Source organism: Passer domesticus, chromosome 1 (assembly GCF_036417665.1).
Source record: "Passer domesticus isolate bPasDom1 chromosome 1, bPasDom1.hap1, whole genome shotgun sequence".
NCBI lineage: Eukaryota > Metazoa > Chordata > Aves > Passeriformes > Passeridae > Passer > Passer domesticus.
The window spans coordinates 117,728,892-117,857,270 of record NC_087474.1 but is presented as its reverse complement, the minus strand read 5'-3'; the positions used below and the strand labels follow the sequence as shown (position 1 = coordinate 117,857,270).

The window sequence follows — 128,379 nt, the reverse complement described above, 5'->3', positions numbered from 1 at the left end:
ATGGATTTGTTCCTCATTTTTTTTAGCACCTCATAAGCTGGTTGTACTTTGACATGAAACAAAAAATGTTTCTTAGGTAGTAAACACATCCAGTGTTTAAATCAGTTTCCTACTGGCTTTTTGTGAATGGTAAATATAAATTCAGTTCAGACAAGTGAATACGAAGAGAAATTTAAACACCAGGAGGTATGGTTTTATTCCCATGCGATAATAGAAAACTGGATTTGACATTTTTCTGCAGTTCATCTTCAGTTTTTCCTAATAGTCACATGGTGAAAGGATAATGCCAATTTTTAGAGCAATGTGTACTAACCTTTTCCTACACAGGGAGGCAAGAGCTGTTGTGTGACAGCAGGAAATGTGAGCAGCTGTGTCCAAACAGTGGCACACTTGGGCAGGTTTTCTCAGAGCTCCAAACCAGATGATAGAGAGTCAACTGAAAGAGTGTAACCACCATCAGAGGGTTTCAAAGATTTTCAGTACCACATGTAGGGTGTGCATGGCACCTGAACCTCAGACAGGTTCAGGGTGCTTCAAGGATGTTCTACAAACAGTATTTTTCCTTTAGATTAGGGAGTTGCAAATTATTTATTCTGAGAGAGAAACCAGAATGAATGGAAACACTCAACAAAGTTAGCAGAAGTGGCTACAGTCATCAGTTGAGGAGACAAAACTCAAGGTTAAGCTATTCCCTTCTTTGCCTCACCATCCTCCTCTTCCCCCAAAACTGAGGAAGTGATTCTTCAGGGAATGGGTACCAGGGAATCACAGAATATTCTGAGATGGAAGGGATCCACAAGGATCATCAAAGTGCAGCTCCTAGCCCCGTACAGGACATCCCCAAGAATCACACCATGTGCCTGAAAGCACATGTGGGAATTCCTGGGAGTAGATAATATCCAGGTGGCATTAATTTTGCTGCAAATGTATTACATGGCTTCATGTAGGTCTGTGCCAGGTTTCTTTAGCAATGTTTCTGCACCTGCACATTTGTGGCACCATATCTAGAATCACTGAAGTTTCAAAAGCCCCAGAACTCCAGAAACTCTCACTTATGAGAAAAACCTTGAAGCAACTTTCCAAGCATCCTGCAAGACCTCAGGGCTTACAGAAATATCATATGAGACATAAGAAATGGTCCTTTAAGTCACAGGGAATTAGACTCCTACAGAAAGGATTCTTCAGGCAGTGGATGACCAAGCCTGATGCCATGAAGATGATCTGGGGCTCTGTCACAACTGTCCTGGTGGAGGTCATAGAAGGAGAGTTCTTTATAATTTTTTCCTGTGACATGATGGAAGTTCTATAATATCAGGATACTACAGCCAATAAAAGTGTTTACAAAGGAATACAAGGAGAAAAGTTAAAAAGACATGTAATCTTCAAACTTGGCTTTAAAGAACAAAAGGGGGACAATTGGAAAAAAATAGCAAAATAAATTTGGTGTGCAAGAAGGTAGAATAAGGGACAGCTAAGAGAAACAGACAGGGACAATGACAAATGCAGAAATGATACAGTTACATGAAAGTATTGTACCTGTCCTTTTGAGAAGCTGGACAAAGTAATCTTGGAATTCTTAAGTAAAGGGCTTGAGGTAGAGAACAGAATGTCTTAAGTATTTGGTATAAAGTCAAGTCATTTGAAGGGCTGATGGACTTTATGTGAGAGCAGTTGTTACTCAGCTACAGGTGGGAGTTCCACCATGTACTGGTATTACCCGTGGCCGTAGCCTGTGCATCCCCAAAACTATGTAGCAGGATGAGAAAAGGCACAGTGAATATCAAAGGTCTAGAAAAGAATTCCTGCAAGAAGAAGGAATTTGCTCCTAGCTGCATTCCACTATTTTATGCCTACCATTACTTTTTGTAGGCAAAATGCCAAAAAAATGAAGCTTCTAAAGAGAATCATCCTTTATGATCTGCTGGTTTGAGGTTGTGGACCACTGAGCTGGGCCAGTGAGTTAATTGCTCTTTTAAAACAAACCAAACCAAGTCCAAAACCCAAGCACTTGCTGTTCAGGGAAAAGGGGCTTGTTTGGTGGAGCCATAGGCATCTGTTCAGTCTCTTCCCTGAGCTCTGTGTAGTGTTTGTCTGTCAGCAGAGTAACTGCTGGGAGGGATGGCAATGTGATCAGGGCATGAGGCACTAACATTTATAACCCACTGTGTTTCTAATGATCTCTGTTCAACACAGGGGAAAAAACTTGCGATGCAAGAATGGAAAATCTATAAAACTACCCATTTCCAAAGCCGCCAGTGACTGCAAAGCATTCCAGATTTTATAAACAGAATAAAAAAGCAAGCAGAATTTAGTTCAAATTTATGCTTGGTTAAGGAGCCACAGATATGTGCCTATGGGTTGTGGAGGTCATGGCAACATCTTTGAGGCTGTAAACTGGAGGATGAAGTGTGGCATGCAGAAAAACAATGGATTGGGACCCTAAAGAAAATACTGCCTAAAAGAAAGCATGAAAAATACTGGAAAAGGAGTTTAGCTCAGAGGAGGAAGAAGTGGGAGGGGAATATAACAGCATTTTAACTATTATTCAAGGCTGTTGCAAAGAGGAAGGGCATTAATTTATTTTGGGTAGCCATCCCGGATAGATCAGGAAGAATTAGGACAAAATTTCTAACAGTAACATATTTCTGAGCCTTGTAGAACACTAACAGTGCCATAAGGGGACCATACCATGTCCCTCATGAGACATTCTTAAAAATGCTCCACAGAAGTATCTGTCAGGAAGAGCAGACTAGAACTGGCCACATTGTGTCATCCTGTGGGTGAGATCCACACTGAACAACCAGAAATTAAGACACTTTCTACAAAAAACAGGCAATGCCAAACTTAAAGGTTTTGTGTGTGGAATGGGGTGGGTGGTGACCTTCCAAATAAAATAAGTGTATTGCACATGGGTTTTAGTTGAGCATGCAGAAACATCTTAGTTGCCTGAGCGCATGCTGGTCTCGTATCATACTTTTCTATTTATCTGTTTTCTGTAAGGTGAAAGATCTTTACCCTTTGTTTTTGATCAGTGTCAATACTTCAAGGAGTGCTCTTGGCCCTGAAGGAGGGCTCAAAGCCCTTCTGGCTCTTTTGAAAGACTTTCTTACATAGAAGTGAGGAAAGAGCAGGATGGGTGATTAAAAATGGCTATCAGAGAAAGACATCCTCCCTGGGAGATATATGTATATGATATTTGTATATAAGTGTGTCTATATAGATAAAAACACCTGGTAAAGCTGTATTCTCTGTTATGAAAGAATAGCTTTATTTTAGCTTTACTTTAGAAGACTTTAAAAATAAATTAAGAAAGGAAGTGGGAAATTAGTGTGAGTTTCTTTCAGTCCTTGGGAACCTCCCCTGATCATCATGCCATTTCAGAAATAGAGTGTGACCTCTTGGTATCATCTGCCAGCTCACTTGGTGCTCACTTGGTGCTCACTTGGCACTCACAGTTGTGTCAGATCAGAGGCCACAGGCTTGTGATTGTTCAGTTTGTGTAAATGTTCCTTAACCTGGTCCTGCTCCATGGAGGGCAAGTTTCCCTGTATTCCAATTCTTCCAGCAGGACAGGGCCTCAGAGAAGGAATCACTTGCAGGCTGATGGCCTGCTGCATCCAAGCTGAAAGATAATTTGGGCCAATGAGTTTGGCTCCTTACGTCAGCTCTTTGAAAGAAACATGGGATGTGCTGGATCACCTCTCCTCTGGACATGGATAAACAGAGACAGCCCATCTGCCCTGGCAACTGGGCAGACTGGTACATGATCTGCCTCTAATCAGACATTGAAGAACAGCAAGTGAGACCTGAGAATCTCAAATATCAACACTTTTGGAAAGGACTGGGCTGTGGAAGCAAACTTTGGGTTTTCCTCTCTCTTGTATCTCAACTACCAAGTTATTGATCAGGGGTTATTGATCTCAACATCAAGTTATTAATGTTTGGAGACATGAAGTCTCAGGTGCAGCACACCACTGGAGCACATCTTCCCTTGCAGAGAAACCAAGGGGCTGTGAATGTGTGAGATCCTAAGAAGGGGTGTAAGAGGCTGGGGGAGCAGGCACTGGACAGAATGAATTTCATGCCAAGAGCTTTTGTCGTTTTGCTCCAGATGCTGTTTCTCTAGCTGAGAAGTACTTCTGGTTGCATAAGAAGAATTGCTGTCAGAGCTGACCAAAGAAGGTTCTTTTTTAATTAAACAAGAAACACTTTAAACAGAAAAAAATATCTTTTTTTTTCCATTAAGAGATATTGTTCTGACTAATTATTATGCAAACAGGGGTTTCTGTGTCAGAATGAATTGAAGCTTAAACGAGAGTATGATGTGACTGGACTTGTAAATCTTCTGGGCTGCATGCAGGGACTATTATGACATTGGGAATGTTTGGTCAGATATAAGTACATATCTTCCCAAACTGAAAAGTGTTGCTGTTTACAGAGAAATGCTGGAATGAATGGGGGGATCATCAACACACCTCATGATATTGTAGATCTGCCATCTCTTGGAAATGAGTAAGAACTGGAACAATTTGTGTTTTGGATGATTTCTCATAGCTGAATGATGCTGGCATTTTCTTGTTGCATACAACTAGAGATATTATAAAAAAAGACCTTATAAAATATAGTTTAGGCCCTGCTACTCTAGCTGAGCTAGCAGTCAGCTTGTACTTCCCGTGTGAAAAATCATAAGAATAAAAGCAATTAGCACAACAAACTATTCTGGTAAGAGAACTGTTTGCACCTGTAATAAACAAAAAATTTATCCCATAAGAATCAGTGAACAAAATATGTTGGCCATTTACTGAGCAATAAACTGTGTGAATGTATTATTAGCCAATTAAGTCTAACACAGTGCCTTCTGATTTTTCCTATAAATTTGAGCATTGTGAATAAAGAATTAGCTTTCCTGCATGAAGAAACTGAGTCCTGTCTGTTTACTGCAACGTTTTCTAATGTTGAAGGGTGAGGTTTTTGCATTTTGCCTATCAGATTTAAATGCAGGAATGCTGTATTAGGCCTGTCAGGAAGAGTTCTTGTTGGTAGCAATCAGGATTCATGCATGGCACATATGTTTTCTGACATCTTTCAAACCCCAACAGCAAATTCTTGCTGATAGTCAAGATATTTCATGACTGAAATACACTATTTTTCTTCAAAAATCCAGTCTTCTGTCAGACATAGAACCATTATAAAACTGGGATTTTCTAAGCAGCTACAGGTTGTGATCCTGACTGCTATAGGAAGAAAAACCACTCTGTGCTGTTTTCCCTTGGCCACATGGGAGGTAGAGGCTCTGGACTTGATGATGTCGGTGTCCCGTGGCAGTGGGACCAAGACTTTTTGCCTACATGTTCAGCCTGGAAGATGCTTCTGAGATTTGAACACTGCTTCTGAGCAAGAGGATTCCCTGGTAAAACAGATGCTTGATGCTGATCTTGTGGGTCTTTTACTTTCTCATTTCTTGGTCCCAGGAAAGGATAGTGTTGTGGAGGGGAATAAGTATTACATTGCCCAGTCTTCTGAATCATGGCGGGGGGGCTGAAGGTTTTTTCTTTCTCATTCTTTTCCATTTGAACTTCTCAGGATTGAAGAAATCTACTTCTTATCCTCTGCCAAGCCTGGGGGAAGCCACAGTCCAGGCAATTCTAAGTTACAATGTGTTTTCTCTTGCTTCCAAAAAGGAGTGATACAACTCCTTAGTTGGCATTGTAGTTGAGCTGGAAGATCATGCCCAGTCCCTAAGGAGAAGGCAATTTTAGTTCTCTTTCATAAAAACAATATCAGAGTTATGGTCTCATCCTTCAGGAATGAGGAATCCATTTCACTTGAAGACCTCCCTCTGCACATTGCTGGGTATTCTCTTTTTCAAGTTAATGATTGTTTATTACCCTTTTCTGTTTGGTTTCTTTCCCCAAGGAGTCATTCTAAACACTAGCAAGAATTTGGAGCCATAAAAAACTCCTAGAAAATACTCTGGCTTTTCTCCTTTATTGTGTGGCAAAATCCAACAACAATGCAAACTTTTTGAACAGAACTGTGGTATTGAAATAATCTTAGAATGCCTTTGGCATGAGTCAAAAAATCATGTCTAGTCTCACTATGTCACTCTGCAATTCTTGATATCTACTTTCTGTTTGTGCACTGAAGAATGTATTTTTCATGATTCATATTCCTAGAAAAACTTTCCCCTTTCCTTCAAGCTTGACCAGTAGGTTAGTTTGGAACAGTAATATTTCCTGAAGGTTGTACATAAAAATTGACTTTAAACTCTTCCTCTGACCCAGACTCAGGATCCCAGGCTGAGACACATGCAGCTTTTCCTAGCTGCTAGAAAAATTCTGTCATGATTTCTAATGTAAGATGCTTCCAAAGTGTTTATAGATATGTAAGTCTTACTCCTGCCAACTTAGAAAAATGGCACCTACAAGATTCCTCTTTAATTTTTCAAGGAAGAAGTTGAAACAATAGTGAGGACATATTTCCCATTCATTATCCATTGTCAGTTTATCACTGGAAGCTGGGATGGTTGTGAAAATAAGCAGCACTTCTGAAGAAATAGTTTGGATCCATTCTGAGCTAATTCTAATCTGAAAGGACTAAAATCCTTCCATATGTCTGTCAAAAGTTCATCTATGTCAGATGAGCAGGGAATGAGGAGCGGTGTCTGTCTGTAAAGCAGCAGCCAGCACGTGACTGCTTGACCTTTGTGGTGTCAGTGTCAAAGCACTTGCTTACAGAAAGGGTCTTTTTGGATCAGAGCTGGCAAGCAGAGCTTGTTCTGGAGCCCATCATTCCAGGATCACATTTTCTCTTTGTTAGTGTGTTTTTCTCCTTCAGTCACGTCCCCTTCTCCTTACTCCTCTTCTAGCTGGTCTGGTGTATTTGACCACATCGCTTTGGCAACCTAGGATGTAAATTTGAAGTGATGCAACTTCTTTCTCACAAGACAGGGACTGGCAGCATGACATCAGAGAGGAGATTCCCTCATCTGTTTCAGATCTTAATCTCTAAGGAATGTTTTTCCACCTCCTGTGAGGATGTACATGGCCATGTGCATATGAGTGAGGTGTAGCTGGGCATTGTAAGCTGTGAAATACAAGAGATATGACATTTTCATGAAAAAAAGCAATGCTTGTGTTATTAACTGGTGGCTTGGAGGACATTTGCAGGCTAGGTATCTTTTTTCATTTGGCAATTAACTTCCTATACCAGCTGTATATGCATGGAAATTTTAGTTGAGAATGTTCCATTAGTAAGAGACCCACAGGTCTCTCAAAGTGCCATCCGTGATCCTTAGAGGGTGCTGTGGCAGTAGCAGAATAACTTTAGAAGAGCCTGCAGCACAGAGAGAAAATGAGAAATGCCTGGTGTATTTATCCTACTTACAATAAAAAAGGAAATTGAAGTAATAGGTTCCTGCAGGGACAACAAGGCATCATATTTCCACCTCTTTCTTATTGTGACCTCTAGAGTTTAGTCCTTTTCTCAGAACTGACTTCCTCTCACTGAACTTCCTGGCCTCAAGGAGGTTCCTATGGCAGCAGCTGATCCTGACACTGAACTTCATTACTAAATTCTTATTGAGGGGGTAACTGTCTTCTGAGAGGTTTTCCTGCAGGCCACAAACTCCACTGCTACTTTGATGTAGAGTTCCATTAAATCTACACTGTGGAAATAAATTGTATTTCAAATCATTCATTATCTGGTTTTGTTTTGGCAAGGATTCTCAAAACCAAATCAGGACTCTTAAATAGTACTTTAAAAAAATCAAAATGAGGACAATAACTGCTTCCCATAGGCATTATAGCAAACAACTAAATGGAAAGTAGAAATTTTGAGTGTCCTTTTCCACCTTATAAATGAGACGGGAAATAGAGTACTTGAGAACATTCAGAGACATATAAAATATGGAGTCTCATTACTGTTTGAGTTATTGAAACAAGTAGAACAAAATTACAAATACTCTAGCAATTGCACTGGATAAATTGGAAGCCTTGGTAAGAATATTCAGTTAACTAAAGAAACCAGAACGGTGTGATGGAAATGTTTTCTCATTTGCTGGAAGATTCCTTTCCCATCTCCTCCTGGCCAAAACTACAGTATGAATCCAGGGAATAAGACCAGCAGTGACAACAGCCAAGATAGGAACTTTGGCTGTTCTGGGGACTATCTGTCACGTTCCCTTGCTGTGCTCAGCTCTGCCCCTTTGGGCTCACATTAGTCTCTGTTCTTGCATTCTGCTTTTATTTTCAGAATTCCTGAGAGAATTGCTATTGAAAATGAAGGTGATGTGATGTGCTGTAGAAATACGGGCAATAAAGCCGAAGAATGCCTTTTTGAGGAGATGGAAGTTAAGGGCAGTGCTGGGATAAGATGTTCTCAAGGTACCCAATTCCCCTTCCAGTACTTCACTTGCCTTGCCATCAGCACTGCTGGCAGAGTGAGTGTGGTACCCTCTTAGAGTTTCTTAAACCACAAAGTTCAAAATGTAATTCAGCATATTTTTCAGAACCTTTCCACATTTTATACCTTTTTAAAAGCAGATATAGAATTCTTATGTGACAAGAACTTTTTCATTCATTTTTCTTTGTTTGTTTTTAAACCTTTTTTATGTAATCCATTCAGAGAGATTGACTTCTAATGTGCAAAATTAATCACTGTACTTAGCTCTAAAACTATTACAAATATCTGCAAAACGGGAGGTTCTTGGAAACTGCTTAGGTGGCAGGTTTCTGGAAATGTAGCAGCTTGGGAATTAAAGATTACAATGGCTTTACTGGTCCTAAGAAAGTGGAATTTTCGATAAAAATTTGCTGCAAAAGAATAAGGAGAAATATTTACAGTGCTCAGAAGAATGCAGATTTCTAAACACTGCAAATAAGAACAATTGGAAATGACTGCTCAGGTGATTCTCAAAATGTTGCTTAATGGACATTTTCTGAGTTTATTTTTATCAACGAGGATGTGGTCTTATTTACTTCATCTTTAAGATTCCTATATCTGTTTTTATTTTCTTATTTTGATATCACACAGAAGGCTGACACAGTTATCCTTACAATTTTTGCACAATATCTGATGCTGGAAATATGACAGAGGGAGCTGAGTAGACTAGTAGGAATAGAGTCTCCATAATAGAAAGAATTAAATAAGATACAAAACCTTGAAGTCTTTATGTAGAACCAAGTGATGGGCTACAGTGAGAATAAGCAGCTTATAGGAAGATGTAGGGAAGATGGCAAGTTGAATTTAGATACCTTCTCTTATTACACTGAAGGAAAGAAATGCAGCTACAAGGTCACTATTTGGTGTTGGTACCCAGCAGTGAGTTCAAATGCAGTGGATTTAGGTGCTTTAGCACTTAAGTGTGAGCTTTAACTGTTTGCTGAGATGTCTTAAATTCTCCAGGTGCCTTTTTTTTTTTTTCACATATCCCACATTTCCCTCAAGTCAAACATGTAAAGCTGAGCTGCCATTTCATTGTGAGCTGCTGTCAGTGGAGCAAGAGCCAGCTGCAGGTCACAGTGATCAAGCAGGAAACAAGAGATTTTCCTTTGCAAAAAAAACCCTCAATGGAATTAAAGAGAAAGTGAGATATGACCAACAATGGAAATGTATTATCTCAAACAAGGGCCTGAGAATATACCTGGAGGATTTTCCTGAGCTTTCATCATCATATTTTTGTGGTAACTTCCATTTGACAAGAACAGCTTCAGATGATCTCTCTAATACTGGTTAAGACAATAAACCTGTGAGAGGAGAAAAAACAAAATAAATAAAAGGACTTGCCTTTTCTAGACTTTTTCCTTTTTTTTCAGACTGTGGTAGAAGAAAGTTGCATCTGAGGTCGTTGCCCTTAAATTGTGTGATGTGTCAAACCCTGTATGTGGGAGATTTTACATATCTGCTGTAGCAGCTGTATTGACACTTTTTTTCATGTCAGTGTCCTCATTTTGCTCCTGGTCTCACATGCATGGCAGTGAGGTCTCAGGGGATTGTCATGGTCTGGCCCCATAGCAGGAAAGCAAGTGATAACACTGACATTTTTTGGAGTTGTGCCACCGTGTATTTCAGACCAACATGAAGACAGCTGACAGAGGCTCTTTTTCATTACTTTAACTCCACTCACAACAGATTTTTCTAGGAAAACTGAGCAATATCCATCTTACTTGATTTTATAGTAGCACCGTAGTTATGTTCAAAGCTGACACATAGGATGCCTGAAATACAGACTGTCCTAAATTTAATAACCCTTTTCCTGAAATTTGAGAGTGTTCAATCTTTTGCAGTTTAAGGGGATATTAAGTAATGTCCAATCTTTATATTCTTAACTAAAGTCAGAAAATGACCTGAGCACTTAAAATGAGACTTTTACAATTCTGATTAAGCCCAGAAATATGACTGTGGAAGCTCTTGCTTGGAGGCTGTCTGTGCTTGGAGGCTCCATGGAAATATCTGTGTAAGCATAAAGGTTTACCATCTTCCTGCAGTTTTCTTTAATCTGCCTTGCCCTGTGCATTAAGTGGCCATCCCTTTCCTAAAACATATTAACATAACTACACCACCATAGCATTCAATTTAAGCCCACTTTAATCTATTTGTTTAGTAGCACCTGAATATATTTACAAAAAAAAAAAAAAGAACAATAAAGCACAGGTAACATTATGATTAATCTGCTTCCTATGTTAAAATGTCTGTCTGCAGTGTTTTTTTCTGTGCTGTTTTAGATTGACATTTGCAAGACCTTTAAAAATTGTAATGGGACCTGTGCAGTGCTGTTGGTGCTTGTGAATTTGCAAGGTTGGATAACTGGTATTGCTTTTATTATTATACAGTTCCATAAAAATCAATTATAATACATACAGAGGACATGATTGTTCTCATGTGACCTCTTCACTGATGCACGGGTTTGACAACTTCTGGAGAAAACATGCTCTGAGCATAATAGATAATGCAGATAAATATTATGAATGTGAGCAGAGATGTAGAAAATTGCCTCTTCCCCAGGAGTTCCTTGGGATTAAGCTGTTACAGAAACCGAGCTTAGTTCTCCCTAGACATTTCAAGATATCTCATCATTTGTCCAAGTACCATCTCTGAATTGTCTGCAGTACATTCAATTTAAATCATGAAGGCTTTAGTCTGGGGGATTGTGCTCAGTTTTTGTTCCAATTCCGACTTTGACTGAGACCTTGGACAAAACTCCTGGCATTCAACTTGTATTTCTTTGTGTATGTAATCTGAGATACCTCTGAAGTATCTGACTTAAAACACTGATTAATCATTTGACTGAAAAGGAAAAGGTTGAATATTTCACATCTCTTTCCTATAATTGTTCATTGGAGAAACTGATTTTGTTAAATTTTGGAATGCAATTCCAGAGAAAAATTTCCGGAGAAAAATTCCTGACCTGCACACCATGGAGGTTAATTTGTCTTAAATTGTTTTTTTACAATGCATTAACATAGTGATTGTGACTTTTCAATCGTCGATATATATATTTTTTAAATTACTAGGAATTTTACCACAAGCATTAATGGAAGGTGTTACACTACTCTAAAACTCAAAGTATTATACATGCACTGGTACAGGCAGTCTTGAAATCTGTGGCAAATTACAGGTGGGAAAAATCTATGAGCATAGAAGGAAATATAATGTAAATCAAATTGGATAAAGGTTATTCTTCACAGAAGACCCTCAACTGTAGGATACAAGATGCTAAATCTCAGTAATTCATTACAATGTGTAAATCTACTCTTGATGTGAAAAAAGAATTACACCCATTTAATACATCTTTTTTTTTTATTTTGTCCACTTTAAACAGATGTTTTATTTATAAAGCTAAGCAATGCTGTGGTTTGCTGCAGGCATTTCAAAGCTCTTTGGGGATTAGTGGTCAGTGTGCTGTTTCTAACTGCACATGAATGGCAAGAATGTACATGAAGACACAAATAATCTTAATGCCAAACTTGCACTATTGACTTAATTATATTAATTGATTAGAGGTGGAGTCAGTAAGGTTTTTGGCAAGGGATTGAGAGGACTGATAAAGGACATGTTGGCTGTGTGTTACTGTCAAGGCTTGTTAAGGAAGAAAACATGTTTCATATGGGCAGAATATGAAATTGAGTTTCCCTTATTTTAACACAGGCGATCAAATTTATGATTGACTTTTATTTTTGAGTAGCAGAAATATTTATAACTGTGACTCTTGAAAGAAGTGCTTTCAGATCCCTATTTGAGCATTGTTCAGACGAAAAAACCTCTTTCATTATGCTTCAGACCTTTCAGGAAAGCTGCCTTCATTTTTACATGTTCTCATTTGACTAGCTCATTTATAGTGATCACTGCTGCATGTATAAAAACCCAAGGCTTTCCAGGTGTTCAGGTCCTACAAAGCTGCCAGGCATCTTGGGAAGAAGTACACTTTAAGTTTTTTTTAAAATCTGGAAAAGGATTACAGAGGTAAAGGCGGACAGGTCAAGAGTGTGAGACAGCCTCTAGTCATCCCAAGTTCATTGGACTTCTGTTACAGCCTGATGAATACCATTTTCATCCCTTTCATCCCAGGGCAGGAATAATACTATCAGTTGTTCTTATCTGTTGTTTTTCAGACTTTGCCATAATTTCCTTGGAATATTTTACATGAAAAAATTGCAATATGCCTTAGCTTTACAGGCCAGCAAACTACAGTTCTGTGGAATGTTAACTGGCTAGTTTCATGATTTCTGTGCACAATGCAACTCTTCAGTATGGGAAATCATGGCAAATATCTCCCTTACTGATGAAAACTTGAGCAACATCAAACAACCCAGCCCAAACCATCAGTGCAGTCATAATCAAATTTGGAAATATTGCTTTGCCTGGTGCTTAGCCTGTTGGCTTCTCCTTCTTATGTGTTTCTGTCCCCAGGCTTTGGGGGTCATGGTGAGGTGATTCTCAGCAAAGTTTGCACAGAGAGAGCCAACACTTTTCTGGTAGAGGCTATGGGATAGTGCCATGCTTATGTTCTCCTACTTTCGTCTGTGATCTGGATCAGTGGGAAGGCTTTGTTCTTGGCTTTCATAATTGCACTGGGTGCTCCTTTATTTCTGAAAGTGGAAAGACCGGAAAAAACAGCTTTGGAGACACTCCATAGGTGTATAACCCCATGAGGAAATTTGTCCCTAAAACTACCACTTGAATTCCTCTCCTGAGGGAATTTAGATCTTCTTCACACATGTAGGTGGCCCTAGGGAAGGAAGGACAAGTGGAGTTGAAATATTTAATCCATTGGGATGTATATAATGATCCCAGCCAAGGCAGTCTGTGATGCAGGAAGGATGGATTACTCTGAAGATATACAGCTGACAAAAATTTTCAGTGAAAGGCTCCTGCTGCACTAGAGCATTGTTTCTACTCAGATCTACAGGCAGCATGTGCTGGTTCCTGACTACATTAGAAGGCACGCCCATTTATATGTACTTTGTGTAAGATATATATTGTCATAGCACTCACTTAAAAAGCAATAGACAGCTACCAAAATATTTGGGGCAGTAACAATTAGATAGCATTAAAATATTTTGCCAGATTTTAGCAAGACAGTTGAAGAGGAATTGTCTTCACCTTGTACAAGTCAGTACCACTAAACTGAGCTCATACAGTGACCTCTATGTACACGAGAATAAACAAACAAATAATGCCACGTTGTTTAAAAAAAGTGCTGTGCTGCCAAAGGTCTGTTCTAAGGTTTTAAGGGGGGAGAAATGATTGGAAAGTGGCTCGTTGAATTGCTTTGGAGTAGATACCAACATGAATTATGGGTTTTCTTTTTCTGAACCATAGTATTGTAATGGTATTTTACTGCTTTCACTCTTTTTACTATATTGTGCTTTCTTGAATAAAGGGAGGGGTAAAATCCATTACATGAATTCTCAAAGCTTAGCCTGTGATTTTCTAATTTATTTCACTTCTTCCTCTATTTTAGCAATGCATTGACTCACTGGCTTGTTATTTTGCAGAAGAAAACAAAGTAGAGGCTGCAATAGTCCCTTGAGGCATAAAAAAAATCAGTGGAATTAATTTGCTGCTTATAAGCATTCATTTGGACTAGTCTTACAGAATTTGAAAATAGATACACTTAGCCTGTCAGAAACAATTTGTAGGAAAAACTTTCTATTCTCAGCAGAAAAATCTCACCCATAGCAATTCCTTTTGAAATGAAAGACAAAAATATAGTTTTATTTGCTTTGTCATACGCTTGTCTAATTACTTTCTGAGAGCATATTTCCACTTCTATGTAGCCTCCAGTAACTCAGAATCTTTTAAGTCTCTGTTGCAGTAAGCATATCACATAAGTGAACTGAGAATAGTTAAGCACCCCCTGCAAATATTCTTTCTGTTTTACAGACAAGAATTAATTTGGCTGCCGAAATGAGCAAAAGGTTCTACAGAAGAGAGAAATTATGAACAATATATGATTCACAGGAAGGACAGCACTCAATCCTCTTGATTCACATTACACAATCTCAGGAAGGCATGATTCTTCTTACTCATTTATGCTTGAGGCTTCTTATTCAATAGCTCTTAGTGATTTATTTCTTAAGAAGCAAAATTTACTTTTAACTTTCTATCATAAACTTTCTTGATTATTATAGTGAATGATCCTTTACTGACTCTTTTTTCTTTTACTACAAGCATCTGCATGATAGCAAGGTTCTCTGTTGTATGTTGAGATACTCTGAGCCAAGGCATGAAAAATCCTAAGTTTTACTTCCCTGCCTATTCCTGGTGCTGGTCTCAGGTGTGTGGGATGGGCTGTCTCTGACATCATGCATGTTTACCTACAGGCTCCAATCATTCGGAATTTCCTAAAAGAGCAGTAGGAGCACAGGGTTTTACAACTCCATGACCTAATTTTAAAGTGTCTTTCTTGAACTTGACCAAAACCTCTCCTTTCATTGTTTTCTGTGCATTGCTCATTCTACTAATATTCCTGATAATTCTGCCAATCTTAAGCAATAAAGTCAGAGTCTCCATAAAGGTATAGAACAATCAGTTGAGAGTGAAGATTTTTAAAGGTTTATGATTTAGATGATTCACTTATCTTCTTTAATAGAGTGAATACACTGATACACCAAACAGTTATCCAAGTCCTAAGAGAGTTCATTAATGGTGGAGTGTAGTGTAAATATACAACTCTTACAATATATTCTCAAAATTTGTGCACATTTTTGGACAATATAATTCTTCTGCAAATGAAATTTTTAAACATAGAAGTTGGCTATTCTCTTGAAGCTGCTACATTTGGAGACCTAATGTTCTTCAGGCTGATTGAAGATCTGCAGCTTGTACTAATTTAGTGGAATTTGCAGCTAATTGACATACATGTAGCTGTCAAGTCTGAAATCGTAGGCAGGTGTTAAAAGAGTGACATATGTGCTGAGATGTAGGTACCAAGGACAGAGTGATCTCAAGCATCTACATGGTTTCCATTAAAACTTGCTGAAATTAAATGCTACATGACAGATACATAGATAATTCAGTGTTTATAGATCTAATAATTAAAAAGCAAGCCTGATATGTAATTATTGTACTGGTAACTAAATATGACATCTAATAGAATATTTCAGTTAGAGCTCCATGCTGGGCTGTGACAAGGTAAGAAAGTAACTTGCAATATTTCAATATTCATGATTTGTACCTATATTGAATCTCCATTTGTTATTTGATATACTGGTGATATAAACCAGTCTTGAATCCTTGGGGCAGCCTAGCATCACAGGTATAAAATACACACCTGTTTCCTTGCATTTTAAAGTAAATGAAACATATTTTGTTGAGGAAATAAATGTCACTAGAATGCAAAGGAGCTTGTGCTCTTAATTGCTTTAGGGGTACAGACACTGAAAACTGGGAATGCAAATGTCTAGGAAGCTAATGGCAGCAGATGAAAGAGGATAAATCTGAGGATCTGTAGCTGGAAATGATGGTGATTTCTGCTCCAGCCCCTTTTCATTAGAAAAAGCCACTCCATGGCTGGAGTGCTGGGAGGGTTCTGAAGGTTAATTTTCATTTGTCAGCTGTTCCTGGCTAGCATGCAGGAGAAAGCTTTATGTCTTCATAATTTACGCAGGAAAATGAGTGGTAACACCAGAGTTTTTCTAGGGAGAGAACTGCCAGTGCCAGGCAGCCTAGTTATCTTTTCCCACCTCTATCATGACAGTGCCCTGTACTGTCTCCAGGCCTGCAGTGCTCTTCTGCTCTGGACTGGTACTAAAATCAAAGCGATTAAACTGACTTTGCACATGCTTTTGTACTATACTTAACAGAATCTTTAAAGCCTTAATTACTCTGCTCAGTTTCTGAGATGCCAAATCTGTTTGCTTTAATAAGGACAATATTTTGCCCAGTCAGATCTCTGGCTTCTGATTAAATCTGGAGTGGTGGGCTTCAGTTTGGGCTGAAATTATTATTTTGAAAGGTCCTACGATTTGCTTAGGAGACATCCTGGGCTGTATCACAAGCAGTGTGGCCAACAAGTGAAAAGTTCCCTTTTCCCCAACAAGTTCCCCCTCTACTCAACTCTCTTGAGGCCCTACCTTGAGTACTGCATCCAACAGTTCTGGATTTCCTGTTCTGTAATGCAAACAGTTTATCCTGCTGAGGTAATTCCTGAGGATACCAAAATGCACGAGGCTGGGGGTGACACTCACTGAAGTCACTTTTGCACTAAGCATGTTTTGCATCTGTTTATAATGCTGGACCCAGGCTGTGGGGTCTGTTCTGAGAAAAATTAGGATACACTGACCATTTCATAGTAGGATTCCCTAGAAGGCTTTAAAAAACCCTTCAGCCAAAATGAGTGGCTAGAACCTGTCTGGAACACAACTTTGAAATAATGCTTTGCACCAGTTATTAAATGTGTAGACAAATACATTTGTCTCGTCTTGCATGTGTTCTCTTTCTTCATGTAATTTCTCTTAATTATAATGAGTAATGGTTTCCCATGGATAGTTTAATGCAAATTACCTTACTGAGTGTATTAAGGGAAAGATGGGAGCTAAAAATAAGAAGAATGGCTGTTCTCATGTGCTGATTCCTGTACAGTAAAAGTGAGAATCTGGAAATCTGTTTGTAGGTGTTGATAGTTCTCCTTCGGACAGGAGATTTTGTTATTTGGAAACAGACTGGATGCAAAGAATACTTTATCTGATGGGTCATGGAAAAACATAGGTAGTTTCAGAATTTGAATTGTTGAATGTATCAAGCATGGTTGATGTGGTGTATTTCTAGTTCTAATTTTTATAAGCTTGATGGACAGATAGAAAAATCTGGACTGGACAAGCAAAAATAAACATATGCATGATGAAAGATGTGTGAAAAAAAGGCTTATTTTTTTTTATTTTCTTTTTTTAACTTAAGTAAGTTCAGATACTTTTAGAAGCCCAGAAGATAAAGTGCTAATGTGTTTGTCTCAAACACCTATAGCTGGATGGTCATGAAGCCAACCAAAGTTTGTTGGTAAGAACATGCTGTGAAAAAAGCCAGGATGGTGCTGGAACTAGGACTGGTAATTCATTCATTCATTGTCTCTCTCTCAAATAACATTTTTAAGTTTTTGCAAACCCTCTGACTTCTGTTGTTCCTTTTCAATGATGGGCACCTATGGATCTTGGGGGTTCTTTTCCTCTTAGAGATAGGATGTCACAATACTCAGAGGATGTTGCATGTACAATTACAGGATTTATATGGATAGTTTGAGAATACATGTACACAATAGCATATATGCATTTTTTTAATGGGGAAATGACTAATTTTCTGTTGGAAACACGTGAAACTCTACAAGTCAGACATTTAAAAGTTAGAAATAGAATTCAGACAATGATATTCCTGCTGTAATAATTTTTAAAATAAGCAATGTAATTATCAAGTGTTTAATGTTTTTCAATTTGTTTTCAAAATGTATAATTTGATAAAATCTGTCTTCCACTAGAAGTCAGTATCTTTTCCAGTCATGATGCATTCTTACTAAAGAAACAAACTGTAATCCTAAGAGGGAAGCCATGAAAGATTTTAATGTGCACATGGTTTCCACTTTTTTAATGGAAACAAGCAACTTGACTTTGTTTCTGGTAGGCTTGACAGCAGGGTGCTGCTGCCTCTTTGTGCCTGGGTGACCAGCTGAATGTCACTGCACCAGGGATGTTCTTACCAGTGGTTCTGTCCTGTTAAGCACCATTTACTCAAATGTGACAACAGGCTGAATTTACCCTGTCTTATTCAATACATACTCCAATAAATGTCTGTTTTGAAGCAGCTGAATCAGCCTGTGCCAACAGCCAGGGTTTTTTCCAGTCTGCATGAGTGAGTTGACATTCACCAGCTGAAGATCTAACTACAAAGATGACTTAATGCTGCAAGTATAGGACATGTATGTTCTTTTTCTATGTACCCATAATGTAAAAATATACTCTGTAAGTTGTATTTTTTGTTGTGAAGCTTTCCTTATAAACCACAAGGTTTTCCCCAAATTCCAGCTCAATTATAGTTCCCCAAGAGAGATTTTTGCCTGTAAATTTCTGAGTGGCGTCATCTGCCATTATATTTGGTATGTGGACTATATCTTGTGCTTGTTTTACAGACACAAAGAATTTTTTTCACTTGTAATTGTGTTGCTTCCCCGTGAGATATTGTGAAGAAGGTTTTTGTATAGATTTGTCTTCATGAGAAGGATACATTTAAAAGATTTTTGGAAATTCCTCTCAGCCAAACCATACTGTTCACAAGCTGTGATCCAGGACTGCCCAGGCTAAAGGCAGGAGGGCAAGGGTGACTCCTTGCCTTACTTTAGGAAATTGTTATATGGCTATATGCCTACACTTTGATGAATTTTAAGATTTTATGTAATGATTTATACTTGGAAAACTCTGTAAATTATGTCAGACTTCCTGATCCAAACAGTTACTGGGTGCATAGGGGATGCAATGTGTATTGTGATAGCATTTTTTCTTTTATCCCCATATGACAAACAGGACCACAGGGACTCTTCTGATCAGTGAGATCTGTGAGTGGAAATACAAATAACTAAAATGAAAATCTGTCTGGCTTGCAAGATATTGGAAGAAAGCATTGCTTTTTTATTCATACTGCAGAGCAACAGCAGGATGCTTGATGACCCCTTTGTTAAGAAAGGATGTTAGAAATTTCCATGATTGTGTCTAATTATGAGTAGATAACTCAGAGTTGAAGCTGTTTCTCTCTATTTTTATGATAAATATATAACAGAGTCCATTATAGTTTATTTAAATCATCTTCTTACTAACACTAAGGGATTTTAGATTCTAAACCCTTTTTTTTGTACCTGCTACAAACTGTAATTAGTTAGTTAGCTTTTTCTAACAGTTTCCATAACAACTAAATTTTTAATGCATTTATGTAAGTCTTACACATATTTTTCTAAGTCACATCATCACATTGTCCCTTAACCAGCCACCCAATCTTATGACAGATTTCTTTGTATCCTGTAAAGTCTCAGATCATTGTTTCTGAAGTCTTAACACCTGCGTATTATTGGCTGACCCTAAAATTAGGCAAGATGTTTCTTCTTTGCTTCAATGAGAGGCTAAGTCTAGGCAAAATGAGGAGAACACTTGGATGTAATCCAGCATGCCTGCTGTCCTCCCTGTGTCTAGTTGTGTAGTGATGCACAGGGAACTGCTGCCTCAGGTGGTATCACCTCCACAGAAGAAAATCAAAGGCTAGAACCTGTCAAGTGTAGAATAGATTTTGCACCACGTTTTACGTGGAGAGATAGTGATAGGAAAATGCTTATAAACAAAAAGAGGAGAGATTTAGATAAGATGTTAGGAAGAAATAATTCACTCAGAAGGTAGTAAGACACTAAAGAGGTTGCCCAGAGAAGCTGTGGATGCCCTGTCCCTGGAAGTGCTCAAGACCAGGTTGGTTGGGGCTCTAGTTAGCCTGATCTAGTGGATGCCAACGTGGGAGGTTTAACATATATGATCTTTAGGGTCCATTTCAGCCTCAGTCATTCTCTGATTCAATGATTCTGTGCTAATTGAACCAATCACACACTGATGTAAAGAAATGGGGTAGTAGACCTATCTCACAGTGTGAAAGTCACATTCACCTATGAACAGTTCCCCTTGGTGTGCATAGTTGATATGTGGCTTTTGTGAGCTAATATAATGAAATAAAAAGACAAATGCACAGATCAGCTATTCTCAACAATAGTTTTTGTGGTAAAATGAACTCATAACTGGAAACAACCTACCTGAGACAGAAGTAGATTTCCTGGTATATTCATAGAATTCTAGCTGGTTATTGGAGCTTGAATTACAGAATTTTTGAATAGTTCAAATTATGCAAGATGAATCCTCTCCTTGCTCTAGAAACTGCATTGATGCAGTTCAAGAAATTGACTGAGAGCTCCTTGAAAATATGTGGGCCAAGTGTCTTTTCATGAGAAGAATTAAAGGCTATGTCAATCCCAAAGACAAATTGCAAGTCAGCTCCCTACTCAGATAATGTCCAGAGGAGGTCAGCAAAGCTGGTGAAATAAGCTTTCTGTGAAAAACAACAATTTATTCTAATGTGCATTTTTTCTAATTTCTAATTCTAAAGGGCCACAGACTGGTTTAAATTTCACTCTTGAATACTGGCCACAGACATTTGAGGAAAAAGTCTGGAGATGTAGAGGAGATGCCTCTCTGCTGAGCAGTTGCTCTGCCCCCATGGCAGCCTCGAGGAGAAGCAGGCAGCTGCACCAGCCAGCAAAGTGGAAGAGCCAGCTGGTGATCCAGACTTCTCCCTACCCATGGTCCCAGTGCAAGTGATGAATTTTGTTACAGGTGTAAAATATCTGGGCCCAATCCCATTGTTCTTGCACTGAGGTGATTGTATCATTATTGCCAATTACACTCTGCAGTTACTCATGGATTTTCATCTCATTGTTTTATGAACTGCAACTAATTAATCCTCTCATTCCTCTCAGCTCAACAGACGCTATTGAGAATAAGCTGCATTTTCGTTTCAGATGAAGAACCACAGCAGAGATTTCAGGAGGCTTGTCAGTGTAATTAAAGGAGTCAAGGTGGTGGAAATTGGTCTCCCATCACTTGGAATCTGGGCTCAGCTCTGGATATGCATCTGTTATTTGGAGGAGTCACACCGTAAAATTAATAGCTGTGAGATGAAATGAGGATGAGTCTTGTTGTCTTTTGTTTAATGTGTCTCAATTTCTGAAGAGGGTCAGGGCCAACCTATTCCATTGACAGAGAGACACTGGCAGACACTGTCTGCCAGTCAGTTGTTGAGGTTTAGTTCAGAGAGACTGGCAGAAGTCACCCTGAGTGCTGAAACATTTTCCTTTTCAATTATCTTACTTCTCTGCTTCCTATCAGGCTTCATGCTGACACAAGGCTGTTGCTGATTACCTGCTGCTCCAGGAAAAGATTTTTTTTTTCTTCAGGCATTATTTTCAGTTCTATATGCATAAACACAGACAGCTTCTCCATGGACTGTGGTCACAGTCAGTGTATTCCCTGATGTACAGAGATGTACAACAGAAATGGTTACATTGTTTTAAAATACTATCCAAGTCCACAGCTTGAAAATACTTTGCTTTTCATTCACTGTCCAACCCATGTTCCCCCATTGCAAATAATCACATTTGTCTTTTAAACATCTTTCTGTGTCTGGCCAGCCCTAAACAGTCCTAAACAGCCCTAAACCCAGTTTGACCAGCCCAATGAAACCAACTTACTAAACAAACCTTAAGGCAGAGTGATTTCTCAGAAGGTACACTATTAGGCTCTTTCTATTTTTCACTCTTGACCCTGACCAGTCCAGCTGAAAGGGAGCTGATTTTGTTTTGCTTGTCTCAACTATCAGCTCCCTACTTAGATCATGACCAGAGAAAGTCAGCAAAGCTGGTGAAAGGTCTGGAGCACAGGTCTTACAAGGAGCAGCTGGGAGAGCTAGGGTTGTCTAGCCTGGAGAAAAGGAGGCTTAGGGGAAACCTTATTGATCTCTACAAATACCTGAGAGGAGGCAGTAGTGAAGTGGGGATCTATTCTCTCAGATAATAAGTTACAGGATGAGACAAAATGGTCTCAAGTTGCACAGGAGAGGATTAGATTGGGTATTAGGAAAAGTTTTTTCACGGAAAGGGTGATCAAGCACTGGAACAGGCTACCCAAAGAAGCAGTGAAGCCACCATCACTGAAGGCATTTAAAAGATGTGCAGATGTGGCTTTTGGGGACATGGTATAGTGGTGGACTTGGCAGTGCAGAGTTAATGGTCGGGCTCAGTGATCTTAAAGTTCTTTTCTAACCTAACTGATTCCATGATTCTCTCTATCATGCTCTTGCAGCACATGTTTGCACTGGCAGATTGGTCCAAATGCACTCATTGGTGCCAGCTTTCTGGTATCAGTATTCATTGGATTCAGCTGAAAAAGTTAAAACCAGGACTGAAATAAAGACAAGATGTTCTTACTGTACAGACTGTACTGCCTGACACAGGACAGACTCATTATGGCGCACGTTATGAAACTGCAGTTTCCTTTTGTTGTAACATTGTGTATCTTTTAAATGTTTCCATAGTGAACAAAATTACCACCTCATTTTAAAAAGCTGTGTAGGCTACTATGTATGAGGGTGGTGGCAGCTGTTTAGAAAGGTGATGCAAAATGTAGAGCAGCTGAGTGCAGCTAAAAACTTCAACAAGAGTGAAAGAAAGAAAACCATGTTAGTTGTGTACTCACAATTTACCTAGTCTTAAAAACATGCTTTCTGCCAGGGAATCCTTTTGGAAATACAACTCACTATTCAGGGCTTGTTAGAGATGTGAAGACAATGGTTTTTTTTTTCAGCATAGATAGAGGATTTAAAACCTCCATTCTGTTAGGTGGGCTGATATGTAAAAAGAAGGAATACATGAGATTTGCAAGGAGATCAAGAGGAATTTTTTCTTGGTAAGGACAGCACACTTTGCCCTAGCTGAGGACAAAACCCCTCTGCCCTCATGATCTACTGTAAAAGCTAGATTCAACCCTTCTGTTTGTTGCTTGACCATTTCCCTTTCCTTGTCCTCCTAAAGGAAGAGAGAAGAAAGACTAACAGTGGGAAAAGGGCAAAAGACATTTGTAATCAAGTCCCTAAGTATTTTTTGAAAAGACAATTTCATAAAAAGCGGTGTCCTTATCATTGCCAAAAGAAGAAATCTTAAATTTTAAAATTTTAAAGTTTTTCAGAACTTAGAAAATTTTTTCCTGTGACAATTTTTGCAGTTTTACAAACAAATCTTGCATAAATGAACTCAGGAGATATTTTCTTCTGTGTTCAACAAGCACAACCCATGAGCCTGATGCCAGAGAGGAGCTATGGTAACTCCATACACTGTATAGCCTACATGATGGAGGGCTGAAAATTCTCCAGTTATTTCTGCAGCATGGGCGTGCATTTACACCAAGTGGGCTCTTATTCTAAGTGGGGCAGCTGCAACCCAGCTGATCTGAAAAGCCATTTTTTACATACATCAGTCTTTGGGAAAGCTGCTGAACTCCCTCTGCCACTTCAATAAGTACTTCAGGATGCCCAGGGACTTATTAAAAAGCAAAGAACAGGTAAGAGGTGAAGAAAAGATTGTTAAAGGATTCAATTCTTTGCTTCAGTCTTCACAAAAATTTAAGACAATAGGATAATTTTAATGAAGTAGTTACAGAAGGGAGAGAAGTTCACGAGAGGCTAAAGAGCAGACTCAAGTGTGTTTAGCTAATGGAGATGTGCTGCAATTCCTTGGCAAAGCAATTTAAAAAGCATTTTATAAGGGAATTTAAAGAAACAGCCAATGTAGTCTATAAAACACTAGCACTTAGATCCACTTATGGAGATTTAATGGAGGACAGGGAAGGTCTTGGAAGACTGGAAAAGAATCAAAAGAATCAACATTATGCATTTTTAAAAGGCAGATGGTCCATAACATTCAATTTTCTTTTTTTTTCCTGAACTTTGATAACAGCAAGGATTGTACTCACGTTATTAATTTTGATTTGCAAGATTATAAAATGGGTTACTAAGAACAGAGCATAAATAGTCTAATTTCCTGACAAGCTGTCCAGCCTGGTGAATTAGAAAAATGTGACTGATGAACTGTGACCTCAGTTAGTAGAAACTTTGGCAGTGTCTCCCAGGATATTCTTAAAAGATGCATTCTTAAAAGCAGACAACACATATAAAAAATGTGACCACCAAAACTTACAACTGCTGCATGAAAGAATACAGCTTTCAAAGAGAAATGGTGACTTTTTAGTCAATCTGGGATGGTATTTCAAATGTGGAAAGATCTGTCAGAATATTTTGACCTTTTGAGTATATCCAGGTTGTACAAGCATCACAGGAAACAAGGTGTTGGGAAAGCTATTGGCCCTACACTGAATTTGTGACTACACTGAACTCTGAAAAAAAAAGCAAATTCATATCATGCTGTCAGCGGGAGATGTTCTTTCTCACTTAAATTGTCTTATTATCTTTATAAAATATGTGCATTACAGTTTTAAAATACCACAGTTGAATCCAGAGACCACTGATTAATTTCTGTGGTAAAACCTGTACTCCCCCTCATCCTGCCCAAGAAAGAAACACAGATTCTTTCATATCCTCTAAAAATTAATGCATCCAAGGGTCAGTGGCCATGAATATAATTTCCAGTCCAGGACATTTGCATAACAATCAGTCTGAACTGAGTTTTGAACTAATTGCTTTTGGCTAATTATGCTTTTTCCTTATGGTTAATGATCCCTTATAGCATGGTTTTAATGGGCTGCTCATCAAATGAAGATCTTTTTTTCTTATGGGTTTTCTGTTGTGCTTTTTTAAAAATCCAATTGCTTTTAAATATATTTTTAGCATCATGAAAACAGCCTTTCTACCTCATCAGCATTCTGTTGGGTAGTTGGAAACAGCTCATAGCTTGATCCTTAGTATTAAAATGTAAGAGGATGTGGCGAGTTAGCCCTGGTTGGATGCCAGGTGCCCACCAAAGCCTTCTATCACTCCCCTCCTCAGCTGGACAAGGGAGAGAAAATATAATGGAAGGCTCATGGGAAGAGATAAGGATAGGGAGTAATAACTCAGCAGTTACTGACACAGGACACAGACTTATCTTGGGGAAATTGACTTAATTTAGTATCAATCAAATCAGACTATGATAATGAGAAATAAAACCAAATCTTAAAACACCTTCCCATGATCTGTCCCTCCTTCCCAGGCTTAACTTCCCTCTTGATTTTTTACCTCTCCTTCAGCAGCACAAGGCGAACAGGGAATGGGGGCTATAGTCAGTTCATCACCCTCTGTCTCTGCCACTCTCCCTCCTCAGGGGGGAGGACTCCTCACACTCTTCTGCTCCAGCTTGGGATTCCTCCCATGGGGCACAGTTCTCTGTGAACATCTACAGTGTGAGTTGTTCCCACTGCAGTCCTTCAACTGCTGCACTGTGGGTCCTTTCACAGGGTGCACTCTTTCAGGAACAGACTGCTCCGTGAGTGGATCCCCCATGGGGTCACAAGTCCTGCCAGCAATCCTGCTCCAGCCTGGCCTCTTCTCTCCGTGGATCCACAGGTCCTGCCAAGAGCCTGCTCCAGCATGGGTTTCCCATGGGATCACAGTCTCCTCAGAGCATCCATCTTTTATGGGCTGCAGGTGGATCTCTGCATCCCTGTGGTCCTCCATGGGCTGCAGGGGCACAGCTGCCTCACTATGGTCTGCACCACGGGCTGCAGGGGAATCTCTCTCTGGTGCCTGGAGCATCTTCTCCCCATTCTTCTGCACTGACCTCAGTGTCTGTAGAGTTGTTGCTCTCACATATTCTCACTCTTTTCTCTAGCTGAAATTGCACAGTTTTATTCCTCCTCTTCTTAATTCTCCTGTTTCCTAGGAGACACCATCTACCTGCTACCACCACTGCTGGTCGGCTCAGTCTTTTCCAGCAGCAGGTTGGTTTTGGAGCCAATTGGCGCTGGCAACGCTGGAAAAGGGAAAAGATTCTAGCTGTGTCTCACAGAATCCACTCCCTCACTCCCAAAACCTGGCCATGCAAACCCAATGCACAGGTCTGCAGATGGCTTATTGAAGAACAGGAATTCATACTGGAGATGAAAATGAGACGTGGCGCAAGTGGGATGTTCATCACCCTTCATGTCGGTTTCCCAGAATGCATTCCCTATAACTGTAATTCTCAGTGAAATAAAATTGCTCATATTTTCTGGAGCTGGGAACTAGAAAATTATGATAGCTTTAGGTCCAAGGCAGTTTATTGGTTGGTTTACCTGGAAATAAAAGATCAGAAAGCTTCCAACTTCAGCAGTTCATTACTCTGCCAAGTACATTGGCAGGAAAGAAGGTTAAGTACGATGTCTGGAAAACACTTTTTTGCTGGTAACCTGCCCGACTTTTAACCTTGAAGTTAATCAAAGTTGATAGCATTCCATAAGGTACTTTGATTTAAGAAATATATAACTGTAGAATATCTAATTGGAATTCCTCAAAACAGTGGCAACTGCCAAAGAACATAGAAAATATTTTCATCTCCATTTGATTTGTTGCACTATGCCCTTGTCTGAGACTTCTGAGACTGATACAGAGAAGCTGAAGTGAATATTCAGGTAATCTTAACGCTCCATCACACTTTTGGATGAGTGAGAAATTCTAGGAGTCAGACTCTACTGGAAGCATAGTAAGCAGATACAGTACACAGATACTTCTAAAATTCTAAAAATCAGGTGTAAAAGAAAGCCTTTCATGGGTAAGAGAGTTATCAAGCTAAATATGGGTGCATTCTTTTCCTTTACCATGTCCCATATAAATTTTAGAGAATTTTTAAAAGATGGGTGGCTGGGTCCTGCTTCCATACCAGAACTTTTAATGTGAGAAGAGCAGCATGGTCTACCACAGTACCACAGTGCCTGGTGTAAGGAAAGAGGAGAGAGTAAATTCTATGGGGCAAGGCAGACTTTTTATTATATGTGCTGCCCAGGGATTAACAAAGCCAAAACACCCTGAGTGCTGGAGAGGAAAGGAGTTGTCCAGGTTGATTCAGAGCTGTTTATTTAATGAGAAAAGAAATTTTACTAAGGTGTCCTGAAACTCTCCTGCAATGAGGTTGAGTGACTTAGCAGAAACACATTTGAGGAAAAAGAGGCAACTCATTGCCTGAAACTTTCCCAGAGAGTGCTTGCAAGTGACCTGGAAGATTCCAGCAAGAGCTGGGAGCTTGGCTATAAGGGATTTTATTTTATTTATAGCAAGCTGAAAAAGACAAGAAAAGTGCAACCAGCTCTCTTCTCCCTGCCCCACTTTCACCTCAGATTTTTTTTATGAGGCTGAAGAGTCAGAGCAAGGCCAGTTTGGCACAGTAAAATTTTCCAAACTTCATTTTTTTCTGGTTTAGGTAATAGATTAAAAAGGATGGTGGTGTTTTGTGTAAAAGCTTATTTTCCCCCTGTTTTTTCCTTTGTCTTTTTTTTTTCCCATCAGCTTCCCTAAGAGATCAAAAAAACCCCACTAAACCACCCCTCCAGATCTATTCTGCATAACAGACTCTGCATGTTAGCTCAGGTATAAAACAAAACCTTGAGTACACATGTGGAGTATTTGTCAAGCTGCACAAACTCACATTTGCTTTAATGAATGGCACTTTCCAGTTTTAATGTGTGATTATTCTGTTATGGGACTAAACTTTGCAGGACCAGAGGCTCACAATTATTTCAGTCTTCACAATTTCCTCACAAATTTTCTTCCCTTTTCATATTAAATTTAAGGTAGCAACTTCCCAGACTGTCTTTCCTATGATTCTTTGATTAGTAAGCTGCTATTTGTTGTCCTAGAATAAATATATTACTAATCTAAAACAGACTCCTTTCCTTAATGTCAGCAAGTGTCTATTTGTAAATCAGGTCAAATTACTTCTATCAGCTGTATCTGTACAGCTCTTTCACTTCTCAGTATTTCACCATAAAGAGTCTACCAAAATTGCCTCAATTTAAACATTCTTTAGTGGATATTGGTAACATAATAGTTGGACTACAATCTCAATCCAAAGATATCAAAGCTAATTCATTATTAACCTGAAAATCTACCTAGACACAAGGAAAAACCTGCAGGAAGTCATACATTCACAGGCAAGTCTTGTGATCGAGTACATGTGCCTGGGAGCAAGGGACGTACTCTGATATTACTGCCATAGCATTTGTCATGCTGTGTATCATACAGAAGGGCACTGAGTTCTTGGAGTTACAGCAAAATACTTCTCTCCCTTCATCACTTGCCACTGTTGTCTGCCATTTACACTGAAGACAAAATAAGCCTTCTTAAAATTCTCTTTAAAACTTGAAATTACTCAAAAATATTAAAGATAATATTTAGGACAGAGCCTGATGGCGAATTGCCTGGGAGACATCAGTCTCTAATCAAGTACAGGCTTCACAGAGGCTCTGGAATATGATTCCATAGTAATATAAAAGAAACTGTCCATATTAGCAAAATGTAGTACTTAGGACTGAATTCTGCAGTAGTCTATAAACACAGTAACACATTTGAGCACATTAACAAATTAATAAAGATTTAAGTCTGAGGTTTGCTTCTGGAGGCAGGGACAACAACTAATATAACACCAATCTCTCTAGGGTCTTGGGGGCTTCTCTAGGCTGTAGGAAATGAGAAGAAAGAGAGGAAGGGTTGCTGGCATGTAAATGAGGTGTTGGTATCTAAAACAGGGTGGGGGTGTCCTTTCACCAAACAGGAATCCAACATCTCAGTAGTCTTTTGGATATTCAATGCATAAAAAAGTGGGGCAATAAGGTACTTCCCTTGTAGTACTAGTGGTAGAGCCTGTAGGTTCTGATGCAGTGAGTGCTGTCAGGTTTCACTGTGCTGCTCTGAGATGCTGCTCTTCCTATCTGGAAGAAATTCGGTAAAAGTGTGGGGAAGGTTCGCTGAAATCTGTTCCAGGAGGAAAGAAGTCAGTGGTTATGGTGAACCTCTGTCTCTGCAGAGGAAATATATAATATCCTTTTGTCTTAAGTATTTGGCTGTATCTCTTAGTAATTACTATAAATTTGACCCAGTCTGGCTACCTTGCCTGTGGTATATTTAGGCTACTGTAGTTGTATTCATATCCCAATTGTTTCTTTCCTTCTAGTTTTACATTCAAATGATGCTACTTTTGCAGACAAAGTATCCTGACAAATTGTCAGGAAGAGGAGAAAACCATTTAAGAATGTCACTCTTGTTTAGTATTTGGGGGCAGTGAACCTGAGAAAATTGCATCTCTGCAGGTGTGGTTCATCTGCCTGAAGCTTGAGGTGTGAGCAGTCAGCAGTAATCTCCAGCCGACTACTGCATGCACTGTTCTGCTAAGGATGGAAGGAGGATGGAAACCTGCATGCCAACTTTACAAAGTGCTGTTTTCTCAAAGAAATCTGGGCAGTGAAACCCTGAGCCCAGCCTAGGTGTAATAGTGTAGTAATAGCAGAATAAATAGGAAAATAATATAGAAACCCTAGAGCTGGGAAAGATAAGATTTTTTGTGTGTATGCATAGATATCTTTCTAAGAAATAAAATGTATGTGGGTGTTCAGATATCTGAAAGCATGGTGGAAATGCTTTTCTGTCTCTTGGACATGTATTCACTATTGGCTCTATGTGTTTACATTTGAAATATCAAGTCAGAAGATTTTAATTCCAGAATTTTTAAAGTGAAATTAATTTACTGATTCAGACCATCAGGGAGGAGAAGGGAAAGGATGAGTGAGAGAAGGTTCACAGGATGGAAGCGTTGTTTGGTCCACATCTTCATGTGAAATACCTTTCATGTGCTGCTGATTTTGATGCTCTGCAGTTAAAGAGTGGATGAAGTATTTGAGTCTTTGTAACTATTATATAGTCACACTATGTGTGACACCGCTGCTTCATGGTTTTGTCACATGGAATTGTACTAGGAAGTGAATTCTTAAGATGTGTTGGTGTTAATAATCATTCCTGCTGGAATTAACACACTGTGACTAAGCCTCCAACCAAACTCCTAGAGCAAGCACCCATGCATGTAATGACTTCCTACGCTGTCACTCACCCTGAAATAGAGTCTATCTCACCATCAATCAAGTGGAAGCTGGCAGAGATGATAGGCTGAGATGCTTGCTTTAAACTTGTAGAGACAAAACTGCAGTCTTTGTTTCAGCTAAAGCTGACAGAATGACCTAATAGTGCTTTGCTGCCAACTAAAAGTGTTCATATGTGCACAACACACTTCAGGCAGATCAAGTTAGTCCTGTCAGAATGTCCCAGTGTTGCTGCTGTAGTTACACAGAGCTTCTCCTGCCCTACACTTGACCAATAGAAAATCTTGTAAGATTTTCCTCTGAGAGGTGCTGTGCTATCTTAGGCAGCAAACTGCCTGGCACATTCATCAAATATATACGTAATGACTGATTCAGAAAGAGGGCAGGTGAAGAAACTGTGCTGACTTACTTTGTTTTACTACACGAAATTCAGATCAGAAAAAAAATAGTGAGGTTTTTTCCACACCAGTATGTGCTCTCTTCCACAGTTTCATGGAAAATATTAGCTGCAAAAGCCAACAATCTAATACAGCTTCTCTCCATTCCTCAGAATTTATTCCACCTTGAATACTACAAAAGTTTTAGAAAACTAGCAAGTCTCAAGTTCCCAAAACTTTATCAAGAATACCAGAGCACAGTGGGGAAGTATTTCCACTGAGCAAAGTACTTGGACATAAAATGTGTGATTGGAAACATACTTAACACCTCTAATACCAAGAAAATCCTCCAGCAGAGAGATGATTAAAGATGTGACAGAAAAATCAAGAGACGCAATTTGTTGCTACTGAAGTTTTAAGATTAGATGGAATCTAATTAGTCTGTCATTAAATAAAAGGTGATGAATGACATATCCTGCCTAATTGTTGTTGGGAGGGATGTTTTCAGCTTTGTCCTGCAGCAGTGATAACCTTTTTTGTTAGCAATAACAATACCTAACTAATCTCTTTGGTAACCATAACTTGTTTCATAATGTTGTCAAGGTACTCTTGGCACATCTGTTTCAATATTTTATAATGTGTTGACCTCTCTCTTCAAGGAATTTGAATCTTATTTTTTGTTGTCAGTTACAGCAATATCTTTCGGAATATACAGTATTTGCAAGGTGTTTGACAAGGGATGAGCCTTTTGTTCTGTGCTTGCTTGGTCTTCACCTAAGATGGGGGGATCCAACTGCTACAGGAATACAGATCCATAATAATAATGGAATTTTTGTTCTCTCCAGTGTCACTAAGATTCATGGCAGATCCTTTTAAACTGAAGCTGTGTTACTGGAGTTGAGTGTCTGGGCTCAGTTCCAGCAGCTTAGACTAACTCTCTGCTAATGCTGCTCAGCAGATAAAGCTGGTTATTACTGTGCTCTGTTCTAGTGACTGCCAGCAGATTAAATACTCAGGAGAAACTCAGTAGCATCCTTACAGCTTTGCCTGAGACCTGAGAGGCTGCAGGCTGCTGTAAACCTGTTCTGCCTGCAGACAGCACCACGAGCAGCTCACCACAGCTGTAATGCCACTGCTTGTGACACCCTGGTGCTGAGCCTGAGCTGCTAACTCCAGGCAAGGTTTATAATCTCAAGCTGTGCTGTCCCATGCTATCACCACAGGGTTGTTCATCCTAGAAAAAAGAAGGTTAAGGAGGGCAGCCATCACTGATCTAGGGAGGGATTATAGGGAAGACAAGCTCCTCTTGAAAATATACACTGAAAGGACAAAGATCAGTGAGCACACATTGCAGCAAGGAACAAGAGTAATTCCTGGTGGACATAAGGAAGAAAATTACTCTGAAAGAGGCTCAGTGCTGAAAGAGGTTGAGCAGAAGGTCCCTGGAATCTCTGCCCTTGTAAACACTCAGTGCTGGACTGGGTGAGGTGTGAGCTCACAACCTGCTCACAACTTAGAAATTGGTCCTGTTTGAAAGAAGATTGGCCCTAGGACCTCAGAGGTGCCTTCCAGTCTCAAGAGTTCAATGGAAAGAGGGCAAATCCTACACAACTCTTCTTTTTTCTCCTCTGGCAAACTGATATCTATGTAAAAATACATTTTCCAGCACAGCAGGATTTAATTTAGAGATTGTTTAGTAATGGTAACTTCTTGTCAGTTGTTATAGTATGAATGCAAAATACCACCTCAGGAAAACAAATTTGTGAGGAAAAATGTTGTTGACCCTCCTGTTATGCCACAGAATTTTACACTTCTGCCATCATCTCAAGTCTTGTCTGATGGGGCACCCCCACTCTCCCCCTCCCCTTTTCAGACTGCACTGGAATCTAGAATTAACTAGAGAAAAAGATAAAAACTAGAGATCTTAATTGAGTCAAAAAGCACTGGAACTGCAGGGATTTGCTCTACTCCCTTGCCAAAGGGTATGAGTTTTTCAATGCAACTCAGATGCAACTATTGACCTAAGTACTATGGTATTGACAGTGTTCAGGAGAAGATATTTTGAAAAAAAAACATGGCAAGGCATATCTCCTATCTATCTATCTATCTATCTATCTATCTATCTATCTATCTATCTATCTATCTATCCACACACACTTCTGCTTTTCCAGTCTGTTTCCATTTCTCTGCCTCCAAGGCACTTCATAAGACAGAGGATTATATCATAGATTTATATCAAACTTTCACAGCTCTTGAAGGACTTTTCTTCCATGAATTTGTCCAGTCCCTCTGGGACACTGCATCAGCAGAAGCAATACGTTGTAGTAGGGAGTCTTATAGGAAAAAACAATTTCCTTTAGTTTTTAAAAAATCTGTTACCAAATAAAATCAGCCTCTGTGATAAATTCATGTTTCAAAGAATTGACTTGTTTGCAAGCCAGCTTCTGTTTTCCATGCAGGGGGAGGTTTTGGTTTTCCTAAATGAATTACTGGACTTATTTAGCAAGAACAGCCCTAAGCTCCTTATTAAAATGACAAAAACACTAAATATTTTTAGGACTCTCAGCAGTTCAATGGTAGAGTTTTATGCAATGCATTTTCTTAACATGCTGAGAGTTTCACTGTTTCTCGTTAGTCCACAGTGGTTTCTGGGATGAGTAGAACAATTATGCCAGTCCCAAAACACTTATACACATGAGAAATACTTGAATCCAGCAGTATTTGACTGATAGTCTTAATTGAATTTCCGCTGACAGAAGGTGGTATAAATTCTTTACACTTTCTTTCAACATAAGAGGCATCAAAACGGAGGATGTTCTTTTCATTTTGATTCTGTCTAGCTCAAGAATTACTGTCTTCTAGGAAAAGTGCCAGAGAAATAATTCCATTTTTTTTTCAACTTTCATGTCACAGTAGGGAAAAATGAATGGGGAAAAGATCCTTGTACATATCGTCTTATCCAAGAAGTGCAGTTCTTGGTTCTCCAGAGCTGAATGCCTACTCTAACAGACTGAAATTACTACCATAACTCTTTAAAAACTCCACTGAGCTTTTCAGGACATGGGATCATGAAACAAATCCTTGTTTTCTTGTCTCTGGGCTGCAATTCATTCATGACTCAAGTATCAATATGGATTTACTTCCTTGCCAAAGAGTAAGTTCTTCAATGCAACTCAGTTGCAACTCCTGACCTAAATGCCACGATATTGACAGTGAATGTGGAGACAACTTATGGCTGGCTATTATGAGAACAATGCTTGTACACACTGTTTTCCTCCTGACTTTCAAGCTTAATAAGAATGCTCACATTATAACTCATCTCAGTGAAGTAATTATGTGTAATTGCATAATTACCCGTTACAGCTGTTTGACTTACTGGCACTTAAATTAATTAAACTAATGTGATGCACAACCACAAGTTAATTTAAAACAAGGAAACCTTAGAATGATCCCCCTTGAGGTTGTCTACGCAGGCATTGATACTGTGGTTGAACAAAAAGTGAAATGTGGATCCTACACGTTTTCTTGTACCTAGAGCTTCTACACAGTTACTTTTAACTGGTGATGAGACATGGAATTAAATTATAAACTCTGTAATAATCCTAAACAAAAAAAAATTACAACGCTCTGAAATTAAAATAATCTCGTGCCCAAGAATACTCGCCATGCTCCAAGTACTAGGAAATAAAAGTGCTTGCAGGCAAATAACCATACGTTTGTTTATGATAAATATTTCTCAGTGGTGGCCAAGGCTAAACTTGGATTTAGCTCAGTACCTGCTGGTATATTTTATTTTCTTCTAGTTTAAAATTCAGTGTTTGAGTCTTGTGCTCAGTCAACTATTCTGATATGCAAATTACTTTAATGGATTGACTTTTTCCTCCTACAGTGAACTCCTAAATAATATGAAAAGGCATAAGATTCAGAATATGAACTTCAATAAAGAAAACGGAAGGATTAACATAATGAATAGCAAACAGAGTTCTGTCTTTAAATCTATAGTTTTGGGGACATTCATAATCCCAGAATTACTTTACTAAAAAGAATGTGCTACTTAGTTTTGACTCAGAAAAGCACTATTTATGTACTTAGTGTCTTTATCTGAAATTTGGTCTATGCATTTCTTCAAAGAAAAATGTCAAAATCCACTCTTGCTGCAACAGATGAACAAAGCCTTCGTTCTATTTCCCCCCAGTCTCTGCATGCTATTGAACTTTATTGCTATAAATAGAGGGTCTGGTTACTGTGATGTGTTTTACTTGTAATAAGGGGAAGCAGAAAAGTTCATGTCTGCTCTGTGCTCTGAAAATATGAAAGCAGTTCCTGTGGTGAACAATGTTGGAAGCTTAAATACTTTTCCATGAAGGAGAAGGTTTTCTGAGTTCCTACAGATTTCCGCTCTCTGAAGCTGAGTCTGGGGCGGGTTGGCACTTCATACATTGAGGAAACAGCTTGCTTGGGTAGGAGACTCTCCTTTTGAGAAAACTGGAAGAGAAACAGAAGCACTTGACTTCCTCTGGGGAGAAACTCGATGACCTCCAGTAATGTTTTCCACTCTTGACAAGCAGCAGCTCAAACAGTGCACTTAGAAAGTAAGAAAAGAGATGTCCTTGAGACTCAAGCTGCTTGTGCAAACTGACAGTTTCTTGGAGAAGGAGCCAGCCACAAAAAGGAAGAGGCACGTACTATTTTATGATTATTATGTATTATTTAATATTAATTTTAATTATATAATATTATCATATTAGTGCTTTTTTGTATCTTACAGCACCTTTTCATGGAATTAGCTGATAACCACAAGAGGGCCTAATAAGGTATTGCAGTGTGTAATACTGCATCCAGTGCTTTTCTCCCAAGGTTTTACCTAATCTCCCCATTTTCTTTCACTCTCCTGAGGGAGTAATTTGAGGCATTCTGCTACACTTTTGTGCCTCAGATGACCAGGAGGTTTGGTGATACAAACTATCCATTTTAATAGAGTGCTTCAATCTGCTGTTTAGGGCTGAGACATTGTACAGTACATGTCAATGTCTTTTGTCAGTTACCTGGCTAATGCTCTATAAATGAGATTTTTTAAAATTAGCTATGTGCTGATAGTGAAATCTGTGGGTTTTTTTCAGTGTGTTTGAAAAATTAACAGAAATAGTTCTGAAAGCATCACAATTTAAGACTGCTAAGATAGCAAAATGAGGCAGGACTCCTGACCTCTGAAAAAGAGATCATCAGCAAATGAGAACAGCAAAATACTTTGTGCAGCAAAAGAAACTGGAGGAACAAAAATCAGTGTTTCAATGTAGCTGGATGAGTACAATTTTTTATGATGAGGCATTTAGATATTATATGTGCTCTATAAGAGTTGTCCATTGTAGATTATTAACAGAGAGAGGATAATTTATATATATATATATATATATATATTTGTTACTCAAAGTTTCCACCAACTGTTTGGTAAGTTAACCAGAAATTTAATTTTTACTTACCAATAATATAGAGGCTCCTGTTGCACTGAGCAGAGAGGATTGCTCTAGTTTAGTGCATGAAAATAAAAGAACCAAACCATCTAGAGATCAGTTTTTTTCTTTTCATATCCAGGTTTTCCCATTGTCAAAATATTGAATTGACTAGATGTCTCTGTAAAATTTTAAAATTTGTAAATACACTACTATACATACCTGGATTAAAATATCTTGAAGTGGATTTCAGATAACATCATAAAGTTTGTTTTTTTTTTAAAAAGATATTATTGCTGGGACTCAGTGAGATGTTTGTCAAAGACACCTCCTACTTGAAAAGAAGTATTTCTGCAGAAATAAAAAAATCTCAACCAAAACTTCTGGTATAATGCAACAAATATATTTTATCTTTTTTTTTTTTTTTTTTTTTTTTTTTTTTTTTTTTTTTAACAGTGCTGACTTCAACTCAGGAAAGACAGGTGTGAAGTCTTTCAATAGAAGTCTAATAAAAGTGATACACTGAGAAAATGTGATTATCAGCTTCAAAGAAATTGACACAATTTTACTATGTTGCAACTTTTTGGTTGTTCATTTGGTCTTTATGAATTAGCCAGCTTTTATTAGACCCCTCATACTGAACACATAGCTAGGATGCTGTTAATGGGCTTTTGAAATCAAATATGTGAGTCTCCAGGTATAGATCCTAAACTGTTCTTTGGCTTCTTTTCATTGGATGATTGCTGCCATACAGACTGAGCTCACCCCGGTTTATGGTACATGTGGGCCATTAGAGATACTTGAATGCTTTCTTGAATGCCTTCTATCCCAGCTTTTGAAGTGGAGTATCTGTATTAACCCTTTATGGTCTGCTGGGTCACACAGCAAAAGTACCTTGCAGTTAGGGACTGCACAGATCCACTCTGGGCTGCACTGCACTGCTCTCTGTGTTCTCATAGCTGAAAGCTGGATCTGTGAATCAACTGACAAAGACTATCTTAAAATTCTCCCCAAGAGCATGATTTTGACTGCCTCCATGCTGGGAACTTGTCTCTAACTAGAGCTTGAAAAGCCTTCTTGTATTGTGCAAATGAGCTCTTCATCTTGATACTGAGCAGACAGCTCAGAGAGTTCACAAAGGGAATCATGGTCTTGTTCTTCTCATCCATGATAGAACAGAGGAAAGAACTACTTTAAACCCAGAAACTGCTTGAGGATGAACAGAAGAGCTGCACACAAAGGATGAGAGTGTTTCTTTGGTCAAAGGATTTCTTTTTTTGTAAAGCTTCTCCTACTTTGGGAGTTAAACACCATACAGGGTGCCAGCCTGCTTTGGTGGTGCATATTATTGCTTGAATATGTCACCCTTATAAGTGTGGAGAAAAATTTCCATCGACTTTGAGAAATTAGCTCTTCTGAAACAGCCCAGTGCTTACTTCACCATGTTGCCAACATGGATTCACCTCAGCTTGGCCACACAGAATGCAGTTGCTGCTCCCTTGGCCAGCCTCCAATCTCACCATTAATCCAGGGAATTTTACCTGTGTGCACTTTCTGCATTAGGAAGAGATAAGTAAATGTCAAAAGATAGAACACATTCAAGAGCTGTCCCAATGGCATATGGTTGTCCAAAATTATCACCCTCTCACTGCATGGTTATTGCATGCTAATTAATGCAGCAATTAATGTTCTCCTGAGAACATACTGGCACCCTAAACCACTGAATCACACCCAAACCTGAAATAAAATAAAATAAAAAAAAAAAAGAAAGAAAGGAGGGGAGGTTTTTTTTTGAAAAGCTCTCACAGCAGGTTTTACATCAGGAAGTTCCAGAGCTGGCACACCTACTCTTTATAGATCTACTTTTAACACGTTCTTGATAAAGAAACCCTTTCATTGGAGACGTCAGAGATTGATTGGCTGTTACAGTACTCCAGGGCTGCTCAAGAAGCTAAAAACAGAAGATGGATCACCTCTATTGGAAACCCATAGATGCAACAACCAGTAAAATATGTTGAAATTGAACTTGCTAACGTCTTAAGCCAAGACCAAATATGTTAGCATCATTAAAATATCTTCTTGCACAAATGCTATTGGCAGAGCATCGGCAAATCTAATGCAAACTTCTCTGTAAATATTCAGGACTGGAATTTTAAAACTTGAGCTTGCTAAAAATATTTGTGGGTTGTAGGGACAGCAATGGCAAAACAATACAAATAGGATATCGAGCCCTGCCATTTACACTAGTTTTAATAGCAATCATGCAGTTCAATTCTTGATATGATAACAAATATTTTGTACAGTTGTCTCATGATTTTGACTATGGAGTGCATTTTCCAGGCCACTGGGCAAAGGCCAGTACATTTTAAGTTATAGTTGCTCCTTTACATGCAGTTAAGTTTTAACAATACACTGGAATTGATTACCATTAAAGCACCAATTTATTCACATTAAAGCCCTTATTAGCAATGCATTCCCATATAAACTATGAATTTCCTTCTTGCCATTAAATTTCAAAGTACTGGTATCCTTTAATATTTTTCCTCAAGTGATGTGGAACACATGGTCTTAATGGGACTATAATTAGCCATCGAATTTAGTTGTATATACTAAGAATGTATATTCTGTACCAATCTGTAACCCTCTCTAGTTTGACGAACACAGAAATCTTTTTTTCTTGAGAAAATGCAAACAACTGGCTTTTTAAAGGCGCCTAATATGTCTTTCTGCAAGTGACAGATTTACATCTTAAAGCACTTCATTATTCATATGATGTTTAAGCATGAGAACCATTCTATTAAAGTCATTACCTAAATTAGCACTTGCTCAAATGTTTGCATGAATGTAATTTTAATTAGGAGAGCACTGCATATAGGAGATAGGTGATAGACATAGTTTGCCTTCCACCAGCCTCTCATTTCTTCCACCTATGGGTTGGGCTTTGTGTTGGCCTATGGACGTTTCAAAAATCTGTCATCACCTGTGTGTACTATGTGCCAACACATGGGAAGTGAGGTTACTCTCCTGGCTGGCACCAGTTCTATAGGATAGGGAGAGGTGAATGCGACTACTTTTTCTTTTTCATGCGTGAAACTCCTGAAGTTTACAAATTTCATGAAAACAAAATACTGGTAGGGGTTCAAGAGTAAATTTCTTTTACAGTTATCAGCTTTAAGTTTTACATGCACCTGAATTTTCAGAATAATATTCTGGGCTCCTTAGAAATCATAGGTGATAAGCTAATGGCTTCAAAAGGACTAGGATCTCACCTGTACTACTCTTGTTCAAATAGAAATTCTTCTGTTCTCCAATATTTAATATCTTGAAAATAGGTTTCAGTAATAGCATATTAAAATTAAAATTAGCCTAACATTTTAGTCCTCTCTGTAGAAGAAATTAATTTAATGAATAAGAAAAGTGTGAGTTTCCACTTTTTTATACATAATTTTACATTAGTGGGAATATTAAAAATAGCTTTTCTCATATTTGCAGATGTCTTGTGAGCATGTGCTCTTCATGATAGTCTATGGTAGTTATGGATATCTGTGGATACATTTTTCTCTGAGGTCCTACTCCTGAAGTTTTAATGTATTACCAAAAATATTTTTCTCCTTAAATTTGCCTTCAAGCTCCAGATGTCATATGTGCCTATTGGCAAGCATTCCTTTTGTTATGCCCACCAACTGTAACAGGCTTATTTGTGGATTAGCTGTGTCTCAGCTGTAAAATTAATTCAGGAGCACAGCCTGCTGTTCCAAACGAAGCCGTAACAGAAGGAAATGTTGTTTCCACGGGTTTGTCTTTTAAAGATTTTTATAATTGGTTAACACTGTTTTGTCTTTTTGTTTTTTGGAGACAATTAATCAATACTTTGTCATGTGTAACTTTTATTTTCTATTTTCAGTACATTGCAATATACAAACAGCAAAGTCAGATGATCGTGTCCTCTAGCATGCAAGGAACCAGAGAGCCCTAATTAACTGATCTTATTGTATAGCAGATTTAGCAATTAATTTTGAGTCACACACCCATGAACCGAAGATTTCAGTTTTCAGCTTTCTGGATTTTTAAAAATTTAAATCAGGTTTTGCAGAATAAATGTATATTTTCACTATTTTTGCCACTCTCAGTAAAACAGAAGGCAGATGGCTCAGTGCCTGAAGCCCTGCTCTTGCACTCAGGTGTTGCAGGCTCTGTTCTTTGGCCAGTGCTGCTGCCTGAACATGTGAAAACACCACAAGGTGTGGGGAGAGAGCTGAGACTTCCTTTATGGATGTTTTCTTTATGCACAAGATACATTTTTTTTGGACGCACTAAGACTGTCCTCATTTTTGTTAGGTATTGCTCGTAAACATAAAAAACCCTCCTTGCCAAAAGCAGTGAGGAGCCTTTCAGCTGTAACAGGCTTTGTAGGTGCCCAGAGCCAATTTCAGTGCAAATCCCAAGAGATGAGTTTAAAGTCCTTTGGACTTGCAGAGTTGATCAATTTGGTGCTCTGTGGACACCACCAAGCTGAAGCAACACAACTTAGTGACAGAGAGCAAATGCTCGCCTCCAGCTGAAGCAGTGGAAAGCTAAGCTTTGAACACAAACAGGACTGACTGTTGCCAGAGCCAATTTAGTGCAGAATTAAAGCAGCTCAAGGCTTTAAATGGCTAAAGATTACCACTGGGTAAATTGTTCCACTCCTTTTCCTTCTACCAGTGCCCAAGCTAGTTCCTCATGCAAGTTTTTATGAAAATAGAAGGCAAATGTTTTGCAAAGGAATGTATCTGGAATGTGAAGGTTCTTTCTATTCGTTATGACAGGAAGCATTTTTACACACACAATAAGGAAAATGGATGGTACTTGCCTTCAGAGGCACTTCCCCAATTATTAAGTATGTTTTCCTTTGCCCAGCTAAGAAGAGCTCTATTTTTTCCTATGGTTCTTTCTCCATTTGTCATATAGCTTGTACTAGGGCAGAAGACTGGCACCAGCATATTCCTGGAGTGAACCTCACCATCCAACCACTTTTCTGTTGTGATGTGAAGGCCCTTTTAGTACACTGGGTGTTTGTCTTAAACCAAAACCTACCATCTTTTGAAAAGTTGCTCTCACTTTTGATCAATTCAGCCTGATTACCTTTATACCTGCATAGCCTTGAGCAGTAATGTCCATTACGAATAGTCCACGTTGCTTTCCCCTGCTATTCTGTGAAAAGAAAAAAAACAAACCACTGAGTAGCTACTCTATGCTTTCTTTAATGGAGTTGCTGCAAATAATCACTTGAAAGAAAACATGTGAATCTATAGATTGCCTTCCAGAACTAGCTCAAAAAACATATAGAATTGCAGAAGCCTTCACGGGAAAGAAGGAACTGTCAAACTTATGTGTAGTGGAGCATATCCAGCTGACGGAGCTTGGGGGATGGAGGTCAATTATACGGAGGGACAGAGGATACTCAAAGCTTTTCATGCTTCCTGAGGCAGGAATTGAGGGAGGAAACAGAGTGAAGTGGAGGAAAGAAGATAAGAGGGACTTCCAGGAGGACAAAAAGAAGTGGAGTGAATTGCAGTGTTTATAAAGTCTTATTAAAAAAAAAAAAAAGGTGAATGGCTGTCCAGGTGATAATTTAAAGGAAGCTAGAAACTTCATGAAGAAATCTTCATGCTAAAGCCAAAGTATGAGCTAAACTTCCTCCCAATTGCTATTTTGTGCCATCTTGCCATCTTGCAATTTCCTCTTTGCATTTTCTTCAATCTTCTCATGTTCAACCAGGGAATATTTAACACTGTGAATTAATAAAATGAAGACATAGTTTAGTTCAGATTCCTGATACTCAAGTAAACCCCAGTCCCTTGGGCTGCAGCAATTGTATAATGATCATTGAAAACAGGGTTCAAGGTAATTTAAAAACAGCAGAGGGGACTCTGAGGTGAGTTATTAGAACCAGGCATCTTTTCAGGTGCTCATTAAGTAACAATAATTTTGGCAATTATACATGTAGCTCAAGAGACGTGACTGGATCTCAGTTGCACAGAAGGAAAAGTTTTCACACAAATGCATTCTCACACACTTGATGTAAGATAAACCAGTGAAAACTGATTTATACTCTACAGTATCCCTCAGGACCTGACCCAAGCCATTAAATCACAAGTCACAAAAAAAAAAAAAGCTTCACTTTATCTGACTAGCATTGACAAAATGGGAAACTTTTGCCTGTGATGAAGGCCTGAATTTCTGTTCTCAGTATGAGGACTCTGGTGGCACGGCTATGTCTGCCAGGAGAGGAGAGAAATGCTTCTTCTGCCTATAGTGCTCAGACTGGGTGGCGTTGGACTAAACCCCAAACTTCTGTCAGCTGGCCCATAAAATAATGTCACTGTCTTTGCACATTGCACAGTGCAAGGTGTAGCTACTTGCAGACCTTCAAGAGATAGAAGACCTAAATGGGTGAAAAACCTAATTTTTCTACAAATATTGCATCTTCCCAACACAACTGTGTGGGTACAGCTAAATCACAAGTGTGTATGTAACAGAGATGTAAAATGGCTCAAATCAGAGAAATCTGAACTTGTTGAAGGATCTCATGTATATGTCAGAATTTTATTTGTGGCCTTAGTTTTGACTATATGTAGGTTGAAAGAAAAATACATTTTTAGGCTTCTACATTTATTATTATGTATTAGATCAAGCCCTGAATTACACAAACAGAGTTCCTCTTCCACAAAAGAATAAAGCTTTTTCTCTGACAATCTGTCATGATTATTTCTTGAAATAAGTATTATCTCTATAGTGATGGGTTTTGTAAATTCACCATGCAGTATTTCTGACATACATTCTATAATTTGCTGAGATTGAAGTGTCCAGGGCATAACGATTTTGCTGCCAACATTAAACTGACAAAGGGCAACAAATAAAAATGTAAAACTATGCAACAATTCTGCAATCTTTCATTGCAAAAATAGGCACTTCATCTCTTTTATTCCTGTTTAGCTTCTGGTAACTGCTGCTAGGAGGATAATTTAATCCCAGGATTTTTTTCAGTGAAGTTATGGAAGGTACATCAAAGAGAAGCTATAACTTTAAAGAGAAATTTAAGACAGGTTGGATGACTTCAAACTGCATTAGGAAGAACCATTCATGTTAGGACAAAGACTCTGTGTTTCCTCACTGAAAGGCCAGGAAACAAAAGCATTTCACTTTATCTGAAGGACTCATTTTACTTCTTTGCAGTTCTTGCATTCAGACTTGCTGTTCTTCTGTCCTCTTTGCAAACAGCATGAGAAATAGTTTTATGTAACAGAATCTCATTTTCATAACTCTTCCAGTTACAGCCCTTAAATATTTCAGTGGATCAGCTAAAACAATTTCATGCAGAACTGGGCATGGTCTATTCCTGGCCAGTCAATTTTCTGCATATGCAACAAAAATCATAATGTAGGTTTTAAGGTCAACCCCATCTCCCTCTTTGACCTGATCAAAGAATTGTTCCAGAAGGTATGGACACACCTCCTTCCAGAAGGACTGAGTCCCACATCAAGAAGCAAAATTTAAGAATGTGTCTTCCAGAGGCTCAGCAGGATTATACATTACTGTCACGGTGTTTTAGAAACTGCAGTACTTATCCCACATTCACCGGAGGAAACCGACAGAAGTGAAGATAAAAGGAAACATCATATTGAATTTTTCAATCACTTGAATTAACTTTCAACGCCGTGCAGGTAGTCTGGGAAAACTCCGTGTCCAGCAATATTTTAAATAGAAATTACTGACATGAAAAATTAGCTGCATGCATGAATTGCATCGCACCTCTCTGGTTTGAGACAAATCTACTGGTGATATCTACCAGTTAGGTGCTCCCAAAGGTAAATTAGTGCTTATTTCTATTATAAAAATGATGATTAAACTACAAGTCTTTGGTTTCCACCTAAAATTTGATTAGGCTAGGAGTTCACTTTTCCTTACTGCAAAAGTATTTGCTCCTTCCCCCTCCTTTATCTTGTGTCAACAATACCCCTCCCAACAATATAATTCTCCTGGGAAAGGACTGGTTGCACAAAATAAGAGCTGGATAGAAATTCAAAGTTTTCAGTTTGCTGACAGGTTTTCCACTAAAGAGAATAATAAGTAACTTTCAGTGTAAACATTGTTCTGCAGCAAACTAATTTAATGGACCTTCTAGGTAGCTGTAAATCATCAGCTGTCACACTGTAGGTGTGCAATGTGCTATGAAACATATCTGCATATATATACAGATCTACCTAAATTGTCAATTAAAATATTGCACTGATTTGAAGGCTCCATATAAACTTAGTAAAACTTAATAATAAACGAAATAAAACTTAATGAAGCATAAGGTTATTTGTCCTTATTATATATTATTCATTATATATTTTAAAATTAATTGCTTTGGTGTTCAATAGGTAAAAATTATATTCACTTGTAGACTAATATGCAATATAACACCTTACAAATTAATTGCATAGGAACACTTTTTTATGAGACTGTCCCTTAGGTTAACATTTTTCCTACTGTTTTCTGCTACAGTGATCCATGAATCATCAGAGGGAATCTGTCATAAGATTGACCAGGAACAAAATACGAAGAAATAAGCAAGCTCTCAGTGTGTGAGTTTCTTACTGTGTTTAATTTGGTTCATTTTTTGTGCATGTAGCAAGCTGGATTAGTCTAAATTAAATTGAATTCTACAAATGTTTTTATATTAAAGTTTTCCCTAAAGCATTTTTTTAACTCTACATATTCTATTGGTGGATGTTCCCTTCTTGATCCATATTAGATGGAGCCTTTATTTCCCTCAGCTGTTCTTTGCCTTCCTGTGCTTCCTCCCACCTCTTTACTGAACAGCTTCCAGGAATCCAGGCTAGGTTACCTTAATCAAAACCAGCTGGATTTATAGAAACTTCTTTAATTGATTACTTGATTTAAAGTAACTGACTTTGGTCATCATGAGTTGGGAATTCACACACTTGCTTTTACTGGGTGGGGGAGCAAGCGGTAATCTATCATAAAGGACACAATAGAAGGTAGAAATTTCTTTAGCAAATACATGATCTGTAAATCAGAGTATCCAGACACATGCAGAAACTAACAGTAATGTTTCAACACTGAATCAACATTCAGAATTGATCTAGCTGGAAAAAAAACCATCTTATACCACTGGGGCTTCAAGTGAAGGGGGAGTGAGAGGAAGAGCAAGAATAAAAGAAAATAAAGGCAAAAGATTAGAACAACAGGCTGACCTTGTCCCTGTCTTCATTCTCTTCAGTCTTGGATCTGGGTACACACTGAGCTTCTTCAGTAAGGTTCATTTTTTAGCCACGACAGAAATGCCAATAATCAAAGGGATCAAAGCACAAAAGGATGTGGTGGAAGACAGAGTTAAAGATCCAGAATGCCTTGCTATTATCCCCCTGGCAGTGGCCACTCTTCTTCTACTACAGAATGATAGCATGACATAAAGATGTTTCATTCCTCTGATAGGCATATTTTGAAAAGAGACTGATTATAATTTTCACTGAAAAATATTGTGTAAGAGCACTGTTTCCTTGACTACTCACTCAAACACCAGAATGGCCACCAAAGCTGGATAATATTGCTCTTTCCTGGGTCAGCTGATATAATGAAATGAAAATGAATAATACATTTTCAATATGAATTTTAGACAACATTTAAAAATACTAGAATTAATGAAATCTTTGAAATCTTTTGAACTCAGCAGTGGCTGATTATGACACTCAGAAGACAAATCAATGTAATGCAAGAATTACTGATATTAATAATTTAGCTCCAACAATCCAGCAGGATTTTTTTGTGGTCATAACATTGAAACAATTGATGAGTTGAAGCTACAATGAATAGGGATTGCAATAAAGTAAGCATTCACCTTTAAATGGAAATTCAAGAGACAGGTAATATTTGTAGTAGAACACTGCCTAATTTCAGAGAAAATATTTGGTGTGTTAGAATGACATCTAGTGACTAGTTCAGGATCTAGTGCTGAATTATAAAAATAGAAACAAAGAATTAATTTAATATTCTGATTCTTTATTTGCTGCCCCCCCCATGAAAGACATAAATATAATGAACACTAAATCTATCCAGATACAAATCTTGGAACTTGAAGAAAACTTGAAAGTAAAACTTGAAAGAAAATCATGTTAAATTAGGGTTAAAGGCAAATAGTGCATTAATGTAGGGGGGAAAAGCAATAAAAAGACTTCATGTTTCTGAAATCCTAGGAATTCAAAATTATGATTGCATCCCTCTCTTCAGTCTGAATTTATTCTTCAGGAAATAATATTTTTTATTTTGTATGGAACAAATTCAGTGAAAAAATTGTTAAAAGCCCTTTAAAATAGGTGCCTGATCAGAAATTTAAATTCACCTGCATTGTAAAAAAGGTTTGACAGAAGCCCAGAACATCCCTTTGGAATGATAATCAGCGGCCTTCTTCCACTCAACATAGTCCAGCTGCTGACTCACAGAGCACAGCACAACAGGGAAAGAGTACAAAATCTACCTTATGCTCATTCAATATTCACGTATTTGATCAATCCTAACAAAATGCAAATATTTTTATTCCATGTCTAATACTGCAACTACAACGTCTTAAGAAAGGAAATTTTAGAGACGAATAGAATGGAAGTGAGATAAAAAGTAATTTCTATGGCTACAAGCGGAGACTAAAAGTAATTTTTAACCTTATTTTTGATTTTTATTATTTTCATTAATAAAATAAAATAAAATAATTTTATTATGGATAAATAAAAATAAATGAAATTTCATGAATAAATTAAGTATATTATTTTATTAAGTACATACCTGAAAAGATTGAACTGTGCTCTTTTCACTGAAAACGGAGAGAACATTTATTAGATTAAGACTATTTTCTTCCTCTGTATACACATCAGACTTGTGTTCCTAAATAAGGAGAATGTTTCCTTTACAGGATAGGACACCTGCCAGAGCCAGAGCTTTCCTCTGACAGTAAGCTTCCTTTCAAAAAGAAAGTTAAGTCTCTAATTGCAGTGTTTCAAATCAAACTGTGAGAATACAATGGACATAGAATCATTACACATATATCTGTCTCAATCTGTAAAGAACTGAAACAAGTGAGGAACAAATGTCAGTCATGAGAATCTAAAGGTCACCACTACACATTTTTGTGCTCATAACAGTACAAGGGAAAGAATATGCAAGAGAGGTGTTGTTTTCTGATTCCTAGAGTACTTGTACTCTGATTCATAATGAAAATGTCTTGGGGATAAATTGATAATGCATAGGAAAATATACTCAAGTTATAGAAGACCATGAGGACTGGTTTTGTGTTCCCCAGATAGTTTATCATAATTTCAGGTAATGTTGTACTAACTTCAAACTTGGAAGGGCTCAACTATATAGCTACACCTGCTGTTGCTAAAATAACTGAAGTTCAGTGCTTTGCCCTGAAATTGGTAAACTTTATAGCATCTAGATTTTACCTGGGATCCTTGTTAGTGAGTGAAATATGTGTTCTGCTCTGGATCCTTAAAATATGTTGATAATGCATCATTGCACTTGTCTTATGATAAATTTCAACCTCTCATTATTTGTTCAAGATGTGGAAACATTACCAGTTGCTACAGTGGTTTTGGTACTGGAATTCCTGTAGCTTTGCATCTGATGTGGCTCAGCAATCAAGATTATCCTCACTGTTCCCAGCACTTTCTGGTTAGATGTATCTGGGAGCAATTCGTGGAACACAACCATATAAAAACCTTGGAGAAACATTCTGTTTCTGAACCCCATTTTGCATCAAAATCCTAGCTACTTGGCACTGGAAAGAGTTGGATTATTTAGGGCATCCTCAGGAAAATTTTGTTATGCATCTACTGACCTTCATAGTGCAAAATTAGTTATTTAGAGACTTTATGTGTTTTAGGGTTAGACAGTGGGTGAATTGAGATTCTAAATTCTCATCATGTTTAGACCCTGGCAGGGCTGCTGGAACAGTATGATATTAGGTTCCTTTGGCAGATCCAACCTCTATTACTTCTATACCTCAAATTCCCATCTATGGAGGAGGGAGAGTTGTAAAATATAGAGCTACCAAGGATAAATATATTGAATTACAGGATGCACTTATATAAAGCAAGACGGAAGAGACAATATGTGCTTCAGATAGAGGGCATTCTGCACAGTCAGTGCACACAAAAATTTTTTCACCCTTATTAATTTCCTAATTGACAGCATTGAACACTGCAATGTATGAGAGACAAAGAATTTACAAATGAACAGGCAGGAACAGAGAAAATTAGATTTGAACTGGAAGCCTGGAAAGAATATATTGTTATTGTGCGTATTTTAATGTTTGGTTTGATTCACTTTGTGTGAGCATTTATTGCAAGGGAGCCAGTCACAGAAAAGGTCAGAAAATGTCAGTGTCAGATAGTGAAGGTCTGATCTGACAGGCTTTCAGAGAAAAAATAGTGTTCTGTGTTAAAGACATGGGCAGAAAACCCCTTAAAATTTCCATGAAAACATCCTAGATAAGTTTCTGTTCTGCAAACCTAAAGCTGACCTTAATGGAAAGTGTTCCTATGGGATATTAAACTTCATGATATGGATACTGATGAAATCAAGAGTCTTTGTAAAGCTTTTTAAAATATTTACTACACACTGCTTACCAGTTTGTCCTACAACAGCCCAATATGTCTACACAAATTCTGAAATTTATGTTCAGCTGGGTATTTGCATGCACTGGCTGGCTCCTGTAGGGGTTTCATTTGGATAACAAACACAAAGAAATTAGTAAACACTATGAAAACACAGAGGCAAAAGAACAGCCCAACATTTTGCTCATCTACCCACCTAATTGCATGACAGGATGATCCTTCAGCTCCCTGCAGCACTCAGCATTGTGCTGATAACAACCCAACAGTGTATCACACTCCATTTTACATTAAGAAATGTTTTAAATAAAGATTACTCTTGGATATATGTGCAATTGGTATAATGTCTTTTGAGGAATTAATCCCTGGCTAATCACCATGTCTGGAAATTGCACTGACAGAAAATGTGCTGTGTTGCTACTGTGTCTAGAAGAATTCTGTGAAGTTTTCTGGGTCCTCAGCTTATCCTTTTCTGCAGTACAAGCAAGAGCATATGACGAAGCTTGACTTTTAGCCAATTTCAATCACGTGATGATGGTGTCAAAACGAGATGAGGAAACACCTGCACCACAGATCACACTTGGGAAGTGCCAAGGCCCCTTCGAGTACAAACCTTTCCTGCAGTACATCAGCTGTGTGCATTGCCTCCCTTAACTCAGAGCACTGACCCGTTTCCCTGACAGACAGGACTGCTCAGGACATCACCCATCTGCTGCACCTTGCTAGGTGAGAGCAGCAAGAGAGGGGGCTGCAACCCTGCACAGTGTTGCAGCAACACAGGGTGAGGTGCAGGTGTGGGCAGGGTGGAATCTAGGAATACAGAAAGCACTGAAGCTTTCTTTAAGCTTGTGAAGCCTGACAAGTCTTCAGCAACCAGAGAGAACTGATTCTTTATTTCAGCCATGATCCCTTCTTTAGAAAGAATGCTGGAGTTAATCACAGAATTATAGGACAATTTAGGTTGGAAATGACCTCTGAGATTATTGAGTCCAACCACTATCCCAGCACTGCCAAGTGCACCACTAAACCATGTCTCCAAGTGCCATATCCACATGTATTTTAAATACCTATAGGAATGGTGACTCCAACACTTCCCTGGACAGCCTGTTCCAATGCTTGACCATCCTTTCAGTGAAGAAATACCCTGTTCTATACCTTTCTTGGCGCAACTTGAAACCATTCCCTCTCACTCTATTGCTTGCTACTTGAGACATGAGGCTGACCCCCACCTCACTACAGACTCTCTTCAGATACTTATACAGAATAATAATACACTTTATAAAAAAGGATTCTGAGAGTAGTTACTAAAAAAAAACGTGCAAATGTGACTTATAATAGAAAAGATTCTATATTTATCTGTTTTGATTTTATGTTTGTTTGTTTTCCTCAGACAGATACAAATTACTGAGGTCTGAAGAGAGCAGAATATAATCCAGGAGGTTCATGTTAATAAATCCTGAGTTGACAGTCTAGTGGTGGCATACTATGTGGGTCTCTGCTCTCTGCAGTGCCTTGCTGAAATCAGCTAGACTGTGTGTGGGTGTAGAAAGCTAAAATTAGGGGGTTTTGACTGCCACAAAAAGCAAAGCGAGTGAGTGGGTTTGTCCTAGTTGCCTGCAGATAATTCATTATGAGTATTTACTTCCTTGAACCAAACTCTGGAGTAAGTGTAGGATTTTATTAGAATTTTTTCTGACAGTTTATGTCAAGCACCGTTTTATTGTATATTTTGGTCTTCTTACAGTGCTAGATTTTTTTTAATAAGCTGGAAGGAAATTAATGACCTGAGTAATTTTTATTCTCTGACCATGGAAAACATTTATTGCAAGAACATTGCAGTAAAGTAAAAGATTGCTAATATCCTTGGCTTATACATATTAAAAAGATTTGCATATTCTTCATATTTTACAGGAGAGCAAGATTACCTCCATACCACCACAGTACTGCAAAGCTGTTCTGCTTTACAGGCAGGCAAGTTGCCTAGCTGCAGCTGTCTTAAATCATGACTTTACAGTTTCTTAACTCAGGTGGGAGCTGTTTGAAAACTTGCACAAAAAGTGAAATAAGGTAATAAGCCTCACATGCTAGGCTGTACTTTATGTTCAGCATCTCAAATAGTTTGAAGCAAGTAATATGTGATTTTTCTAGTTCCCATGTCAAGTAAAAATACTGTAACTGAATCTTAGAAAATATCTGTCTTCATTAATTTCAGCCAGCATATGCAGATTTGTCAGTTACCTACAGGTATACTCTAATCAGAACCATGTTGAGCTGCTTCCAGGGATCCTTCTTGTTTTCCATTCTTGATCCATGCACAAACGTGGTTTTGGACAGATTTTCTGTGACTGTAATTCAAGGTTTCTCACTGTGTTTATACCTGTAGGTACAACAAATAAATATGAAGAAGTGTAATTTATCTCCTCTTTTTTCCTTCTTTAATTTGACTAGGTATGTTGTGGCATTTCTTAACTGAAATACAGATGTGGAACCTGTCACTCTCCGTAAAGTATGTTAATCTCTCCATATGTGATTTTTAAGTCAGATTGGTTTTATTGAAAAATAGTGGGATCCAAAGTGACTGGGAATTCAGCATGTTTTATTTTCATACAATGACTAAGAGCAATCCTTGTGCAAGGTTGTATCATTTAGATATAATCACGATCTGTGGGCCAACTACTTAAAGAGAATCACCGGAGCTGGCAGCTTTCCTTAAATCTGATAATGGAATTAGCTCTTGTCTGCCTTTGACAGGAGACTGATGACAGGCAAATAAGCAAATTTCATCTGGGAAATATTGATTCTCTTGTGTACTATGAATATAATGGAGGTAAGGCTAAATTCCCTTGTTTTGGTAAGTGGAGTGAACTGTTCTAAATGTAATATTCCCACTTTCCATGGCAAAGAGAAATGTACTTTTAGTAAAACAAGCAACACCTTGCACTAGTGCTGTATCTCATATCTACCCTGTTATGTCAGATGGAATGGGAAGATGTTTGCCTGCAGAGCATGAGCAGGAGCACATCTCCAGCTCACTCCCTGCTCTAATGGAGAGGGAACGAAGGGAGGATGTATTCTTTTCTTTGAAATTGGAAGTAATTCCGCAGAAATTAATGGAGCTTCCCAGCACAAGATGAATGTGAAAGAACCTGGCCTAGTGGTTATAAATTAAGTGTAAGTGAAATTCAGAGAGAGAGTTTTGTGCCATAAGAAGCCAAATAAAATGTATTCTACTTGACTGGCTGAGAACAAAAATGAATCAAATTATTAATGAATACTGCAGACCAAGAAATAAGATCTGCTTCAGTGCCTCTTTCTTTCCTCTTCTGCTGTTTTCACACTGATTGAGGTTATTGAGAAAAGCTAACTCATATGATCTCCTTTTCCATGCAAGTGATCAGGGGAGTCCTTTCATACACAAATTATAATATCTGTAACCTGGAAGGAAAGAACATACTAAATACTTATTTAAAATAAGCTCCAAATTATGAGTCTAATTCTTTAAAAAGAAATGACAACATCCTAATCAAAAACGTGTGTCTTTTTGTTCTAGAAAATTTCTAGGGTAATTTCAGGTGATGCTGAAAGCCTGAACGTTGCTGTGGTGTATGTCAGACATTGTACTCCACTCATAACCAGCACTCAGCCTGATGGGAATAGGGAAACACAAAAGACTGTGAATCACTGCTTCTAAAAATAGCCCTGGCTACCCCTTTCCTCCTCAAAAAAAAAAAAAAAAAACCTTGAAAAAGGTGAGACTGAGAACAAGGTGAAGTAGCTGAATGGAGAAAAGCAGCTTTTGCAAAAACACATCACTTTTCTAGAAAGTGGCTCTTTTCTGCCTGCATTGCTTGCAGTAAAATAAGTAGCCTGTGCTGATTTCATTGCTGGAGTGGTAAGAGAAGATAAGATGGTAAGAGAAGTCATATAAACCTAGAAAAATGCAGAAAAATACAGAAAATCAAAACTTTTGTTTAGCTGGAATTGATTTATATAGAAAATTTTCTCTGCAGTGAACTGCTGTTCTCCTCAGATAATCCTGAGGAACAACTCTTGCTCCAGATGGGCATCTGTAACTGAAGTTAATTTTTTTCTCATACACATTGGAGGTTGATTACTGTGGGTTATACTCCTCCTGAGTGAGTGTTCAAGCTCAGGACACACTGAAGTTTTAAGTTCCCTATAAACAGATGAGCATATACAATTATGTTTAAGAGCTTGCACTGTGTGACTATCTTAAAATGCATCTTATAAAATTTGCCAGTTAAAAAAATTAATTTTCTGTTTTATTTCAAGGCTACAGTTGATCAGTGTTTGACGTGGATTGATTTTCCTCTCCCTAATACATGAGGATGTGTTTGTTCACATACCAATCAGCTTGTGCAATACTTCCTCTTCATTCCATGTGTGGCCTAATTGCTCACTGGCCACTGACTGAAGAGAGGAGGAAGATTGTGCAAGCAGGGTAACAGAACCTGGTTCCCTTCCCAAAGTCAGCTGGAAGGGACTTGGCTTTAGAGGTTAAATATATCCACTTCACATGGAGGGAGTTATTATTACTTCTCCGCAGTTCCTTTTGCTGATTTACACTTGGAAATTACAAAAGAGTAGGAATGTATCTTTTTATGGAACCTAATTTTGTATCTATTTCAGGAATTTGAAAATACCCTCAAGCACGCATGTTAAAAAACCCTAATTCTCCTAATGCTCTAGTTGTGTAACCAGTGTGTCATCTTTTGCTATGTGCAACATCTTTGTAAAAATGTTTTGAACTAGTGGCTGACAAGTCTCTTTATAAGCAATGCTCAATCTTCTAAGTAGGTAGAATAATTTTTTTGTTTGTCCTAAATTTGCAGAAAGGGTAACCAAATTAAACACACATGATTGAGAAATGATATTGTTGTTCTTCTCAGAGTTTCCATGGATAATTAGATGAGAGTTATCTGATCCCTTTCACGGCTGGAAAATGCTAAAAATGCTAGTGTTACATTTTTGTTACAGGGTTAATCGGAATAACTGGTTAAACTGAGTGAAAAACAGGTTTATGACTTCAGTGATCTTCTAAACTATCCACAGACCCACCCACCCCATTGCCTGGGGCAATACTGGGGACCCTGAACCTGAAGGAGTTTATGGATTGTTTTGGAGGGCTGTTGGCTCCTCACAAATTCTACAGCTTCAAAACAGGCAACACTCTAAACTTTGAACCTGAGGAACCCAGGAAGTCTAAAACAGAACCTTTTCAGTGCCCAATAGCCAAGTTTGGGACAACATGCAAGCAACATCCCAGATTAACTTCCTAGACAAGAAAGGTATTAGTACATTTGGCACTGTGCCTTAAAATCATAGAGGGATTTTCTCAATTACTGGAATTGCCACTGGAACATTAATTGCACATTCCACTTTCATATAATAACTGGTGTTTTTGCTGTTCATTACCTTGGCCATCAAAGTTTATGTGCCATTTTGAAATCTCCTCTCTTGTACCCACTGTGTTACACACACTTCAGTAGTGCTGGGGCTCAGGTTAAACATTGCACTCTTACTACCTTTCAACAGCTTCATTTAACAACAAAAGTCTGCAAAAAACATTGCACCTACTTGAACCAGTGCTTTTCTCCATCTGTAGTCATCCATGCCACAATGCCATGTGAATTTTTTCACAGGAATCCACCCGCCAATGAAAGTGTCCAGAGCTTTTTGCCACACTTTCCACATTTGGGCATACACCTTAACTACTTTTAAATTAAAAGTTTACCTGTGTCCTCTTTGGAGCTGAGATAAACTCAATCCTTGTCAAACTCAAGCATGTAGCAACTTAAAAAAAAAAAAAAAAAAAGGTCTCTCCTTTCAGTAAAACATAACAATTACCTGAAAAGTAGGGTATTCATTTTTAGTACTATTGTTTTGACATTTAAAGAGCTCACACACAACATGGAACATCTTTGTTTTGGAACAAAAAAATCCAGAAATAAATTATTGAATAACCAAATTATTTGTATTTGGGGAATTTTCTCCAATCTATTTTTTAGGAAAAAGGAGCAAGCCTTTACTTAAAAAGGGGATTGTACAGGACTGAGAACTTTGTCAGTTGGTAGCATTTTTTTATAGCAACAAAAATGAAGAATGAACTTATGTGTGGGCTGCTTTTTTCATCCTTCATAAACTTCTCATCTGCTCTGCCTTTTCTATTCATAAAATAAAAATAACTTTGCTTTTCTTTTCAGCTGTTTACAATGATGCTTTCTTCATGATAAGGTTTTGCTGAACAATTTTTTGGGAGATTTCCTACCTCTGAATGGTGCAGAAAAGGTGGAGGTTTTTTTTATATCAAAAGATAGGCAAGAGAAAACACAGTACAGTATTGTATGATTATTTTCTGAAAGGAAAAAGAAGGTTACAATATTTGGAACTTATTTAACTTCCTTTTGACACTGAAGGGCATCAGTAAGGTCCTTCACATTACAGAAAATATTTCTCAAGACAAATTTTCTTTCCTGCATTGCATATGAAAATTACTATTGCAATGAGAATTCAATTTCCTTTTAATAATAATGTAATAAATACTATAAGCCTGAGAAATTGGTCTTTTACTTCCTTAATATTGTGAAGTACAAAAAAACCAGACTTGTAGATTTAGGGCTAACCTAGGGAATTTTACCACTTGCTTACTTCTCAGTGTACACAGTAACTCCAATTATTTTCTTGATTTTTGCTAAAAACAAATATACATGTGGGTGAATGTAGAAGCACATTTTAATGCAATGACAACCCAGTAGCAAATAAGGTAAGTGTTCTAAAAGTTGCATAAGGATACATGGAGTTTGGATTAGCAACATGATTCTAATACATATTTATGAGGTATAATTTTTCAGTCAGCCTACAAGGCAACCTGCATCATTCTTTTGTAATTGAATTCAAATTACATCGTTTCCTACTGTCTTAATAAATTACAATATTTCAAAGGACTCTAACCATCCAAACCCTGTATTTGAGATTTAAAAAAAAAAAATCTGGCCTATATCATATTTAATAAAATAAGAAAAGAAATGGTCCTGCAATTTTTAACTGATGATTTATCCATTATCTCCTAATAATTTTCCTTTGGGGTATTTTTTTTCTTACGGATTATAATAAGGACAGACTACAAAAGGATATTTGACAATCAACTAAAGTAGATGGTCCAAACTTTTAGGTCACTTATCTGTTATTAGAATTAATAGTTAATTTTTAGGTTGATTTATTGCTCATAACACCACCTTTCTAGTTAAAGACTGAAATTTCTGTTCTAGCAAGAGTAATTAAAATTAGTTACCTAGGTTACAATGGTTCATTAATATGTGGCATTAAAACGATATTTTGTGTTGAGTCATTAAAAACTGGGGCTTGCTGCAAATAACTGCCATAGATTGCTCTAAGTGTGTTTTTTATGCTTTATTCACCTTTTAGTTTATTAAAGAGTGTGTTGAGGCTGTGAAGAGTGACCTGTGACAATGAGCTCAATGTTCTTTCACAGGATCTCTGCGACATTAGATTGAAATCGAACCAAATAGATGTTGCAAATAAAACATGCTTTTAGAAATGATTCTGCAGTATGAGAATAGGTGGCAAATGCCATCTGAAAGCAAACAATGCAGATGCTGGAATCAGATGAAGATGTTGTGAAAGAAAATCCTCATTCTATTGCTAGGACTGGCTCTACAATGAACTTCAGTCATTGTATAGCCACTGCCAGCTATTACACATAAAAGTTATTTTGGCCAATTTAGTTTCCTTTCATCCTAACTTGGTGTTTCAGAAGGGTCTAGAATTCTCTGGCCATTTATTAGAAAAGTAAAAAATTCAGTTGTAAATATCTTAAACTCTGAAGATACAATTAAATTCCTAATGTTTCAATAAGTTGTCTGGGCTTTGCAGTGTGCGGAAAGAGAGAGAGAGGAAAAGCTCCAAAACATTTCTGGAAGACTACTTATTCATTCTAAGTTAGATATTTAAAATATTTCAAGATTCTAAATGGAGAAATATGAAAATTTCCCTGTTCATGGAAGAGGCAAATAACATATATACGATTTGCATTTATGCAAGCTGAATGAAAATAATCTTTAAATTCAATACTTCTCTCTCTCTGTCTCTCCTGTTGACCTACATGGTGTAAGGTAATGGAGACAGACTGCTGGTTTCACATTGATTATTCACTACTAAATAATTTCTAGCTTTAGCCTTAGCATCCTGGAGAAATTAGGTACTTCTCTCTCCTTCTATTCTATTTTCAGCTCTCCAGTAAAAAGAGGGCTTTATTTGCTATATTTTTGCTGGTTGTGTACTTATCATGCAATATTTCAATCTAAGAACACAGTCTCTTTCCAGAGACTGAAAGCTGGATATCATGTTTATCTTTGTGGGTAAATGCTCTTTTTATCTCTGCTGGAAAATACAGCAGTATGTTAACAAGATACAATGCTATTTCAGAATCCACCATCATTTTGTTCCACAATACCTTTTTTTTTTCCTTTTCTCTTTTTAAAATATGTGGTCTCTATGAAAGGTTTTGTTCTTTCTCACTGGGAAGCATTTTGTAATAAAGATTATTAAATTTGCTCCCACCCTCTTTCTATTTTTAAAGGTTATTCCCTTCTGTTCAGACCCTATGACATTTTATTATTTTACAAACCGAGACAACAGCAAATATTGACCCTTGCTAAAGAGTGAATTTCTGTTTGTCTTCTATAATCTGCTGAATAGGCTGATTGATCTTTGTGTTACTGGAACTCTGACACTGCACAGCAGCCAAGAAATTCTCAACAGTGGTTTCTGGTTTCCTGTCAGGAAAGCTAAAGCCATATGTCTAGGAAATGTCCCCAAATGCAATGTTTTCAGAAAATAATTCAACACTTAGCATATAATTTAGGAAATGACAGCTAAACAGCATCTAATAAAGCATTTAGAAATGTAACTTAATGCTGTGTCCATCTCCATGTGTGTTACAGCAATGCCATGATACTCATTTTGCAGGCCAGAATCTGGTGCCCTGCAAAAGGACCCAGCGAAGGCTAAATTACCCATTGAAGGATTAACTAATTGCCTTATAATTAGCATCTGAGGAACAGATTTAAATCTTCGTCAAATCATGAAAACGTGACAGTTGTAATTCAAACTTCGATTTTCCAGTTCCACAGCACTTCAGGTTTGCTTATTGGGAACACAAGTCCAGATTTAATTATTTTTTAACAGAGAAAATCACAGTTGAATTCTGCCTGAGATTTATTTTAATAAAATAAAAAGAAAAAATTTGGTTAATTTTTTACTTTTTGGTGGGATGGTGGTGAAATCATTAAAGGGAAACCCTTAAGCAATTCTTAGGTCTGAAAAACTTTATGAATAAGAATTAAAGGATAACTTTTAGAAGTAGTAGCATCTCTGAGTTCACTGCCACTCGTAAGACTGCATTCCTGGCAGGAAAAAGTTGATTGGGCAGTAGTATTTAAAAAGAAAAAGATAATAGTCTGAGATCAATATGTTTGTTTCTTCTGCTCTCACATGTGCCTTTTAATGACTGGAAGATAATCTTGTCAGAGAACAAAAAACTGCATCTGAGAGATTGAGATGTTTGTAGACATTTCAACCATTATCTGAGACCTAAAATCTCTCCACTATAAAGGCAATGGACTGAATGATCACTCACTATCACCTGCAGCAACAAAAATTGTTTCCAGGCAAAAGAAAATTCAAAAAGCAAGAGAGCATGCAGGAAAAAACCTCATCCCTTTCTATTTGCCACCACTAAAATGTCTGAAGCCATCTGTCATTCTTTTGCCTAGACAGGCCATCTGCAGCAGAATAGATGAGACTTAAATCACCAGCAAGGCTGCCGTGCTCACTTTGTACCCTTGTAAGGAAATCTGAACGCATTACTAGTGAAATTTGAGGGTTGATAATTCCAAAAATGATAAAATCCCCTCCCTTATCGTCAGTTTATTTCAGTGACAATCTTTTCATTTCCCCATTAGTGTAATGCAGTCCTGTTTTTACAGAGAGATAGCAGTATATAGAAGTTTTCATAGCAATAGATATCTTAATAAAGGTTTGGAAACATGGTCAAGACTAATAAACAAGCAGGATGGGTTCAGAAAGAGTAAAGGGGAGGAAAGTCTTCTCTTGTCTATGGCTGTAATGCTGGTAGAGCAGCCACCTTACAGCACACTGTTCTAACTGGAAATCCTAAGCACAAACAAATACATACTATCAAAAGAGTCAGAAAATTCTCCTGAATTAAAAACTAAGCATTGAAAAATGATTAATTTTAAATTTAATTTTTAATTTTAATAATGTAACTATTTAATGTCACTGTATCATTGACATTTCTGTACCAGGTACAGGAAGTTCCTCTGTTATTTTATGGAAGTTTGGAAAACCAACCACAGTTTTGTCTGAAAAGTCATTGTTCTTCCCCAGACTCAGGCAAAAGATGATTGTATCTGCAGCAGAATTGATACCTAGATGCTGTAAATACCTGCATCCTATTACTGTGCATGGCTCTCACAACTGCAAATATAGGAAAGAATTTCCAGAGTGTCAAGAAACTATTAATTGAAGAGGCAGGTCTAAACATCAAGGGGTTTTTTCATAATAGACAAAAGAAGAGAATTGAAAGTGGAGAGGGACAAACCCTTTTGTGACAGGGATTTGGAGATTTTCTTCTGCTGCTCCCCATTATTTCGAGAAAACAGACACCACTTCTTTTTCTCTGTATCACTCTGCCATGCAGACTTGGGTATACCCATAGACTTGGAAGAAGGAGCAGTTGTTTGACACAAAGGTAACCCAAGAGTAAGTGGGTAATCATGAATTTGAGCTTTGGCACCTAAAACGACAAAATGCGCTGACATTGCTTGGAAGTTTTTCAGCTGTAAAACCATGAGGATTGCAAGCCTGAACTTTTGCCACAGCTTCCCTTTCTAAGATGCTCTTTCACAAACAACCTCATCTTTTGAAGTGATTGTTTATGCATTGTTTTGTAGTGTCTGCTGAACATAATTGTTCCATCTGAACTGTAGTCTTTAACCTCTATCTATATTCAGTAAAGCTGTAATAATTATGACCTTGGGTAATACAGACTATTAGTTGCAGATCCTTTCAAATAAAAATATTAAAAATGAGCATAGGACTGATCTAATCACAGAAGTCACAGCATGGCTGATGGATTCCAAGAGCATAAATAACACTTGGTAAAAATTCTGTGAGTTATTTAGTCCTTCAAAATGTAGGACTTCACCCCTAATTTTCTGCTCCTGGGAGCAGGTTGTCTGATAACTTCCACTGAAATTTGGGCTCTCCATATTCCAGATCTGTGTGGCAGACTCATGACATAGCTCCTCTGTGTGGAAAGATCTCTATTATGCCCAAGCCAGTAAATATTTCACAGATTTTGGTTCAGAGTTAAAACATCATGAAACTCTATTCCATTAACTGAGTGTTTATTTGCTTGATTATCTTGCTGTGATTGTTTAGGCTACAAAATGTTGAAATGCCCTAAATGGCCTAGCTCACTGCACTGTCCCAGACACAGAAGTTATTTCAAGAGGTGGGTGGATACATTTGCTTCTCCGTGACTCAGCTTCTGCTATCAACAGGCTGGGAGTTACTAGAACCAGAAATTCAGACCAAACTGTTAAATCCAACAGTAATTATTAAATTTATCTCCTCTGGATCTGATTAATTTTTCTCAAAATTTAATTTTTCAGTGCACGAAAATATACTTATTTTTCTGTGCTTTAAACTTGCAGTCAGATCATTTGTTTGGAGGATTCTTGGTTTCTGCATTTGGAGGGAAAAAAAGAAGGAATAATCACACACTAACTGCCTTCTTCTAGCTGTTAGTTTCCAAATGAAGCATCCTGACCCATTTATTTCCTTCATACAAAAGCCACCCACAGATCTGCCTATCATTATTTCACTTGTACTTTTTTAAACTATATTTTTGAAGGTGCAATTATCAGAACTGCAACCATGAATTTATCTATTAAAAAAGGGAAGTCTTTTAATAAAACACTTAAAAAGAATATTTCTGACTTAATTCCTGATCTATCAAGGAAACCTCTGTGCACACAATTAACATAAATTCACTGCAGGACTGCAAGAGGAATGTAAATATATTTTCTGGATATTTTAATCTCCCCCTTCCCCTTTCTGCAAAGAGAACAACCCTGGAAATTTGATAGTTCAGTGTTGACTCTTAAAATATTTGGATCATTTAAACTCTTTCTAGACTTAGCTGAACATAAGGATCTCTAAAATCATCAGCTAAGAATTTTAAACTAGGCCAAACCAAATGCAGGAATAACTAAAATGATCATATGATTTTCAGGAAGTTAAAGCAAGAAAGTATTTTCTGTTGAACCACAAACAATATAAATTAATATTATTATTTTTCGTTACAAAACTAAATACTTTCAAATGGGGTTTTTTTTCACCTATTTTTACAACTGTCCATATTTACTAAAAAGATGACATAGGAAAAAGTAAGATGAAACAAAGAAAAGAGAAAGGACTAGACATTTAAGTCTTTGACAGGCCATGTAAATGTCAGGTAATTACGTGTCAGTATTGGTTGGTTACTTTTGCACAGTTTCACCACTATAAAATTTTTCCTGTGAATTTTTCTTTGCTGTTCATAGAAGTTGAATTGCATTTTTTTTTTCTTTGTTACCTTTATTTTTGCTTTATTTCAGTGACAAACTTTGGAAACTTTTGTTTAGGCAATTAGCTGGCAACTCTGGGGAGGGTACCGAATGATATAAAATAGCTGTAGAAATCCTCATGACCGAGAAAGAAAATGCTAAAAGTTAATAAAATAACCCATTTATCCCAGTATAATTAAAAAAGAACAGAAAGATGTTAGTCTTTCAGTGTAGTACAAGTAACTTGATAAGTAATCTTGCCCTCCTAGGCTGTCAAGTCCTATTCTCTACCAACACTAAAACTCAGATTTCTCTTCTAACACATGTTAGAAAATAGATGCTAAGCTAGAACTTACATATGTAGACAGTATTATGAATGAAAAAACCTCTACCTATCACAAAACTTATTTTCCAGATTGCCTGTATCTGACTTTATGTGCCTTTGATTCCATGTCACTAATTTCAAATTTAAATATAATTTCATACTCATTCATTGACCTGTTTAATTCTCTGCAAAAGCATTCTGAAATGCAGAACTTATTTCCCTTGCATTTTTTTCATTGTCTCTTCATTTCAGTTTGCATTCAATATTTACATATTTATTTATATTTACATATAATTTTGTATTCTGTCAAAAGATCTTGGGGTAAAAAAATAGACACTTGTTCAGAAAATGCCCAGATCCAGAATGATATTGACGTTTTAGTGGATTTATTTAATTTTTGCTTGTTTGTTTTTGTTTTTGGTTTTTGTTTGTTTTAATATTTATTCCTAAGTAAATTTAAATATTTAAGACCTTAGTGGTTTTGTTATATTGAGAACACAAAAAATAATTTCAAAATCACAGTTCATAAGACTTCAATATTTATTACTGGTTTTGCCACAGGCACTTGAAAAAATTAATCTTAACAAGTTTTCACTTGTGAAAAACTCTCTGAGCAACAATACACAATTAGAGCCCCTAATTAGATTTTGGCAGACTGATTCCCACAGCAGTTTTCTGTTGTCCTTATTAAGTATATGGAGCTCCATGAACTTCATTTTTGTCACTGTGTTTCAGATCAAGCCAAATTACCAGCACTGAGAAGTAAATTAAAATAGTCACATTTTTGCAAGATGTAGACACACAAGCATGTGTCTACATCCCTACAAGGGAATCAGCAGGTGCTAAATGTAAAACAGATGTAAATTCCTGATGTAGGGATTCTTTTCATTTTTTCATTTATACAGACCATAGGACTTGGGTTTTCTTCTGTGACTGGGACCTTTTAGGTACCAATTTAGGTACCAATACCAGCAATAAATAATGTGACTAGATGACTATCTTAAGGCTGCCTTAGAGTTTTGTAAGATACTTTGGGATGGGAAGTGAACTGGCAGGAAAAACCAACCTGTTGGGCTTTGGGGTACTCAAATAGTACTACAAACAATCTCAGTTTGCTGTAGGTTATGCCAAAGGCTATTTTTGCCTTTTTCAGCCTTAATTTTTGCAACTTCATGCCCATGACTGAGAAAACAGAGAATATTCAAGGCCTATTTATCTTTCAAAATATAGGGAAATTCAGTTAGGACCAAATGGTCTTTCTCTTTTTCTCTTGAGAACCAAGAGATGTGAAGAATTTGGGGGAGTTTTGCTTTCTCTTTTTTATTTTTTTCCTACATACAGAATTTTTTCCTAGGTTTGGGAAAAGCTCATCTTAGGAAAATACACTTTACGTAGAATTTTTTTTAAAACTGATCAAATTAATGGTTACTTAAAGGATAGTCAAATAAATGGAAATTTTGTTGCCAGAAATATAAGCAACAACAATTATAGTAGCATCACTATCTCTACACAAGTGTCACTACATGACTCTCTGCATAAATGAGGTTGTATGTGTGAAAATACACTTATTAATTTTTAGCCCTCCTTTATTTTTTTCATAGCATAAGCAGAAAAGTAGGAAGACGACTCTTAGAAAACTTTAGATTATTATTTAGGTTTGCAAGACACTGAAGAGTTTTTCTGAGAACAGAAGCATTGCTTCAGCTCTTAAGAAAGTTCAAACTATTTAAACACTATCTCACAAACTAAACAAAGCTGTTATTAAGAACTGAACAAAACAGTGGAATTCCAACAACTGTAACCTTTGCTAAAGTTATCTGTGACTTATGCAATTTAAATGAGGCTGGGACAGAAAGCTTAATCAAAAAACATCTGTCTTCTAAGACATAAGATTCCTCTTTCTCTGAAGTCTGTTTAACAAACTCTGATTGCTTTTTCCTAATTGCGGTAGAATGAGTGAGACCAGATTGTTTCTATTTATATATGCAAAGGAATTGCATCAAGGATAAGATTTTTAGCCACAAAAACAAAGCAGAGCAAAAGTCCTCAAGCCTTCCAGAAAATCTTCTATCAATTTATTTCCCCACTGAAGTGATTACCACCAAAACAGCATGATTTAGTTTTGTGCTCTGTTTTTTAAGACCTGAATGACATTTCTAAAAGTGAGGTTAGGGAAGGAGTGCAAGAGTCCTGCAGTCCTCTCTTAGTGTTTCTCAGTCACTTTCCTTCCAAAAATATTCTAAGGAACAGCTATTAATACAAATACAGCAAATAGAGGTTTCAGACTAGTTCTGATATGAATAGTTCAGGCCGTAAAAATTCTTATTTCCCTAATAAAAGTATTTGATATTAGTTAATGATGATTATGTCTTCTGCTGCATTTATTTTTCACCTGTACAAGTTACAGTGAAATAAATCCCATGGTTCCCCAAAATACTTTTCTGTCAATCCTTTTTCATACTGCACTCACACAGTGATAAAAATAATTTTTACTTGTACCTTGTCTTCGCGACGTATATTTCAATCAACTGCACATGCACTGTTTTAAAGGAATATTAACACGATCTAATGCAGAATATTGTATTTTCCACTTAAGATGCTCACAATAGTATGGCATAGCGAATTGTTATATTCATGATGCAGAAAAAATTACAAATTTCCTAATCTCAAGATGATAATTATAGAGCCACAGAATCATAGGTAATCCTGAGGTCAAAGGGACTCACAAGGATCACTGAAATCCAATTTCTGGTCCTGCATATGACAGCCCCAAGAATCAGACCATGTGCATGAGAGTGCAGTAAGTTTAAGGCTTGAAGCTGTAGTGCAAAAGAAAATAACAAACTTTCTCAAAACACTTCCAATCTGACATTTAATAGTGGGATTATAATGGATGTAATGAGGTTAGGTCACATGGCCCAAAACTTAAGTGAGGTGTTATATTTTTCATTATTTATTGGTGAGTGTTTTATGTGTTTGTGCTGCTACATGCTGAAGAACACTAACTTTCCCAGGGTCTAGATCACCCTGACAAAACTTGATTTAATCTTTAATAATAATTAATCTTTATCTTAATCTTTAAAAATCTTACACAGACTGTGCATTTTCTTGGAATTGTCAGGCTTCTTCTCATGCTTCTTATCCTGAGCTTTTTAACTCCAGGCATTTTAACTCCTCATTGACCTTACAAGAAGGGTTACTTATAAGTTATTGTGCAGGATCTTGGAATGTGCCACCCTGTATAACAAAGTGTGACTAATAAAAATCATGCTGTTAAATCCAAATAAATGAGAAACAAAGGTATTTAAGAAAAATACCAACAAAGTAATTGCTACACGTAGAATTAATAACAAAACCATGTTATGCTCATTTATTAATTTTTATTACTACAATCAAGGAAAACAGAAAAGACAAGGAAGAGAGCTGAAGCAGTAATGGCGAAAGATTTAAGAAGGAAAACCACAGGGAATATTTAATGTAATTCTCTGTAGTGAAGAGAAAGCTGATCACAGAATTTTGCCTGCGGCTCCAAAGGGGTTTCTTGGATCTAAGGGAGGTTTGTGCCTTGACTGCAGCTCACAGGGTTTGTTTGGGGGACAGGTGTGTGAGTAGGAAAGAGCTCTTGTAAAAAAATGTGAAAGAATCATTCTGCTTCTTGGGCTGTCAATTACAGCCTAAATAAGGCAGCTGGGCTGGCTTAGCTAAAAGTGAAGACAAAGTGACAGTCAGCAACCAGAGAGCAAATAGACATGACTTGACAGTTCCAGAATGTAAAGGTAGGGTAAGGAACATAAGGAAGGCAGAATGATGTTGGTATTAATGATTAAACTTGCAGTAAAAAGAAAAAAATGCAAGATATTAAAGACTGATAAGGTACTTTAGTACTTTTTTGTTGATAAAAAGTGTTTACACAGATAAATGACAAAAATTGTGACAAAAACAAGCAGCCTTTCTACCTGAAATATACAGACAACGGAGGCAGCCAAGTGAAATTTGGAAATGTGTGTAGGAATATTGATTGGAGGAGAGAATCTCGAGACACATCATTATGGAAGAGATAAAACAACTAGTTAAACAAGAGTTTAGGACAGATGATTCAAAGACAAGGTACAAGCAATAAGAAATGACATGAACAGGTGGCAGTAGATGACTTGGGGAACAAAATGTGGATTTTTAATTTAGTATTGCAGACTGCAAAACTGGATATTACATAGCAGCACATTCATATGTGTCTTCTTTTGACAGCCAGCTCTAACAAATCATCTAAGCAGTGCACCACTCTCTACCTCCCAGGATAGTCTCTGACACAGCTTCAGTGATGCTGGCATCAGGCTCAGTTCTTTCACTTGATGACAGCAGTTGTGTAAGATACTTTTGTTTCCCTCAAGGCCTTCTGGCATTCCTTCCTGCATGATGTCTTACAGCACCCTATGTCCACAATTATAAAGCCACAATAGTATGAAGTGTCACTCTTTCAAATAGGTTCCAGAAGGGACCCAGATAAAAAAATCACTAAACCTCTCCCTCCTCACCTATTAAAAAAAAAAGAAAAAAAAGTGCTGTTACTTTTCTCCAAAAGATCAGTCCCTTGGTTTTGTTAACAGAACATTGTCATGCACAACTGTGCCCATACATGCAGTATGGGAAATCTGTTAATTTTGCATATGCAGTTTCTATGGCAGCATTTGTTGGACTTCAAGAAATATATGAACTTTTGAAATGACTGACAGATGTGTTTTTTACAGCAGCTTTGGAGACAGTGATGGTTTTGCAGCTGTTGCTCTGATGAGATCTTGTTTGATTTTGTGCTTGCTGATCCATAGAAAATTCACTTTGGGATGCTTAGATTGAAAACAGGAATGAGGAAGGAATCCTCATCTTCTTCCAGAATAACCTATAATTGTTCAAGGACTTACAGAAGAAATTCCATTGCAAGAGGAAACACAGCAGAGCAATACACATAAAATGGATTTCCTCTTTTTACAATAATAAGTGAAGTGCAATATTGTTGATTATTCAAAAAAGGGATCTACATATTATGCAGTGGTCTTTTTACTGAAGAAAGTAATATTTAAAGAAGAGGTTTCAAGTGTTGTGATCAGAGCAGACACCTGCGTGAAGTCATCTACGCAGCTGTGAGTTATGCTGCTGCTCCTGCAGTGTCCTGCTGCTGGAGATTCAATTAAACATGATACATCTATCTTCCAAAATTCCATTTTTTTGTGCTTCCACAAATATTTCTATGAGTTAATATACTACTCTACAGCCTGTCTCATGCTCACCACAGTAGTCTCTTAAACTCTCACAAAAGTGCACCTAACAGTCCAGGTGATCAAACCAAAATTCATGTTGAGCTGGGGACATGTCTTTACTGATGCAGAGACAGTGCTGTGCAGGGCAGCACTTAATGTTCCTCCACACAGAAGTTAGAGTCAGTCTTAAGATTTTTTGTACCATGGATCTCACTCCTGTATCTGACAAGATTCTGTGAGTTGTCATCATATTGATCTTCTAATGTCATTCCCTATGCTTACAGCATAGAAACAGATCTAAAACTACCAAAAAAATCTAATGAAAGTGGAATGTGGGAGAATCATGACCCAATCATGACTCAGTTATTCTAGTTAGCAGAGTAAATCAATAGCTTTAATACATAAAAGTAAAGTAGCAACAATGCCTCATCACATATAAAATAAATTTTACTTTAATGAGACTTTTGTGAGACAGCAATAAGACATAAAAATACAGTACATTTTTGCTCCATAAACCCAAGATAATGTCCTATATTACTGTCAGCTTAAGCTTCAACTTTAAATAATATATGTAAATAACTGCTCATTGTTGTATTTCTATGGTTAGTTTTGCATTCTGCTCAATAAAATAAATGGCATATATCAAGTTACATAGCTGTTACTGGCAATTCAGAAACAATTTTGTGACAAAATACATCACACAATATATCCCTCTATCTGATACTGTAGCTGCTCACTCATCCTCCCCGCAGTGGGATCCAGGGGATTGGAGGAGAATCAGAAGGTGGAAGTCACAACATTCCTGGACTGAAATAGACAGTTTAGTAGGGAAAGCAATTGCTGTGCACACAAGCTAAGAAAAAAAAAATTAAAAAATTAATTGATTCACTGCTTCCCATGGGTAGGCAGGTGTTCAGTCATCTCCAGGACAGCAGGGCTCCATCATGTAAAGGTTACTCAGGAAGACAAACACCATCACTCCAAATATCCCTCACTTCCTTCTTCTTGCCTCAACTTTGTATACTGATCATGATGTCATATGGTCTGGAATATCCCTTTGGTCATTTGGGGCCACCTGTCGTGACTGTCTCCTCCCTACCTCCCATGTACCCCCAGTCCCCTCACCATGGTGGCAGTACAAAAGGTAGAAAAGGCCTTGGCTCTGTGCAAGCCCTGCTCAGCACTAACAAATATGTATCTGTATTATCAACCTTGTGTTCAGCACAAATCCAAAACATATTCCAAAACATATTCCCTGTGAGCCACTGTGAAGAAAATTATATCCACCCCAGCTAAAACCTGCAGAGGTACCCATTGCAGTACCATACATCAAAATATAACTGACAAGTCTCTGTTTCAGTGCTGAAGGAACAGAATTTCTCTCTCTCCTATGAAAACGCTTACTGGGAAATCCTTCTGTGCTCTGCATCAGTGATAATCAGGGAAGCTCATGATGTGGCTATAGATTGTTATTGGGTGTACTGTGTTCCACTGTGCAGTTAAATGTTCAACATCCAGCAGGATTTTGACTAATAAGCATTTGCTTTTGTTTTTACTATCAGTTATTTGCATCACTACTTCACTGATTATCCAATCATTTTGTATTTCTAGCCCTGACGTTTACATGTCAACTGACTCGAGGTTTTACATTTGTGGTTAAAAAATACTGACATGTTAGCCTGCAGAGTGTTTCGAAGTAGTTTGCCTGTGACTGAAGGAAGTTATAAGATTGCTCTGCCAGTCTAAAGGATAAACTCTACTTGACCATGAGCTGTGCTGGATGAACAAAATAATTTCTCTGTTACTACTGAAACAAGATGAAAAGCATGCATTGAAAGGACAAGAGAGAATGGCCTCAAAGTGAAAGAGAAGAAGTTTAGATTAGATGTTAGAAATATCTAATATTTAATATGAGCGTGGTGAGGCACTGGAAGAGGTTGTGCAGTGAAGCTGTGAATGCTCTATCCCTGGAAGAGTTTAAGGCCAGGCTGGATGGGGCTCTGAGCAACCTGGTCTGGTGAAAGGTGTCCCTGCCCATGGCAGGATGGTCAAAACTAGAAGGTCTTCAAAGTCCCTTCCAACCCAAACCATTCTATGATTCTTTGATGATTACTGAAACAAGATGAAGCTATTAGTAATATTTATTGCATAAAAACCATAGTGCAAGTATAGTGACTGAGACAAAATTTTATTGTGGGGAGTGAGGCAATTCCGTATCTCCATTTTTTTTGCCCTGTGTCTGACTAAACTGCACACACACTAACAACACAGACCTGGATTCTTGTGCAAATGGATCCTGCTGCCACATCAAGTGTGCCCAGGCATGACATGGCCTACTGCCAAGCCCTTGGCACACATCTATCCATGACAGCATTCTCCAGAGGAACAGAGTGATTAACCCTATCACCTAACCCTATCACCCAGCAACTTGTGTTAGCCAAGTTCATTGCCAAAGCAAGAAAGAGCAGAGAATCTATATGGCGCTTCTGTTGCCAACTTTTAAAAAATGCCTTTTTAAAGCAATGGCCTTGGGAGTGAACTGGTAATGGAGCACCTAGATCACAACATTTAAATTCAGCAAATCCTAAAGCACAAGTTTAGCCAAACCTTCAGGCAGTGCTTCCTATTCTGCTCTCTGGAGAACTGTTGGGTGGCAGAAAGACAGAATCACTTAATTGTTAGTGTTGGGAGGGACCATCTTCCAAGCCAGGGTCACCTCGAGCAGGTTACACAGGACTGCATCCAGGTGGGCTTTAAATGACTCTGTGAGGAGGGAGCCTCCATGACATCCTTGGGCACCTGCTCCAGTGCTTGGCCATCCTGAATGTAAAGAGGTTCTTCCTTTCTTCATGTTGTGGTGATGCTTGTGTTTTAGTTTATGGCCTTTACTCCTTGTCCTGTTGCTGGGCACCACTCTCTTGGCAGCCACCCTTGAGATGTTCACATACATTAACGAGTTCCGCTCCCAGACCTCTTCTCTAGGCTAAGCAGGCCCAGCCCCTGCAGCCTCTCATACGAGAGAAGCTGCCAGCCCTGACTCCCGTTCCCAACTGCTCTCCATTAAAACAGCTGGAAGCACCACACCAGGGGCAGCGCCGCATGAAGAAGGGAGGGGAAGGGCGGGCACCAGCTCTCGAAAGTGGGCACGGGCAGGGCAGGAGCCCGGTCCCGCCGTGTTCTGCACAATGCCGGGCTGACTGGACACGGAGGAGGCATCCACGCCCGCCGGCCGGACAGAGCGGGAGCGCCGGGCGGGCGGGACGCGGGGCCCAGCCTCACGGCCCCGCCGCCTCACGGCTCCCTGCCCCCTTCCCGCAACCCGCTGGTACCAACGGTGCGCGCGCACCAGCCAATCGGCGGCCGCGGGCTCGCTTCTCCCTCGCCTCCCATTGGCCCGCGGGGCCGCGGGGGCGGGGCAGGCGCGCGCCCGCGCGCCCGCCCGCCCGCCCGCCGCAGTCCCGCAGTGCCGCCGCCGCGCCGGGGCTCGCGCGCGCCACAACCGCCGCAGCGGCCGCGCGGCTCCTCCCGGTGCGGGGCGGCGCGGGAGCGGCGGGGCCGGGCCGGGCCGGGCCGGGCGCAGCGCGGAGGTGACTCTGCTCGCCCGCAGCGGGGATGCTGCTGCTGCCGCGGCCGCCGCCGCCGCTGGTACGGGGACTGCAGGCGGGAGAGCGGGTGGCCGCGGCGCCCGGCGGCATGTGAGCAGCGGCGGGAGCGTTCCCCGAGCCCCGCGGCAGCGCTAAGGGGGCCCCTCCCTGCGGCGGCGGTTCAGCCCGCCCGGAGGCGCAGCGCGGAGGCGGGCGGGCATCGCCGCTCCAGCCGCCCGCGAGGAGACAGCAGGACCGGCCACAAAGCGCCGCCGCCCGCCCTCCTCCGCACGCCGCCCCTGCCAGCCCCGCGCCCGGGGAGGGAGGGCGGGGGCTCCCCTCGCCCCCTCGTCACCTTCTCGCCGCCCGATCCATGGGAGGAGCGGGCCGCCTCCCCCTAGGAAGCGCCGCCGCGGCTCGCCGGGACTGAGCGGAGCGGCCGGCGGCCGGCGCGGCGGGAGGATGCCCCTGCTGCGGAAGGCGCTGCGCGTCTCCAACCGCTCCATGCTCGCCTTCATCTTCTTCTTCTCCTTTTCCTCATCCTGCCTCTACTTCATCTATGTGGCCCCCGGGATCGGTGAGTCCGCAGCCGCCCCCTCGGGGAGCGGGGCTGAGGGCGGTGGTGGGGGGCGCGCCCGCCTCCCCCGGGCTGTCAGCGCGGCGGGGAGGGCACGGGCGGCGCCGGGCGAGGGGCGGCTCGGCTGTCGGAGCGCGATCCCGCCCGCCCGGGAAGGGTCGGGGCGGCCGGCGGGGGCGGCGGTAACGTGCGCGGATCCCGCATCTTTGTTCTGCTGCTTTCAAACGCTCTAGAAGGTTCATCTGCCATCGCGAGGTAGGTGGATGCTGCCCTTGCTTCTCCGGCTGGCAAAGTGAGGCACTAAAGCGGCTCAGCGTTTCGTCGTGTTACGGTGGTATGAATTGGGAAAGAGCTGCAAAACTGCTGGAGTCACTTAAATGTATTAATCTTACAGATTGTTAGTAACTGCATTAATAATAAATCCCGTGTGAACAAAAATGAAAACCAGTTTGAATATTTGTTTTTTACTTCTGTTAGTGGGATCTCTCTCTCTTCACAGGTTTTACAGTTTGGTAACTCTTCCATTTCTGAAGGAACCACTTCAGAGGAGACAAACCGTTGATTCGGAAGAAGCTTCATAAAATAACTGTGCAAGTTTGTTTCTAAAACAAAAGAAAAAAATGTGCTGGTTTCCTTAGTTTACTCTTTTGCTGTTACTGGGAGACCATCAGACTTTTTCTCAGTGGATGATGCTTTTAGAACTGGTTAGCATTACCCCAGAGCTAAGGCCAGTGGTATCCTGTATGGTACTATGTGGGATTTCCTTGTGTTGGCTGTTCCATGATCAGGGAATGTTCTCCTTTTTTTCCCCAGGGAACATTGCTACATTTTTCTGCACATCTCCTTGCTTATCAGGTGTTACCTAAATACTTGCAAAATCGTCTCTCTCTTCATCCTTAGTGCTTAAAACTTCTCTCTGCAGTCATTACTACAAAATGTCCACACTGGTGTGACCACTGCATCTTCAGGAATTGTTTCCTGTTGATTGTGTTTTTATGCTATTTGGCTCCCTCTTGTTCACTATCTTCTATTTAACTTGTAAACACTTTCAAGGTGCAGTTGTTGCTTCTATACTTAAATAGTTCTGTATAGTTCACCTATCATTCTGTGGTTCTCCTTTACATATGTACTTCCTACAATATTGACAAGTCTGCCAATTATTCAAATAGTTCAAATACATTTAAAAATAGGAAATATATAATTTTTATAGTGTTAGATTTCTGAACTTGTCTGTCAGTGCTTTCCTCCTGAAAGGGATCTGGTGTAGTCTTCCAAGTGAGAATGATGCTGATGTCCGCTTCGACATCTTAGGTCTTTGAGATGTTGGTGCAGGACACGTATATAAAGTAGACTTTAATTGCAAAGAATTGATATGTGATTTAAATAGCAGAGTGCAGTTTCTACATCTTTATAAGTGAAACTTATAACATCTAACATAATGTATGCAGCTGTAGTTTTACTTTGTGACTTAAATGTTTCTTGCCAATGGGTACTTTCTTAGGAAGAACATTTTCTCACTAGCAAGGCTCATGCAGTACCTTATTCAGAATCAGAGCCTTTAGTGATGAGACTTTAAATTTCTGACTTAATCTTTCTGCTCAGCTATTGGCAATTACATATGTGTTCAGTTTCCTTTGTACCAGGAATGAAATGAAATCAACAGTATGTACCAAAAGTGTTCTTGGGGTAGGTTAATGAGATCTGATCAACCCTGAGGAGAAAAAAGAATCATATTCAAACTAGTCCCTCTTGTTGTCTCAGACACAAATACTGTAGTTGGCCCTTTCAAGATGTGGTTTAACAATGCAAAAATCTTGGGTAGTTGCATGAGTTTGTGAGATTACAGCTCTTTCCAGCTACAGTGCTGTGCTGCCCTAACTGTATCCGGCAGTGTTGCGAGCTCATCCAGCTTAAGTCAAAACCCTGCAGTAATGAAGTTATTCCTTGTTTGTGGCACTTCTTATGTCCATCTTGAAATGCTGCTGTGCTGGTCAGAAGGATCCTGGGGAAGAGAATATAGAAAATGGTGAAGGGCAGTAGGAAAGTTTTACATCTCAGCCTATCATCCTGCAGGTGTAATGCTGATTTCTCAGGAATTTGCTCCTTAAAATGTTACTGTCTGGAATGGAGAGACAGAAGGTCAGATATTATCTAAAAACCAACAAGCTTCCTGGCAGTATAGTGAAAATGTAAGTTGTAAGAACAGAAGATTCTCAAAGCACTTAGGAACACCCAAGTTTACAGGCAGATGATTCATCTAATAATCTTACACTGTATGCTCATAACATTTGCATATTGTGATAGAATAGAATATTTCACTGTATTTGCACCTTTTTACTGTGTGTAATGAAATAGATGCATCTAAGTCAAGGCTGATAGCGTGCTTGGAGAGGAGGAAGGCTAAAGGTTGCTTATTGAAGCTCAGCCACTTTACCTGTTGGCAGATTTTCATGAAATATATTCTGCATCTAAGTCGTAAATGGTTGGGATCTGTCATAATTTATGTGTACAGATGTGTTTTACTGAAGACATTTTAGTTCACCAGCACATTTTCTTCCTCAACAAGCTACAAGGCATGATGTCAGAGAGGAAGAAAATACTAATTGGAGAACTGGAGCTGCTCTGTGGCTGGCTTCTGTTTGTGGTGGTCAGAGGAACTGAAAAGAGAGGGAGAAGTTGGACTCCCAAATGTTTTATGGAGCAGCAGTGTACTGGAAGGTGGGAGAGGAAAAATACATGAGTTATGCAGCAGAATGGTTTTGTAAGATGTCAAAGCTGATTGAAATTTTGAATTCTTGCGGGCTAATGGAGTGGGAATCCCCCTTAGCAAGCAATTCATGGCTTATCAAAGGGAACAGACATCTACACTTGTAAGCCCTTATCACTGGAAGAATTCTCAAAGAGGTCATTGTCACATTCTCTCTGTCCTTCAAACTATTTAGAAAATAGAGTTACTGCTTTTTTTTTTGACAAAACTGCAAATTTTGTAACAATTTGAGTTTAGGTCAACTTGAAGTATTGACAATTTGTTTAAAGGAAAGAAATTGTAATTACTTATATGAAGGTATTTAATTATTTGTCTAATATTTAGAAGTTTTCATTTGCACCATATCTACAGATATTGCAATAATATCACTCTTCTGTTTGTTTTTTGAAGAGACCTCTCAGAATGTTATTTCTTTGGGAAACAGAAGCTTTTATTATTCCATGTATTTCAGAATGCAAGGGGAGGATTTTCAGGTTTTCAGACATGGTTCTGTGTTTTGAGATGAAGACATGTTGTACTGCAATTAATATAAAAAATGTATGATTTAAATGGTTGAGAAGAATTCATGGACTATGTTGGGATTGTTCATGTGCCTGCTTTTCACTTTTCAGTAAGCACAGATGATTGGATGAGATAGAGGTGATTGCAACCCTACCTCAACACCCTGGTAGTCTTTTGATAGTCAGAGGAGCTGAAACACAAGAGCAGATTGATTTCTAACTATTAATTAGAGAAGACAACTATTTTTATAATTTTAATTTTTCCTGTTTAATTCAGTGGATGTTTCAGAGGAAAACCTTAATGGATAGGATGGCAAGTTAAAATGGTCAAAAAACATTTAAAATGCTTAAAATTTAAAAATTTCATTTAAATGTTTAATGACACTTCTGTGAGATAGTTGCAAGTATTCAATGAAAGCAGATAAGAGGTGCTACTTCTCCATAATGACCACTTTTGTGACAGTAGTTCATTTTGTAAAATGAACTACTCTGGTAAAAGCAGAAACTGAAGTTTCTGATCTTGAATTAATAGCCTATGATTCTGCAACTTCATTGAAAGTTGCAAATATTCATGTATTAATTAAAGGCTGAAGAGGCTAGCTAAGAGCAGGAATATTTGGCACCAACGTGGGGATTTTTTCAGTATTATAGATAAAAGTAGTAATAAAAGGGACTCAAATAATCTGTGTCTGGTCCTGACAGCTATCCAGAACCCATATGTAGGTTCAAGTTTACATTGTAGAAAGGATCCAAAGATCAGGAGAATAAGACAAATTAACAAGGCAATGGTGACCAAGGGAGAGCATTTGCTGGTCTAATTTCACTGCCAAACCAATATGAGTATTGCAAGAGACATTTTTTTTTCCTGTTTTTCCCATTTGCTCTCAGCATTATAACTGAAATTACATTGGACAACATAACAGATCTCAGAAAATGATCTTTTATTCATTCCTGGGTTATTCCTTTCTGTCTTGTTGCAGCAGAGAATCTTTGCCAGATTGGAAGGAAGAGTATCTTAGAGCTCTCCATATTGTAGTTGATTGCAATCTAGTTTTTCAGCCAGAGAGTGCTTGAGTACTGGAACAGGCTCTCCAGGGAAGAGGTCACAGCATCAGGCCTGACAGAGTTCAAGAAGTATTTGGACAACATTCTCAGGCACATGGTGACGTTCTTGGAGGGTCCTGTGCAGGGTCCTGATGGGTCCTTTCCAACTCAGCTTATTCTGTGATTCTAGCTTGTCTACCTTGGACATAATGACCTATGCGGTTCAAGTAAGAACTGGTTATGAAACAGTGCAGTGATCAAAGAAGATGCAGTCTGCTTTGACATCAGTAACTAAGAATCCTGAAGGGTGAAATGAGTTTGAAGAGGAAAAACCAGCTAATGTTTTTTCTCTTATGGTCTTCTGCTTCTTTTATTAAAATCCTGCTACTTTTTTTTTTTTTTTGCAAATCCTAACCAAAAGGCAGCTGTGCAGCCTGCATGGAACTTGGAATCATCTCTATTGGTTTTAGCTCACAATTTTATATAAATCTATTTTCTGTTCTGTTACTAGTCTAGTTTTCCTAATAGGAAGAATGATATCACTCCTTTTTGAACCTGTGCAGAAATGGAGAAGAGTGCTGAAAATGCTATGAGCAAGATAAATGCTTATCATGGCTTTCAGGTGCCGAGCCCATAAATATGGGCACGGCCTTTGTGCTGGTGTTCTTTGTTCCTGGCATCTGTGGCAGTTGTGGTATTTCTAAAGACTTGCTGTTTGATTACAGAATAATTTAGATTGGTGGAGGCACCTGGAAGTCACCTGATCCAACCTCCTGCTGAAAGCAGATCCTACTGGATCAAATTGCTCAGGGTTGTGTCCACTTGAGTTTTTGAATAAATCCGGGGATGGAGATTTTGCTCTCTCTCTGGGAAACTTGTTCCAGTGTCAGACAACTGTGAGAAAATTGTAATATGTAATTATAATATCCCACCTTATGTTCATTGCCTTGTGTCTTTTGACTGACTACTTTAATGTGTTCAATTCAGTCTTCTCTTTACAAGAATATTGTCTTTACAAGAATACTGTATTGCTGAAGACAGTAAAACCAAAACAAAACAAAAAAGCACCCTCCTCTCAGCCATTTCTATTTCAGACTGAGCAAACCCATTTATTCTAATTTCTGCTTGTACATAATATGCTTGATTTTGGAAGGTTTCCTTGGGCTTGTTCTGGTGTTAATGTTTGGTTCTTACTGGGATGCCCAAACTGGACATGGTACCCCAAATAGGATTTTACAAGCTGCTGAAGGGACAACAGTTGCTCGTATTGATGTGCTGGTTATACTGTTGCCAGTACAGGGTAGGATACTGTGCTTGCCACAATGATAGGTGGCTGGTAATACCTTGTCTGAGGGTTTTGTAATAGAGCCTATGTATAGGTTTACTACTGCTCAAGGGCTGCTGTGAAATAGGACTGATACAACTTTCTCGTTTCTCATGCTGTGTAGAAGTATCTGATAAAAGGCTGATGAGTTTTGCAGGGTGTGGTAGATGTTCATGTTTGTATTTTTCTCTCCCTGTTATTGCCTTCTTTTATTTCTTTCTAGGGAATTATTCTCATGGGTCTCTTACAAGTTTCTTGAGTAAACAAAACTTGTCTGTCCCATTGTTTCATAATTTCTGCAGGGAAATGCCTGTACTACAGAACTGGTTGTTGTTTGGGAGCTAGTTTCAGCTATATTCCATTATTTCACCTGTTATTAAAGGCTTCATTTGGAGCAGGAGTACTTTCATTAGCTGCAGAAGTCTTCTTCTTGCTTGCATTGCAGTTTTTCATTTCCGTTCCACAAATTATCATCAAATCCTTTACCTGTGAAATTGTAGTTTACTTGCTAGTTAAGAGGGACTTTTTTCTCTTGTGCAAAGGGGAAATGGAGGTTTAAACACTCTGCTTGATCTCTGATTTCCAGTGATCAAATGTTCCTCAGCATTCTGACTAAGTGCTTGAGCTCCTTGAACCCACTGAACTCAGGCAGTATCGTGGGTACATTTTCTGCCTTGGTCTGGGAGGTGCAAAGACTTTTCCATTATGTTAGCCCAGCACAGTCATTCCTAGCACTTGATGCTGAATAAATTATTGTAGTCCTGTCATTCATGACTGTCTTTCACTTTTACCAACAGATTAACTTTGACTAAACATGCATATTTATTTCTGAATCAGTTGTTCTGCATTTTTATCTGTTAGTTTTCCTAAAGCCCTTAGGTATTACTTGTTATTAGTCAGAGAACTTGCCTGCATAAGATTTCAATCAGTATTCATTTTGTGGTGTTGTTCTTAGTCAGAAAACAAAAAAGGCCAGTACTTATGGTGTGCAGCTAACTTCAGAAGGACAAACTAATTATGAGGCCTCATGTGAAATGAGTTTTCACTTAAGCCAACCAGTTATTTGAATGCATTCTTCTCATGGGTTGAGAAGGAGAGATTGTATACCCTGGGGACATTTATCTGAACTGTGATGCCTTACTGACAGGGCCAAAGCTTTAACCATTTCCACATCTGTCTGTGGTGAAAGATAGCTTATCTACTGGCTTTTGATTAATAGGACTATTTCTCCAAGTGACTATTTTTACTTGCTTTTCTATAGCTCTTAGGTAATCTTTTGTATTCAAATTATGCAATCGTATTATGGGGAGCAGCGTGAAATGATTATGCTTGTGTGGGATCCAGTGCTAGTTTTTTGTGAGCTCAGTGCAGAGCTTTTCAGGACTTCAAAATACAAAAGATGCTTTTTTGCAAGGTATTGCCAATGGTCAGTTCACTTTCTTAGATTTGTGCTTGTCCTTCTTTACCTTCAGTTCATTGTGCATTTATTGAATTATTCTACAGCTTACTATAAAATCAACTTATAGCCTGAGAGGATAGAATAGTATCAAATATGTTAGAAATTTTATTTAACGTTGTATCCTTTATTATGCTTAAAACTAGTGCTAGGGAAAGAAATTTTGATTTAATTTTTTTCACTGTAAACGAAGGTCCCCTCATTTGCTGTCTCCCAATAAACAGTGAACTGATATTTATCAAATTCCTCAGACTTGCAGTCAGAGGACTCATCCATTTGACATATCCATTAGTTGCAGTGAGTACACAGAGGTTGTCTGAAGTATTAAAGAACCAATTTGGGACTTCTCTGTTGTAACTGATACAGATTTGTCCATCTGCACCATTTGAATGATCACTGTTAGCCGCCAGAAATACTGGTAGCTTTTGTGGTTTTTTTCAACAGATTGAGGTGATTTATGACTTCCTAAGATATTTTTCTTATAAGGAGGTATACATATACAGGCTCAAATGCAGTCTCACTATCCCTGTGAAATGAGATTGGATTTATTATTATTTTACAAATAGTGCAAAATTGCTATTGAATATTGAAAAACAAATCAAGTAAAGAATATATTTCAAGGCATAAAGTTTTTTTCTTTTGTTGTGCTGTTGTATCTGTTTTAAAAACAACTTCTGATTAACAACAAATGTGTAAAATAAATACAATGCCAAGGAAGTTGGACACTTGCAATAGTATTTATTGATGTTTGTTGTAGATTTCCATTTTTGAATAGGAACCAGTTTACAGCAGTGTTATGTTACTTGGGGTATTGTCCTTCACAGCTAAATTGTTTAATGAATCAGTTTCACAGACTAAAGTCATTATCCTGCAGAAAATATTATAGCTCCTAGAATTGTAATTGTGATATTTCAGAAGCAATCTCAATGTTTATTTAGATTAATAATAGAATTTAATCTTTTAACAGTTCTGTGTTTATTTGCCATGCATGAACTCTGCCAATAATGTATTTCTAACTCTAGTATTGCTGAGAACAATATCACATAACCTTGAGATAAGAAGACATCCATGTGGGACTTGTTCTAGAAATGCCCCCATGAGATGATTTCCCATTTGCAATGACAAGTGGAGATCTTTCTGTTAACCTGTTTGAATCCATACCAATTTTTAAGCAATATGTTGAATGTGCTTTTCAGAATTCCAGTGAAAACAGGTGTTGACTAGCAGATAAGTAACTTCAGGGGCGATGGTCATTTGTCAAGACCTATTCGGTGTAAAGCTGTCTTTACTGCATTTGGATTTTGCAGAATCCATGGGTTGTCTATGAAATATTTCCTATTTGAGTTTTTCAGCAATTTTTTCCCAGAAAGATAAGTGTGTAATGTTGCTATAACTGCTCTGATGATAGATCATCTTTTTTTTTAAGGTCTGGCATGTTAACTTTTTGCTAATTGCTTTGAAAATATTCTAGACGTAATGCTTTTTCCCATGTTGTTTGGTTTGTTTGGCCTTGGTTTTCTGGTTTTGCTTTGGCAGAATAAAAGCTGCATTTGAAAATCAAATTTGAGGCCTCCAAGTTTATTCATTTTTGTTCGGCATTTAAAAATAATTTTTTTGTAATAATGAATACTTTTCTATGTTTTTAAAGTAATCGCATTTCGAACTTCCTAGTCCTGTTCGAAATGTCAGTCATCGACCCGGTTTCAAATTCACTTGTCTTGTCGTATATTTTACTACATTGATTGTTTCTAAGTGCCTGGCATATTTTTTTGGCTTTGCTTTGGTGCATGAGTACAGCATGATAACTTATTAAGTTTCTATATAAAAATGAGTCTTGTGCTTTTCCTGTGAAGTTGTGGGATGGTAAACTGATGCGGTATTGTGAGAAGTGCTTTGATTTTTGGTGTACTGCTTGGAAGGAGCTTGATTCCCTAATGGAGAGTGATCTGTGAATTATATAATTTTCTTTAAAAAAAGGGGGTTAATAGTCTTCAAGTGAATACCTAAATAACAAAAAGCCACCCGATATAAAACATTGAGCCATTTTTACAGATATTTTATACTTTTAGAATTAATGCATTGCTCCCACCAACAGTCTAGCACATAAAACTATAAATAACTAGTGAGCTATAAATAATTCGAGACAAAAAATGATTCATCTGATACTTTTAATATTCCTCTGAAATACAGGATGATCCCTTTAATGCCTTAATGTGTTATCAGAATGAGTTTTAAATAATGCCTTAAAACCAGGACTTTTGATTACTAACATGTGGCTGTGTGTTCATGATTGCTGATACAGATCTGGATCAATTGATAGGAAAACTTCATCTGAATTAGTTATGAGCTCTGAGCTCACACTTGCAGTTGCTTGAGATGGAACACTGAGTATAGTATTGATTCCAAGGTGTACTATATGTGTGTGTTGTTTTATATTCCTCACTGGACTTTCCATCTGATTAACCTGTAAACTGCATGACAGCCTGGATTCTATGTCTCTGGAGCCAAAAATTCTCTTTCTTACTTATTGTGAACCATGTACAGTGAAATAAGAAGAATATGGATAAAATTGCTTCTAGGTGTTACATTGTTAGATGTTTTCTTTGGTCACATGTGAAATTTTGCCTTCCCAGTTTGTGCTTTGCCTGGCACTGTGACAGTGATGGTTGGTACAAACGCAGAAAGACAAAAGCAGACACAAGATCACAGATTAGTTGAGGTTGGAAGGGATCTCTGGAGATTATCTAGTCCAACCTCCCTACTGAAGAAGTGTCACCTGGAGCCAGTTGCTCAGGACCGTGTCCAGAAGGCTTTAGAATATTTCTGAGGATATTCTCCACAACCACTGTGAGCAGCTTGTGCCAGTGCTCTGTCCCCCTCACAGTACAGGAGTGTTTCCTGGTGTTCAGGTGGAACATCCTGTGTTTCAGTTTGTGCCCACTGCCTCTGGTTCTGTCCCTGACCACCACTGAAAACCGGCTGGCTCTGTCCCTTTTTGCACCTTCCCTTCATATACGTTGTGTACATATACACCTGCCCTTTGTACACGTTAATGTGACCCCCTGAGCTTTCTCTTTTGGGCTCAACAATCCCTGCTCTCTCAGGCATTCCTCATAGGAGTGATGCTTCAGTCCCTTTGTCTTCTTCATGGCCTAGTGTTGGACACTCTCCAGGATGTTCCTGTTCCCTATTCCACTGTGGAGCTCAGAACTGGACACTACACCAGGTGTGGCTTGAACAGTGCTGAGTGAAGGCTGTGAAGGATCACCTTGACCTGGTGGCAGCATTTTTTCCTAACGCATGCCAGGATGCTGTTGGCCTTCTTTGCATCACAGTGCTGGCTCATGTTCCACTTGATGTCCACCAGGACCTCCAAAGCCTCTTCTGTCAAGCTGCTTTCCAGTTGGATGCGCCAAACATATTTTGGTGTCTGGAGCTGTTCTTCCCCAGATGCAGAAGTTTGCACTGTTCCTTGTGAACTGCAGGAAGTTCATGTCAGCAGAGTTGTCCAGCCTGCTGTGGTACCTCTGGATTGCAGCATGTCCATTTGGCATGTCAGCTACTTACCCCATTTTTGTGTCATAAATAAACTTTGTGAGGTTATGTTCTGCCTGTCATCCAGATAATTAATGAAGGTGTTAAACAGGAATTAAACTGACCCCTGGGCTACATCACTGGTCACTGACCTCATCCTTTGGGCTTGGTCAGTCAGCTTTTGATCCAGCTCACCGTTTGCTTAGCCAGCCTGTACATCAACAGTTTTTCTATGGGAGTCTTATAGGATACAGTGTGAATGGCCTTACTGCAGTCCTGGTAGACAATTCCCCCTGCTCATTCCTTATCTATCTTTCATCAGAGAAGGTTACCCAGTTGGTTAACTGTTTCTGATGATTTTCTTGTCATTTATGTACCTGAAGAATGGTTTCCAGGATTAGCTGCTCCACCACCTTCCCTGGGATCAAGCTGAGGCTGATGAGTCTGTATTTCTCTGGGTCTTCCTTCTTGAAGATAGGAGGACATTTGCTTTCCTCTAGTCCTCAGGCCCTTCTTTCACTCATCATGATTGATCAAAGATGGTCAGGAGTGGCTGTGCTATGACATCTTCCATCTCCCGTAGCACTTGATACATCCCATAAGGGCCCATGGACTTAACCCGTGTCCTGTTTGCTTAAGTCTTCCACACCAAGGGCAAGAGTACAACTTCCTTGCTCCAGACTGGTCTCAGGGAGTTTCTGGACTTTCTGAACATTGATCTTGTTAATAAAAACAGAAAAGGTGACATTCAGTATTGCAGACTTATCCATGTATCTTTCTCATTGAGCAGTGGGTTCAAGTTATCCTGAGTTTTCTTCTTATCACCTATGTACTTATGGAAATGCTTCTTGTTGTCTTTGACATGCCTGGCCAGATTCAGTTCCATTTGGGCTTTAGCTTTCCTAACTGCATCCCTGGATGCTCAGGTATTTTTTTCTGTATCCCTCCTGCATTCCCTGTGATGGCTTCCTCCCAATGTATTTTTTTGTGTTTGGTTTTTCTCACAGGAGGTCCTTGTTCATCCATGCAGGCCTCCTGGCATTTTACCTGTTTTCACAGTTGTTGACATGGATCTCTTGTAAGCTTGAAGGATATTATCCCTGAATATTACCCAGCTTTCTTGTCCCTATCTTCACTTGAGGGCTTTATCCCATGGGACTCCACCACGCAGATATTTGAAGAGTCTGCTATCTTGAAGTCCAGGGTTGTGAGCTTTCTTTTGCATCTCCTGTCCCATGGATCCTGAACTCCATCATCCCATGATCTCTGCAGCCGAGGCTGCCTTTGATCTTCATATCCCCAGTGACCCCCTCCTCCTTGGTAGGTATGAGGTTCTGCAGATCACTTCCCCTCACTGACTCTGGCACTTGTGGCATGAAGTTGCCACCAGGGCACACCAGGGACCTTCCGGAGTTTTATCTGGCTGCCTTCTGCTGTCAGTCATCCCCCACCCCACAGGAAGAAAAGATGTGTTTCTCTGTTGCTGTTTTGGCCTGTGAGGGTTGAATCCTTTGTTGCTGTTGCTGCTGGTTGATGTGACACGTGAGCTGTGCTCTTTGTCATAGGTCTTTGCCAACAAACCTGTGCCAGTAGATGAGATTTATTTTTAGGACTAAATTAATATCTTTGATTTTTTCCTGATATTTTAGCTTCTGACGTAGTTAATTGGCTGCTCAAGCATCTGCTGCTACCTAAGCAGCTGCTGAATGATAGTGGAATGAACTGAGGAGATCTGAACTCCTTGTACCTATGATTGTGATGGAGAGCCAGGTAGTTGGAAAAAGACTGCCCACAAAGGAGAATGTTTCATTCCTGATTAATTCCGGCTGTATTGGTGTAAAGTTGGATAGTGAGTTGACAAGCAGCTCAGCAAGAAAGAGGAAGTAGACTACAGGAATTACTTGATAAAAACATAGCAAGGTTGGATCTTCCTGGCAGCAAGAGCAGCTCTTGCATACTTAAGCCAAGGTGGCAGCAGATTTTACCTGGTTGGGTTTTTAAATTATGTCTTTTCACGTTGTCTATTTTTGAGACAAATGCCTTTTCTAACCTTCACAAAGGTCTTGTGTGTTTGTTTGAATTTTCCCCTCTGTGTCAGAAGGGGTAGGTACTTCACTAAAGGGAAGATGTAGGTGCTTTTGCAGAAAATCTTGTTTTTCCAAGGTTTATGTCTACATTATCTGGACTGCAATAATATTTCCCATAAAAATTGAGAACATTTACATGTCTTTTTGGTTTTGTTGTGGACTTGTTTGAAAATTCTTACTCTCAGTTCTTTACTATATCAGGTTTCTAAGACTTTTGCCCTTCTTGTTTCCTCCTTCTCACTTCAGGGGAGTGAGCAAGCAACTGAGTGGGGACTTAGCTGTTAGCCACATCAACCTACCACACCTTATATATCCTTCTCTACCTGCTGAAAGCCCTATAAACCTTCTGCAGGGTTAAAAATTCAAGTGACTTTAGCTTTTGATATCAGATTAAAAAGAAGAATAAAGCACAGAGTCTTCCAGAGATTAGCTCTGAAATCAGTATTTACTAACAGATTTATATTAAAAAACCCACTTTATTTTAGTGTTGGAATAGGAAAATATTGAAAAGAAGAGCTGTACCCATGGGAAAAAAAAAACTTATTTGGGGAAAAAGATGATACCAATTTAAAATATATTAAAGTTTGAAGAAATAAATTTTTTGTTAGTTAAGATTTTTTTTTCCTATTTAAAAGGCAAATATACACATGGTTTTACATTCAGGAAAACCTTGGATTTTGAAATTGTTTGAAGGTAAATAACTGTTCTTGGAGGAAGAGATCAAACTGCCTTTTTTTGGTTCCAAAAGGAGGAGGCTTGTTGAGTAGGTAACTTCATATATGAATTCACAAATTCTACAGATTCCTTGAAATGCTTAGTAGAGACATCCTAAAAATCCCAGTATCTGAATGGAAAACTACAAATGGAATGAAACAATTGGAACCACAGTGTGTTACTTTATGTGAATTGGGTTAAAATTTTGAAACTTTTCTGTGTAATTTTTGTGTAAGGAAATCTGAATGTTATCTGTTGTCTTGAATCCTGGTAAGAATCTTTCTTCTGGGATTTCCTACCTGTTGTCAGGCCAAGGTTGTAGATTTTTTGTTTTGTTTTGCTTCTGTTTTGGTGGCCAGATGTTGAGACAACTTCAGGATTGTAGCAGCCGAGTAACTTTTACACTCATGTAAACTCTTGTTAACACATGCAGTTAGTCATGCTGGCCAAGGGTTTGAGAATTACATGCCATGCACAGCATGTGGCATGTTCAGAGCCTCTCTTTTAGCTGTCAATATTCCTTGTTTTAATAAGGAGTTCTCTGAAAGCCGGGACAACCCCCCCATTCATTCATTTAAAAATTAACACATTATTGTAGGACTTTGAAATACTATTCCTTGAAAGATTAAGCTGGTTTTTTTTTATCTCTGTGGGTGTTGGTAGTATTGTTTGATAATGTGGTGGAATTAATCACTGTGTTTTCCTCTGGAAATGCCCCCACTTCCTTATACAGCTCTCTGCAGCCCTGGACTCTCTGTGTTGGGCTATATGAAGTTATTGGTTGATCTGGAGTTGTGTCATGGCACTGGTGCTGGGCAATCTGATGGAGTTCCTGAGATAATTTTCTAACTTTTTTAAAAATCTCTTTACTTATTTTTCATCCCTTGTATGTTTAGTTCTTTCCCCCATAGATGCAGAGCATTTTTTGGGGGGGTTGTTACAAGTTACAGGGAGCCAAATATTCCCTGGACAACTGGGTGCTTAATGTAGGTGAAGTGACAGATGATCCCATTGACCCTCTTTGCTGCCTTCTGTAAAGGAAATTTTTCCTTCCCTTTGCAATATTTTTTGAGCTCTTTTAGTCCTAGGTAGGCATTTGCTCACTCAGATATAAATGCAGCTTCATTTCTACCTTAGTAACTTCTGTCGAATACAAAGAAATGTCTTGAGATCATATTTGGGGCTCTGGGTGCAAGACTGAGATGGAGAAATATTTCATGCTGCTGTTGTTAGTGAGTCACTTAATTACTCAGAATGTTGATTTACTCACCCTTGATGCCTATAATAAATATTTCATGTATAATTATAAAACATTAATACTTTGAGATTGGCAGAGATTTGTAACAGTTGTATAACAAAGCAGGTGTTTGGAGTGAATGAATAAACAGTACATTTTGACTGGAAGTTGTGTTAACTAGTGAGTAAAAAAAGGACTCTTTTATGGGACTGAAATATTTTCTAGACTTTTTTTTATCCTAAATTTCAATGATATTTTTGTAGATCTATATATGAGACATGTATCTACATATGAAAATGGTTTTATTGGTAAATTACATTTTCTTGTCACTCGCAATTGTTTTTTTATTAGTTAAAGAGAAATGAAACTGTTGTATAAAATGGCTATTGACAGTCTGTATATTTTGGGTTTGAACAGAGCCATGGTTATGAATCCATGTTATTATTTTCTATTGTTGCTGTTAGGTTTCTCTATGTGGACTTTCATCTCAAATAATTATTGTTTGCTGACCATGGATTCAGACACAGTAAAAATGTTGAACACATTATAGATGTATGTTAGAATAATTTGGAAATACATTATTTTAATACAAATTCAAAATTGCTTTTTGTTTTATCAGCAAACACATATCTCTTTATGGTGCAAGCTCGTGGTATAATGTTGAGAGAAAATGTAAAAACAATAGGACACATGATAAGATTGTACACTAACAAAAATACTACACTGAATGGCACAGGTAAGAATATTTCTTATTTCTTTTTAAAAGACCTCTTTTTAATTAAAAAAAGCCAATCATTAATGACATAGCTTGATTATGAAAACTTATACCTAAATCCTACTTCTCTGAAACTGGGGTCAAGGTCAAATAGTTACTATTTATCAGTTCATTTCAGTAGGAAATATTTCTATTAGCTGTAACAAAGATACTTGTATTTAATTATGATTCCTCTAGAGCAATAAAATGCTTTTGAAATCATGTTGCTAGGAATTTGCTAACTAAAAATTAATGCTCTCACCTGCATGATGATATCTTAGAATTTCAGTAGATAACACAGGTTTTTACAAAAATCAATTCTTCTTTTTAAGATTATCCTGAAGGAAACAATTCTAGTGACTGTGTTGCTCAAACAACAATGTATCTTCCAGAGAACTTCACCTATTCTCCTTACCAGCCTTGTCCAGAGAAGCTGCCTTACATGAGTAAGTTTTAAAATTACTTTAATGTTTATCTAGTGAATTAAATTGTATTTTAAACAAAACACAGTTATTTTAATATAAAATACAATTATAAGGAGTCTAAGTATATAACAGAAATTAATGAATAAAATGCATCTGATAATGCACAATGATGCTTAGCAGAAGTTTGCCTGTCACTAATGTGTTACTGAAGTTTTGGTCTCTTTAATAATCACCTTTACTAATTTGAAATAATTGAACTACTGATTTGTAAGAGAGAAAATTTTACACTGTTTCTGAAGTTATTTGTGGTGCATTGCAGAATTCTAACCTCTGGTCTTTTAGACAGCTGACTTAATCTGTGGGCTGTCATTCAGCATGAGCAATTAATTAAATATATAATATAGCTGTTCAGATCCATATCATAACAAAAAATGTTGCTGGCAGCTGAACTGAAATCGGATCAATTTTTCTTCAAAGAAAAAGAGTGGATTTTACTAGGATAACTTAGATTCCATTATAATTTTTTAATCTTAACTGAGTTTATCTGTTGAAGAAAACAGAATCAGTGCATGTTACCCGTGTTTCTTCTCAATAATGTCACATTCTAAGCTTTGTTTTATATTTTAAACATACAGACATGGAGCCAAAGGTATAGATCAGTTGCTGTTGCTTATGAAATGAAATCACAAAGAAAACTGTCTTAAGCCAGGTAGTAATTAGCTCCATGGTGTGATAATATCCTTATTTAAACCTCTTTCCCTCCAGACATAGAGTTTGACTTTCAAAATCACATTCTTATATATTTTTGGACATCTAAACAAATTAAACCAAATTATTTCAGTAGTTTATTTTTTAGCTACTTTTGGAAACATAAAAGGTTTGCAAATGGCATATCTGGATAATCAGAGAAACAAGATGTGATGTTTTTGCTTATTGAAAAATGCACATAAATTAGTATTTTTAATGTCACTTTCAAGGGATCTGGCAGTTGGAATTCTGTCAGATTAGTTCAAAATGAAGTAATTCCACTAGTAGTTTCTCTACAGATCTCTTTGTTGCCACTCTCCTTTTACCATCTTGTTTATTGTTGTTGGGGTTTTTTTTGTTAGTAATTGCTGTTTAATTTAATAGAGAGATTATAATTTTAATAGACAATAATTCACTGGATGAGTTGCTTTTCAACCGAGGGATATGTGTCTCCCTTTTTGGTTTCCATGTGTGCCATTTGAATCATTATCTCTCTTTCTAATTATAATCTAAATAAAGCATCTCTGAAGATCTTTTAATTTAATGAAATGTTGTAGGAAGTGTGAGATAGCCAGGGAAGAAAAAGATTTGAATCTTGTATACTTTAACATGCTTAATTAGTCTAAGGTTATTATAGAAGTCATCTTTTCTTCTTTTCATCAACTTACCAAATTTATATCATGAAAGGGGCATGGTAAAATCATATTTGGTCCCAAGTACATATGCTCTTAAAATAAGAGCAGCTATTGCCTTTTTTGTATGACTCAGTAGAACAGGTTATACTGCTCACTGGTTGGGCAGTGCTGTTGTAATTTGTAAGCAAAACGCCGTAAGATTGAATCTGGGAGTGCAATACAACAAAACACTTCTTCAAGATAGATGCAGTGCAAGAATCTGTCTTTTCCTTTGTAGATAAATGGATAATCTCAACCTTTCTAGACTGCATAGTTTCTAAAGCTCTTGTCATTCTTAATTTTTTTGCACTGTAGACTGTCTTTAATTTGATTTCTTTCTAAAGCATCATAACTGGCTTAAATCCTGGTTACAAAACAAATTCATTTTGGAAAACTTCTCTTTTTTTCACATAGCAGCAGTTAATACATTCCTGGATGAGATTTTCTATTTCTGTACAATTGCATTGTGCTGGCTCATATTAATGTGCAATCCATTACAAACTGTAAAACCGCCTGGCAGCATAGCCAGGTATTGCTTGTTTTGTTGTGCATGCTTCATTTTTTCTTCAGTAAGAAACAATCCTGTATTATTTTAAATTAATTTTAATTTATTGGTTTCTGTGTCTGTCTCATTTGTTGAATTAATTTTTTCTGATTTTCTTCTTCAAAATGTTTTTTGCTTTCTCAGCTTTCTTATTTTGTGGGTTGTACAAATGTTTTATTGCAGCCTGCTAGATACTGATGGAAGTAGTGAATAATAAGTGCAGTTTTTTATAGTGATGCTTTCTCCTGCCCCCCACCAGTGAAGGGGAAAAAATGCTGATTTCTATTCACTCATCTCCTGTGTGCTTTTGGTAGTACCAATACCTCAGGTTTTACTATAGCTTCTTTTTAAACACTCTGGATGGAAATTTATCATGTCTCATGGAGTTAGAAGCGCCTTTATCTAAAGGTTTTATCTAAATACTGTTCTACCATTTGATGTTTCTTTCTGATTTAAACTCTGTAGTCATCTGATCACATCTGAACTTTTCTCAGAATACTGAGGTATCTGAGTCACATCATGTGCTATTTCCTTCCCTTTCTGATGTAGTAATTGACCTTTATTTATCTTTATTTTCCTTTTAGATTCTGTATTTAGACTGAAAGGCTCTTGTTGCTTTTCTGCTCTTGGTAGTTGAAACTGATTTTTTAAATTTAGTTTTTAATAAAAAAAAATAATTATTTTGTACATGTTTATATACTAGTCCTTTGTTGATTGACCTTGATTCTATATTTCATAAGATTTCTTTTTTTGGTTATTGAAGAGTTTCAGACACAGCCATTATGATAATCTAAGCTTATTTTTAAATAATTATTTTTATTTTTAATTATTTTAAAATGTTTATTTAAATCTCTGTAGGACTAGTTTTTTCTAGTGTCTATCTATACAGGTTTTTAGCAACTGCCAAGTTTCCTTTTTTTTCCTAAAATAATTAAATTAATATGGGTTTCTTTAAATCTTCTCTTGAAATAGCTCCATAGTATACTGTTATTGGTAATTTTTCACCTATGATTTTACATTAAAAAAAATTACCTTCTTCATTTGCAAGTAGTACTATATTTAATCATATCCCAAACTAAAATAATTCTTGCAGTACCTTCTACCTTCTTCCAAAAACAATAGTTATTTCTAGTGCGTTCCAAAAATTTCAGTATTTTCAAAAGATTTACCTCACTAGTCAATTTAGTGACACAAATAGGATCTTTTGTGTATGGACACATGGGAGAAAATGGGAGTGATTTTTGGATTGACTTTAAACCATGTATCGCCAAAGTTCTTAACTTTGTAGACAAAAATAAGAATATTTTGTGGTGTTTGTCAGAAAGCTCTTGCCAGATTTTGATGTGATGATTTAGAGTGGAGTAGTTGCTGAAGAAAAACTTGAGCTTCTGGTTAATAAGTATTACATTAGTCTTCTCCCCAGATTTCCTTGCTTCTTTCTATTGCTTTTGAGGGTATTTACTATGAGTCATTATTTCCAGTTTTGAAATTTTTACACATCTATAAGCTAACGACTGACAACTTTCGGCAGTCAATTAATATTAATATTTTCTCATAGTAGGTACTAACCTGATTTTTTTCAAATCATAATCATATTGTGGTCTTTATTCAACAACTTACTGATTTCACTTTCATGCCTTTTGCAAATGCTTTTTACATTGGGGTGATTAGTTCTACCAATGGTAATTCTCAAATCCAGCCTCTTGCTATGAATTGGTTTGAAGCAAACAGTGATGAATTAGTGGATGAAGACTCTATATGAAATGTACATATAATCTAAAATTTAAATTGAGGAAGTTTGTTGAGTGTAGTGATGATACATTTTCCTTTAATGTGGGATTGGAGCAGGAAGGCACACAGAATTTGAGTAAAGGTTCAGTAGTGCAGATGATGTAGATTTGTTAACAGTGGTACTTGAAATGAAAGGCAACCCAAATTTTCTCTAAGAAATGCAGAATTCAAATTACTTTGCTTGTTCTGTGTCCTTTGAAATGAGTATGTTGTTTATAGATTTTATGGAAGGAATGTTTGTTTTTGGAAACACCAAAACTTCATTCTGTAAGAATTAAAGATTAGGAGGATAGTATAAATTGTTTATTTTTTCCCGTAGGTAGTGTAACTACAAATTTCTGATGCCATTTGTCCATTATATTCCTTGTAGTGTTAGGTCAATTTTCTTAATTGAAATTAATATATAAGTTTTTTTTTTTCCCTGTCTTTAGGAGGCCTTATTGATGTTAATATGAGTGAAATTAGTTTTGATGAAATTCAGCGACTGTTTGCAAAAGATTTAGACATTAAACCAGGAGGACACTGGAAACCAAATGACTGTAAGCCACGGTGGAAGGTTAGATGCTAATTTTCTGTTTTGGATTATTTTTTCTTGTTGGCATATAAGAATAATTTACCATTGCAAGCACTCAGTCTTTGGTGCTATATGTGTAGTATCTTATAGTATTTGTAGTGTGCCATCTGTGCTCAAGAAGAAACTTCAGCTAGGAGAAAAATTTGAAATGGATCATCAAGAACTTTTAAAGGTTCATTAGTTGTAGTTACTAAACATCTCATCGTATGGATGCAGATCTGTCCTATGTGTCTGTTGCTTGAAGTATAGAAGCAAGTGAACATAAAAGGAAAATCTTATTTACGTTTTACTCAAAATTTTTTTCTTAACTATTTGAACAAATTTTCAGCACACTTTCCTAGGGGGAGCCAACATGTAAATTTAAATGAGCCAATTTAAATGTAAAAGTTGAAAAGCCGCAGGAAACTTGATCTGTATTGAAAAATTAAAACTTTAAAATGCTAATATAATAGCTTTTTTTTTTTTTTCCGAAGGTGGCTATCCTTATTCCTTTTCGGAATCGTCACGAGCATCTTCCAATTTTTTTCCGTCATCTGATACCTATGTTGCAGAAGCAGCGGCTGGAATTTGCCTTCTATGTTGTTGAACAGGTAACAGCATCTACTTGAAAGGTGACTTTCAAGATTCCTTACTAAAAGGGTTTTGATATTCTTACCAAGGTTTGGATGAATTCAGAATTTAAAAATTGTTACTCTACTCTTCTACTCCTTTAAATGAAAAAGGAAAGCTCTGTTTCCATTCCTCATCTTGAGCAGTGCCTGGGTACACGATGCTTTTCTTCAAGTATAGCCTGATATTTCGTAGGTAATAAGGTGGCCTCTTAGAATCTATTGTAGTTGTAAGTTTTCAAGGCAAAAAAGTAGGTCAGCAGCAGTGTTCCTCAGGGCTCAGTTCCAGGGCCTTATGTTCAGTGGATGCAGGAGCCGAATGCACCATCAGCAAGTTCCTGATCATATCCAGCTGGGAGGTTGTGGTTGACTTTTAAAGAGAGTTCTAGATAAATTGGAGCACTGGGCAGTGATCAATGGGATGAAATGTAATAAGTCAAAATGTTGAAATCTGCACCTAGGATGGAGTAAAGCCAGGCACAAGTGTAAACTGGGAGAGGAGTGCCTGGAGAGCAGCCCTGCACAAAGGGATCTGGGGATGCTGTTTGGCAGCAGGGCCAGGCTCACTCCTGGCTCACAATGTGTGCTCTGGCAGCCAGGAGGGCAAACGCCATCCTCAGCTGCAGCCAACCCAGTGTGAGCTGCTGGTCAAAAGAGGCATCATTGTCAATTTTTTTTGTGTGTGTGTTAGAGTATGTTTTTCTCATAGTATGGAAATTTTTTGTCTCCTCTTGATTTTTATAATGTCTCCTTTGTTTTCTGTGTGAAGACAGGTACACAACCTTTTAATCGTGCAATGCTCTTTAATGTTGGCTTCAAAGAGGCTATGAAGGATGCTGTCTGGGACTGCATAATATTCCATGATGTGGATCACTTACCTGAAAATGACAGAAATTACTATGGATGTGGAGAAATGCCACGCCATTTTGCAGCAAAGCTGGACAAGTACATGTACATGTAAGTAAATAGTTTTATTCACATTATTTCTTAAATACTCAGAAATATTTAAAAGTATGAATTTTTTGATACTATATATATATATAGTAGGTGAAAACAACAAAGCAGCCTCCCACTATGCTAATTGCAGAAAAGAATAGTTAATGAAAGAAATATTTAAATTTAGTTTCTACATTTGATGTGTTACTAATTAAAATATATCATTTATGGTTAAGCTTGTTGCCATGAGGTTGATTTTGAGAAAAAAAAAAAGTCTTTGTATGTCAAGGGGGAAAATCTTACCTAACTCACTAGAAATGGGTTTTGGCTGCATAAACACTTCTACTGGATGTTACAAAAGAAAAGCAGATGATCTGCAGCAAAATATTGCAGGAAAAGTGTCTTTATTTTCTGTTAAATGTACACTTTTATTTCTGGTTCATACTGCTTTTTAAACGAAGATTTTCTTACTGCTAGACCATTTTGTATATTGTCTCTCAGTCTCTATTGACATTTGGTGAATGTAGTGGGACCTGCAGTTTTCTTACCTCATTCTCTTCTGTCAGTTTACATTAATGATGTGCCACTTGCTTCTTAGCACTCTGCTATCTCATGACATTCTTGGAGTCACTTCACAGAAACCAGTTGCTTATTGCTTGCTACATGTGTGTATTTGCTATCTTGGACATTATATGTGAAATTAATCAGCTTGATAACCTGGTCAACTAACAGAGGAAAAGCAGTGTCTTGAAACCATGGCTCTGTGTCTGGACTTCAGGTTGTCAACCAATCGGCAGTTAAATGTTTAAAGACTTCATGTGTACTTAAAAATAAATAAGTTAGCACCTATGAACAAATAAGAGATTTCATCTAACTTTGTATGTACTTATAAAACATTAATGCATTTATGTAATGTCTACATAGGTATTTATAAAATTGATAAATTTTGTATAAACGAAACTAAATTTATAAAATAAAAAAATAAATAAACCTCAAAAAGTCCCATTAACTGTCATATTTCAGTTGGTTTTGGTTTTGGTTGGTGGTTTGGTTTTGGGTTTGCAATATTTTTTTTGTTGGTCATTTTGGAGGTATGTATGTGGGGTTTTTGAGAGGCAAGAGGGGGGTTAAAACACCCACTCTTTCAGTTACATGTTGAAAGGCAAATATAATTGCAACCTTCTCCACATGCTATTAAGATTTGGTTGAATCCTGTGTTTCCACAGAGTTCAGAAATGACATGACTGTCTATTTCTTTCCCTTTGCATTCTGTTTCAATTGCCAAACTTATTCAGTGTGGCAATTGTGTCCTAAGCAATGGTAAATCTTTTTGTAGATGCTCTTAACTCCTTGAAGGTTCCAGACTTGGAAGTGTCTCCTGAGAGACTTGTTTTATGAAATTGTGTGCTGCTTCTGAAAGAAAGCTACTTTACTGCAGCAGCTTCTCGGTTAAGGATGCAAGTTAATATTGATGGAAGTAAATATAGATCCTTAAATGTCTTGTTTTTTTAATTTGACAGAGTGTTTGAAGGACTGGAAGTCACATTGTCTGTGGCATAGTATGTTATATGGATAGGCTGTTCATGTTGGCCAGCTGCTTATTGCTTAATTATATGTGTTGGCAAATACTGTTGAATACTGACAGGAAATCATGTATATCCTTTTGATTTAAAAGTTTATCTTTTAAAAACTGGAATTTTTTTTTTAATCAGCATGCCATTCACTATTTAATATGTACTGTTAAACTGTTTCTCTCAAGTTTTAACAGTTCTGTGGAATGTAGTCATAAATTAAAATAATTTAATTACTGATTTGTATTTTTTCGGTTGATTAAAGAGGGGTTTTTCAGTTGAATACTGTCTATATAAATAGTTTAAGGGCTTCACTTAATACTTCAGTTATGAGTATAAATCAGCCATCTGAAATTCCTGGTATGCTTTTGTTTCATATATGTGATACTAATTGCAGCTACATTTTAAGAGCACCTTTTATGCAAATCAGATACTACTGCAAACCTTTTGCTCAGCTTGGTGTATGTTACTTAATGCTGACAATCTATGAACCAGTTTCCCTTGGTGAATATGTTCAGTTTCTGATCATGTCCTTAGCTTGGGGCTCTTGCTTTTTTAGAAAGGTGTTGTTCAAAGAGAGGCAGAGCTTAGAGATAGCTTACCTATCAAAGTTCAGCTAATTTGAATTTGTCTTTTGTTTACAGCCTTCCATACAATGAGTTCTTTGGTGGTGTAAGTGGCCTGACAGTGGAACAATTCAAGAAGATCAATGGTTTTCCAAATGCCTTTTGGGGATGGGGTGGAGAAGATGATGATCTTTGGAACAGGTGAGTTTGAGTGCTTAGATCTTTCTGTGTACCATCCACCTTTTGAGACCAATTAGGTGCTTTTTGCTCTGTCCCTTGTTACATTTTTGTAATTTGTTTTAAATTGACAAGTTCTATATAGTTTGCTTCAGAAATACCAGAATATACCATTTGAAGGAATAAGTATGATGTTGTTTTTTCCTGGCCTGGGGACAACTAGTAGGTTTTTAAGAGCTAGGTCTTGCAACAACAAATATAACAACAGGTAACCATATTAAGCACATTGCATCACTCTTACTGCTAATATTATGAAATACCACCCCACAGACCTGTAGTGTAAGCATAAGTTTCATGTTTTAGGGGCAGTACTTGAAAGAGAGGTTAATTTGTGAGTATAGTGATAATCCCAGAGTGGGCAACAGACAGCCCTGCTCATGCAATTACCTACTGCTCACAGTGAATGAGTCTAAACTGTTCTAACTGAGCTGTTGAAAGTGTCTGCATGAGTTTTTTAGATAAAGATTTTTATAGATAAAAGAGGTTTTTTTTAGGGTTTTATAGATAAAGATATATCTTTTAAAGGATTAATTTTTTTTTTACTTTATTTTTGCTATTTCCATGCTTTTATGCTGGAACAAGCAGGAAATATTAAATAAGAAATTATTATTATTATTTTGCACTTAGTTTTGCCAGCTTTTTTAGTTGTTGGGTTTGGAGTGTTGCAGGTTTTTTTCAGAAGGGTATGTCAGTGAACATAAAAATTTAGCTTTAAAATATTTTATGTGTATTTTTCACTTTAACTTGTATGAGCATTTGTAAGAAGATGTTTTTACAAATGTTTATGTGTTATACTGCAGGGTTCACTATGCTGGATACAATGTAACAAGACCAGAAGGTGATTTAGGGAAGTACAAATCCATTCCTCATCATCACAGAGGAGAAGTGCAGTTTTTAGGACGGTAAGGAAAACAGAGAAATATTAAAATGCTACAGCTAAAGATGTAAAATGTCTTTCTTGCATCCACACATACGAATAAGCAGTCAGTTCTTATCAGTGTTATTTCCTCTTTGGTGCTAAAATTTGTATTTTCTTAAACATGCTATGTTTGCTGTTCAGATATTTTTTATTTAACCATGAGAGAGACTAAATTTGCATGTCAGAAGATATTATCATCATAACCTTTGATCCATAATGTTGTTGTTCCATAATAGTTTGGGCATTAGCGCTGGCAGGGCTCCATTAGTTGCCTATTTTGGATATTTTGCAAAAGGAAGCAGTGCAGCTAAGGCAAAGGACTCCTGCATGAAAACTGGCTTTAAAACTCCTTTAACTTTAAAACAAAGCATTGGTTCCTTTCCTCATATTTCATTATTTTTTTGAGATACAGGTCTTCTCATTTCCTGCATACATTGATTTAAACCTTTTGGGGTTCCTTTCTTTTTCTACAAAGACACAAAACACTTAAACTGGCCCGTAGGTTCTGGCTGCCCTGGAATGGAATAGAAACCAGAATGCAGCAGATGAGTTACACATAAAATTTCGCAGGTGAAGCACAATATAAAGGGTTTATGATATGTGTTTTCAGGTAACTAGAAATACTGCTCAATTCTGTCATCAATGGATGTTTTTTCTGGGAGCATATTTTCTCTTTTGTTCATAGTTTTGAATTATGAATAAAATTATAGACATGCACAGTAGAGATGAGTAAATCTGTTCTAGGAAACTAAAACGTATATATGGATAATTTTTGGGGGAGGGAAACATTTTTTTAATCACCTCAAATTTAGATGTTTGCAAATGCAGGAGTCTCAAGAGTGAAATGAAAATAATTTCAGACATTTAAATGTATAATGAAGAATAATGAAGATTCCTATGCCTTGCCTGAACTCCTTAATTGAATTTTATAGCAAAAAAACAAGAAGAAATTGAATAATCTTTAAAAATCTATTCTGTTTAGGACCATAAAAAGTGTACATATTAAATGCTTCCTTTGTTATTTAGTCTTAATGTTAACTTGTATATGTGACCATAAAATCTAACTGTATTAAAAATCTTTAAATTTTGCTTTTAAACCTAAGGTAGGTTATTTGGTAATTTCAAGGGTCTGAAAAGTAGTTTCAGAATTTAAGGTATACTTGAAAATTAAATGACTGTCACAGTATCATGTCTAACATCAACTGAATTGTTTTTTGCAAATCTTTCTCATTTTTCTTCTTCCAACTCCTTCTGCAGATACAAACTTCTGAGGTATTCCAGAGAACGTCAGTATATTGATGGGTTGAACAATTTAGCATATACTCCTAAAATACTTGTCAGTAGATTGTATAAAAATATAACTGTTAACCTCCTACCAGAACTTGCTCCTGTTAGAGACTATTGATGGAAGTGGAATGGCAAGATATCCTACCAGACTAAACTTTTAACACTGGAAGCTACTGATAAACACTGTAAAACAAAACAAAACCAACAAACAACAGCTTAGAATTAGAGTTTTTTGATCAACTGGTGATGCATATTTGGGATGAGAAGTGATTGTATGTACCATGCGTTTTGATCTGAAAGAAAAGCCAGCAGCTACCACTCAGATGTTTACAGCATGAGACTACTGTTCAAGCCTTCATTCTTCACACTCTCTATCTTAACTACTCAACTAAATAAACTGCAGAAACAGACTTGTAGCTTCCCTGGAAAGTAAGGACAGAGGCCTCTTCCAGGAATTTTTTATACTAAACTGCCCCTCCTCATATTTAAATGAATGCTTTTGTTTCTTTTTAAAATGTGTTTTGTAAATATGTGATGTAAATTAATGTGTGTACATTGCTTTTCAATCGTTCAATATTTTATGCTTCAGTATGTATTTGAGTGTGTTCTTGTTTGAATTCTATAGGAATGTTTTTGTTAGCATGAAAGAAAGTGTAAAATGTAAGTATGCTTATAAAAAGGTTATACCTTATGTGAAATGAAGGAAATATTAATTGTTGGCCAGCTATGACTGTAAACTGTTATACTAGTTTTGAGCTCTAGGCCTTTTGCATATCTAGAAAAATCAAATTCTTATATGAACCTGCTAGAAAGAAAGCTTTTGATTTTATTTATTGCCAGCAAAATTGTATGATACCCTGCCTGCCATCTGAATCGTATTTATATGCATATTGCATGTGTATTACAGAAAATCTTGCAGTTGTTGCATATTATGATCTACAGGAACTCTTAACTGTTTCCAAGTGTGCCACTAGTGTCAATGTCAGGGATTTTAATGCCTAAAACGATGTGTCTGGGTGCGTACAGTATTTTGGTATTGTTCTTTTTTTTTTTTTTTTAAAATCTAGTAAACAGCACTTTTATTCCTCCAAAACCAGAAGAGCCAAAAATGTGTCTTCATTGGAAGAATATTAAAGTTAGATTTTTAAGAGAATAATAAAACATAGTTCTGATAGTTTAAATGCTTGCAGTGTGGGATTCTCAGAAGCACGGTGTTGGTCACGCTGTTCTGCTGATGAGGATGGTGATGACATAAGCAGAACAGAAAGCAGGCCAATCTCAAGTGCTTTTTAAAATTCCACTCATAATATATTATTCAATATAGCTATTTAAGGGCCAATCCTGGTAGAGTGCTGAGTGCTTCTATGATGCACTGAGGATCCTCAAGTCGATGACTGTCAATGAGATTGAGGTTGCGCAGTCCCACTAAGGATTGGTCCTGTCTGCTTCTCTATTTTTGTGGTGTTAAATGTATAAGTAACTAGCCTCTTTCCTTATCTTATTTTCTCTTTGCTTGTAATGTTATGCTACCTAAAAGTATCCCACTGCTAAGCATTATTACCTTTACTAATATTTTTTTACATCCCTTGTTAATACAAAGAAAAAGGACCAGGTCATTTATTTTCTATGTTAATGCAAATATAGCGACCAAGATATATTAAATTGTTTTGTTTGTCACAGTTACTCAACTCTTTAGGAACCAAAGACTGATTTCTGCTCCCATAAAGAATGGAAAGCAGTATATATAATAAGGATTGTTTATCCATAGAGTGTTCTGTAAGAGTGTTGACAAAGAATCCTAACTTTAAGTCATTACTATATGTTGGTTTCCTGAATTGCTGCCACAGATGGTGTGGTGCTTTGTATATTTTAAGTTTGTTTGCCATAAACACCTTTTATTTATTTGGCATCCCAGCAGCAAATTTTGCCCTTAGCCATCCTTCAGTAACATTATGAGCTTAGCTGTAGGCATCCCAAACATTTAGTAGAAATATTATTATTTAATTTAGTAGTTGAGAACAATTGTAAGGAATATTTTATACCATACTGGAATTACCTTAATATCTACCAGTTAATCTAATATGCTTTAGGAATGATGTAATACAATGAAAATAACTAAAAGCATAAAGTGAAGAAAACATCCTTCAAAAGCATGCTTAAGTGGTTTGCTCACCTCCTGGTAGATTTTCTTATAACTGGGTGTATATAACATTCTGGAGCATATGGAGAAAGCTGAGATAATACACTGTATGAACAATTATATCTTCAAAATTATATTAGTCTTATTTCATAGCAGACTAATACAGTCCTTTAAGAACAGCTGAATAAATTTTTAAATCCCTCATGTAATTTTGAAGTGATTTCTGGTTTTCAGTACAGGTTTACCTACAATAATGAAACATCCTTTGGTGTCGTAGATCTGTACTGTTCTCTGAAGCATGCTTTTGTTCCCATTTCTTAGGCATTCTGTGAAGTTTATGTGTAATTTTAAAAAATCTAATGCATATATATGTATATATACTTACATATATACATACTATATTACACATATGCTGTGGCTGAACTAATATAACTTTACAGCTTTAAGTGACTGATCATGTATGGTCCTAGAAAAATGTGAATTAAACCAGTATGTAAATGGATTGTGACACATAGCTGAGTTCTTAAAATTTTGCATTTTGGTACCCCAAAATGATGGATGTTAAATTATGAGTTGTTGACCAACACTCTTCTCTAAATACCTTTTATCACTTTGTTGGGAAGTTTTAGAAATTGCCATCTGAAATTACATCAAAATAGTGTTTGTATACTACCTGTCTGAACTCAGTACTCTTCTGTAGTGAATTTTAACATAGACAGTGCCTTCAAACAAAATAAATATGATGCAGAACTAACAGTTGTGCACATTCCTTTTGATAATTTCATGGTTCTTGTAAAATGTAGAGAGAAGCCAATCACATTGGCTTTTGTGTTGCTGACAAGGCAAATAAGGGATGTCTTCAAGAAGTGTACATGGAGGGAGAAGAAGAAGGGCGTATTTTACAAGATTCTGAAGGTCTTGAAAATTAACAAGTGAAAATATTACAGAAATATTAAGAGTAGAATCTGATTAATATGCTACGACACTCTCAAGCCCATTTTCTATATTTCAAATTTAAGTAGGAGAATATTAAATATAAAGTCCATTTTGCAAACAGGTGGTGTATTAAAAAGCAAGTGCAAAATGTCATTTTTCTTGGATCTTGCCACTATTTTTCTATTGTTATGTTTACTAATTGTTATAGTGGGTTACTATTGAACCAGCTCTTAAAAAAAATTAAAAGGATCCATTGCATATCAGCAAGCGGAAGTGTACTTAAGATTATTTTATTTGTAGAGGTATGTAAGATAGGCTCAATGAAAAAATGCACTGAAACAAATGCTGGGAATTTCCTGTGTACTATCATAGTTTTGGGTTTTTTTGTTGTTCATGAAAATGTTTGTACTTTTTTATCATTGTCTTTTATGAAATATAATGTTCTAAAGATTGTGTTGGTTTGTTTATTCTGAGATTCTGTGGAAAAGATATCATCTTTGTGGGATTTTTTCTAGACAAAATGCTCATTTTTCTAGTGCTCAGTACCCCAAAGCAACAGCAAAAAAAAAAGGACACACCTGTCCAAATACATCAGGTTAGGCTGTGATGGGATCAAGCCTTTAGGCTAGCAGGGCATTTCCCTTTCTTTATATTTATAGGCTTTCAGCTTTTGATTTTATTAGGCTAAGACTCAACCTTTTGGCATACTTTTCCAAGACAGGGTTGTTCTTCTGTTGAATCCCCTAATGCTTCTTCCCTATTTAGGAATTATTAGAATGGAAATAGAAGGATTCATCCATATTTCTCCTGGCATTAAATAGGAAACTGATTTTCTCAGGATTCATCAGTTATCCTTATTTTTATTTGCATTTTACAGCTATTATAAAAATGTCTGATGGTTTGACGTATGCAAGTAATTCTGGGGAGTACTTTAACTTGGGACAATATTTGCAGAATTTTCTGCTAATACATGAATAAACTTCTTCAGGCATGTTTGAGTGATATACTTTTCTGAAACACAGGGTTCTGGCCTGTCCTTGAAAATGTCACCAATTATGATAATATTGGAAAACATGAAAGAAGGCATCTTAAGTATCTGTAGCCTGCTTAGCACCTTTAAATGCTGTTCTACTATGCTGTCACCTTTACCTGCTTTCACTTCCATGTCTCCAAAATCAGAATCGAGAGGTGAGTTTATCTGATAATTATGTGGGGCCCTGAGTAAGTAATCCCATGTGACTTCCTCCATTGTGGGCTTCATTAATAAAACATAGGAGATGGTAGTGGTGGACTGTATTTTCCGTCTGCTTGCTTTTCATGAGACACCTTTCACAGATGTGTTTTGTTCAATTCCTTTGCAAGAAAAAATTTAGTTTATCAACTTCATAGAAGACTGGTTTATTCTCAGAGACCCCAATTAATTACAATACATTTTTTCCAGAGGTTAATGTGTTTTTTCAAATCCTAGACTTTTACTCAGAAGGGCAATACTGACAATACAGAAATACAGAATACTTTTATTCAGAAGAGTATTTGAAAACAAAGTCAATACACTTTCTTCCTAAAGTTAACAAAGTGAATAAAAAACTTAGTGATTTACATGAAATCTAAAGCTGTTGATACATTCAGATATGAAGTTCTTGTCATTTATGGAAATTTTAATTTACACAACTGAATTGTCATGCTTAATGTCAGCTTTTATTCCACTGGCTCGCTAACTACTGCTGTGGTTGAGTAAGAGAAGGGACTGAGGACAACAGAAATCTTGTAACGCCGATTACCAGCATCATTAGCTGTGAACACCACCTGGAAAAAGAAAAAGCAAATATGAGACAAAATGAGAAATGATCTCCAGATAAAAGCCTGGATGGAACCATTGTGATCATTGTATGTAATTTCACATGAAGCTTCAGAAATATTCTCACTCTGAAGTATGACTGCTTGTAACACAGTTTTTACACTGGTTAAATACCCTTTATTAAAAGTATAAATGTCACATTATTTAAGAATTTATTTAATTAATTATCCAAATTGGCATTTCCTTGTTGGTACTCATAAATAGCAGCAAGACTTTTTTTCTTGTTTCCTTATGAAGGTCTTCTATGAACCCCATTGATTTTCTTTATTTAAAAAAAAGCTAGTGCATTTGCCCATTCTTTCAAATGCTGGAATGCTTTTGTTGCTCTTACCACGCTCTGTACTTCAAGGAAGAGAATTAAACTGTGCTACATTAGCTGTCATTAGGTCAGAGTATAAAACAATGAGTTTCTTTAGTTCTGATTCAAAATCAATAGTTAGAGAAAGACTGCATTAGTTATCTGGCCACAGCATGATAATAACCTTACAAATGAATTATTTACCACAGCCCTATTAACATCTCACTGACCAGCACATCCTGTCCTTTGATTTCTCACTCCACATAATACATTATTTTGTGTTGTGAGATAAGAGGTGTCAGCTTTTAAAATAGACAGTTTAATAGCATTCTGTGATGCACAGCTTGTGCTCCTTTCAACATTAATAAAAAAGATGCATATGAAACAACCAGTGAAGTGAGGAAAATGTGTTCCCTACTGAGCCTTATTTTTAAGAAAGAAGGCTCTTACACTGTAGATTAAATTAATTTCCAGTCAACCATTTTCTTGATATACAATCAATTTACTTACTGCTGTAAATCTTTCTTTTTCCCTTTTTTTATTTCACTTCGCACAGAACGCAAGGCTATCTAGTGTTAACCTTCATTATTGTCTAGCATAAGAATGTCATCTTTCGTTTGTCAGAAGACAGAGGATTTAATCCAGGTGTTAGCCACCTTCTCTTCACAGAGATAAGGAACAGCTAAGCAGATCTGTCACAGTCCAACAAACAACTAATACAGAGCTGCTGCTACTGAAAGCTCATAGGAAAGCACTAATGCTGTTGAGGGGAAGGAGACAGTCCCCAAATCCTTTGGCAGTATCTGGTTTGGAACACCTTTCTCTAACCAGTTTAGTTGTCCCAGGCAAATTAAAGAGGCATGTTGTACCTTTTTTTTTTTTCTGTTGTAAACTGGGGCTTCAAGCATCCAGAATGTAGTATGTACTTTTGTTTCTTTAAAAATCTAAATTATGAACTTTGTCTGTAGCCATACAACTGTTGTCTCCAAAAGACAGATCAATGCTTTCCCCAGGGGACTTCACAGAGTACTCCACTTGTTGCGCCTCAGACACTTAGAGTAAACACAAAACCAATCATGGGCTTAAGTAGAGGTAGAAAGGAAAACCTCTCCATAAATAATGCATCTAGGAGCTTTGAGACTTGTGGGGGAGCTAGTAACCAGGTTCTGTCATGGCTGTTCTCCTACAAAACTTTGAGACTGTGGATTTAAAGGATCAATATAAAAATATTTTAAAGTGTAAATGAAGTTCAACTTATGCAGTTAGTAACTGAAGTCCACACATATTAAGTATCTTTATTCTTTGCAACTGAAGTAGAGGAAAAAAGGAATACTCACATCAGCGTGTTGGTAGAAGGGATTCAAGCCCAGACTCTTCCAGTAAGAGGCTGTATCAATCTCAAGCTTGTATAACCCTGCTACAAATTGTTCTTTAGTTGTAAGCTCTGGGAGGCTGCCTTTCTCATTGGTTTGCCTGTGTAATGGTAGAAGAACACATTTTTAGTTCGGTTAAAAACCTGAGAAAGATGCAGTTTTTAGCAATTGAACTTGAGTGGTGTGTGGCTTAAGTAATAGGATGAATACTTCTATTGATCTGGAACGGCTTATGTCCATCTGTATTATGGATGCCTCAGAGCTTATCTTGGCATTTGCTACTCCCACAGTGACCACAGCAGATGGCTGCCTGCCATCTCATTAACTCTGCATGGTTTGGGGGCGAGCCAAAAATTGGCATTATTGTTCATAGATTCTTGGCAGAGTCTTGCACTTCAATTAAATGAACCCACTCAGAGGGAAAACTTCACCACTGCTGTAACATCGAAGCTCTATGATGCACTCACTGTGCAACTAAGTAGGGTCAACTGTCCTGAGTTTTCCATGGTTTTCTTTCTTATTTAAATTCATTGAGTTGTTTTATCAGTGTAAGTATTGTTTACCGTTGGCTATTAGAAATTTAACATCTGTTATTTAAAATGACCATAGGTCAGCTAGCAGTGTAGCCTCATGGAATTAGTTGCGGTTTGTATTGTCCTCAACAAACAGGCAGTTTTGTTTGATTTGAAGGTACTATCAGTGTTATCTAAAGCCCTAGTACGGGTATGAAACCATACAGCATTGAACACCAACCCATTTAGGGGTCCAGAAGCAATATTGAATGCCGTCTCTCAGACATGTCCCTTTTTTGAAACACTTTTCTGTGAAATAAGTTTTGTAATACTAGGAGGTTTTTTTATTAGGTAGGTTATTCACAAATAACAGAGCTGCCAGTGCGTGATTTTGGTATGTAAAGACCACTGTCTTTTGTTCTAGCTGTCAAATTTTTTGAACATATTTTATTCAAATTGTATGCAGAAAAAAATAATGTCATTGTGCAGTGCAATACTTAGGATTTGTTTTTTCATGTAGCTTAGAAAATAAAGTATAGAATACCATTTATATCTTACAAGATGCTCCATAGCCAGTTATCAGAAGTTTTATATCTGTTCAGTTGTCTCTTTTTTTTGGTCTCTTTTTGTTTCCTTTGATTGATCATTGCTAGATAACTGGTCACTTCTCTAATAAGCTTTTTCAGATAATACCAAATGCATCTTTGATTGAGAACATTTGTTACAGGATGTCTTGCTAGCATTCAATTATTTACAAATTATCAAGGTGGAAGAGGTTGATTTAGTATTAGCATGACTTTTGCTTACCTTATCTTGAGGTTACTTTGCTCCTTGTTTCAAATGTTATATGTGTTTTTGAGACTTCAGTCAACATCCAGCTATTATGAGTATCTTTATATAGAGTCTCTAAGCTCATAAATGAAGATCAGTGAAGTAAAATTTCAGGAATTTACAGTGATAGAATATGTGTGAAATTGTCTTCTCACTTGAGGGAGTGAGGCAATTTAAGCAGGACAACATGAATAGATTGTTTTCCCCACATTGTACAAGTATGTGTGGCCTTCACTGTACCTGTATTTTTCAATGACACGAGAGCAGTGTTGCTTTTGCCAGTCCACTGCTCCATGACACCAAGGAGGCATATGAGCAGTTTCTGCAGAAATTTATAGAAATGCACCTGAGTCTGGGATTCCACTGTTGAAGTTCATGTGCTATGCCAGCTCTAGCCCTTGAGAGCCCTTTCTCACTATTTTTTAATAGTGAGACTGTTAGCATATCTGGAAAGGTCTCAGGTGAGACTTTGCAACTATCATGAGGAGCTTAGTGTGAAAGTGGAATATTGCTTGGTGAATAAAGAATGCTCATTCTGTGTATCTCCTAAGAATTTTTCCAGTTTAACTTCAGGCTATACTTTAAGTAAAAATTGCTTTAAATCTTTTTTAAGTGTTAATATATACTAAAATGGAGGGCAATTAAAAAAAAGTCATCTGCATCTTAAATTCTACAATTATGTTTTTCAAAAGACTTCACAATATTTATATATCTGGAGGTTCTTTTTTATCATTTGAGGTATGATTGCTTCTCTGTGGGGGAGAAGGTGAGAACAATTTATCCCCATATTTTCTCCTTTTTTGAAGTAAAGAAGGCTATCAAATATGGTGTGGTATATGTTCAAAACAGTTTCTTTTTAAAACTGTGGTTTTGTAAGAAATTAAAATCCATTTAGAAAGATGGAAAATGGCCAGTAAAGGTAGGATTCTCAACCAGAGTCTTGGTTTCAAAATGTAAGAATCTATCTGATACTGCTGGTAACAATGCAGCAGTTCATTGCTGGGTACTTACAGGTAATATAGACCTCTGTAACAAAATTAAAGAGAAGTGATGACTCAGTTAAAGGATAGCTTAAAATACTTTCTTGTGTTCGTAAGATTTATGAAGCACTATAATACCATTTTTGTAGTTGAAACTGCAGTACATTTAGAAGAGAGTCTGCAGCAAGTTAATTCAATTGTATGTTATCTTTCCTCTGAGCAAAACAGACATCTCACTTTAAAGAATGTGGAATAGTCCTTTCAGCTATTTGGCCTCTTCCCATTGCTTTTCCCATCTTTCACTCATTATTTTAGTGTGACTTACTTTGAATTTAACAGTTCCCAAGATCCATCAGCTTCTTTATATAATTTAACTGCAACACTTGGGGCTGGACTTCCTCGGACAGAATCCACAACTTTTACAGAAAGAGGATGCTTGGCATCAAGAGGGTCCTGCAATAGGAAAAGAATTTTTATGTTTGTGAGAAGGATAAGTGACATTGCATCATAAAACGGTAAGGAATATTATACTTCAGATCAACAGCAGAGACCATATTTTTCACGAGAATATGGATGTGTACTGAGGAAACATAATCTGAAGCTTTCTGTGGGCTGGATATGGTAGAGCCAGGACAGAAGATTTCAGGAGCTGTTGGGCATGTAGCCATGTACACCAAGGAGGAACTGCAGCTGTGAGACCACATTTCTCTTTCTTCTTTGGCATGGCTTAGCTACTTATCACGTTCAGCATGAAGTTGTAACTAAATTGTGGTCTCAACAGGAAATAATTACATACTCAAAGGTAATAGGAATGTTTAAATATCTGCCAAGTCTTCCCCTGTATTTTGGACTGGCAATTTGAGCGCAGCTTTCTGGATTTGAGAGCCTCTGATACCTTGTTCCGTAGAGTTATCTCTGTTGCCACAGAGTTACAGTTCTGCTGTAAACATGATAAGCACCACATACAGACTCTCCTAAGAGCATGTTGAATCAGGTTTGTCAACCCTGGCAGCTACACAGGACAGGAGAGGAAAACTTTCCTTCGAATACAAGATGGCTATGGTTTCATCCCTATACATCCATCACAAATACTGATTATGCCCTGATGTTTTACGTTTTCAAAAATAGAGTTGAATCAGTGCTTTGACCTTACCCAATTCTGCAGATGAAGAGTGAGAAAACAGAGCTTTCTAAAAGGCACTAATCAGGGATGATCTCAAAATAGTAGTCACTGATATCCATTTAATCATTGTAAAATGAATTGTGATGTAGATGGTTAAAAATTAAGAGCCCTCTCTTTCATTAAGAACCCTCTCACAATCTAGGATGTTCCACAGGCCAGGAACTCTGTCTAGTATCCTACCAAGGTATCAGCATGTATCTATACTGCCCAGATTAATCATGCTCCCTTTCTGGAATTCAGTGGCTCCTCACTGGTATTACTCGCGAGGCCTTGACAAGAAGGGCTGCACTGCCACTGCTGATTTTCCTGACTTTTACACCCTGGGAGTTCAATGAAACCCTATTTCCTCAACTATGTTAGTCAGGTATTATTTTCCCAAAGATCAGAGTTGAGAGGAAAAAATGAGTAGTTGAGGAGAGGCTGTGGTAGGAGAATTTCAGGCTGAAGCATCTGAGTCTTTAGCTTGCTTTCGTGGGTTAAATGAGCCCTCTGGAAGAAGAATCCTGACTTTAGCTCTGTTCTTTACTTACATGGGATTAAGCTGTAGTGGGTAGAGCAGTAAGGCAGAAGTTTAGAGAAAGCCTTTCTCTAGCATGGATTTTGCAACAGGAGATGAATTTCTCATGACACAGCTTATTCAGTATGTTATGAAGGCTCAAGGTTGGTTTGGTTTTTTTTTTGTGTAGTGAATACGATAGTTTTTCCTTTCTTGTTTTCCTTTGTTTTTCATGTAATTGCTGTGTCAAGCAACTAATGACAAGTGCTAGTTCTCTACCCATGAAGTTCTCTCGCTAATCACTAGAGCAGAGAAAGAGGAACCAGAAAAGAGCAGCAGCAGAGAACAACAGTCAGTACATACTGGAAAATCAAAATAATAATGAAAAAAAAGAGTAAAATAAAATAATTGGGACTACATGAGTAGAAGGACTTCAGTCCTGAGACACTTACCAATGGTGTGGCTTCGGAGCAAAGTGCCAGGCCGGCTAAGAAAACCAGAAATACAGAATGAAAAGCCATTTTGCCTACCACTAGGAAGTCTGTGTCAGCAAGAACAAAATGGTGGGAGCTGTGATTTTTATATCAAGGCCTCTGAAATGAAGCTACTTATCAGAAAACCCCTATGACTTTCAACACGTAGATTCATACTATTTACTTAGTAAACAATGAGAAAATAAGTAACCCATGCAAACATGAACCTTGTCTGTGAAAATAAGTCTTTTCTATCCTTGTCTGTGGAAATGTTGTGAACATTGCCTAGTTCAACTACTGTGTCAATTTTCTTCGAAGAAATGTCCATTCTGTATTTTTCTCTTTTTATTGAGGAATAATTGCTGTATATACCTGAGAGAAATACAAATTTGATGTCAACTCAGCAATTTCAGTGAAAAATTCTCTGTGGTTATGGCTTGGCCTAACTGAGTCACCCATGCTCATATATGAAGAGATTTCTCTCTGTGTTGCTCTCTTCCCCATCTCTAATAAGATGTAGGTGGATAATCTGTGGGCTACTTTGTTATCTCACGCATTCCCTAGGAAGAAAAATATACTACTTTTGGTTTTCAGCATGGCATCAAGATACCTACACACCAACTTCTGAAGCACATTTTAACAGTATTTTAAGTTGTTTCTCTTGTCCCTTAGATTCAGTACAAGCTCAGGACTTTCCCTATATAACTGCAAGTCAACTCCTACCGGAAGCATCTGGTTTGATTGAGGGAAATGTGGCTTCTTGAAACTCAACTTTGTCTTTCTGATCTTTGCCCAGACATACGTACATACACTCTTTTACTAGGTTTATCCTCTCATCAGATGGCTGACTACAAGCATGGTAGTTTTTTCTCTTTGTTTTGTTTTGGTTTTTTTTCTGAGGATATCTATATAAGCTCAAGGAATAGCAGGATCCAATAAAATCTCTATGTTTTATGATGGGTGCTGTTTTGAAACTGTTTGCACTTCTTACAAGAGTTGTGTAACTATGGTAGCATCTAGAAATCCATGAAAAAGTAGCCAGTGAAATGTTAAAGGCAAGCTTTTGTAACTTGTGAATTCACTTGTGATGCCGTCATGCTGGCAGACTCTAGGTATAAACTCCAAGGTCAGTGGCAAATGAGTGCTGCAGGTTTCTGGCTGGCATGATTTCAGTTTCTTTCTCTGTAGTTTATGTAATCCAGTTAGAACCAATTCCTCTACTTCAGAACATTTTAAATACAATACAGAAATCACTGCTAAAAGCCTCAAAGCCCTTATTTTAGGCAGTTTATCGCCAACTTCATTTGAATCACAGTCACTCTACATCTTACCTTTTCCTATTTCTAAAAATACGAAGAAACTATTAAGATTACACTTCTCTTTTTGGACTTCTTTTTAACTATGGCTACAGCTTTGACTTATTAGGGATTTAACTGGAATGCACCTATATAGGGTAGTCAGCTATGTTATGTCAAATAATTACTTTAATATCAAAGATGTTAAAAAGAGTGCTAATTGAAATTACTTCAGTAGTTCCTGGATTGATTGAGCAGCCAGCTTTCCTCTTGAGACATCAATGTGTTGAGGTTTACCTGAAGTTTTAAGCAAAGGTGCACTGATTTTTACTCTTTCAGCCCTCTGGTCATACTTATTTCAATGGTTTCTGCATTGTTTGTTCTGCTGCTAGGTATTCAGAATTTCACCTATTCACCCTGTGACCTGGTTTGATAGTGGGACCATATTTTCTGTGTGTAAACTTGTAGTAGCACAGGTGACTTTCTTATTTTGAGCACATTTATTTGGTAATTTTTTCAAGGTAACACAACTATATGAATTTCCTGTTTTGAGCCAATGTATTTGGTGAGACTTCTTTAAGGCAGTGGAGGAAGATAACAAAACCAAATAAGTGTTATCCCATGAGTGCTTTTCAGATGTCCTTTGCACTTTAATGCAAGTCATAATATTTTAGAAAACAATAAAATTCCCCTAATTGAGTCAAAATTGTTTTAAAGAAGTAATATTTTATTGACTTGTCTGAAGTTTGCCAGGTTACAAAATGGAAAAAAACCCAACTAATGTAGCAAAAAGTTATGCATTAGCAGTAGGAAAAACCTTCCCCCTAAAAGCCTATGATCTAGTGGAGGAAAGTGTGAAAAGACAGTACATGTTTATTCCTGGGGATCAGTGACAACAGCAGTGGTTGAGTAGGAGAAAGGGCTGAGGAGAGCGGCGATGGTGTAGTGGCGGTGACCGGAATCATTAGCAGTGAACACCACCTGGAAAAGGGAAAACTCGTGGTCATAATAAACAATATACAGCCAAAGCTACCTTAGTAACAACTAGCAAGCCCACCCCACTTCATCTGCAGAGCACTTTGCTGGTTCTCTTCAACGCTTTTACCCTTCTGAAGGGTAATGCTTCCCGTTACTTTGTGATTGCCAAGGACTGAGGTATTTCTGCGATTTGGGCCGAGGTCCACAGAGAGCCTCAGCTGTGGTGTAGAGGGATGGAAATACCTGAGCCAGGCAAACTGCTTTGTGATGTGGAATACGAGGGTAAGGGGGAGGTATCTCAAAAGACCAGTAAGAAAAACAGGGGTGAAATTCCACCCAGGGAATTTCAATACAACCCCAGTGTGACGTGGCCAAACAAGGCAGGCAGCTGGAGCCCAAAGCTATTTTCTGTACTTCAGTGCCCCCTCCTGTTTTTAGGACCACTGGTGATGGGTCAGTTTTTGCATTAAGAACTGAGAGGCTAGACTTGCCAGAACAAGGAGAGACCCTTTCCCTAGGACAATTCAAATCTTCTGCTCTTCAAATTAGTCCAATGGGACTTGGGACACACAATTCCCAGGAAAGTATTGTCACCTGGGTTAAATTCCAGCTTTCTTTAGCCTACTATGTGATCTATTTTCTACACCATGAGACACTTTCTATAAGTGGTCTAGAGAATTCTATCGTATGACCAAATTCTAAGCTGCTGGGGCATGAGGACTGTAGGCTTCAGTTACCCTGTACACAGTCAGTCCCTGAACTCTTCCCAGGCTAGCTTGCTGGCCTGTAGGCTGTTATACCAAGGAAAAGCTCCTTCAGCCCGGCTGGAACAATCTCAGTCAGGCACTTTTAAGCACCTTCTGAGGTGTAGCCCTTACAACTTTCAGACATCCAAATGGTTAGGGAATACTTTTGAGGTTTCTTTTTTTGACCTAAATCACCCAAACAGCACCTCAGACTTTATGGACCTGGGACTTAGTAACTTGTTTTAGTCTTCCACTAGAGCTCCATGAACCTGTGGTGTGAAATGTTCTACACCAGCACCAGTACCTGTTCCAGACTACTTAAATTGGGGAAACTTAAATTTAATGACAGATTAAGACTGAAGAATTTAAACAGATTTTTGGATGTGCTAAGTAAATGCAGTAGAATAGAGTACACAATAAATCAGTGTAGCACTGAAAGCAAAGGGAGAGACAGGACATTATCACATTTCTGGACTGCTTGTGAAATTTGAATATCAACAAAATAGTCAATTTTCCTTTCCCACTATGGTTATTTCTTTACTTTTTTTTTTATACCTTCTTCATTTTTTAGTTGTATATTTTGGTACTGAACATCATTTAAAAAAAGGCACACCAGAAAGAATAGTTTTTTTCCTGTAATTACATGTCATATTAAAATTCAGGGATTTTCATGTGGTTGATATGGGGGAAATAGCTCTGATTTAAGCATAACTTATTTCCTATAAAATTAGGGTTTCCAAATCTCTCCATTCCTTCAGCACCAGTAAAAGCAGACTCTTTTTTTGTTTTGTTTTGTGTTGTTTTGGTTTTGTTTTGTTTGGTTTGTTTTTTTTTTTGTTTTTTCCTTGTTTGTTTTTATAAACACTGTCTACTATTGCATAATGTAGCTCTTTTCAAGCAAGATTCCCTACTGGTATGAGTGGGTGAATGGGCACAGATACCCTTTGGAAGAGCTGTGTCAGCATTTGCAGGGAAGTTGGCTTCTCCCTGTGGCTTAGCTGGATATTTACTGCCTCCATTTGCCCAGTGCTGTGTGGCAGTGAACCACTTCACTGAGTGTTGCTGCTCCTTCAGTATTAAAGGGCTGTGTTTGCTTTTTCTAGCTGATGCCACTACACAGGGATGTGTACAGGTTATCAAGGATATTTGCCACTACTCACATCAGCGTATTCATGGAATGCAGAAAGCCCGAGCGCCTTCCAGTACGAGCTGGTTTCAAACTTCACCATGTACTTTCCCTCTACAAACTGTTCTTCTGTCGTGAGATCATGAATCTCTCCATACTCTGTGGTCTTCCTGTAATGATTAAATATCTATATAAATATTTTATACTATCATTTAGATGCTAAACAGAAACAGTCAGTGTGGAATATTAAATAGCAAGAGGTGCCAAATTCTACATTGAACAGCCTAATAAGCTGAAATAATTCCTTCCCTCTGTGTAGTGTATGTTTCCATGCACTGCAGAGTCTGCCATTGCTACCAACTCACCCATATATATCACAAATCAAAGCTGGCTGGTTTAAGGTCCCTCTTTTAGCATCATGTTTAACTTGTACCCAATGTCCTCTGGAACCAAAGGTTACTGTCTTAGGAGAAGGAATGTCATGATGAGAGGCAAGATGCCAAATCTAAAAATAAAACTAAGGACAGAAGAGAAATTTTATTGGAAAATTATTTTGTTTTCTAGTTATTAGCACTGAAGCTCTGGAATTTATTCTTATACAATGATGTGATTTCATGTGACTCTTAATGGTAATGTCTTGAAAAAGCAATTTAGCATCATAAGATTTTAATAATTTGAATTACAATGCCTTGGTCAAAGAGCAGGGGCCTCTTCCACTGGGTACCATATAAATGAGCAATAGGAATTCCCAGCTCAGAGCTTATGTGCTCAGCTCAGAAAAAAAAACTGTGGCTGAAGAAACTCCAGTAGCAAGAAGGAATTATAGCTGGCACTGCACCCTATTTGTTTGAAAAAGAGGCTTTTCAAACTTTGTATGACAGCTGTTTAAATATTTACATACTTAGATCCTAAACCCCATTTATCTCTTTCCCCTCCTTTTACTTAGTTTCTGATTTTTTAACCTTTTGTGTTTGTTTGTTTTTGTTTGGGTCCTTTTCTGCTGAAAATATTTATTTGATATTTATAGCACTTCATAATCACATGATTTAGTAGAAGAAAAAATGAAGAAAGCCTTGACTGGGAGAAGTAGTGCAACTTTTCTGTCTTATGGCAAGGAGTAATTGCCTTGACAGAAAACAAACTTGAGGAGGATGAGTGGAAGTGGAGAAATCAGTGGCATGCTGCTTATCTGGGACAGGATCACTTGTGCTGTTGGGCTTTTCTTTCCCAGTCCCTTTCTCTTCCTTCACCTTATTTGTAATCTTTGGTTAATGGTGGTAAATAAAAAAAAGGCTGAATGACAGAGCTTTTGCTTAAATTTAGAGGTAGCAGGATTAAAAATTCCATGCTAATTTTAATTTTTCTTATTTTCAAGACTGACAAAATCTCACTGGTCCAATACTAGTGTAATAGAGTGTATCCAGGGCAGACCAAAGCTTCAGAGAATCAAAGTCCTATTTGAAACAAGTATCACAGTCAGTTTGTAAAGTGTATGCATCTGTTTTCTTTTAGTTTAATTAGTAATTCCTGGTTTGATCTATATTGCTTTAATAAAAGAAGAAAAAATTAATTTGTGAGTGTCCTTGAAGCTGTGAAACAGAATTACCGAGATCCTGCAGAAAAGAGAAGTTAGCAATCCATGTACTTCTGCCTAAAATCTGGATAGTCTAGACAAGCAATTAAAAGGAAAAATGGTGTCTGCCTCAAAATCTTCATTCAGAAAACAAATTAGTTTTAGTTTGAGAAAAGCATGGATGGAGCTGGAATGGTGCTTTCCCTAAGGGGTACTGCTCGAGAGTATCAGATGTTAACCATCCAGACCAGCTGGGAAACTGGAAACAAGAGCTCACTTGAAAAGGCATGCCCACTACCAGAAGTTAATGGCACTTTCTTTATTTTAATTATTGAGTGGTAGCCATTCAAAGCAACTGGTCTCACAAGGAAACCCTTCAGCATTACTGCTGCACTGACAGCCAACAGGACAGTGTGTGATTCAGAGCCTGGAGGGGATTAGCACAAGGCAGAGGATGCTCAGCATTCAGCACTAGTAGCAAAATGCTGTGATTTCTTCTGAACAGCACTTGTATTTCTGTCTGAGTGGGGGACTAAATATAACATGGTTCCTTATTTTTAACAGGATGTGGACTGCCAGCATCTGTTGTAAGATGGGCAGTTAAATTAAAAAGCTGTGCTTTTCCAGTAAAGTTACTACAATGCCAGCCCATACTGCAGTCCCGATCCTCTCTTTGACTGTCTGGACCTTAGTTGTATATTGTGGTCAGGTTAAATCTACACTGTCTGTACAATGATGTTTTTGAACTCTTAGGACATACTGCACTGAGATAAACTGTGCTCTCGGATGCAGACTGATGAGGAAATATGTCAGGAAAACTAGCTCTTTGGAGTTAAAAAAAAGGAGGGTTGGTGAACTACTTCAAAACACAGAAGTCTTTTCTTTCATGACTTGTAACCTAGGTCACATGAAAACTGTGTTCACTGACTGCAACTCTTGAACCACATGATTAGACCTAGATTTCAAAAAACTTGTGAGGAGTGAGAAGATCAAAGCTAGTCATGGAAGGAGCTCATATAGAATCCGAATCACATGTTCTGTGCCCTAAAACCTTCCCCGGTATGTCTTAGCTCAAGTTATCTCTTGCATATTTTTAGCTAGAATAATTTAGAAATAAGCCTCTTAATAAAGTCAGCTCCTACTATTCTAACTCCCCCACTACCCCTTAAACACCATTACTCAAATTCAACAGTTGCTAAATACATTTGCTTAATTCCATGAAGTGTGTGTGCAAAGTAAACATAAGAAAACAAAATGGTAAAAACACAACTACAACAGACATTTGTACAAAATGTAACTTTCCTGTATGTATCTGCTAGGTACTGTAACTTCAAAATGTTATTCACCTGACAGGAGTATTTACAGATTGTGTTCCTGGATTCATTCATGTTTTCAGCTGTTTTAACACAGGGAAATTCTGGCTTCCCCAAAAGAATAAAGTTGTAATTGCATATGAAAACTTGGTTTAAACAACTGTCATCACCTAAAGTCAATGGTATCACTGAAAGCAGCCTTGGTTATGATACAAGTCAAGAAAAATGTCAAAATCTTTATCTGCAATAAAAGTTGTGGTTTAATGTTCATTCACTGCCATCCCCCAGCAAAATGGTTCTCACTTGCCTATGGTTAATCTTCTCAATTTATGTTTAAGAAGGTGTGATTTGATTTTCTTAAGTGTACTAACCTAAAGTGTCATCAGAAGTTGTAGTCTAATAACTACAGGATTTGTCTCCATGGGCTTGTTGAGAGCAGGGTTGCAAACTGAACAAGAAAACACTATTATGCCCCAGAAGTGAGGCATTTAATAATGTCATTACATTTCTCTTATTCTTCTGTAAATTTTATTTTGTATTAACTGTTAAACAGTACTTGATGAAACATTTGAAATAATTTGGTTTTCTAATAATGAAAGGAATGCTCACTAGGGATAAGATGTTATCCTTGTCTTTGCTTTCCTTGAAAAAAAAAGTGTCACTTTTCTTGGAGTTTCCCTGTTCATTAAAGCGTATAAATCCATTTTAGGAGTCATTTATTCATAGGTTAACACTCAGCACTTGGGAGTGGAGTTGTTTGTTTTTTCAGACTTGTAAACTTTATTGCTATTCTTCAATGGGTAAAAAGCATTTTTTGGTTTTCATTATATACAAAGAAACCATTCAGATGTAGAGAAAGTTATCTCTCTTTACAGTCTTCTTCTCTGGAGCTTTCTTTTTTATTTTTCCCTGCTGCTCATGTGTAAATCATGCTATAAAAAATCCTAGTAAAAAACAGTTAAATGTACAGTTGACTCCTGTCCATTCTTGTGCTTATCATTCTGTGCTTGAATATTCTGCTGCTACTGGAGACTTCTCTTGAGTTATTTAAAAATCTGATTCAACAATTTTTTGCAATGAAAGTTAAATGTCTAAATACCTCAGCTACTTGAATGTTAGTAAATTGTGTTCTTCTGTTACTCATACACCTGTCACAGACTGAAGGTATTATTGTCTGACCCTCTGTGATGTCCTACAGTATTTGTAAGGATGTTAGGTACTGTTAGGTATGTTAGGTATTGGTCTGTCATTCTAGAAAAAGACAGAGCTAGAGAAATGGCCTCAAACTGCTGAGATTTTGCTTCTGTGTTGTGTTACAATAGAACTCTTAAAAACTTTCTGGTCAAGGAGTTTCTTCCAACCAGCACATTTGGTACACAAAAGATGAATAATGCAATTATTATTTACATGCGTGCAGACAAAACTTACAGAGAAGATTTTGTATGTGACTGCTGCAAATAGAGCTCTATATCCATTGCATATGAAGATAGGTTAGTCTGGATTATCTACAAAATGCTGGTAAATAGGCTTTTTTTTTCTTTCTATAGAAAGGAAAGATAATATTGAAGCTAGGAGAAAAAATAAGTATCAAAAGTAGTCCCTTACAAAGACAAGATGAGCATCTGAACATATTTTTGCAATTAACATTTCAGTCACAGGTAATTTCCACTTAAATCGAATGGATTTGAGATCAGAATTCATGTGCTGATAGCGTGGCACGTATCACAAAACATATTTCTGTTTTGATCAGAACTCCATTCCTTTAACTCCTCAATTGCTTGCCCAAGGCACCTTGAAAATGGCTCTAGAAGACCACACAACTTACCCAACAGCAAAGTCCTGCCAGCTTCCATCTTCAGCCTGTTTAAAAACTTTAACATTTACGTCAGATGCAGGGCTTCCTCTGACTGCATCCAGCACTTTCACCATAAGAGGGCATTTGGAATCAACAGAGCCATGGGAGACCTTGGGGAAAGGAGGAGAAGTTGTGTAGGAACTGTTCACCAAGCCTGCAAAAACCTCCTCCCAAAGAACAGATAGATTCTAATTGAAGAATTACTATTCACTTAGAAGCAAATTCTCTGCAAATGATATTCAAAACTAATTTCCAAACATCTATTTCTTAAGCAGAATATCTTAGAGCTTTATACTGATACTTTATTACACACACACACAGATTGCTTGATCAATATTTAAAGTTGCTCTGAATGGCTATAGGAAAATGGTATAATGTTATACCTTTATAATATGATCACAAATATGAAAGTAGCAAATTCTTTTAAGTGCAGACAAATTATGTAATCTAGGCAAACCAACAAAGAAATACATATGACACCCTAATGCTGAAAGAATATCCCTCTCTTAGGCTTCATTACATTATAAGGAATCCTTAGTCATACCTCAAAAATATTTTTAAGTGCTTTAGAGAAGCACTTATTTGGTGAAGCTGCCTCTTTTTTGAGATATGGGATGTGAGTCATGATCAGATAGAAACAAAACAAAATAAAAGGTCACATCACCTAGATCCCTGACCCTTCCATAATACCTTAAAATAGGTGGGGAAATGACAAGACAAGAAAAAGGTTTTGAAAATTCTGAAGAATACTATAAAAAAACCCCAGAAATAGCATTCTGACAAAGCCCAATGGTTACAGAATTTCATGAATGAGGAAGATGCTAGTCATCTAGAAAATCTAGATTATCATTATTGTAATGATTGAGTTTGAAAACAAAGAAACTCACCAGTGGTGCAGCTTCAGAGAAAAATACCAGTCCAGCTAAGAAAACAAAAAGCACAGACTGAAAGGCCATTCTGCTTGCTGTTAGTGAGCCTTGGTGCCAGCAGCCAGGAGCTGAGGGGATTTAGGATTTTTATAGCCAATCCAACAACAAAACAGGCTGCTTATTGGGTGCCCATATGACTCCAAAACTGCTGATTCTGATTATTTGCTTAGTAAATAGGCCAATCCTAGAGTCAGTCCATTGCTTCATGGCACTGCCATTGAAGTCAATGGAAGGACTGCAGGATCACTAGAGAAAAGAAAATAAGTAACGGACACAAACATGACCCTTGCCTGGGGAGATTACACTCGTAGAAAGCCCTCCACAAAATAACACAAATGACCTTTGTTTGCCCAGAAATCCAACTAGTTCTAGGAGAATTTCTCTATCTTGCCCTCAGGTTGTGCATGATAATGCCCCAATGCTTCCTCTGCATCTGCCCCATGTTTCTTCTCTGTATACTCAGTGCTTTCTGAGGATCAGATCCCACATACAGATGCAGACTCAGTACATGGGTGATGGAGTTTGTTCATTGTTGGCTCAAGCAGTGCTGGATTCCCAATCAGTCTCCCTGCTTGTTGGAAAGGAGCAATGTCTCTGTTTTGAGACACAACTTAGATGGGATCTGACACAATCTGTCACCCACCAGAAGTTTGTAATGATTCATCTTGCCCAACCTTCAGGTAGACACTGAGGTTTCCTCTTAGTCACTGGGAAAAGACTTCTAGAGAGGTGTCCCCCTGGGAGCTAAAGGTCTCAGAAAGATGAAATGAGTCCCCTCTTGCACCATGTACCCCAGAAGGAGCCAAGGCAGCCAGCAAAGACTGGTAGCTTTTGTTAACATCTGGCTAAGGTTCCAGTTGCCAAACATTTATTATACTGGGACCATTATTATTACATGTACATTTGTACATTCTACATTTGCAAGTGTACAAATGTACATTTCAGAGATTTTTCAGGGGTGGACTTAGCCCCAGCGTAAGCTGGGAGAAGGCACCTGGGGGAGTTGGCAGGTATAGCTGGTTTTGTTCTGCTGCATCACATAAACTGTCCATACTGTAGCTTGTGCTAGTTGAGAGACAAAGAAACTGCCCTGTTTAGCACTTCTTTTTCCCCCATGTCCTAAACAACCCTGAATCTACACTTTTCAGGAGCTGGCACTCATTTTTTACTGATTTCACAGTATTCTAACAAAAAGCAGTTTTCTTGAATAGGATTATGATGGAAGTCTTGGAGAGAAATCATGGGTGGTATTTTCCAGAGACTTTCATGCCTTCAGGCTGCCTTAGGCAGTTTTTCTCTCTAGGCAAAGTTGATATTTGAGAAAAAATCTATAGTACAGTAATCTCCTGCACTGGGATCAAAGTGCCCTTTGTCCTTACAGCAAAGCAGGCTGATACGTAGGTTACATTCTCCACACATTTTGCTTGCATGTAAAAGTCAGTGCAAGGTGCCCAGCAGTAACAAACCATGCTGCAATCTAATGCTTGAGGGTTGTATTCAAATCTAAGAAAGTTAAATGCTGCTCCTAGATCTGTGCAACAACATATTACCTCATTATTTTTTCTCATTATTTGTGAATATTTCTCTGAAGCAATGAAGCTTTGTATGTCTGGAAGAGAAATGATCTGTATTCTAGGGCAAGTAGACTGTCCTGTGTTTTGTTGTCAGCTGTTCTGCAAGGAGATAACGCCAAGGAGTTAATTATATTGGCACTTGTCTGCATGAGAAATTGCTCTCCTATGGGACAATTACTTAAAAAAAATTTCTTCTAGGTTTTCCTGCAAAGTAGCAGTTTCTCAAAAATCAGGTCTACAGGGATAGTACATTTCAGCTGTCCATATTATTTTGCTTCCCTCTTTTATTACATTGATTGACCTTTTGGCAGACGTTTCTTAGAGTGAATAATGAGCATGAAAAATTCTTACCCCAATATGATTTTTTTTTCCTTGTCCTTAATTTGCTGTTTTTTTCAGCTTTCGACATCCAATACACAACCTAGACAGACATTCTTTGTCTACTAGTAGGGACACCAGTTTGAGTGGAAATTAGACTTTGTGTGTTTGAATCTCCATTCACAGATTTTTCACACAACTAGATAATTTCTGTAAGTTCTAAGATATAGGTGGACTTAGTGAGATGGCAAAAAAAGAGTATCTCTGATCATGAAGCATCCAGAATTTATAGAAAATTCTATTAAAATCCATGCGAACTAATTTAAAATTACTATAGCCTAGTGAAAGCAATGCTAGGTTGATCTTCCCCTTTCCATTGTCAGCCTCAACTTAGTACCACAATGTGGTAATATTTTCCATAAAATGCATGTGAAGGCTCAGAGATTTGGAACAGCTGGTCGAGAAGGATGGTTCTCCCTTGGTAGAAAATCAAAACACTATTGTGGGAGGGAAAAGGAGAAAGAGGATGGATAACTGCTGAGCATCCAGCAGGTGCTGATTGACTATTGTCTGTCTCTTGTTAAATGTTCTTAAACATTTTCTGTGCAACGGGATTCTGAAACTTATATATTGAATAGCTTATTCCAGAGAAAAAATAAGAGAAGGTGAAATGAAAAGTGGCTGAGCTCTGAAATTAAAGTGGGGCTGGCAAACTCTAGGCCTTCTGAAGGAGGAGGGAAGCTGACAGGAAGAGCTGGAAAGAGAGCAACTCCCAGAGATTGCTAGCAGGATACATGCCCCAGGAAAAGTTGTGCCACACAGAGCCTTAGCACAGAGCAGTAGCATAAATGCCCTTTTGTAAGAAAGGAGTAAACTGAGTTACTGAAAACTCAACAGAATGAGATATTTAGAAATCCTGGTGTGGAAGAAGCTGTAGGGTAACATAGCTAAAGCAGAGGTAGTATGAGGATATATAGTGCAAGCATCTGGGATCTAGGGAACTCATGAGACCTAGAAGAAGGGGTGCTCACCCAGCACACAGGGTTATTAGGGTGCTGGAGAAGAAAATGACCGAGAGTCCCTGGTGTACCCACTTACCTCAGCCTAATGGAAACCAACAAGTGTGAGACCCCCCGTCATGGGAAAAATTAAATAATCTTCAAATATGCGAATGCTTTGAGGCTTATCTGAATTCCAAATCAATTGAAGTTCATCTCTGAAGAATTAGGATTAATACTTATTTCTAATGAAAGTGTGTTCCCTGCTTGGAAGCATTACAGTGTTCAGGTCAAGAGCAAACATGTCCTATGGCTAATACTCTTGTTTATGTCAAGGATTTTTCCCACTATGCTATGGTATTTTTCTCTTTCTTCTATGTAGTCTCACACACTTAGGCTTGCTTTACACAGATAATCTCCTTATTCTCTGCAGTGTTCCCTTCTATTTGACTTTATTTAGAAAGCCAACTGCTTCTACATAGCAAAATGCTCAGACAGGCTGGAATACCTGACTTTGACCATAAAAACCTGTAAGCTTCTCCTGTGACATTGGAATGAAAGGGCCTGATAGATTGTAAGCCATTCAGTAATCTGGATAGAATCCCCAAACTCCCTGTTTGAAGAATTAATGAATTCCTGGGTTCTGAAAAAAATCCTTTCTTTAATATGGAGACCTGAATGTGACACCTTTTTTCACTTCTCTGGAGTAACATTCCAGGGGGACTTACAGGAAAATACCTGAGATTTACCTCTTAAAGGAGTTCACCTAAATTTTCTAGGTGAAAGAAGAGTCAAGAATTCTGTGAGTTTTACTTCAGGTGTCTGTCAGCTGAGTTGCTGTGGCAGAACTCTGGCACTTAAGGAGAGTGCTCAATGCAGTAACTGCTTGAAGCCAGTGCGAAATCTTCTGTTGCTTTCACTGTTTGCTAATTATATGACATTGCCTCTCTCTGCAAAGCCACGGATAATGCTTTTCTAATTAATAAATGTGCTCAGGGAGGTTCATGTTTGAGCTTGATTTTCAATCTGTAAAGAATAGTATTAAAAATTGTAGCATTCCAGGTATGTGTGGTGTTTGCATGTTTATCAGTCTTTTTCATTTTCATTTTTGCTGAGGAGTACATCTGTATTTTGAGTTTTAATGGTCATTTCAGATTTTCAGAGGACTAACACTGTCTAGTTATTTGGAAGTAAGGAAATACTACCGATCTTATGCAGAAAAAGAAGAAAAACATCCTTATTTTGTATCCTAAATAAAATCCAGTTACTTCAAAAGTGAGGAGATGGATACTGTTAGCAAACAATTTTGAAGACAGATGGTTGGGTTGGTCTTGAGGTATAAAATCACAGGGTTTTTTTATAATTTCCAAGGTTGTGTCCGAGAAGTATCCTGGGACATAGCTCAAAGTCCAAAAAAAGAAATATATAAATAGATGATTCTTGCTTTAGGGCATTTGTAATGTATGAATTCACCTGGCACCTGCTCATCTCAGCAGGCCCTGAAGTGTTTAAACTCCAAGGTCACTGGGCACTGATAATTTCTTCTCCATCAGCTACCCCTATAGATCTTGTGATCTCTCAAAAACAAACTTCTGTTATTCAACTTTAATATGTATTCATGTCTACATACTAATCTATCAGTCTAGACAAGTGATTTAAAAAAAACCTCTAATTCAGTTTGTGCACAAAGCTAACTAAATATCCTTGTGCCAGACTTAATATTTCCTGTGTTTGAAAGATGCTGGAACTTGCCATGAGATCAATGTTTTTAAAGGTCAATCTACTTATTAGTAAAATGATTAGGTGGTTTATATTTTAAATTTAGCTTTTGTGCCATACTTACAGGAAGACAGACACAATAAATCTACAGCATGATGCAAATGTTTCAATAGCAAAATGAAACCTTAACACAGGTCACTATTTTCCCGGGGTCTTGGCTAGGCTCTTTTGGGAGTGTATTATATTTTTAAGTGAATTTCCATCAATTATCCATTTGTTCTCAGTGGACTGCAGATATCAAATGATTAATTAAAGCAGACATGACAATCAAAATCTTCCTCTAGCAATAATGACCAAAAGAGGTTCTGTAGAGTTAAATTATAATCTTTTCTTAGGTTATATATATTTGCTAAGCTCTTGCAGTTATGTACTTTGTTCATCATCTTGCTGTTTAAGATTGTAAAATGCTGAGTCTAGGGCACTTCATTCTGGTACCTAAATACAAATACATGTGAGGAAATGCCTGTTTTTCCATCACGCAAGGCCATCTTAGCAGGGTTTTGAAAAGCTTCTGCAAATTTGCACAGGGCCAAATTAGCCATTGGTTAATGTCTTTTGAATTACTCAAGTCTCTGTTTAGTGGAAATCATTGTAGATCACCACATAGGCTCACCTGGATGCAGTTTCCCTGTGAACAATGGCCGGTGTGCCTGTGGGTGCTTTTGCACTCTGTCATGTGTCCTGAGCCATGCAGACCACATCTCCCTCCTGTCCATCTGTCCCACCTTGTAATAAGATCCCCATCTGTCCTGTAATAAAATCCCCTGGGCATGTTTTGAGTGGGAAGTTACCAAGTGACAGTGACACATTTGTGCCTTTCTTTTTATTAATTGAACTGGTGCCTGCTTCCTGCCAAAAGCTCTGAGGAAATGCTGTACTAATCATTTTATCTCATAAACAGAGTTCCTGTATCCACCACAGGCTTCACTGAATGTTGGCATCAGCTTCCAAGCACATTTACCAATGCCACAGTGACAAAAACCAATGACTGCATCATGAAAATGAATCTGAGAGGAAACAGCCTTGTATCTTGTAAGGGATAAAAAGAAAAAGGTATTTCAAAAGGTAAGGGACAGAACAGATCGTGACCCTATGTACAATGCATTAATAACATCTGTCCTTCCTTTTTTTTTTTTTTTTTTTTTTTTTTTTTTTTTTTTTTTTTTTTGGTTCTTATTCAGATTTTAAAGACAAGAATAGAGTATACTGCAGCATTTCTGTGAGAAAAGCCTAAGGGCTAGACACTTTTTTAATAGCTATTTTAGGCAAGGCACTGGTTGTAGATTTTTTACCTTTCTGAGCCAAAAGCTCTTGCTAGCTCTGCCTGTAGCAGATGTGAAAGCTAGCTCTGTGATCCAGGTAGGAAATATTGGGTGAAGGCATACTAAACAAAACAGGAGTAGCTTTGAGGTAGTGCTTCTCAGCATGTTACCCATTACCCTGAGCTGCACAGACAAAAATGATTCACACACTTTGAAATGCAGTGGGGAACGCGAGTCAACAGGAGATTAACTGGCTGTTACTCCTTGGTATATTGTAAAGGAAAAATCTTGCTTGTGTATGTAAATTCACAAACTCTCCAGTATGCTTTCTACACGAACTGCTGTGTGCCTTACACAGTGGCAAACACAGGTTGCTGCTGAAATGGATGGACAAAGGCAATGTGTGTATATTTTTCCATGATCAAGTCTCTGTGGTTGTATCCCCCTTTACCTACTACCAGCCAAGCTGGGAGACTGAATTCCAATCACGTAACAGATATATGCTCAGGTTTGTAGAGTGCAAGGCTGTGAATAAGTCAATGCAACACTTGCTGCAGATGAAAATAGCAATTTCTTTTCTCACTATCTCTGAACTAGGTTCAGAACACCTCCTGTACCAGAAAAAGAAAATAAATATCAGCTGAGCCTACAGCTTAGCTGTATCTATGACTCTTGTGCCACTGTTCTAGATCTACAGTCACAGCTGTTACAGAATCTGCTTTTTGCAGTTAAAGTGCATTTTATTCCTGCATTGTGTTTGTGTATATTCTTTCTGGGGAGCCTTTAGCTTCTCCTCCTTGGCCTGCATAGTATATAGGCCCCCACATACCACTGCTGAGAAACTTTTCAGTATTTGGACTGTTCACAAATTTTTCTGCATTTGTCAATAATTGTAGCAAAGCAGAGGCTGTTGTGTCTTTAAGACAAACTCAAGCAGAACAACCACCATCTTATTCAAGAGACCTCTATGTGTCGTGCAGTTTGTAGTGTCCAGGTGGTCCAGTAGCTGCTTTACAGCAGCCAGTTGTGTCCCTGCTAGAGTTAGGAAAAATTATTATTGCCTGTACTCAAGTCCAAGAGGAACTAAGTTTGAGCTCCTGATTCCCAACAGCTTGCTTTGCAAACCTGGAATCCACATAGTAATTTTAAACATTTTAAAAAAATCCACTCTTCAAGTGGAGTGATCCACAGTGCTGGATGAGTATGGAGCTATCAGGGAATTATTCCTACTCCTCACTCTTGTGAGGTGTGGAGGTCAAGTATGAATTTTCATTGCTGTGTTGCTCTTTTAGCAGAAGTTCCCAGACCAGACCACTCCTGTTCCTTGTACCCCAGCCTTCATGCAGAGCTGATCTGGGAGCCACATCTGATCCTGAGGGCCAGATAGTGCCGTCCCTGTTTGTAGGGCAGCACTCTGGTCCCTTCACTAATACACGAAGCAGTGCACAGCATCCCATGTCTTCCTGAAAGTGCATCACAGCCCATAACATCGCAGCCACTGGAAACCAGCTTAGGGAAATATGCACTGGTAAATTAAATTCATTTAATCCCCTTCATCACTCTGATTTTCTCCTCTAAGCGTGAGTCAAAAGAATTTTAATCCCTCTCATGTAGGCCGGAGAAGGCATGGAGGCCAGCAGTTTGTCCACACCCAGCAGAACTGTTGCCACTCTTTATGTTCTCATTCTGCCTTAGCAAACTCTCAAGTATGGCTAAACAGACAAGCCCTTAGAATTGCTTTGATGCTTCAAAAGGCTTTGAAAGGTCAGACCAAAATCCTTACCCATACTTGCTAACTAGCATTCTCCCTCAACAGAGGACAAAAGACCCATGCACTCTGAATGATTTTCTTTATTCTGCTCTCCTTCTTGCAATTTAAAAGATTGCCTCTGTCCTCAGTACTGGACTTCACAACACTGTTGGCTACTGCTTTGTACTGATGATTTCCAATGAGCTTGACATCATTAGCTATTGAACTCCTGGTGACAAGGAAAAAAGTAAAAAAGTAAATTTTAGCTTTTTCTTTAAAGATGATACTCAGCAAGTAGGTGCTTTAGTCTTTGAAAAGTGATGAAAGAAGCATAGCTTGAGGTGGGAAAAACCAGCAAATAACTCCAGCTCATGGCTGTTATCTGGGGAGTATTTGACTATAGACAGAACTGTAGATCTTTTATTAGTATGAGCTTGATGAGTCTATTGAAGTTTCTCTACAAAGTACAGAAAGTCACATGAAAAGAGGAACACATACTAATTTTGCTCTTTCTTTGTGCTATTATGTGAGGAAGGCTGCAAATAGCAGAAGTGTGTAATTGCTAGTCACACTCCTTTCTGTTGAGCAATTTGTCTTTTTTTTTTACACCCAGGGTTGCCATGCAGAAGCTGGGGAGATCTCAGTACAGGAAAGCACTGACTTATACATGGCTTATGAAACTTTTTACCTCCTCTGCCTGAAATGCAAGCAAAACTGTGTGCTGCATACATCCAGCTGGCTTGTTGATGGTGGAGCTACTTCCTGCACAAGTCCATAAGTGCTCTCGTAACATCTACCAGCACAGGTGTAATTGCCTTGAGAAGCATCCCCTGGGCTCTTTTGAAAGCCAGACCTCTTCTGGCTGCTCCTTGCACATAGCCACCCAAAACAGCAAAGAGGTAACAGAGTGCCCTATTCTGCTCTTCCTCTTTGCCTGCTGAACAACTCTTTCCTGAGGGGACACAGTCCCATGGCCCATGGCATGGTACCCAGCAGCCATGGAGCTCTTCAGGCCCCTTGGACAGACCCCTGCCACTGTGTTTTGCTTGGTCAGGAATGAAGAACTCCAGCAACCTGGAGCAGAGCCATGCTGTGGTACAAAGCGCCTCTCTTAAACAGGGTGCATGGGTCTGCGCAGGCAGGTCTTGGCTGCTCAGTTTCAGAGCAAAACACTACTGTAAAAACAAAACAAGCAAAAAAAAGCCATGTCCTTGGCTGAAGATAAACACAGCAAAGCAAATTCAATCCTTTTAAAATGTAAATATTAATTTAAACTTTAATTTTAACAGCACCCTTGGGTCTGTTGCCCTTTGGCTGGAATACCTCCCCTCTCTCCTCACTACTGGGATGGGAGCCCATCCTTTCCACAGTACAGAGAACAAATTGCTCAAGGTGGGAGGAAGCTGTCGTCGTAGGAGTCTTGTCTCTGGGACAAGACACATGCAAAGGAAAAGGCATCCATGTTGGACTATGGGAAGAATCTGCTGAATACCAAGCAGACCACACAGTCTCACCAGGCACTCCAAGATGTGGCTGATTCTGGTTGTTAGGCAGCTTTTAGCATGTCTTTGAGCTGTCTCTCTGTCCCAGACTCACAGCAGCACTGCAAAAGATGATGCCATATCTGACTGCTCAACTCTGTAGGCAAGAAGCACAGGAAAAGAAAAAAGGTGAGGAAAAGAAGGAAAAAAAAGGTAAGAAGGAGATGAAAAGAAGAGGATAAAACCAGTGTGGTGGCAGGCACTTAAATTTACCTATTTTCTGATGTTTATGAAAATAAGAGGCCTCAGGTATCTTGCCACTCTGATGGGTGTAAAATGTCTCAAAGAAAGGACTATGAGGTCCAGTGGCTCTGGGAAGAGATCACTGCTAAAGATTACCACCCTCCTGCACCTCTCCTGAGCATCTCTGTGACACTGTAGATCTCCCAAAAATATGATGATTGCTGTTTGACCCAGCAGTTAAGAATAATTTCCACTGCAGCAGTTTTGGCCCAACAGTCCCTTCTTCCACATCCCCTCTTCTGAAGATGTATGATGTTAATGGAGTTTGTGGACAAGTGTGTCTGGATTAGTCTTGTGTTTCTGTGAGTAAAATTTGTTAATTCTTATAAACAATGTTATTTGCCCAACTGAACTATTCTTTGGGCAATTTGAACTTCAGGTGTCTGTACTTATATTGTGCTGAAAGGCACAATTCCCAGTAGCTGGGAAACCTGTTGTGCCTGCTCAGAGAGGGATATTTTTTCATCTCTGCCCAGCAAAGAGAGGAATTTTAAGTCAACCTGGCTTTCCATCCTCAGTTTGTAATTCCGTTGCTAAGTGGCAATGAAAGAAGATTATCGGATCACAGATTAACAGAAACCTCTATTCAGTCCTCGTGTGTAATTATACATTTCAGTTACTTATTTGAGAACTGAGCTTTAGCTTCTGTGCTCCTACTTCAGCCTCACCCCTCCAGAGATTTTTATCCTCAGAGTCTGATCAGGATTCG

At 37.9% G+C, this 128,379-nt stretch overlaps 3 protein-coding genes and 2 long non-coding RNA genes across 6 annotated transcripts; 1 reads left to right on the top strand and 4 right to left on the bottom strand.

The window, feature by feature from the left end:
• Positions 1 to 34,452: 34,452 nt before the first annotated feature.
• Positions 34,453 to 45,796, bottom strand: LOC135278416 (uncharacterized). 2 transcript variants are annotated; one of them, XR_010345935.1, is made up of 4 exons: positions 45,192 to 45,796; positions 41,071 to 41,719; positions 37,383 to 37,500; positions 34,453 to 34,981 (listed from the first exon to the last, which is right to left on the bottom strand). It is a non-coding gene; the product is annotated as an uncharacterized LOC135278416 (long non-coding RNA). The 2 variants fall into 2 exon arrangements; XR_010345929.1 differs by lacking the exon at positions 34,453 to 34,981 and having other exon boundaries at positions 36,486 to 37,500.
• Positions 45,797 to 48,617: 2,821 nt separating this feature from the next.
• LOC135278427 (uncharacterized) lies at positions 48,618 to 70,243 on the bottom strand. Its single transcript, XR_010345947.1, has 3 exons — positions 69,461 to 70,243; positions 50,845 to 50,979; positions 48,618 to 48,701 (listed from the first exon to the last, which is right to left on the bottom strand). It is a non-coding gene; the product is annotated as an uncharacterized LOC135278427 (long non-coding RNA).
• Positions 70,244 to 70,322: 79 nt separating this feature from the next.
• Positions 70,323 to 100,839, top strand: B4GALT6 (beta-1,4-galactosyltransferase 6). The gene is made up of 9 exons (XM_064384922.1): positions 70,323 to 71,014; positions 86,297 to 86,413; positions 86,764 to 86,877; positions 91,044 to 91,168; positions 91,660 to 91,776; positions 92,564 to 92,751; positions 94,946 to 95,068; positions 95,905 to 96,006; positions 97,281 to 100,839. Exons 1-9 carry the CDS (start codon positions 70,900 to 70,902, stop codon positions 97,426 to 97,428), a joined length of 1,149 nt encoding a protein of 382 aa, XP_064240992.1. The 5' UTR covers positions 70,323 to 70,899; the 3' UTR covers positions 97,429 to 100,839.
• Positions 100,840 to 101,768: 929 nt separating this feature from the next.
• On the bottom strand, positions 101,769 to 108,588 carry LOC135278409 (transthyretin-like). The gene is made up of 4 exons (XM_064384934.1): positions 108,370 to 108,588; positions 106,564 to 106,691; positions 103,880 to 104,015; positions 101,769 to 102,192 (listed from the first exon to the last, which is right to left on the bottom strand). Exons 1-4 carry the CDS (start codon positions 108,436 to 108,438, stop codon positions 102,085 to 102,087), a joined length of 441 nt encoding a protein of 146 aa, XP_064241004.1. The 5' UTR covers positions 108,439 to 108,588; the 3' UTR covers positions 101,769 to 102,084.
• Positions 108,589 to 110,391: 1,803 nt separating this feature from the next.
• On the bottom strand, positions 110,392 to 118,341 carry LOC135278398 (transthyretin). Its single transcript, XM_064384926.1, has 4 exons — positions 118,164 to 118,341; positions 117,247 to 117,386; positions 112,570 to 112,705; positions 110,392 to 110,666 (listed from the first exon to the last, which is right to left on the bottom strand). The coding sequence occupies exons 1-4, from the start codon at positions 118,230 to 118,232 to the stop codon at positions 110,559 to 110,561; spliced, it is 453 nt and encodes a 150-aa protein (XP_064240996.1). The 5' UTR covers positions 118,233 to 118,341; the 3' UTR covers positions 110,392 to 110,558.
• Positions 118,342 to 128,379: the final 10,038 nt, after the last annotated feature.

Coding starts and splice junctions, on each gene's coding strand:
- B4GALT6 (XM_064384922.1), top strand. CDS start 70,900: ATGCCCCTGCTGCGGAAGGCGCTGCGCGTCTCCAACCGCTCCATGCTC. Junction 71,015..86,296: donor CTATGTGGCCCCCGGGATCG/GTGAGTCCGCAG, acceptor TTGTTTTATCAG/CAAACACATATCTCTTTATG. Junction 86,414..86,763: donor TACTACACTGAATGGCACAG/GTAAGAATATTT, acceptor CTTCTTTTTAAG/ATTATCCTGAAGGAAACAAT.
- LOC135278409 (XM_064384934.1), bottom strand. CDS start 108,438: ATGGCTTTTCATTCTGTATTTCTGGTTTTCTTAGCCGGCCTGGCACTT. Junction 106,692..108,369: donor GCTCCGAAGCCACACCATTG/GTAAGTGTCTCA, acceptor TTCCTATTGCAG/GACCCTCTTGATGCCAAGCA. Junction 104,016..106,563: donor TGGGAACTGTTAAATTCAAA/GTAAGTCACACT, acceptor ACCATTACACAG/GCAAACCAATGAGAAAGGCA.
- LOC135278398 (XM_064384926.1), bottom strand. CDS start 118,232: ATGGCCTTTCAGTCTGTGCTTTTTGTTTTCTTAGCTGGACTGGTATTT. Junction 112,706..117,246: donor TGGCAGGACTTTGCTGTTGG/GTAAGTTGTGTG, acceptor TAATCATTACAG/GAAGACCACAGAGTATGGAG. Junction 110,667..112,569: donor CATTCCATGAATACGCTGAT/GTGAGTAGTGGC, acceptor TCCCTTTTCCAG/GTGGTGTTCACTGCTAATGA.